Source organism: Carettochelys insculpta, chromosome 6 (assembly GCF_033958435.1).
Source record: "Carettochelys insculpta isolate YL-2023 chromosome 6, ASM3395843v1, whole genome shotgun sequence".
NCBI lineage: Eukaryota > Metazoa > Chordata > Testudines > Carettochelyidae > Carettochelys > Carettochelys insculpta.
Genome location: NC_134142.1, coordinates 36,155,846 through 36,300,024, shown reverse-complemented (window position 1 = coordinate 36,300,024; position 144,179 = coordinate 36,155,846). Strand labels below are relative to the sequence as shown.

At 41.2% G+C, this 144,179-nt stretch overlaps 1 protein-coding gene across 5 annotated transcripts; it reads left to right on the top strand.

Annotated features, from left to right (window-relative positions):
* The first annotated feature begins 59,287 nt into the window (after positions 1-59,287).
* Positions 59,288-136,355, top strand: FLRT2 (fibronectin leucine rich transmembrane protein 2). Of its 5 annotated transcripts, XM_074996656.1 has the most exons (3): positions 63,663-63,692; positions 102,286-102,325; positions 128,491-136,355. In XM_074996656.1, exon 3 carries the CDS (start codon positions 128,926-128,928, stop codon positions 130,918-130,920), a length of 1,995 nt encoding a protein of 664 aa, XP_074852757.1. In that variant the 5' UTR covers positions 63,663-63,692; positions 102,286-102,325; positions 128,491-128,925; the 3' UTR covers positions 130,921-136,355. The 5 variants fall into 5 exon arrangements, with proteins under 5 accessions (XP_074852759.1, XP_074852756.1, XP_074852757.1 ...); XM_074996658.1 differs by lacking the exons at positions 63,663-63,692; positions 102,286-102,325 and adding an exon at positions 59,288-60,251; XM_074996655.1 differs by lacking the exon at positions 102,286-102,325 and having other exon boundaries at positions 63,557-63,692.
* The last annotated feature ends 7,824 nt before the right edge of the window (positions 136,356-144,179 follow it).

The following is a 144,179-nucleotide window of genomic DNA, read 5'->3' as shown; positions in this document are numbered from 1 at the left end:
CCTATGCTGTGCGGGCTAAAAGGGAAGTGCTTGTATTGCTTGTGGCTGGTGGATTCAGGGAAAATGATAGTGAGGTGTCTCACAACCTTGGTTGATGAAATGACTCCCTGGATGTCAATTCAGTCTCTAAAGAAGATGGGTGAAATCCCAGATCCAATGAGAGTTCTGTCATTGACTTCAGTTCAGCCAGGGTTTCAGTCTAGGAGTCCAGATTGCAAAAAGCACTGTCCTCATTGACTGGTTCAGCAAAGTAAGAGAGGGATGAATAGGCAGGGAGAAGGAATTAGCTTTTCACTCAGACAGTACAGAGTTGTCTGTGTTGTTGGGTGGCCACCAGGAGAGCTTCAGGTGTCACCTGGCTGATTAGTGGAGCATCCACAGTCACCCGTAGCGACCAGCATATGTTTCTATTGTTGGTGCACATCTGCACATGCCTTGTGCACATAAAACTTACCCTTCCCATAGATGGAAAAATATAGAGGTAACTTTGCTGCTGCCTATGCTGGATTGTGTTTGCCATACATATCGGTAAAGGACTCTACTTTCAATCTGATTATTTTCCCCTACACTGTCTTAGAGGAACCCTTTTTAAAGGGCACCGAGCGTACGGTATGGTATTTTCCTTTCTCAATCTATGTCTTTACTATAGGGATATTTAAATGACATGGATCAGAACTGGTTAATGAGGTATTGATATGTATATTCAGCACCTCATTAGCATAATGGCAGCCAGTCGTGCTTAGAAAGTGCTGCTTTTGAAATACAAACTGGCCTTGTAGATGCAGGCACTCTGAAATAAACCCCAGGCTTTGAAATTCCCTTATTCCCAATTTGTTTTGGGAATAAGGGAATTCCAGAGTCTGAGGTTTATTTTGAAATGCTCGTGTCTACATGGTCAGTTTGCGTTTGGAAAGCAGCACTTTCGAAGTGAGACTGGACAAGATTAAGCTAATGAGGTGCTGAATATTTATATCAGCTCCTCATTAACCAGTTGTGATCTGTGTCATTTAAATACCCCTGCTGAAAGGGGGAGGTAGTGTAGACACAGCCAAAGAGTTTGTTCCAAGTGCCACATTCATTATTTACAAACAGTTTCTGATATTATTCAACTGGCCCTGAGCGTCTGCCATCCTGAAAAATGACAGATGGGAACAGTCCTGATTTTTAGATTGTCATCATGATCCACTATTACCACACATACTGCCTTGACATGTTCAAGAATATGAATGTGTTTGTGTTAGGTTTGGTTTGTGCCACTGAATATTTCATGGAATTTATTATTATTCATTAACAAAGCCAAGAATAACACTGTAAGGCTCTTCTAACTCAGAGAAATAGCTTGAAAACATAATCAGAACTGATAACATCTTTTGTTTGTTTCAGACAATTCATGTAAATAGAGTAGGAAAATCAACTAATTGAAAGTTAAAAAAAATGCATCTGTTTTGTTTTTTTTTACTTTTTCTTTTCTCCTTCATGGTATACACTGAAAGGAATATACAAAATAGGCCAGTTAAAGGAAATGAAACTTATTGAGGCTACCTAATGACTAGGAGACTCATAAAATGCAAGGTGACTTGCAAACAAAGCTGTAATTTCTTTTGCAGACATTCTCATGATCTGCCTTATCTTCTGTTCCTAATTCCATTCCCAGCAGCTTGTAACCCTCTCTTAACCTTTTGATTTTTATATGTGCATGGCCTTAAAAGTTAAATCTCTGAATCTAGTAGAAGAAACCATTAAACACGTTTATCTCCCTTGTTTCAATTGCCCCAAAATGTACTCAGAAAGAAAAGCAGCAAGCTTTGTTTTACCCCCAGAATAACATTCGATCTGGTCCCACTCAATATTACTGAATTCAATGCTGTTTAAAGCCATACTCTTCTTTATAACAATTAAGTTATCCAATCAAGGAAACGGGTCTTTACCCACAAAAGCTTATGCTCCAAAATATCTGTTAGTCTATAAGGTGCCACGGGATTTGTTGTTTTCAGTCAAGGAATAACTGCCCTGACACATGACTCAATTTTGAGTTTAAATTTGCACATCCATGTCACTCACCCAGCATTAGGCTCCCATGTGGAAAAATAAACACCTACTGATTGCTACCAAATGAGGTACAAATGCCTACAAATCAAGAACAAAACCAATAAGCAAGAATTAACATTCAGCTCATCCACAGCTTCTTTTCTGTCCTGGTCTGAATTTGAGCAAACTGGTTTCTCACTCAGGCTATTTACACAAACTTTGAACTCATGTTACCATATCTTAAGGAAAGCTTGGAGGAGAGGATTCCTCCAGCTTCTGAGCCTATCTGGTATCTGCACACACAAAGACCCCAATGATCTGAGACAAATTAGCCTCTGGCATGTTTTTGTTTTCAGAGATGTGCTCTGAAATGGCAATGTTTACCACACATCTGGAAAAAGAGTGTTTGTAGGTTAGGGGCAGAGGGTGGGAAAGCCTGCAGAAGATAAAACATGAGAAGGAGCAGATTGGTGAGAAAAGAAGTTTAAAAATAGTGAGTGTTGAAAGGGGGAGAATAAAGATGAAAGCTACAGAGATATTTCCAAGAGTAGCATTTTCTTTTGGAGTTTGCCGATTCTTAGTTTGACACAGTATCGCCCTCTGAGATAGTGGATCAAAAGCCAGACTGGTTTGGAATTCCATAAGAAACTGAAACTGAAGGAGGGGAAGAGGTATGGGGGGAGAACAGGTTCCTAGAAATTCTACTTTCTTTTAAGGAAGCATATTTTACTTTCAGAGGAATCTCTTGAAAAATTAAGTATCAGAGAGGTAGCCGAGTTAGTCTGTATCTTCAAAAACAACAAGAAGTCCTCTGGCACCTTATAGACTAACAGATATTTTGGAACATAAGCTTTCATGGACGAAGTGGGTTTTTGCCCACGAAAGCTTATGCTCCAAAATATCTGTTAGACTATAAGGTGCCACAGGACTTCTTGTTGTTTTTGAAAATTTAAGACACAGAGTAAGACCCTGTGCTTCTAAAAATGTAACAGAATTCAGGGTCCAAGGGAACTGGAACTTTAAGATGTTTTGAACACCTCCTCTTTTGTGCTGCTATGAGGGCTGAAGTGATCACTACTTACATTTTAAACAGCCATGATGGTTTAAGTTATGGCAACGTCCCCAGCCCTTTCCATTGCCAGCTACAGTCCTTTCTCTGCCATGATCCTCCAGCCCTACGCACTTGCTGCGCACACTTTCTTTGCTAGATTCTGCCTCTACAATGCTTATGATGGAGTAATCCTTCCCCAGCTGGACCTGGTTTTCTGTGAAGCCCTTTAGCCAGATTAGTATCAGAATCGCACCTGCTTCTCTCTCTAAGGCCCTTATACTCCAATTTATTCTTCATGGGCCAGCATCTGTGATCACATGGATTCGGGCGCAGGTGTGTGATCTGCATGAATTTAGCTATAACTAGAGCTGCCAAAAGTTTTCAGACAAACAGTTCATTTAAAATAAGAAAAAAAAAGCAGTTTTGGTGAACCCAAAACAATTTGCCAGTTTGTACTTATTAGTTTGGTTTGAGAAAAGATTTCACAGACTAGTTGTAGAAAACTGTGTTCCTTGTAACTTTTATTTTAGTGTTTTGGGCACATCTAGAATGTAGGAGATGCATTTTTGAAGCCCTACTGGGAAACTGGGACTTAAAGTCAGAATTCTTATCTCAGCCTTTCCTACTGAAGCTGTTCCACTTTGTATAAATACTTAGAAATTCATTGGGCTAAAGAAAGGCTGAGTGAAACTAAGTCATCTAATGTGTAGGATATATAGCTTCATATGATATTTCTGCCTGCTTGGCTATGTCTACTTTACACCACTCCATTGGAAGAAGTTCTTCCAGAAGACCTCTTCCAAAAAACTTATTTCGAAACAGAACACCCACACACAAAAAGCAGATTAAAAAAATCAATATGCTGTTTGATAGAGAACATCCACACAGCCCCCCTCTTTCAAAAGAATGGTCCAGGGATTGAAAACTCTGGCACCACAAGGACTGATCTTTTGAAAAAAGGGTCCCCAGGAAGTCTATACACAAAGGCCATTCTACACAGGCCACATTCTTCAAAAGTGGCATGCTAATACGCGGCCCGAAATATGCTAATGAGGCACGGATGCAAATTCCCCGTGCCTCATTAGCATAAGGTCACATGATTTGAAATCCAGAAGATGTTCTTCCGGACTCCAAAACACCATTTAGAAGCACAGCCCCCTGGGGGTCTTCCAGAAGGAAGTCCTTCTTCTGGAGGCCCCTTCTTCCTGAAAATTTTTGGTAAGAAGGGGCCTCTGGAAGGACTTCCTTCCAGAAGACCCCAGAGGCCACACTTCTAAACGGCGTTTTGGAGTCTGGAAGAATGTTTTCTGGACTCCAAATCACGTGACCTTATGCTAATGAGGCATGGGAAATTTGCATCCATGCTTCATTAGCATATTTTGGACCATGTATTAGCATGCCACTTTCAAAGAAAGTGGCCTGTGTAGAAACGGCCATACTGTTTGAAAGAATCTTTCAGAAAAAGGTACTTTTCCTTATTTGAGAGAGGAAGAGGGACACCAGAAAAAGTGCTGTGTTCTTCTGATTTAATATTGAATGAAGTCATTTTATGTGTAGACATTCCATGGGATTTTTTGAAAGATCCCTGTTTTTTTGAAAAAAAATTGCTGGTGTAGACATAGCTCTTGAGAGGAGAGATTGGAATCAATATGGCCAACCTCCTGGGTGCTGATTGTAAGCAGTCATAGAATAGAATCATAGAACACTACGACTAGCAGTTCTCACTCTTGTTTGTCCAGTGAATATTTATGTATATGCACAAAGTAGAACAGCTTTAACGGGGAGCTTGTGAACAAAGTGGCCTAGTGAAGATGCAGCTCTCCTGGTAGGAGTTGGCCCTGAACTTGAATCTCTACTCTAATGAACTTTGCAATACTTGTACAACAACTTCAACAGGAAAAACTGAAAGCAACCCTCCCTAGAGTAGCATAGTGTTAGAGTTTAAGTCCCTGATTCAGACATAAGCCTAGGGAAATAGGGAAATGTCTTAACTGAGAGAAAAGAGATTACAATGGAAACTGGCTTTTGATGACAGATTAAGAACTCAATATTTTGTTTTTAGTATGCTGGCTGTCCTGAAAGAGAAAGGCTAGGGCAGGGTGCAGTTTTGTGTGATTCAAAAGTTGGCAACCCTAGCTGATAGTGTCCCCATTCACATAGGCTTTTTCTTTGATAACAAAGAGCAAGGGATGCACTTTGAATGGCAGCTCTCTCGTCAGCACACATGATGGCCGCTTGCTTTGAAATTAACACTTTTCTGTTAAAGGCTTTCATTAGCAATCCACAAGGCTCCTTTATTTAATTACAGGAGTGTGCACAATGTGTATGTATACTACTTCATTATAACAGCATGCAGATAAATGAAAACAATACAATTAATGTCCCATTAGTTTTATGAACTTTAAACACCAGGTATACCCGTCTACATTCAACAATCACTTTGTTCTATATTCAAGTGAATTGGCCTGAAAACTTTCAACAATGACCTGATCTGTCAACATGACAAACATAATTTATTAAAACACCCAAGCTGCATCTACACGGCCACTCCCTTTCGGAAGGGGCATGCAGATTAGTGAGATTGGAAATGCAACTGAGACTCAGATTGCCTCATTTGCATATTCCTGCATGATCTGGCTTCCGGAAGAGCCATTTCCGGAAGCCAAGGCAGCTGTGTGGACAGGGTTCCTTCGAAAGGAAATTTCCCTTTCAAAAGCACCCTCCTTCCAGAAACAAAATAGGAAGAAGTGTGCTTTCAAAAGGGGGGTTTCCTTTCGAAGGAACCCCATCCACATGGCTGCTTTGGCTTCCAGAAATGGCTCTTCCGGAAGCCAGATCCTGTGGGAATATGCAAATGAGGTGTGAGATTTTTAAATCCATACCTCCTTTGCATTTCTGATTTTACTCATTTGCATTTCCTTCTGAAAGGGAGAGTCTGTACAGACACAGCACCAAAATGTAGAATTCAAAATCCTTGGAATAACTTCCCTGGTTATTTTTTTTTTAATCTGGGATAAGTAATTCAAAATGAATAACATACAATTTCATGCTTTATGATGATAAATTAACAGAAATATGAGATATAGATTTCAGATATAATTTCATACTGACTATGATGTAAAAGACAGGAAAGCCTCCAAGCTTGTAGCTTTCAAAATTAATTTTAGTTTAGAAACTTGTGTTGCTGTGGAGGGCAAAAGTGTGTTTGTCATTAAGCAGGTGTAATGGCTGATGGCCCATCTAGCTCTGTCATTAATCAATACACACAAGTATTTGAAAAGCCTATCTTAAGGAACATGACTGAGGTAACTACAGTATATGACAGATGCTTTCAGACAATTGCTTTGTACGCACCTTGTTAACTGATCAAATCCTGTCATTACTCACATCAACATTTCCTGAAGCTAAGACAAGAACACACCAGAACTGCAAAATTTCTAGTGATTTCTTGGCTCTTAGATTTGCTTCTTTCTTCTGAATTCAAACCATTTTTTTCTTCTAATTATACAGCTATGCAGGAAGGCTTCAGGTAAAGCCAAAGTTCATTACCATCCTTCATTTACTCAGTAACAATTTTGTATTACAAAAGTAAACATGGGGTTACTTAATATTTTCTGAAATTAATCCTTTTGGTTTCACTTGAGAGAAGAGTGCAAGAATGATTACATCTGGTGCATTTAGAGTGATTGTCTCAGAGTAATGCAGTGTAACTCCAGGGGAGCAGATTACAAAATCAAGAAGGAAACAGATCTTAAAACTGCTTATAAGATGTCTAATGTTGGGCTATCCAGGTGCCAGGTGTGATCCATACAGTAAGTTAGAGAAACCTGAAGGCTGCTCCAGTTTGTACCATATAGTATAGCCCATTATGGGCCAAGGTGGCAGCTGCCAATCATCCAGGCATAGGGATGCTCAGCAACACTGTTTTTCCTCCCTGCCGAAACATTTACTCCAGCCACAGGCAGAGAGGTCATTATGTAGGATACACTGTTCAGGCTCAGTGCTGATCTACATTGAAGCATCCCTCTCTGGCTAGCTAGCCCAGTCCTGTGTCACAAACTTGCTGCAGTGCTGGTCAGATAGTAGGCCAGTATATTTACAAGAGAAAAGACAAATTTAGTGATAAAATCCTTCTTTGTTGTTTCTGGTTGCTAAAGCAACCTTGATAAATAATACCATTGTTGCATATATTTATTAACCTATGTTATCGTCATTATGCATTGATGATATGTTTCTAGGTTGACCTAGAGTGACCATCCTTATGGGTGAGAAAATAGTTCATGACCTTTCATGACCTAATAAATTTATTAGTCTCTAAGGTGCCACAGGACTGCTTGTTATTTGTCAAGTTACAGACTAACGTGTACCCCTCTGAAAATAAGAGGGGAGCTTTTTTGGGGGGATTACCACTAAAAACACCTACTTCTGCCAGACTAACATTTGATTTTGTGTGGAGATATTTTGTGAAGTATCTGGACCAAGGACTCTAACTCACCACATATAAACTGTCATGTAGTCATCAGATAATGGCTTTTAGGCATTGCTAATGGAGGCTAAATTTGAACAGGAAGCCTAGAATTGAAAGCCCCCTGTGTCCTCTTAATCATGCAGTAATTACCAAAATTCCATTCCAACCAGATGGAAATTTTCAATTCATGTTATCAGAAAAGATGCCTTATTTTTTTCTTTCCAAATTGTATTATTCTTTGTAAAATGAAAAAAATGGAAATGTCAGTGTTTAAAAAATTAATTGCATCATTTACATATCTCATATACTACATTCCTTCTTTTTACAAGGTGATTGGTAAGAACATCTGGTCACGATCTTTCAATTTTGGCCTAAAGGGTTATCTTTAACTGTTTGTCCCAAAAGCCTACCTTGTACTTTAATAAACTGTTTTACTTCATACAAGATCATTGAGTAAATATTTCTTGTTGATCTCCATTCTGTTTTGTTGTCCCATTCATTCTACTACAGATAAATACAAGGGATGATTCATTCCATTCCCTAAATGCACATGCACTGTCATGGTATATGACTAGCTGATTTCAATTTTCTTTGAACTTTGGTATTAGTTACATGCACAGTAGTTTTGGAATGAAGTTGCTAATTTATCCTCTGTTTGATAATGGGGTCCAGATTCTGAGTCCCACTCCATCTCCTTCCTATTTCACCGGGAGTCTAGATGGCATAGAAAACGATCTGAAATAGACAGTTGATGACTTCTTTTGTTTGGTGGAATACTTGAATGGTGTAAAGCTTGTATAACCACCTCTGTGCCATTTGGTGCTAGTGCTGTTATACTAGGGATACTTGGAGCCACCAGATTGTGTTGTACTTGAGTTAGTCTCCACTGGTGGCATATCCATCACTGGTACAAATTAGATCAGCCCTGCAGCTGTTCTAACTCCAGGGGCTGAATCAGCCTACATCTTCTCCCATGATTAGTGGGTCATGGGAATGAAAAGGTGCATTTTTTAATAAAGCTAGTTGGAGACCTAAAAATCCATTTTATGAAGACTTAAATTTTCAAAAATGATTCTGGTTCTGCTACCAAAAAAAAACCTTAATTTTCACTAACCTGAATTGTATTAAAACTTCTGATTTCGACTCAGAAATATCAGAATTTGCAGTTTTTCTATAACTCACTCTTCCATATCAGAAGTGCCCTGGACCTCAGTGAGCTCTGGATTGCAGGAAAAGTCCCAGAAAACTTTGTCAGAATTGATACAGCTCCTCAAAATATTTCATCTTTGACAAAACAACTTATTTTGACAAAAACACATTTCATCCCAAATATTCCTGCTAATTCTCCCAGTTGTGTCCTCCAGCCTTGGATGTGCCAAATGCAGCTGCAGTACCTAGGAAAAACTGTCCTTTGCAATGATTATTTGGGACATATACAAGCTTTTGTGTATATATATATATATCTATATATATCTATATATATATAATTTTACGTGTCCTCCATTTTAACTGTACTAACAAGAAAATCATTCTTTATTGACTTGCACCAATTTTACACTGGGAGACACATCTAATTGCCTTGATCATCTAAGACCAAAGCAAAGAGTAACAGTATAGTATAGCATACAGACATAATCCCAGACTCAGCAACAGTGGTAATTAAAAAAAAAAGGATGAAACGTATTATATAAACTACTCTGAATCTTCAGCGGACCCCCTGGTATATTGGCTGTACACAAATCAAAATTGAACCTTAGTTGCCTCAATAACATACCTCATTTGATTTATGGTTTGAAGTTCATTTTGAATGCTCATGCTGTTTTATACCAATAGAGCTTGTTCAATCTCTTTGCTTCCCATGGAAACTTGATTTTTTTGTCTAAATTTCCCACAAGCATTTTGAAAACTGAAATATTTTTGACCAAAATGGAACATGTGATAACACATGGGAATTGAAGTTTGTTCCTTGTGTCTCCATTCTCTTCTATGAGCTTGGATCTCCAGCTGGACTACATCTCCCATAATGTTGCCTAGTTTGTCTTTGTGGAGAAGGGAACCTATATTACTGCCTATTGGTCAGGGTGCCTTATGGGAAATATAGTCCATATGGAGATCCTGGCTCCTAGACAATAATAAGGACAAAAATAAGGTGCTAATAATAAGCCTGAGGATGAATTACGGATTGCATTTTTAGCCAAAATATTTTTGGTATTTGGCTGAAATCTTTCAAGAAGAAAATGGAAGGAGACAGTTCTGGGGGAGGAAAAACATTTTATTCAAATCCCAGTTTTCCAATTAAACTAATTTTTGATGGAAATTTTTTGCCCAGCTATAGCACAAACTTTCTCTTACTCTCCACGGATCTTAATAAGTAGAAGACTGGAACTATATCAAGTGAAACCATTTTGTTTCTCCTTTAATGTGTACCTGTCCCAAATCTGGACATACCTTCCCTTGCACAAGGAGCTCATTCAGTCAAAAGATTCCTTTTCGCTTATTTCATGTCATAGAGTTGTTGCCAACAAATCACACACCACAGATACAGTGGCATGTATCCCAGCTGACTGGGTACATCATCTTTCATGTCTGGATAAAAATTGTTTGTACTGTTTGACAGTGTTGAAAGCTTAAATTCATAACACTGCTAGAAAATAAAAATCAGAAACTTAATAGAGATGCTGATTTCATGTCCCATTACATCAATCTTTCATTTTCATCTTCTGTCCTATGTCTGACTATAGAGGTGTTAATTGCACATTTCATCTTTAATCATCTCTTGTAACAGAGGTTAACTCCTTATGTTTAGCAGTCTGTTCCACCTTCTTCTTAGCTGTGACAATCTGATTAACAGCCCTGAAGAGGAACTCTGAGAGGCTCGAAATCTTGTCTTTCTAGCCTATTTTACACAAGAAATTTACATTAGTATAGCTACATCTGTCAGTGATTCGGAAAATTCTTTTGACCTACCTGCTAACTCCTGGGGAGGTGGACTACCAGCTCCAATAACAGAACCATTCCTGTCAGCATAGACACTGCCTACAACTGTTAGAGCCTTAGTAGCGTTCTGAGTGTACATTGAGGCCAGGTCTGTGCTACAAATTTGTGCTGATATAACTGTCACTGAGGAGTATAAAAAGCCCACACCCCTGAATGACACAGTTATACTAACCTAGCCGCTGGTGTAGACAGTGCTGTCAGTAGGTGAGCTTTCAGGAAGGTGGATCAGCCATGCCCTTCACATAGTAGTGTCCATAGGCACTTTTCTGTGAGTTGCCAGGCGTTGTTTAACACCCCCACGCTCTTTCCCTTCCTCCAATACCCCACCCCAAACTGCTTCTTCCTGCTTATCCCCCACATGCTCTGACCCACTGTCTCCACTGTGCCTCCCGACTGCAGCTGAATAGCTGTTGTGCAGTGGATGGAAGACACTGGCTGGCTATGTCTACACTAGCCTCAAACTTCGAAATGGCCATGCAAACGGCCATTTCAAAGTTTACTAATGAAGCATTGAAATGCATATTCAGTGCCTCATTACCATGCCGGCGGCCACGGTGCTTCAAAATTGACGTGGCTCGCCACTGCGCGGCTCGTCCCGACGGGGCTTCTTTTCGAAAGGACCCCCCCTACTTCGAAGTCCCCTTATTCCTGTGAGCAAATGGGAATAAGGGGACTTCGAAGTATGTGGGGTCCTTTCAAAAAGGAGCCCTGTTGGGACGAGCAGCGCAGCGGCGAGCCACGTCAATTTCGAAGCGCCGCAGCCACCGGCATGGTAATGAGGCGCTGAATATGTATTTCAGCGCTTCATTAGTAAACTTCAAAATGGCCATTTACATGGTCATTTCAAAGTTTGGGGCTAGTGTAGACATAGCCAATACTGAGACTAAAGGGTTTGTCTCCACTATGTGGTGGACCGATGCTGCAGTGATCACTCTACTGGCAGTTGATTTATCGCGTCTACTTAGAGCCAGTAAATTGATCTCAGAGTGCTATCCCATCAGCTCCAGTACTCTAAGAGGATGAGAAGAGTAGCCAGAGCCAACAAGAGAGCTGCCTCTGCTGACCTCACTTCATGGAAGAAATCACAATGAGTACATCAACTTCAGCTACACTATTTGCACAGCTGAAGTTGTGTTCTGTAGATCGATGGGGGAAGGAAACGAAAGACAAGTCCTGAGGAGGAGCAGATGATTGGCAGGGCTGCCACTGGATAAGAGGGAGCAGCTGATTGGTGGACTCCCAGTGTGTGCTGAGCGCCCGTGGCTTTTTCCCATGGATGCTCCAGCCCCACAATATCTACAGAGTCAGTGCCTATGGTAGCATCTCCACTGATACATCAGTGCAACACTTCTTTTTACTGTATATAAATGTAGACAAGCCCATATATTTTTACCAAAGAAAAAGTACATAAGAGTTAAAATAATAATAAGATAGAGAGTTAATGAGGTAGAGAAGTCCAGGGAGATTTATCCAGGTACTAGAATTTTCAGATGAGGAAATTACGGCACGAATAATGGCAATACTAGCAACCTCAAATGTTCAAAATCATGAGTCAATGCAATGTTGCCCCCCACAAAAACCTGGGTGTGTTAACAAGGATGAGATTTAAATTATAATTACACACAAACACACACACGGAGTATCAGTAAATGGAAATCAAGTGAAAAACATAATATAGGTATTGGACTCTTTCCATTTGATTTCAAGTCATACAGCTTTTAAAAATACACTAGGGGTCCCATTTTCCTGTTTTTCCCTGCAATCATGAGTGCTAGATCTAATATGAAAGTTGAAATGTTCACATTTACACATGAACCCGGGAGGGGGCTTTAAAGAAATCTATTATCATGAGACTCATTATGAAACCTTGAGCATCAGCACCACCACAATGGTGGTGATCCAGTTAGGCACACAGATGAGGATAACATTTAATGAATGGAGGGAAGCTGGGAGTAAACAACGATGGGGCCCATAAGATAGAATTGTAGGCAGATATGATTTTAAATTAATGAGTGGAATAAGACAAAGACATATTTGATCCTGAAGTGACCACAATAGTGAAGAATTAATCTTATCAACAACATCTTCACAACTTTCCTGATCTCATTCTACATGCTATACTCACCAGGCACTTATGTCAATCACAAAAGGCGATAAACTTGTTTTATTGCCCTTCAGAGGTTCAACTGTGTCCAATTAGTTTGATGCTACGATATTTGCTAAGTGGCTGTGAAATGCACATCATAGTTAATTACACTGTATGCCACTACAGAAGCTGGAAATTATTCAGCTGGCCTAGAAAAAGTACAAGTATTTCAAGCCCTAACGCTGTAAGTTTTGTTAAGATTCTGGAAATGAGCTAGATATAAACTTTTGCAAATGCCACAGTGTGTTGGAAGGAATATACAGTAACATTCCTCAGTAAAAATAGCAACATACAGGAATCCATGAAAAGTATGCTTATTCATTGAAGGAAGAAATTGTGTACAGTAAAAAAGCAATGACTGCATGACCAATGTGCTCATCTGGTGATGATAATAATAATTAATGATCACTTGGCATGAAAGACACCCATTACATATGCAACAGATGCAGCAAGGACTGTCACTCTTGTGTGGGTCTTCACAGTCTCAGCCGACGCTGCAAATGTGGATGCCAAATGGAACTATGAAGGGCGCGATCCATAGTCTACGTAGACTGAAGGATGCTACTACTGGCATGAGCAAATCTACATAGCACTTGAAGTCAATGAGAACTACAGGTGCACAGAACCTTTGGAAAACAATGAGATATGAACATGAGAGTAACCTTATTAGGTAAGACTCTTATCTTAACCATCCCCAAGCTTGGCCAGAATCATATTTATAGTATAGTCCTTTTATGACTCTCTGGCTACGTCTACACGTGAAGCCTACATCAAAATAGCTTATTTCGATGTAGCAACGTCTACACGTCCTCCAGGGCTGACAACGTCGATGTTCAACTTCGACGTTGCGCGGCACCACATCGAAATAGGCACTGCGAGGGAACGTCTACATGCCAAAGTAGCACACATCGAAATAAGGGTGCCAGGCACAGCTGCAGACAGGGTCACAGGGCGGACTCAACAGCAAGCCGCTCCCTTAAAGGGCCCCTCCCAGACACAGTTGCACTAAACAACACAAGGTACACAGAGCTGACAACTGGTTGCAGACCCTGTGCCTGCAGCATGGATCCCCAGCTGCCGCAGAAGCAGCCAGAAGCCCTGGGCTAAGGGCTGCTGCCCACGGTGACCATAGAGCCTCACAGGGGCTCGAGAGAGAGCGTCTCTCAACCCCTCAGCTGATGGTCGCCATGGCGGACCCCGCTATTTCGACGTTGCGGGACGCGGATCGTCTACACGGTCCCTACTTCGACGTTGAACGTCGAAGTAGGGCGCTATTCCTATCCCCTCATGGGGTTAGCGACTTCGATGTCTCGCCGCCTAACGTCGAAGTTAACTTCGAAATAGCGCCTGGCACGTGTAGCCGTGACGGGTGCTATTTCGAAGTTAGTGCCGCTACTTCGAAGTAGCGTGCACGTGTAGACACGGCTTCTGGCTGTTTAAATGGGTCTTAAAGGGGCTGGGCATAATCATGTAAGTGATCCTTAGTAGAATCTAGACTTATGAAATGAAATTCTGCTCCACCTTCCTTAACTAAATAATTTAGTTGATTTCTAAAGCTTCCCTCTTGAATAGATACTTAAAAGGAGTTTCACTACATTCATTTTAAGCATTTTTAAATATATAAGACAAAAGTTAAAAACGTTCAAAGTGAAAAGACGTTTCAAAATGAAAAATCATAATGTTTGTTCTGAACATCTCAAAATGAGATGGTTTCTTCTGAAACAAAATACTGGTGACATCAACTTCGCTGCAAAGCATTTTGATTTCCATGGAACCACATGCTCTAATGCTTAATTTCAATTTCTCTGGGCAGCTGTAGTTCTTAATTCTTGCAAGGATTCCACTCTGCATCTCCACACAGAATTCAGAATAGGACTGTTTTTGTGCCAAGGCAATTAAAGAAGGAAGAAGAGGTGAAAGAGAGAATTAGAAATACACTATTTCTTCATAGAATCACAGAATACTAGAAATGGAAGGGCCCTCAAGAGGTCATCAAGTCCAATTCCCTGCCCTCACAGCAAGACTAAGCACAGTCTATATCATCTCTGTTGGATTTTTATCTATCCTGCTCTTAAATATCTCCAGTGGTAGACCTTAAGCACTTTATTCCAGTGCTTAACCACCCTGACAGCTAGGAAATTTTTCCTTATGTCCTATCTAAACCTTCCTTGCTGCTATGTAAGCCCATTGCTTCTTATCCTATTTTAAGAGGCTAAGGAGAATAACTGTTAATCCCTCCTCCTTGTAACACCTTTTTAAGTACTTGAAAGCTGTTATCGTGTCCACTCTCAGCCTTCTCTTTTCCAAACTCAAAAAAAGCCAAACAAACAAATAAACAAACAAACGTTTTTAATCTTCTATCATTTGTCTTATTTTCTAGGCTTTTAATCATTTTAGTTGCTCTTCTCTGCACCTTTCCAATTTCTCCACGTCTTTCCTAAAATGTGAGGCCCAGAACTGGACACAGTACTCCAGTTAAAGCCTAATCAGTGCAGAGTAGAGTAGAAGAATTACTTCTTGCATCTTGCTCACAACATTCCTGTTAATGCATCCCAAAATCATGTTTGCTTTTTTTTCATTCTGTTGATTCATATTCAGCTTATGGTCCACTATGACCCCTAGATTCCCTTCATCAGGCATTTCAAGTTAATTCTTCAGATCTTAACATGTTTGATGGTTCAAAAAGCCATTGGAATTTGTTTACAGAGTGCACTGCTAGGAAATATTTTGCTTCAGGTTGCCTGCACCAATAAAATAAAACAAGATAAATATGACACTGGTTACTACACGTTGCACCTCCTATGACCTTCACTCGCTGGTCTGGCAACATCCTTCACCTGACAGGATGACAGATGTTACTGGACCAGAGAACCATGCAGGACAGCATGCTGCAGCCCACATTCTCTGGCAGCTCTGGGGAGCTGGAGCCTGTATCTCCCATAGCCCCATGGGCGGGGGTGGGGGCAGCCACTTGGGAGTCTACTTCCCCATAGGAACCACACAGGCATCCACTCAGCAGACACATAGTCCTGGAGCTGGCTTCCCCTGGTCACCCAGCAAGGCCATAGCCAGCTTCCCCCAGCACTCCCACCGGGGCAGCCACCTAGGGCTGGAGCCATGTCCCCAGATAGATCCAGAAGCCCCACTGTGTGAGGGACATCCTCCGGGGCCAGAGCCAGCTTCCCCAGGCAGCCCTGCCCTGCAGCAGGTGTGGGGGGGGTGGCTGGCAGCTTGAGGACCACTGGCAGGGAACCTCCCTGGTCTGGCAAATTCTCATGTTCAAAACAGGTCAGGTCCCCACCATTCCAGACCATGGGAGTGCAACTTGTAGTGATTCAGCAGATAGAAATAATTGTTCCTACTCTGAAACTTTGACAAGTGATTTACCTATCCAAAAAAAAATTTTTTTTCATTTAAAACCCCTAGTTTTTGTTTAATCAGACTTTTTATTTCATGTTTTAAAAGTAGTATTAAAACAAAAAGAAAATTAAACTTGAAATAAGGTATGCATCTCTGCCTTCAGTTTGAACTTTCACTACTAAATCATGTCATTTACAGAATGTTCATTAAAAAACAATTAAGGTATTTGCACAAATTGTCTTTCCATTTTCTATTCATTCTCTTAATTTGATTTTTCCACAGCAAATTATTCCAAATTGTGGACTTCTTTTCCAATAAACTTTCAAAATTTTCAGCAAGGGTATTTCAAACATTTTATAGCTCCTCAATGTTTAGAAAAATTGCTCATAAAAGACAATTGAGATATGAAAACATGAACAATTTTTTTTTTCCTCCACAGTGACTTAGTGGGTTTAATTTTGTTCCTTTGTTTGTTTCCTCACCCTGAACCCCAGAAAAAAAAAAGGGTGCTTAAACTTCTGTCTTTGCAGTTGTGTTTACACACACATGGGCAAAACAGTGGGTATGTATTATCAACTGCATGAATGGATGACAGAATACACTACTTGTACGTGTTAAATTTTAAAACGGGTGGAAATTTATTAATATACAAACTCAGTTAAATACATTGAGTGTAGTTCTAATTGTCTTTAATATATACCACACTGTTCTCGTTAGCCAAAAAAAAAAAAACCTCCCCAATTCTTTTTTCATGATTTAAACTTTATTTCATAAATTTAATTCAGGATTTAAAAACAAATGTTCCCCCTATTTTAAGGTAACTTTACACAGCCAGAGCTGTGTAAAATGTCTTTTTTCTAAATAAAATCAAATCCTATTTTTGTTAAACACAAAATCACGTTTCAATTCAAAAAAGCCAAACCAATAGGTTCAGGGAACTTCACACTCCAGAACTTTGCCTGGGACTAGTTCAAGTATCACAAACATTCATGAACTTTCGGTTTGCTCCAAGTTTCTGCAATTGCTGCCATCTATTCAGGAAAGGAAGCAGTGGGAAAACAAAAATTTCACTAAATAGCATAAGTCACAATCTAAATGAATGGCAATAGCTAATGGCTATGAACTTTGGGGAGGAATTTAATATAGTACAGCGCTTAGAATGAATCAGTGCTTACTTTTTCTCAACCAAAAAGGCAAAGAGTTAATTTCTTGCTATAAATGGCAAAAACTGTGCAACTGATCAGCTAACTAGATTCAGTGACCATTCTAACACCCTTTTAACCCTCATTCATGGAAGAGCGAAGGGCTCATCTCATGATCACAATTGCTGGGAGAAGGTGGAAGGAAAAAAGGGGGAGTTGCTTAAAACCACACTAAGGCGATGTCTAGATGAGAGTGATTTGTCAGCAGAAGTTTTTGATTTAAGATACCTTTCAAAAAAACTTCTGTTGACAGATTGTGGCCAGACTGCCAAGCAGATTGTAAGAGTGATCCATTCTGTCAACAGAGAGTGGCTGGACTGCCCAGCTGCACTATTGGCAAAACAGCCAACTGGGGGCACAGTGGACAGGGTTATCCATTGTTCTGGAATCCTGTTCTATCAAAAAAGGGTCCCCTGGAAGTCTAGACCAGTCTTTTGTTGGCAGATGTCCGTTGACAGAGGCATTATTCCTCATGGGGAGCAGGATAAGGCTGTCAACAAAAGTGCTGCATTCTGTCAATTTACTGTCAACAGAATGCCTCAGTAATGCGTATACTCCTCAGGTTTTGTCGACAAAAGCCAGTGGAGACGTAGCCTAATTGTCAGAGTTTTTCTGTGAAGCTCACGCAGGCCATCCTGTGACTTTCCATACTCCACAGTCATCACCATCATCAATAACTGTGGGCTTAGTGCCCATTGGTGTCTGATGCCTCTCTCACTATTTCCTTCCATCTTTCCCTATCCAGTGCAGAGTGGATTAATTTCTGTAGACTAGCTCTGCACCAATCTACTACATCATCTATTCATTCTCTGTGGGGTCTGCCTCTCCTTTTCAAACTGTCCATTATGTCAAATACTAGGGTCTTGATTTTTCGTTTGTCGTTCATTCTGCAAATATGTCCAAATAGTTGTAGCTTCCGTTTTATAACCTTCTGCAGCAGGTTCTCTTCCAGCTGTATCTTCCTATATAATTCCTCATTGGTGACCTTCTGCATCCATCCTATTCTCAGAATCTTCCCATAACAACTCCTTTCGAATGCCAATATTCTTCTTTTCGAATTTTTTATTATCATCTGTCTCACATCCGTACAACATGCTGCTGAATACACGTTTTCAAGATGCCCAACTTCGTTCTTAAGCTATTTGCTTTGCTTTTCCAGATCTTATCCGTCGCCTTCAAACTCACTCTTGCTTTCGCTATTCTAGTTACTATTTCCTTCTTACAGTCTAGATCATACGTTATGTTGCTCCCCAGATATGTGAACTTCTCTACATTTTCTAGTTCAATGCCACTGACACTGATCTTCCTCCTCATTTCCTTATCTCCTAATACCATTGTTTTCGTTTTATCGATGTTCATAATCAGTCTGTACCACCTCCCTTCTTCGTTTAACACCCGCATAGTTTTTGCTAGCTTCTCCTCATCTTCCTCAATTATAACTATTTCGTCCGCAAACCTTAAGTTGTTAATTCTTTTCCCATGCACAGATATCCCTTCTACCTCTTCCTTGATCTTGTCCATTGCTCTCTCCACATGCACAATGAAGATACTTGGTGATATTGGATCTCCTTGTCTCATACCTCTACTTGTTTTAAACCAACTTCCCAACTCCCCGCATGTTCTCACCGCTGCCTCTGCATTATCACTGATATCTTTCAACAACCATATTAGTCTGCTATCCACTCTGTATGACTCCAACACAGCCCAAGTCACTTTCTGATCTTTACTGTCAAATGCATTTTGAAAATCAACGAAGCAAGTTTATACATTTTTGTTCTTTCGTCGAGCTTTCTCTGCTATCAGTCTTAATGCCAATATCTGCTGTATGGTACTTCTATCTTCTATACTCCACAGTCCTTTGAGATATATTATGAGTGGATGCATGTGGTGCTGCTGATTGAAAGAGTTTTTAGTAAGAGAAGAAATGAAAGAGCTGTGTAATTGAGGCTTATAGGGTCAGGTAAATGCTGACGAAGGAGGGGCATAAAATATCACAAACACAATTTAGGTCAAAACAAAAAACAGTCAAGTAGCACTTTAAAGACTAGCAAAATAGTTTATTAGGTGAGCTCTCGTGGGACAGACCCACTTCTTCAGACCCTATCCAGACCAGAACAGACTCAATATTTAAGACACAGAACCAAAAACAGTAAGCAAGGAGGACAAATCAGAATTCCTCCTTGCTTACTGTTTTTGGTTCTCTGTGTCTTAAATATTGAGTCTGTTCTGGTCTGGATAGGGTCTGAAGAAGTGGGTCTGTCCCACGAGAGCTCACCTAATAAACTATTTTGCTAGTCTTTAAAGTGCTACTTGACTGCTTTTTGTTTTGATAGTGTATAGACTAGCACGGCTTACTCTCTGTTACAATTTAGATCAGTATTTTTGATACAGACTGATTTAAAAAAATATTTAGAAACCAAGAGTCTAAACTTGATCCTATGGAAATCTATGTTAATTTCATAGAAGCAAAATAAGCTCCAAAATTATTGACCATTATTGTTGTTGTGTTCAAAGTCCAGATGTCTGATTTCTCCAGGGTTTGTAGAGAGGTTCATAATCTTTCCTTATCTCAAACACTGGGGTAAACTCAGACAGACCCAGGCATAATCTGCACTGAAGCAGGACCGCTTTGACTAATCACAGCTATACATCAGTCCCAAGATACTCTGTGTTATTCTAGCTTGCAGCATAGCACAAGATAGCACATGTTTAACCTATGATCTTCCAGCTGCCTGGAGCAAGCTGAGATAGTTTTGACCTTGCACAGTCATCATTTCCTCTCCATAGCAGTTACAGAAGGATATCTATTCTTAAGCAAATAGCAGTGGCTCTGACCTCTTCTTTAGTCACCCTTCAGTCTACCCACTTTCAGGATGTCTCTCTGTATTTTTACAGCTTGTCAGGGTTCCTTGAATTAAAGATGGTGCTAGTGACATAAACCAGGCTAGTGCTGAGAGAATCCTAATTTAATAAATCTAAGGATACTAATACAGCTTCTTATATTATTTACTGGTGAGTTGAACCCAGATATGAAACTCATTTTCCTTTTCTTTCTTTCTTTCTTTCTCCCCAGCTGATGTAATTCAAAGTAGCCCCATTGCAAGTCTGATTTACACCATCTGGAGATCTGATAATAAAATTATAACAATAATTTCATTGTATCTTTATAGGGGAAAATTAAGGGCTGTGGCATTCATGTCACTACTAGAAACCAGGAAAGGAGATAAAAATACTCATCCAGAATACAATGAAGTCATTCTGAACGAAAAGAGAAACTTGACTTGAAGTTTCAGATGGGGGCAAAGTTATATATGACCCAGAATATGACAAACTTTCAGCTAAAGTAAACCATCACAGATGATAATAGGTCACTCATTAACTACAAGACAGCTGGTAAAAAAAAAAATCAGTGAAAATGTGTACCTTTTCCTTGATCAGCTTTACCTTTTACACTGTTTATTTTAATTTTCTTATCTGGTTCACTAATATCTGCATTAGTTTAATGCCCACCCAGAAATAAATATTTTGGTGCCTGTAATGAATGTACATTTATTTTAATAGTGGTTCCATGCAGCCTTTGCCCTTCCATCTAACCATGGGGAAGCCCTCACCTCCTAAAACATATTGACAAGATAGGCCAGGGAGTCTCTAGTAAGATTCTTTACTGTCTTCTGTGATGTTCTCAATTGTCAACTTCCTCCTGTGGTAAACATTTGCAAGGTAAAGGCCAAAATCAGATCTACCTTCTCATGATATTCCCCCATGAGTTGTTATGAGAGAAGCTATCGATTTCTCTCTCTGTTTTAGCACTTTATACAGTGCCCATCACTCTAGAAATTCTCTTGAGCCCTGTCACTCCCCACCTGGAATCTTTCACCAAAACCCACGGAGACACTTGGGCTATGGCTACATTAGCAATTTTTGACAACAAAACCCACATTTTGTCGGCAAAGCTGGTGGAACATCCACACACAAAATGCATTTTGTTGACAGTATGTTGACAAAAGTTGGCACTTCTGCTGACTACCTTCTGTCTCTTCTAGATGAGGAAGACCTCCTTTTGTCAACAGGTTCTATCGACAAAAAAGCTGTGTGGACACTCTGGGGCTTCTCTCAAAAGACAGGGCATTCTGAACAATGGGCACCCTTGTTTGCTGTATTTCCAGGTGCTTGTTTTGTCGGGAGAGCAGCCGGGCAATGAGGCTACTCTGTCAACAGAGCAGAGTGCTCTTCCAATTGGTTTTTGTGTCTGGCTGCATTTTGTCAACAGAAGTTTTGTCAGGAAATCCCTTCTGACAGTGACTTCTGTCAACAGATTGCTGTCATGGAACCGTAGCCTGGAGGTTTCACAGAGAGACTTCTACAGTAAAGGCATGATGCCACTTCAGCTTCTTTCATCATCTTATATTCTTAGTCGTCCCACATGGTTGATGCTTGCTCACTTTTCCTCACCCTCACACCTGAAAGTGAGGATATTTTGGCCTTCTAGTACCAATGATAAAATATGTGTATTTTTGGAGCGATGAGTATTTTTGCTATTTCCCTTCTAAACTCTTCTTTAGAAAATTGCCGAGACTCAGTGACTTCAAACGGAGCCTGCTGATGTAAATCATATTTGAAGACAATAATAAATGGTCTTTCCAATTCATTTGAACCCTATATTTGGATGAATTAAAAATGATTCTTTGATTAAAAAGAAATTGAAATCCAGTTAGACTAAACTTTAGAGTTTTATCAGGTCCTAAAGTCCACAGTACGTACCTCCCATTACTCACTGCTATAGAATGTGGTTTAGCAGTGGGATCAGGAGACAAGCAGTGAAGGCTCCTGGTGGTATTTTGAGCTCTACCACCAATGTCACCTCTAAACTTGGGGAAGTCATTTAGCCTTTCAATGCACTAGCCTGCCCATTGCACAGAGTGCAATAATTAATATAGATATAGATACAGATATAAACACACACTTGAACCTCTGTATTCCAGCTGTCTCTAATCTGGGAACACCCATGGTACGGAGAAGGAAGTGGCTGTGTGTGCTGCCATTTCCCTACCACTCAGCTGGGGGAATGGCAGCACACAGAGACACTTTCAAAGTTTTTTTCCCCAATGCTGCCATGACGGAGTAGATGGAGGTGGTGCCTGGGGTCAGCAGAGGAAGCAGCACCAGATGTATCCCCTAGCAGGTAAGTGCTGCACCTATATTCCCCTCACACACAAACCCCACAGCACTACCTTGGCCCAGTAAAAACTATCATTTGGCACACTCTGTTTCCCAGGGCTACCAAATTAAAGAGGTTCAGGGATATCAAAAGAAGACTGTGAAAGCTGGTGCATAACAGAGATGCAGAAAACACTGGTTCTTTTTTGCTGGCCTTGCACCACCCCCTAATAGAGTGCCAGATACAATGGCTTTACCTGTCCTACCCAGAACACAGAGGCTGGTTTTGCCTGTGCCTTTATAGCTGCTAACTACCTTCAAGTGGGCAGGGAGGAAGCTGGCCCATAGCCCAACCCACTCTGCATTAAGCCATGGAGCTCTCCAGCTGTGGAAGGGCATGTTTACTTGCACCTTCCTGAGGGCTATACCTGTGGATGTGCTCCTCCTTCATTCTGGGACACCATTTATCCCTCAAAGCCCCACTGAGGTTGGGATGCTCTAGAGGTGTCAACTTTGAGATTTCCCCAGGGGTGTTGGACCCCTGCTCCTCACCAGGTCTTGCCTCACACTCCATCCAGCCCCCGCCAGCTCCCATTCCACCTTTTCCCACTCTATCCCACCTTGCCTCTTCTCACTCCTGCTCTGTCCCCTCCTGATACCCCTTCACCTTCCTCATGCCACTGAATATCTGATGTTGGGGGGTGGGAGGTGCTGGCAGGGAAGGATGGTGCTGATCGGAGTGATTCCCTATTTTTGGGATGAACTGGGGAACAAAGGGAAGGACTGATTCATGGCGCCTCTGGCATGTGATGAGCACCGACTACTTTTTCTCATGGGTGCTCCAGGTCCAGAGTACCCAGAGTCAGTGCCAATAGGCAGCTCTGAACTACCCACAGTGCAGACGTATTGTTTAATGCTATAAACTGGCTCTGAATTGTTAACAAAATTCGTTTTCATTCACATTAAGGCTCCATCACGTTCCTTAATTACATCTACTGTAAGGCATCTTTGTGTTGTTAGAACAAAGTGAAGAAGCCTCAGAGTACAGCTACACTGCAGTAAAAGACCTGTAGCACAGCCTAGACTGTCTCAGTTGGGCTCACAGGGTTTGTGCTGAAAGGACTAAAATTTGCTGTGCAGATGTTCAGCCTTGAGCTGGAGCCTGGGCTCAGAAACCTCACAAGTTGGGATGGGCTCAGAGTCCAGCATCAAACATCTACATGGCTATTTTTAATCTGGTAGCAGAAGCTCTGCAAGCCCAGGTCAATTGATCCAGCTTACAAGTAGGTATGTAAAATCCTGTTTAATAAGTCAGCCAGTTAAATTTTAAGTTTAAATGGGGCAGAGGAGTTACAAGGGGCTGCTACACCTGAGCTGGACCACCCTCTGCTCACAGCATTCCCAGGGCTGCCATGGACCAGGGATGCTCCAGCTGTGCTGGAGAGCCCACTGCCTATAGCAGGCCCCAGGGGGCTGAAGCAGCCTCCTGGCCATGGCAGGCATGGGACTGTACCAGCCCCAATCAGCTAACTGCACCTATAAGCCTTAACTGTTAAGATCCCGAGCTCCGAGATTCGATGCTGTAGCTTTTATTGCAGTGTAGCCATATCCTAAAGTAAATGAGAAGCAGGCCTAGTGTTCACAAAGTGCTTTGAGAGGACTCTTGTTTTATAAGTGAAAAGTATTATTATCTTTCAACTCACTGTCAGCTGAAGGTCTCCTCAACACCTCCTTCTCTTGGCGGGGTGGAAATATTTGGCCAAAATCAATCAACACTTCACTGAGTGAATTGACAAGAGTGTATGACACTGCTATTCAAATTATCTCCCTCAGAGGGAGTGTTGGAATGAAAGCTACACTGCTCCAAACCTCTCAAACCTGTTTTCACTCTACACGTATTTGATGTGTAAACTCCAGGCAACTAGAGGCTCTATACATGGGGGAAGGGAACAGTTAGTGGGATGAAATTAATTAAAGAAAATTTTAGGAAAAATATATCATGAAATACTTCTTAGTGGTGACTTCATTAAGCTGTGGATCAGCCTCCCAAGGAAAGTTGAGAAAGCCCCATCACTTTAAACAATTGGAAAAAACACTGTCCAAACATTAGAACTTTCTCTGCACTGAATACTCTTGCTAAAGAGCCAGTGTGTCTTTTCTATCTGTAATTTATTTTGCCATATCTAGAATTCCTTGCCTAGAATGAAGACCTTGAAGTAGATCAGAGTTTTTCTGAGTAAGGAACTTAAGGATCTGTCCTCAGGATTCTATATGATTTCCTTACTCAGAAACTGAGAGGATGTATCCAAAGTTTGAGTTTGGTGACCTAGTACTATTACTGGAGTGCTGAGATTATTTCTGATCTGTCTACAGCCATTTGTTTTTTCTTGTTTTATACTTAGATTGTAAATGCCTAAACAAAGATTGTTCTTTTGTTCTGCCTGTGTACATCACCTGGCACAATGAGATACAAGTCCAACTTGGATTCCTTGGTACTATGGCAATAATAATAATAATAACAATAATAATAATAAATAAACTTAAAAGCAATTTATAAAAAGCTCCAGTGAAGTTAAGGGTGAGTGAAAACTATCAAAATCTGACTCCATAGGATTTCTGCACCTGATAAATCAAAAGTGAAAGAGTAACCACCAGTTATATGTTGCTGTCTGTGACCAATAGGTGTATTGTATTTGTGGTGTGTGTGCGAGAATTCTCATTTTACAGAAGGGAGTGACAAGTACTTTAGTTACAGCAGAACTCCCACACGTATTTCCCTATCCCACACCTGATAGATAAAAAGCAACACAGAACCCCATGGGAATGTTTGTGAAAATCAAAAGCACTATGGAGTTGATTCTTTTCTCACTGATACCCATGTAAATCAGTGGTAACTCCAGTAAAGTCAATGGAATTACACCAGTATCACAGTAGCATGTGAGGACAGCCAAGCCGAGTCACAGCTAAGCAAAACATGCATGGGATATTATTCTTAATCCTCACCCTGATATGTATAATTTAGTTTTCTGCAAAGAAAAGAACTTTGACGACTCAGTCAGGGAAGGGCTGTAAATCTGAAAGTTGGAAACAGGAAGAGGGGTAACTGAAACACCACAGTGGAATGTTTCACACTTTTGTGTTTAACTAAACATATTTTACATTGCTTATAGAAAGACATACAGCACCCTGCAGATTACAAGGTTGTAAATTGTTAGAAGAGTTCTACAGTAAACTCTAAAAGAGTAGCTGGAGTACCTTATTTTATGGTTTCACCAGGGCCCTAAGATTGAATGATCGATAAAAATTCAGCCAGGTTGTATATTAATAATCAATGAGATGACTTGTTTCAATTTCATGGGCCCAGTGCACCCAACAGTTAAAACTTCTGTCACCAAAGGCATGACTGTGAGGCATGCCACAAAAATTCTCTCTCTCCTTCTGTTCACCAAGTCTGATTCAACTGAGGATATTACTTCCAGAATTGCTGCAATATTTACCAGGGCAAAGCTCAATATAAAGACAAATGAGCAAATACTTCCTTGAAGATATAATACGAATAAAGGTGTATTCCCTTGAAGAGACACCATAAAGTGCCTGCAGCCTTTGGGTAAAGGACTATAGACACACTTTTCAACAAAGACAGGAGAGTGCCTGGGACTTGTAGGTGATGGTACATAGCCCATGTCCCTGGCTATCACAGAGAGCAAGGGAACAAAGATGTGAAATGCAGAAGTGGTGATAAGAGATTGTTGTTTTTTTTTTTATTTCCTGGCTCCAGTCACTGTGCATGGATCAATGTGACATAACATTAATACAAAGGTCAAACAGCTGGTGTCAGTGGTGCCTGTTTCCAATGGTTATAATCTTCCCTTTCCTCTTTATTTATAACAACCGGCCAACCAAAATTATATCAGCTAAACTCAGTGCAGTCATCTTAACACAACCAATCAACAAAGACACCCTAGAATGAAGGTCAGGCTGCCTGAATCCTCACTTTAAGGAAGGAGGTCTCTTATGGAACATTACTCAGTAGCTATTACTTTTGTGATCCCTGATCCTCAGTGGCTTTCTGAACACACAAACACTTGCTCACAAGAAAGTTCTTGCTGCAGTGGTGCAGAATCATGTGGTGAAATGTTTTGGCCCATTTCTCACACCAGTTTTTCACAAGTTGTGACTTATTATATGGAATTAATCTTGTTTCACACCTATTTTAAGATTAGAATCAGACCTTTTGCACGTAAAATATAGGTTGGACAACATCAATAAAATTAAAAAAAGCAGAAATCTGTGTGGAAGACACATGGGAAAAACATTTAAGACAACAGTATTGGAATGTGACCCACCTGTGAATGGCAATGATTTTCTATTACTAACCACATGGATGAAACTCAAATTATAATATAGTTTAGTACTTTTAATCTTCATGTTGCAAATAGTTCTGACCTTCAGCATACCCTCTGAAGCAGGGGAAAACAGTTATACCTATTTTTAGCAGTGGGAAAAGTAAAACATAGGTGAAATGGCCTGTCCATGCTGTATAAAGCACTAGTGTAAGAAGTGGATTGGAACGCTCATGTCTCCTCTGTGCATTCACAGATGATTGTCTTTTTCTGATAGGGTCCCTAAATAGCTTTGTATTTCCCACCTTGTGCCTAATTTATCTGATCTTTATATCAAGCCCAACATTGCAGTATCTGAGGGCTTTCGAGGTGGTACTTTTCAGAATAAGAACAAAATTAGGGCAAGTCAGGTTGTGTTCTGACCTTAAGGCAGTGATGGGCAACCTGCAGGCTGTGGCACACATGTGATCCATCATTGTTCTACATGTGGCTCATGAGACGTTTTGTTTCCTGTTGTGCACGTGCACAGTTGCCAGATGCGACTCTTTTCTATCTGCATTGGTTTTTTTTGTTTTTTTTTCCTTCCAGTATTACTACAATGACAGGCTTATAAACCGAGGACACATGAAGTGAGATGTTTGCTCATTGCACACATTTACTACAATAGACGTGTGCTCCTTCTGGATCCAGTCAAAGCACTGCTATGATTCCATTGGCACACCACACAAATTCAAGGTGCACAAGCACAATTAGCAAAATTACCCTATCCTAGGAGACCATCTTGGTTATGATGATCGGGCAGTCCCCTGAGATGAAGGAGGGCAACTCATGTGGCCCTCTCAGTAGCCTAGGTTGTCCATGGCTGTCTAGAGGACATAGGGTACCTGTCCATAGACACAGACATAAGGTTATTCATCATCACTTTTAGGGTATATGAATTGGTACGATATTTGATTTCTGGCCTGTCTTTGTTCAGAGCTCATGACAATGTTACTTTCTGAGTTTGGTGACAAATAGGAGCATCAACCTGTCCAAGAGTACTGAGTGATTTTCTCAATGTTGTTTTTGCCACAGTGAAATTTTTAACTGATTTCTTCTCTTTAACATTCACACTTCATTGCAAGTGCTTGACAAGTGATGAGGTTCATAAGCTGGGAACAGAACATTCCCAAGAGCTCAGCTCTGAGACAAAGAACTTACTACAGTAATAGTGACACACGCTCACTGAAATTATTAAACGATCTCTGCAGGTTGGGGTAAGAAGGTATTTTCCCATCTGGCCACATTAGAAATGAACTTGGTCCACTGGATCGGTCAATGGGCTGGATTATCATGAGATCCCCTGAATGTAATTTTCATGATGAATCATTGGTCTGTGCATCACAGACTTTGGCCATGCCTATCATTTTATATGTTGATCCTCACATTAATTATAATAGTGAACTGAGATAATTATCTTATAACTCTAACACCTTTATTAGTCATTGTTCATAAGCAGTCATCTGATATAACTTATAATAATAATAATAATAATAATAATAATAATATATGCATAGGAGCCCTAGGCGTATCATAGGTCAGGACCAGGTTTACATGGCAATGAACACACAGGTTGGGGAACAGTGCATTTCAGGTTTGCAGCTATGACTGATTTAAATGAAGGAAAACACATTAATTTCACCCAGAAATGCAGTGATTTATGAAGGAGTCTGGGCCACCTCCAGCAAGGAAACCAGACGCCACTTTCTAACACAGGAAAACAGACAGAGAGCTCAAACCATGATTTCTGAATATTGTATAGCCAAACAAATGCTTGTACAGAGTTTGTCAATAAAGCCAGGCTCAGCAATGTATGTGAAATTTGTTCTTCAAAACATTCTGAATTACTGATTTGTAAAAACCATACAGGAAACAGGTCATCTTAGTTATGGTTAAATCTGCAATGGCTCCCTGCCTTTCTATTGCATGTTGTCTTTCTATTGCGTGTTGGATGCATGTGGCATATGTGACTTGCATCACTGCTGGGAACCTTTCTTCCTGCTCCTCTTTTCACTGTCACTCTTCCTTTCTGCCCCAGAATAGCCAGGGCCTACTCTTCTGAGGTTCCTTGTGCCAGGATAGTCCCCGGAAGGGGAAGCTTCCACCTGTTCCTTTAAAGCAGTAGTTTTTGAACTGGGGTGCACACACACCCTGGGGGTGCCTGATGCCCTTTCTGGGGGTGCAAAACATGCCAGATTTTTTTAGAAGGTAAATCACCGAAAACACAAATTAAGCCCAGGCACATAAGTACAACTACTTTATTTCATCAAAACTATGTATTTATTAACAATATACATTTTCAATGATTACTGTAGTATACAAACAAAAAATTGTTTTCAAGTTTTTAAGCTAAATGTAGTGAAATTGGCTTGCTACAGAATACGGTGTACTGACACATTGCAGGGTATTTCTTGATGCATGCTCAGATGATGATGTGGCAGCACAGCAGCTTTGTTTAAATTCAGTTATCTGCTGTTAGCATGTCGCGTACAGTTGACTTCCACAGCAATACTCCACAACATCTCTGGGTAGTACTTGCATACTTTTTATGTCTACTGTACTATCATTTGTGGTGAGTAATAACATAAAACTACTTTACATATATTTAATATGCATTTAAAAGTGTATAGGCCCCCCCATCTCCATTTTTGATAAGGGGTGCAAGAACATATTTTAAGAACCAAAGGGGTGCAGACTGCAGTAAAGGTTAAGAACCACTGCTTTAGAGCCAGCGCAAATGAGGACATAGTACACTAGCTAAAGTTCTTTCCTCTACTTTCATTTCAGGCCACTTTGGGACTGGGCCCCTATTGGGTGTGAAAAGGAAGGGTGCTGTACAAAAACCTTCCCCCCAATTCATGACTGTTCGCAAATGTCAGACCATTTCAGCCTATGCATTTCCTGCTAGGGCCCCCTCCCTTCCTCCCTCCAGTGTACAAGCAGTGCCAAGGGAGCAAGGAAGGAAGCTTACAATTCCAGCTGCTCGGCAGAGAATATGCAGCACCATAGCAGGGGTTCAGTGTCCTGGCACACTGGTAAGCTATGCGATAGACCAGGCAGCAATATTTCCTCTGACTGCTTATATCAGGACACAATGCCATCTGCTGTGGAAGAAGGTAGTCCCTTTCCCGCAAACTATGTAGATCCCAGATGGATCTTGGGGCTTTACAGGGGCACATGCACAGAAGTTCTGTGGTTACTCCATGCTGTGAATTTCTCTGGCTTTTCTACAAAACCAGAAACTCTACTAACTGTGGCTACCCTGAAGATCCCCTCTAAGTCTCACCACAGAGGCTGAATTCCTGTGGAAATTTATTATAGCTTATTTGTATTTCCTGTCTCCCGTGTCTGATGCAAAAACCTCACAGAGGTTTCCAGATGTCTGGCATGCCCTTCCTGGGTCAACTGAAGGATGTTGCTGTGGAAGTGGCTGACTTTTTCTGGAATGGGACAAGGTCCACTCAATGGTTTCAAGGACACAATCTTGGCCTAGGTTAAGGCTGAACTTTGGGAAATTCTGCTTTAGCTAGAGGCTGTTTCTTGTTCCTGGGAGAATCATAATCCAGCAGTATACTCTGCTTGGCATTAACCCAATATGCTGGATCCCATTAGAAACAAGTGACTGATTTGGGAAGAGAAATTGTTGATGCCTCTATTTATGTCTGTGGTCCACTGCCAAAACACTGCAGTACGGCCTGATTGTCTTTGACATTCTGCATTTAAAGAGGCACAGATGAGGTATTAAGGTATGAAAAATTGCTACTGTACAAGAGATGAGCGTTCCCGAAGGATTTGAACAGGCTCAATAACGTGTGGCATGTGTCTTTCCTAAGGACCACATTCTGGCTTGTAAGCCCATATTGACTGTTAGATGTGGGTGCAGGGAATGCACACAGTACTGGAGTCTTCTGGCATTATTTATTGGATACAGACTTTTTTCACATTCAGGCTCAGCGTTTCTGGCTGTTCCAAAAGGTCTGGACTCTTACAGCCAGCTTCACCTTCTGAATGTCTACCAAAGCTCCAGGTTAAGTCATGCTGCCAGGAAGCTGAAGACAGAGAAGTGGAGTGCTGTGGGGCACAAAACTCCATGGGGACAGCTTCCTTGAGAGTCAGACAGTTTGGGGGTAACCTGGGACCAGTCCCCCATTATATCCTCAGAACCTAGCAGAGGAACAAAGCAAGGTGGAGTACCTAGCACTCAGACATACAGATCTGTAGACAATTTCAGTTTCATTGAGGGCAGACCATATAAACGGAAACAGACCATTGTGAGGGAATTTCTGTGAAGGAAGCTTCATGGAAATATCCTTCCCTGAGCAACTTCCATAGGTTTTCTCTGGAAAGGGGACAATCCCTAATGATTAGATCTGGGGGCTGGATATCAGGAAACAGGTACTCAGTTCCTGACTCTAGCACTGAATTATGTTGATGTGGAGCAAGTCACATATCCTTCTGGTTCAGTTTACCTACAGGAATATTAAATAGCCAGCTTTCTAGCATTTCCTGAGGTTTTTGGATGACATATGCCATAAAAGTGCAAGATAATATTATTCTTGCAGCTTATTTATGAACATTTTCTAACAGAGATTTGTTTCCTTGAAAAGTTAAAAAAAAGCACAGAAAACACAATCAAATGAATCACTTGTCAGAGACCCATTAGTGACCAACAATCTAAGTAGCATCAGATAATTAAGAATAACTTTGGCAGATTCATGAATAGCTTATCTCTGCCTATCCTCCGCATTAAACAAAAAGGCTGCAGCCTGCGTTATTCACTGATGCACTCATACACCATTTATATCTGATTTCACTCTGCATTAAATACCTTTATGAGCTATTTTTAATTCTTCTTGGCAGACAGAACCACGTTCTCAAATGTCATATGCTCCCAAAGACAAATATAGACATGGATCCGTTTAGATTTTGGACAAATGTATGGTATTAACATTTAAAGCAATATATGCTGAGCACAGATTCTGTTTTTCTTTTGCCTACTCCAAGTCCAGAGTAAATTCACTAACTTCAGTAGAGATATTTCTAGGTTTACAGCTCCATGAAAGATTTTGGCTGTGTTCTGAGGCTGCTTCATATATTTTTCTTCACCCTAAATTCATGAAACCTTTCTACAAAATGGCAAGCATACATGTTGCTATGTATTCTGACAGATAAAGGGGTTAGCTTAAGTTAATGTATAAACACTGGCCAGATTTTCAAAAATGTATAGGTACCTGAAGTTGCTAAAGTGTCTAATGAGGTTAGCTGCTTTTGAAAATCCAACTTGGTGCTTGCCTGCATCTTTAGCCATCTTAATATCTTTAACAATCTGGTCCCAGATGAAGTCTTTACAGAATCATATACTATAAGCAAACCATTCAGATTTTATATACACAGCCAAATACTTCTGTAGTACGGCTTCAGTAAACCTCCAGTGTGCATTTGGATAATATTATGCATTTTATACACTATATTTCTGCAAAGATGAAATTTTCACCGGTGATTAGTGTAAGGGATCTGCATGGATATAGGGGGAAAGGAATAAACACACACCCTATTTACCTATGCAGAGGTTTTTAATGCTCCTACAAGGACAAAAATAGTACACTCTAAAACTGTCTTTAAATTCTGCAGTGCTGGTAACAACTAAAGACATTTATACAAATCTGCCCCCAGATTCAACTCCATGACCACATCAATATTTATAAATTTTGACAAAATGCAGACGATAACTGAGGGATACAGGCCCAAATTTTCATAAGTGATCTATATTCTTGATTGCCTCAAATTTGAGGTGCCCAGACCTTAACTGCTAACTGTCCAAGGCTGGACACACCAAAATGGAAGCACAGAAGATTAAAAGTTGTGTTTGAGAATATATCCCAAGACTGCAGCCAGCAGTTTGATGGATTTGTTGATTACCATGTTGATTACCATGTTTTCATTAGTGAAAAGGTCACTTTGTACATGGGATGGGCAAAACTGAGGTACTATTTTTCTTAAACTCCTAGGAAATATGTAAAGTCAAATACAGTGGAGAGTCTAAGGCTTTATCTGAGACGGGGGTTAAAAGTAGATTGTTGGATCACGCTAACAGATTTAATCAATCTCAAGCTAATCAATACCTTCAAAAGAAGATAATGTATGGTTATATATTTTAAGTCCTTTTGTTTTGATTCTCAGACAACAGACAGGACAGCAATATTTTTCAATCACATTGCATTTTTTTTTGCTTTTTCATCCAAAAAAATTATATGTATGCTTTAATTCAGTATTTCAAGACAACAAGCAAGAGAGTTTTGTATGGTTGCTTGGATGGGTACAACACCAATCACACTTGGGCTACGTCTACACGTGCAGCCAACATCGAAATAGCTTATTTCGATGTTGCGATATCGAAATAGGCTATTTCGATGAATAACGTCTACACGTCCTCCAGGGCCGGCAACGTCGATGTTCAACTTCGACGTTGCTCAGCCCAACATCGAAATAGGCGCAGCGAGGGAACGTCTACACGTCAAAGTAGCACACATCGAAATAGGGATGCCAGGCACAGCTGCAGACAGGGTCACAGGGCAGACTCAACAGCCAGCCGCTCCCTTAAAGGGCCCCTCCCAGACACAGTTGCACTAAACAACACAAGATACACAGAGCTGACAACTGGTTGCAGACCCTGTGCCTGCAGCATAGATCCCCAGCTGCCGCAGAAGCAGCCAGAAGCCCTGGGCTAAGGGCTGCTGCCCACGGTGACCATAGAGCCCCGCAGGGGCTGCAGAGAGAGCGTCTCTCAACCCCCCAGCTGATGGCCGCCATGGCGGACCCAGCAATTTCGACGTTGCGGGACGCGGATCGTCTACACGGTCCCTACTTCGACGTTGAACGTCGAAGTAGGGCGCTATTCCTATCTCCTCATGAGGTTAGCGACTTCGACGTCTCGCCGCCTAACGTCGAAGTTAACTTCGAAATAGCGCCTGACGCGTGTAGACGCGACGGGCGCTATTTCGAAGTTGGTGCCTCTACTTCGAAGTAGCGTGCACGTGTAGACGCAGCCTTGGTGATACAAAACTGTTATGAATATAAAAAGCAGATACATACATTTAATATCCTGCTTCCCAACAACAGATCATTTATACTGTCTTCTTTTGTGTAAAAATCTGAGAGTCAATCAGAAGTGATATAGAATGCAGAATAATATGCATTCCTTAATGCTCAGTTAAATACTCTTTGACCTACTTACTCACTTGATGTAGTTTGTATGATGTGGAGCTGAGAAAGAATAAGCAATATATAAGGTTAATATATATTAGGCGGCCTTCTTTAATGTCTGCTTCCTAACATATAGTTCTTATTATTATTCTGGGCATTCAGATTACAATTCTCATCTCTCTATATAGTCCATTACTCTGATCTAGATGCACTGTGATGGGTTGGATCACTGGGGGCTTGTCACCCAGTACGCTAATAAACCTACTGAGAGTACCTTTCTGCAGTTTGGGGCTTCCCACCACCATGTGCTTATGGGCCAAAAGCTCTGGTATCCCCCAGAGAAGATACAGAGTTGGGATACAGCAAAGCGACACAGACGCTGAACCAGTTAGGCTCTTGGAGGACTCAGCTAAAAGGCTGTTGACAGCACCCAGGAATTCAGTCTCTAAAAGGGACCAAAGAGAGGGAGGAAAAGTACCCCAAAAGTTAGTTGAGTAAAAGTACAGCTGCTGGGGGGGAGGCACTTAAGTACAAGTAGCTGGTGTCCTTCCGGAAAACTACTTGAGTAAAAGTACATAAGCTCATGCACATCACATCTTTATTGTACTCAAATACCCACAAGGGAAGGAAGCTGCACTTTTACTCACATAACTTGTTAGGTACTTTTTCTACCTCTAGGACCAAAACCCCCAAATCCATCTTACTATGTGTAAAAGTTTTATACAGAGAAAGTTCGTAAAGATATTTCCCCCTTTATCAAAAAGAGAGGTATGCACATTGGTTGATTCCCCCTCCATAACAATTACTTACACTAGGCTTGATGATAAACGAAAGTGGTTTTATTAAGTATAAATACTAGTATTTAAGTGGTTTCCAGTGAATGCAGACAGATCAAAGTAAGTTACTAAGTTAAAATAAACACAAGATGCCTGCTAATTCTAATACACTAAGACCTTGTTGCATGCAAAATCTTACCTGCATGCTTATCATAGACCAGGGATGATCTGTTTCTCACTTGGGCCCAGTAGTTTTGCTTCACCCTTTTGCTACAATTTTTGATTGTGTAAACAAGGCCAAAAGCTTTATATTGACTGGGATTTAAGGCTATTGCCTTAGACCATGTTATCAATCTCGATCCAGTTAACACTTTATAAAATTCCATAAAGATAAAGGAGGTTGTACTTTAGCACATGGTTCAGTAAATTCTTATACTTCTCCATGGGCTTTGATTCAGCCATCTTAGTGTGTCTAAAGTATGACATTTGTTAGCTGTGCCCACACTAGAGACTTTTGGTGGTGTAATTGTTAAATGTGCCTACCAGCTTGCTTATATGCATATTGGTTGAGCATCTATTGCTGTACTCCATCAAAACAACCAAACAAAACTATTTTACTTGTTGATTTGAACAAAAATAGAAATGTACATTTTTTTTAAAAAATGTGGAGCAGCTCAAAAAGCCAGAAAAAATGCAATGTGATTACAAAAATCTGTCTCTGTCCTGTGCAACTGTCATCTGAGAATCAAAACAAAAGGACTTAAAAATATAACCCTACATTATCTTTTGATGTGGCATAAAATGAAACTTTGGCTCATCTATATTCTGATTCACTGTCAATTATACAATGGGATATGTATTTAAGGAAATTGTTGATGAGTAGTAGCAAACCTACCATATTATAAATAGCTCCTCAGAGCCAGTAAACAACTATTTAGAAACAATGGAATCTTTTTATTACCAGATGACTTACTCCTAAGGTCAATTATTGCTACAAACATTTAATTAAATGTCAATATACATTTCATGAGCCCAGCGAGTGGAAAAAAAAGCACTGGCTCCATACACAGAGAAGGTGAACAACAAAACTGCTTTGTCATCATTCTAGCTGAAATTTAATTGTTCCTTTGAAAATCTTGCTTTTTTGAAGATACATAAACTCTCTTGTCCATCTTTCCCTGGAATATTATCTCCATTCATTTTAAAACATACTAAGTGTCAGGGATTTTTCCATCCCTCGGGCATTATCGCCCCCGTGGGTCAAGGGAAACAGGCCTTTGGCCATTTAACAAGATTACAGGTACAGGTATAAACTAAAAACCCCATAGGCTGCCTTTAGCAGCCCCTTGTAATGGTCTGCCTAAGTCAGTTGATTTCCCTGGTAACCCTGAACTCATACACACTTCAAACCTAGGCCTCTGATTGGACATTGGCGAAAACCTTCTAGAAACTTCCATAACCTGGAGGACCTGATTGAAAACCAGGGACAAACTGATAAATATTCAAATACAATCATGAATTAAACATAAGAACACTAAATAAAAGGCGGCGCAGCACAGCCCTCGGGGTCAGTCTGGGGGGTCTGGCTGCGGACAAAGAGCTCCTGCTTTGTGAAGAGCTCCTGCTTTGCGAAGAGCTCCTGCTGGGCCTAGAGCCACCCCCTATTTTCTAAAAGAGCTTTTAGGACCATAAGTAGGCCGAGGGCAAGGCGGTCGGGTGGCGAACTGGCCTCGCCTTAGTGGCGAGGTACTGCGTACCTGACAAAGCCAAACCCAGGGCCTGCTTCCCGGCGGCTAAGAAGTCTCTGTGGAGCGGCAGCTGACTGTCGAACTGGCCTGCCTCAGCAGGTACTGCGCGCTTGGCTGCTCAACCCAGAGGCCGCCATATTGCCTTCTTGGAGCAGCACCACTGCTCTCGCTGCTCCGTGACGTCACTGCACCCAATTGGACAACTGGACACGACCACCACACCTGATTGGACCACCGGACATGACCGCTGTACCTGACTGGACCATCGCTACTGGACACGTAATATCCCTACAAACCCCGGGCATAGCCTGGGGTGCTGTTACCAGCAACTAGAATTCTTTTAGACAATTCAAACCCTGTAAAGGGACTTAAAAGGATTGTAGCCCAGGCCACGGCTCTACTGGGCAAAGAAAAGGCTACGTGTAGCCTCAACTTTGTTCGCTCCAAGCTGCACACTTGTTTAATAAGTTCCATAGTTAAGGTTTAAGTAGTTAAATGTTGATTCTGTGTGTAAGAAAGTTGTCTCGGTTGAGGTTTAACCTCCCAGCTTCCCTTTTCTTTTCCCAAGTTCTGATTTCTCTTACCTATTTTTGTTCTCCAAACCCCACTGGGAAGTCCTTCATTTACTAACCCAGCTGGGAGGAGATCTTGACAGGCTGGTCCTCAAGATCTCCAGTAGGGTGGTTCAGCTAACCACCCAGAGTCTAAAGGGAAAAGGCCATTCTGCCTTCCCTTGCTCGGAGGAGAAAATTATTTCAACCCCTTGAAGTCTTAGGCTTTCTTTAACTATTTTACCTTTTTGTCCAATAAGAAAACCCACATAGACTCCCTACATGGATTTCCTGTTACTGGTTAGTGTAAGTGTTTGAATAACATACTTCTATAGAGATAATAAGGTTTAGGTAAAGCTGTTGCTGATATTCCTTATAATTCAAATGTTATAATGAATTGTTGTATGGGTTTATTTTATACGTTATGCTGCTTGTTTGCATGTTGGTGTTTTTGTTAATAAAAGCAGTTGTGGTTTATTCAATCTCCCTCTTCTTGTCTCACCCTTTCCTCCTTCGAGCGAATTAGCCTCCTGCCCACCAGGGAATTAAGCACCCTCCAGCCTCCCCCCTCTACTACAGTGCAAAGTCAGTGCGTAACTCTCTAAACCCCCTGCCGGAGGTGGGTGGGGTTGGCCTGCAGAGGAGCGGAGCGGCCTCCGCCTGCCGTCGGTCCTCTGCCGTCTCCTCTTTACCCTCGTCCGGGGCCCCGTGGGGATCCGAACGGTACGCTGGTGCGGGGTCAGTGGGGTTTTTTGCCCACGATTCTGCTCGCACCGACACTAAGAAATACATTGATCAGAGTGGTAATAAAATGGATAAATTGTTTGTTAAGCATGGAAAAATGAGGCCTGTATTATGTTTGACCGTGATTTTTTAAAGAAATGACATGGGTTTGGCAGTAAAACAGGGTTCCTAATTTTAGTCATACAAATATGTCATTCAACAGAAATGTGCCCCTCAATTTTAGCATCAGATTCTAATCCTCTGGAGAAAGGGCACAGGCTTCACTCTGTGACTCCATCCCTGATAATTACTTATGTGTCAAATGCTAAAGGTGTCAAGTGCTAAAGGGACACCATTCAAAGGGACCCTTAATGAAACAAAGGAGTGTGTTATCTGAATGTGCTGTGTTCATGTCTGAAAAACATTCATTTCATGGTTTTTTTAAAGAGGGGATTAAAAAAATGCAATCCTCACCATGTGAAATTTATGTTTTAAAGCCCATATTCCTTGCAAAAGACTTGTTTCAGTTTTAATGTATTTCATTCTTAGATATTATAGTTATGCACCAAATTTACCCTGGCAACACCTCAGTGCATGCTTTGGAAAATCAAATCCTTGCTTTTGTGCTTTTGCTGAACCAAATATTGCCTTAAAATATTTTTAAAACCCTGCCTGTTATGATCCATATACGAGAACAGATTCTCCTCTCCTTACTCAAGGAAAACTTCCAATCAAGTAAAATCAATTCTTTTGCCAATAAAATCTGTAAATATGTCCTTAATTCAAACCAGTCCAATAATGTTAAGGGGCTCAGAGCGAAAAATTGCTATGGGATTTCAGCCCCAAAGGGTGAAATGAGCTACTGGTATCTTTGAAACATGGGTGTTTCATATATATTTGATCTATAAAAGCTACAAACTACCCTTGATCCCAGTGCAGAAAGAACACCCACAGACATCAGTGGAACTGTGGGAGTGATAGTGATATTAACACCACAGAAGATCCCCCTTTTATGTTCAATATATATTTGGGTCTGATACATTAATAGATTTTAAAGGCCAGAAAAGACAGTTATGACCATCTCGTCTGACCTCCTACATAATAGACCAGAGAATAAAATTTGCAGAGTTCTACTTCTGGTTCACACAGAAAGTGGGGGAGGTAGCAAGAAACCCCTCTGGTATGTACCTCCTGAACAAAGGCATGGGGCACACTAATGGTACCTGCACCTGGAGAAAGTCTGCTCTTTCCTAACATCCCAGGGTGCAAATTATCCCATAGGAGGTGGGGATACTGAGTAAAGACCAGGGCTAGGACTCTCCCATGGGCTCACAGAGTCAGTTTGAAATAGTCACTGATGGGGAGCACACAGTCACACAGAAAACTCACATGATACTATGGAAAGAGATGGTGCAGAGAACCCACATTTCCATTGTGTGCTCCAAAGCAGAAGACACAATTATCTGTAGTTTCTTTTCCTTCCCTCAGCCCCAAAAGTATCAGTTCCCCAGCCTTCTCACAGGCTAGTTCTCCTGCTGATCCAGGAGCTGTGAGAGAAAAAGAAATTCACTTGAAGCAGAATTGTGTTGTGCATTCATTGGAAGCTGACTTTCTAGTCTCCAAACGTGGAGTTTCACTCAATCTGAGTGTGTTTCAGTTCATGTGATCTCTTATTCTTTGGGCTTGCTGCATTGTTTCTAAGTGTGAACAGTATTAAGTGCCAGTTTATCTTTAATTTAACAAACAAATGAAATGAAGGCAAACCCTTGTTTATGGTGTTCTAATTTTTCTTCTTGTTAGAAATTAAAGGGAACATTGTTTGGCGAGGTCAGATAGTAATTGCTGTAATCTCCTATAAAGCTGTATGAGTCTCCCAGGTAAATATGAACAGGAAACTCATTTAAGCAACCTTAATAATAATTACCCCATTTTCCCTGTTATCTCAACAAGGAGTTGTTTATGCAGTTTAGAAACTTTGTCTTATTTGCACAATGGGGCATTACTCTTCACTGTGTAAATATATATCTGGTAACATAGTGCCTTTATTCATTCCTTATACTATACAATGTCTACCCTTATATTTTAAAATTCTATACATTTGTCAGATGCAATTCACTACATAAATGACAAATAACGTTTACTGTGAATATTACTGAAATCCACATGGAAGATATATAAACCATTCAGTACTGACACAATTAGGCAGACTGCAGTTAGATCAGCTGAAGATACAAAAATGTGTTTACACACCAGTGTCTTATTCAAAATATAGCTTTGTGCTTTCCAATGCTAACATCTTTGCCATGCTAAACACACTTGAAACAAAGAGCTGAAAAATAGGACCACTACTATAGGAACATATTATAAAATTGTTTTCCTGGATGTGTGGGGATATCCCACACCCACTTTTGCATCAGGTGCTTCTGGGATGGTTGATAAAGTGGATCTTATAATTCAAACAGCCTGGTCTGTACAATTTAAAAAAAATAAGTTTACAACTTTGACCAGCTTGGCAAAGAAACCAAAGGTTTATTACATCGTGTGTAGCAATTTCAGCTTTCAAGTGACTGACATCATTGTTAAAAAAATGGCTACTGCAATACTATCAAAATCAAACACAGGGAAAAACCTGAGCTGTTCATTGGAGTGATGTAATTTTTATGACCTGATAGCTCAGACCTTGCCAGGAAGCCTGAGGTTTTCAGTGTTTCAATGTAGAGCGGCATTTAGTGCTAGCCCCAGTGACTCATGAGATAGCAGAGCAAGGCGGGTTATTCTCATGCAGGAGGATTAACAAACTCCTGGAGTATTTTCATAGTTTCCAACTAATCATTTCTAGGTTGACAGGGAAGGAGGGTATTTCCCTTATGAGGATGACAGGGGCTTCTGTCTACTGAGCCTGTAGATTTCCTACAATTGGAATCAGTGCCTATACCATCTCCAGGCTCCTGCTGTCTTCCATGATAGCATCTTTGCTATTCCACCTTCCAGCACTGCCAGACTCACTCAAAAGGCAGTTTATTCAGTAGCAGAGGAATTACCTTATGTTAACACTGCAATCAATAAGTACTACCATAGATTGAATGGGAGACAGCGTTGTAGCAAGTGGACCTTCTCCATCAGGCACAATTCCCAGTGAGCACACATGGATTGCGATCTCCTGGGTCAGTGTGTGGATGGGAAGAACATATCAAGGAGTCAGCACCTTTTGCTTTTGTGCACCTAAATGTTTCTGCCCAAATCCTTCTTCACTCTCCTGGGCTTTGGAGTGAAGAGAATTATCTGACCTTTCATAAACCACTTCCTGATCCTACAGGTCTTGCTCATTCAGTTTCATTAGATTGGCAAATGGACAGTAATATTTATATGTGTTAAAGCTAGCAATGTATATTAAGATTTCACACATGTATTCAATGTGCTTGTTTATGTGCAGGTCTGAGTGTGCTTGCTGGTGAGTGTCTGTGCTGGAACAGAAGAATGACAGATTATTTTCATGAACTGCTTTAATGAAAGGACGTGATCCAGTAACCTCAGTTGCATTCAACTCTGAAAAGTAATGGGCTGTCCTGTTGTTTCATAGCTTAATAAGTGCTTCTGGAACAACAACTACGGGCTGCTTATAAACAACGTCGAGGTACAAAATGAACATGAAATAGCTTCCCTTCCTCCAACATACATTATGGTTTTCGTATCTTTTTGTTTCCTTCCATGTTCCCTTCCCTATATTTCCTTTTAAGGGTGTGTGAACCATTTTAATTTACACAATTTTCCCCATATGAATATTAATCTTATTAACATGATTTACAGAGCATCATGAAACCTTTGTGTGGTACTTCACAGATTTATACAAAAAATGGGGTTCAGCCCCTCTGCAGCTTTTTATACATCTCTTGTGGCACACGGGCAGAAAGCTACAGATTCCTCCTGCTGATGATTACTACAGGTTGAACCTCTCTCATCCAGCACCCTCTGGACCCGACCAGTGCCAGACAATCGAATTTTCTGGATGACAGGAAGTCAATATTTTCTAGCACATTACCAACACTTCCACTGCTTACAGGGATCTTAGAAGACATTTAGGGTTAAACTACAGCTAAATAACATCACAGAAAACTGTAAAGTTGTAAACTAACTTTGTGGGACCATGGGAAACTTCGCCACACTCATGATAAGTGGTTGTAGGTCTAACTAAAATCATGCTGGATTATGGAATGTGCTGGATGGGAGAGTTCTGGATTAGAGAGGTTCAACCTGCATATCATAGTGGGGAACTTGTGTAGACAGTTCCTATGCCATACCTCTTACAACCCTTCTGGTAGATGGAGTGCCATGGTTGGGAGAGGCCTGGGAAGAATGCACTGCACTCCAGAAATTCCTTTTGGGTAGATCAAATCTTGTAGTGACAACCAGGCACAGAGCTGTTCTTGGCCTCCTCCTTTGACCAAACCTGGAAACTACTGGGCAGAGCCCAGCTGAGGGTTAAGCCTATGGTCCATATTATCTTATGCTCTGTGTTTAGAACCAATATCACAGGTAATATAATGCAAAACAGGGAAGTTTAAAGCACACAAGTAAAAGAAGAAAACGTGATTTCTTGGGCAAGTGCCTGTGCTTGACCTGACTCTTCATTGTGTTGCAATTTTGGCTTTTATCTACACCCTAGCAAGGTAGAGAGCAACATGGATATCCAAGCTGATCTAGCAGCACCTTAACTTTGCATTGCTATCAATGCTGGCATAAGGTGGAGAAGAGAACACAACTGGGTGCCTTGACCTCTCCCTTTATTGTTTACTTTGTAGTATGTATGTACATGGTGTTTAGACAGGTAGCCCTGTTCTACTAACTAGTTACATGAAAGGGAGGCATGTAGCTGGGTACGGGATTAGGGTAGAGGAAAGGCAGGTAGAAAGGAGATGAACAGGGCAGAATGGGTGGATAGCTGGGAGAGAGAAGAAGATGGCATGATGAGACCCCACAGCAGAAAATAATCATTTGGAGCAATGAGTAAATCAAAAGACAAATTTAAAAGATAATAAAGTAGAGAGTTAATTTAGTGGTAGAGATGACTGTTTTGCAGGGCTTGATTACCCAAGCAGTGCAGCTCTAGAGCAGTCAACCCTTTGGTAGCAAGAAGGTGAAAACTCACAAGGGTAACTTAAATGGCAGGAACAAGCAGGCAATTAAAAGGCTGGATGAAAGACAGGGAAAGTCCAAGCCATGACAGTGTAAATGCTGTGGATGAACCTGTGTGAAGCTGAAGTGCCAGGTGTGGCAAAAAGGGCAGGAGACAGAGGCAATGAAGGTCTTTCCAGGCTGGGTCAATTGGAACGGAGGCCTCTTATAGTCCACCCCACCAGTGCTCACAGAGCTGGTCCCATCCCCCTGGAGTGAACTAAATTCACTGATCACATTCCCAGCCGCCATGCTAAACTGAAAGCAGCAGCTCCTTACTCTTCTATGCAATGCACAGTATAACATGCTGCTTCCTTCTGATAGGCTTTGTGAACTCTGTTGCAAGTTGGGCTGAAAGTCTATGGTGAGATCCCTTCATAGCTGAAGAAGAAAGGAATAAAATTTTACAACAGGCAGCATGCACTTGATGGGAAAAGATTTTCACATAGTAATTAAGTAACTGTTCCCTACCCCTAAAGAGCTGTATAAGATTTAACTAAGGAGTCCTCACAAGACTCTGTGAATCACCATGCTTTCAAAAGCATCACAAGCTAAAAATTTAACCTAAAAAAATGAACAAGGCAGTCAGTTCATATTTACTCTGCACCCTCCATTGTGATAGAGGATAGGAGGTAGAAGAATTGCCTTGCTCTCCACCTATTCCTTTATCTGTCATTAGGCATAAACAGAGAGGGCTCTCCAGGGTGCGCTATCTAAGGTGGATATATGGGTTAATTCTTTCAATTAGAAAACTAAATGTTATGCTATTTAAAGGTACCTAATGTGTGTCCAAATGTGAGATATCCTCTGCCACCTATACAACCCAGTGCTAGGAAATCTTCTGCCATGGCTGCTGCAACACCTCCTCTGAAGCAGTAGTTCAACCAGTGCAAAGACTCTAATAGTATGTCTTTGAAGCACTAAGCCTTTCCATTACCCAAGTCAGCAACAGAGGCAACCTTGTCTCCCTGTCATGAAAGTTAGGTGGGATGGACAGAGTCCAAGTACTGCTTTCAATTTCTAGGGATTTTCCAAGTGCCTCTTCCTTTCTGTGGGAAAATGCACCGTCTGACAGACCCCTTATGTCCATATGCTCAGTACTCTTCCTGCTACAGAAGGCATACCCTCTGTCTGTGGAATAAAGAAAAAGGTTCAGAAGTGATCTTCTGAAGATATCCCATCCTATAACAAAATAGAAATAAGGGGATTTTGACGTCTGTGGGGTCCTTTTCAAAAAGGACTGCATGTACACAAGCCACACACAATCAAAAGTGGCACTTTCCAAGTGCCATGGCCACCATTATGCTAATGAGGTGCTGCATGCTCATTGCAGCACCTCATTAGCATATCCCGATGTGTCTCATTAGCATCCCCCTTTCAAAAGTGGGGTGCTAGTGTAGACAGTCTAGATGTATAAAAAATCAAGTGAACATGGTTACAGCTAGTTCTTGGACTAGTGATAGTCAGGCCAAGGGTCAGAATAAAAATGCAAAAAAAGCAGGGTTGGAACAAGGTAAAATAGGGGCTGGAACTAGGCTATTGCCTGAGCGGGGCTGCAGAAGGGATAGAGACAAGACTAGAGTAGTATAAAGACTCCATCACCGCTATGAAGTAGCAAAGAGTTCCAGGCCATGAAACAATAGTAAGCAGACTGAACTGTTTGGCCTCTGAGGCATATATACCTGTTTGTAGAGTCCCCAGGCCAGCTCCTCGTTTGTGGATTGACAGATTCTAGTTCAGGGATGACTCATTCACTCACTGCACAGAGAGAAGAATGGCAGCATTGATAGCAGGTGAACTGTTCTGCTTGTTTGGACTGAAAATGAAAACCAGTGGCAGGTGGGGAGTGTGGGTGGGTGAAATGCTAGTTGACAGGGTAATGGGGGCCAACAACATTTTAGAAAGGATAGAACAGAGAGAGAGAAGTAAGTGTGTGATGTTTTATTAAATTGCTTATTAGGGATGAGTAAAACTTTGAAAGACTTACAGAGTTTAGACTTCTTTGCTTATTGAAGAGAAGGCTGAAATATCACTTGATCACAGTCTATATGTAGCTACATGGGGGAAAGACACTAGAAGACTCTCTAATTCTAGGGAAAAAAAAAGATATGAAGGGCTCTACTGGCTAAAATTTGAAGCCAAACAAATGTAATCTAGAAATAAGAAACCTATTTTTAACATGGGGACAATTAAACATGTAGCAACTTAGGAGCAGATGTCTCTCTCTAAAAATATTTCTTAGCTCAACCACATTTTATTGAGTTTCATTCAAATATTACTGGTTGAAATTTTATTTTCTGGGTTATATGAAAAGCAAATTACATGACAATAATGTTCTATTTCTGTCAATAAAATCTAGAAGTCTGTTTTGGATAAAAGAAGAACCAGTGCAAACATTTGCCCACAGGTCAAAACAGACAGAAACCAAAGCTTTTGGAAAGTATGAAAAATGTGCAGCTAAGCTGATAAACATTCATTCACTTTTGTGATCACCTCTGCTCTCCTTGATATTGGGTTGAGGTGTCCCAAATGCTATGAGAGAACTCAATTCCATGTAACAGTAGGAGAAAAAATAAATAGCATTTGAATGTAGATGAAAACATGTCCTGATCAAATTTCTAGCTGAATATTTCAGTCCCAAGATGTTAGTACACTTCTAGTTAGAAAACATGAGAATATTCAGGTATTCCTCTGAACCTAAACCATGATGTTTTCCTTTAAAAACACTTTGGCTACATCTACACTAGTGATTTTTTTTAAAGCCAGGACTCTTTCAAAAAATCTCACGGAGCGTCTACACACAAAATGCATTCTTTTGATATTAAATTGGAAGAACACAGCACTTTTTCCAGGGCCCCTCTTCCTCTCCCAGCTGAGGAAGAGTGCCTTTTTATGAAAGATTCTTTCAGCAAAAAAATGTGTTTAGAAGCACTGGGGGCCCTTTTTTTAAAGGGCAGTCCTCATGGTGCTGGATTTTTCAGTCCCTGGTCCATTCTTTTGAAAGATCAGGGGCTGTATGGATGCTTTATCAAAAGAGCAGGTCGATTTTTTCAATCCATTTTTTTGTGTGTGGATGTGTTCTTTCAATTGAAGATTTTAGGAAGAGAGCTTCCTGAAGAACTTTTGAAGGATACCTGTACTGTAAACATAGCCTTTGAGATCTACTGAAGTAAAATACTATGTAAGAATATCTATTGTTCTTGTCAATTAAAGTGAAATTCCAAGGTTTTTGAAGTAAGCCTGAATTACTTGTGCCTAATTACCTTAGATCTGTGTTAAAAGAAGATATTCAAGATTTAAGATAACCTCAAGTGTTCAAATCAGCAGATGCCCACTAGTTCCAAATTATACTATCTAAGGTCTTAGGCCACAGTTTAGAATATTTTGCCCCCACCCCCATTTTTATGTTGTACCTGATTAACTCAACCTGCTTTCCACAATGTCTCAGAATATGCTAATTAAGTAAGTAAGCACTGTTATTCCTATTTTACAGCGATAACCCCAAAGATTAGGAGACTGCTCTCAGACTAGTAAACGGTAAAACCCATGTGGACTTCAGTAGGAGCAAGATGTATGGATCTAATTATAAATTATAAATAATAATAATACTGACGTTGCTTAATAAAACATCCTCCCTTCTTTTGGCAAACTGTGTTAGCAGATTGGTCATGTGGAGAAATACCAGTGCTATTAGTATAAATATTTTAATAAATTTGCAAAATTCAAATATAAAAAAGAAACACCAGCATTTCTTGCCTGGAGAGATAGAAGGTTAAAAACAGTATTGATAATAGGCCAGAAAAATTAATGGCAGAGAGAGACCAGAAAGCCGTTAGCAATCAGTAGTGGATGACGGAGGAACAGTAAATAACTAGGAAGAATGCAGACAAATGCAGAGAGACGTATAGCACATTCAAATGCTAACAGATGACAGACAGTTCAATGCAGACAAAAGAAATGTAATTATGACTTTGATGAGCCTTCGCAGCACAAGACTACTTTTTGTTCACAATAAAACATGAGGAGTAAAGAAATAGATTTTTTTTTATAAATGTAGAGAGGCAAGTCATTGTGTATCATTTAATGAATTATGTGAAAAAGAAAGAAGACGAATCAATGCCTCTAATGAGTCTTAATAGCCCAACTGTGTGTGTTCATGTGTGTGTATGCACATGCTTCACAAAGCATTTAGAAAAATAGTGAAGAACAAAAGAGAACGCCATGTGTCATTACATAAAAGGTTCCTTGCTGGCTATTCAACCAGAATAGGTTCATCAATTTCTTTGACTTCTCTTTCTTCATCCTTAGCTTTTTATTATTTTACTTTTAATCAAGAACTGTAACTTGTACAATTAGCCAGATTCTTTATAGACTTTGTGCACATTCCTTTTAAACTTTGCATATTGGCTATTGTTGGAAGTAGCAGGATGCCATCCTACATGTACAAGAAGCCTGATTCATTAAAGCAAAAGCTACATTCTCTGCTGATATAAATGGACACAACTCCATTGAATAAATAGTGTTTGAATTTACCTCATCTTCACTTACACCAGTAGAGAAACTTTCCCCAGGTATAATTCCATATGGATGGTCATTACTAATTTGACAGGCGACAACTGTAATGTTCTAAAAATATCTACCTTAGATTCCAAATTAGGACTTTGGAATAATTAAAGACTAAACTTTCCTACAGAATCCATCCCAGTGTGTTCTGGGACAGGATTTTAGGCCCCAATTCACTAGTCCTAATGAAGACCAAATAAAGTCAGTGCAGTTCTATCAGTGTAAAAACTGTAAGGAACAGTGAAAAACCAGAACATGAGAGTTTAGGTAGTACTAGGGCATACAGTGAAAGCATGATTTAAACAGTCTATGGTTTATGCATCTCATTCTTTATCCTCAGTTCCTTGAACTAAGAAGTTCCCGTTACTTGAAACATAACAGCGTCATTAGGGTTTATCATTATACTGAAATGTCTACTGATGAAATATTTGCAGATATAATTGATTTATAATGAGAAGATTTTCATCTTGGGGCATCTGGATTAAAATGACAAGGTGATTGTGATCATTGTGGCTCAAGGGATAGGAAGTTCTGAAGATAGTAGTGAAGCAGAGTGCATGGATTTGTACTTTTTCTGGCTACTGAAAATTAATTGAGACTTGGGAACAGATTATATACCATGCTGGTGGATAACTGAGAAATACCTGGGACAGAGATAACACTAGAACTGCCAAGCCCAAGCATTTACAACTCACATCTCCATAAATCATTGGACTGGCTTTAAAATTTTGAGATATTAAAAATAACACTGTCTGAATTCTTTTTACTTGCCATCCAGATTTTGAGCCCTTAGGATTCACATTTTAAAGCTTTTCTGAAAAACAGTGAGATCTTGTAATGTCCTTATTTTAAAAATGGGAGCTGAGATTGTCATATAATCAGCTGACTCTAGAAACTAGGGTTTTAACATAAACCTTGAATATCATGACATAAGGATTCACAGTGAAGTGTTGAAAGTTGGCACCACTGCCTCTTAGCATTCTGAGTGGAAAACATTAATTAAATGAAAGAAAGCTTGCCCTGCCTTTCTTCTTCTCACTGTTTTGCCTCATACAAAGTCCCCAATAAATTATTAAATCCCCAAGCTGCTCAGTTTCCTTCAGGGAGGACTTCATTGCCTCCTCCTGACCCTAAAAGAAGAAAAAGGGGAAAAAATGACAGTTGTAAGTTCCTAGTGTTCTTTCTGCCTGGGACAAAGAAGGGTAGATCCTTTTATGATTCAAATAAGAAAATTCACTTATCCCAAGGGTACGTTCCTGACAATTCCTAACGAGTATTCAGAAAGGGCATGGTAATGAGCAGCCCAGAAAATGGTAATGAAGTGCAGATGTAAATTTCCCATGCCTCATCAGCATATGGAGACATGATGCGGAGTCCAGAAGAAGCTCTTCCAGACTCCAAAATAGTCATGTGGACTCATGGCCCACAGGCATCCCCTGGAAAAAAATCTTGCTTCTGGAAGCCCCCTCTTCCTCAAAATTTTGAGAAAGAGGGGGCTTCCAGAAGGAGGGTTTCCTTCTGGGGGGATCCTCGTGGGCTGCACGTGTACACGGCTATTTTGGAGTCTGGAAGAGCTTCTTTCAGACTCCAAATCACATGGCCATATGCTAATGAGGCTCAGGAAATTTACATCTGCACCTCATTAGCATTTTCTGGGCTGTTCATTACCATGCCCCTCCCTCCAGAAGAGGCATGTATAGAAGTGGCCCTTGTGACAGTGTGTATGTAGTGTCTGACTAACCAGGCCTATAACTCAGTCCTGGTAACATTTACAACTACCAAAGAAGCAGCACTAACTGAAGACAAAGCGAAAACTCACTGGCTACGGTTACATTAGTGAGTTTTGCCAACAAAACCCCGTTTTTGTTGACAAAACTGGTGGAACGTACACACACAAAATGTGCTTTGTCAAGTTTGTCACCAAAACTCAGCACTTTTGGCAGCAGCATTCTGCCTCTCAGCCATGAGGCATAATGCTGCTGTCAACAGAGTCTTTCAACACAAAAGCTGTGTGGGTGTGCTGTGGGACCTTCTCTCAACAGACAGGACAACCAGAACAATGGACAGCCAAGTCTACTGTGGTTCCAGGTGCTTTTTTGTCAAGAGAAGCTGGGCAGTCCAGCTTGTCTGTTGACAGAGTGGAGCGCCCTTCCAATTGGCTTTTGTGTGTGGCTGTACTCTTTTGACAGAAGTTTTCTCAGGAAATCTCTTCCGGCAGTAACTTCTGTCAATACATCACTGTAGTGTAGACATAGCCCTGTGATCTGAGTGATTTGAGGAAGATGTCTGCTGAATTAATGGCAAAGTAGATTACAGTAAGTACAGTGTTTCATTGCTCAAAGAGACAAGGAAAACATAATGGTGTGTGATCCATGAAAATACTTAGAAGTGCTACCTCCATATAGAACCAGTTTCTTTCAATATTGTGATCATCCCTCTATTATACGTGGAACCAATGTATAACATGTAAAGCTGGAACACGTTGTTTTCCAGAGGTTTTGTGGGTTTAAGAACTGCAGAGGCTAAGAGAAGAAACAAGAGAGACAGAATTATCATTTGCTAATGCCTTCCCTAAGCTTAATGAAGCACACTCTAAGCTTTCAATCCTAGTAAGTTTCTGTAAATGAGTTTTGCTCACCAGACAGATTCTCTCAGTACCCCAAAAGCCAGATAAAATACAACATCTTTTCCAGTCCCTTCTTTTAAAAATGGGAATAGCATCAAAAGAAATGTGATTCAAATCAGTGACAAAATATTATGTCATAATCAAGATATTCATAATATCAACATAAGTAGCTTCATACCTTTCAGCAGCATATTTCCACTTCCATATAGTAATCACACCTCATTAAGTTACATCCATTCCATTTCTCAGCCATAAGGGAATAGTCTTCTGAATGGGTGATGAATTTTTACTGGTTCAGTAGAACTAGTCAGAGTTCTAACCTCGTTCATTCTATCAACAGTTCCCCTAAATCTAAGATGCAAAGTCTTCCTGGCTATAAAGAGACCATTAAAGTGGCATAAACTCTACTTTACCAGATCTTGAAAATAAGTTTGGGATTGAGAGAAATGAAACCAGTGAATCAACTGGGTCCTTTGTTTTAACTCAGATTGAAAAGGTGTTGACTACTCTGGCTACCTTTCTATCCCTCACGGGCTACAAATCTGTAACATGGGTGCTTTGTACTGCTGAAGAACTAAACAAATTGTTTCACAAGACATTTTCATTACCTCAGAATCCTCTCAAAGACCTGAAAATTTAGTGTCAGTTTATCAGGATGCCAAATAGATACCATCTGCTTGGTAATTCTGCTTGCTTTTTAGTTTTCCTTTCAGGTGATCAGTCTGCAGCAGAATGACATGCTTTTCCACCCTCAAGTAATAGACAGTGGAACAGGGACCTGCTGGAGAAGTAGAATAATATGATCCTTGGTTATTTATCTCTGTGCTCGGCTGTGTAGTGGCATCACCAAAGAAGGGAAAGATTCTTGGCCTGTGCTCTCTGCTGGTCAAGTTGTTTTCTTTATGTTCCCTTCTTAAGGAAACTGATGCTGTGTCTGATTTTCTTCTTCATCCATCTGTTTTGTAGTAAATATGAAATGTCCTCCACCTTCACAAAATGTCATCTGTATTCTGCCATGAAAAGGCAGTGTCCCATAAATGACTGCTCCTGAATGGATTTCAACATGAAAGACACTGATACATAAGATTATCTCTGGCTTTGAATATTGGTTTGCCACCAGCAAATGGAAAGATCTCAGTGTTTCAGAAAATTTTCAGATGCTATGGGAAAACACTGCTTGTCTTATATCAGCAGCTCCATGGAGAACAATGGGATTATTCACATAAGTAATGCTAGCAGAACAGGTACCTGTATCAGTGGTGGGCAACTCATGGGCTGAATGTGGACCACTGGGGCTCCACCTGGAGCCCGTGGACTCCCTGGCTATCCCACTCCCCTATGCATCTCTTGCATGCTGACGTACCAGAGCCCCGCACTTATCTGCTCCTCCCATCCCACCACTTTCAGGGGAGCCATGAATCACCTGGTTCATGCCCTGTCCTCACTCCTCCTCCCTCTGAGAGCTGGAATTCCACAAAGCAGCTGTACTTGGTGTTCCAGCTCTGGGAAGAAGGGCAGGAGTGGGGATGGGGCACAAATCTGGCAATTTGTGGGCTCTGAAAGTAGGGAGACACAGGTAAGCATGAGGCCCCCATGCATGAAAGGAGCATTGGGGAGGGACGGCAGACAGGGAGGCCATGGGGCTGCAGGTGGAATGCCAGTGGGCCATAGGCTGGTTCAGCACACTGAAGTGAGTGAGGGCTACTCATTTGGTTCACCCAGTCTTCATGGTTGCCCACCTCTGGTCTATGTATTTACAACATATTTCTGTTGATACTATCACTTTGAAGAAGACCTTTAATATTCCAAGGGGAGGACTTCAGCGATACCTATTATTTTGAGACCATGTTTTTGTTATTTTGTGTTATCTCTAAAACACAGTTCCTAACTGGTCTTTTAATTGGCAGAGACCTCACTTCTTCTTTAGGCTTAACCAGTAACAGTGAGAAGAGAACACTTTTATCTCCCTCTGGCTGTGGGAGAAGAGTGATGTATTCTTAGACATGTCAGTGCCATACCCCAACTAAATAATTCAGCAGACTCTTCAAAAAATTCTCTTCTGTAACATACTTGCTATTAGAGGCACAGCTTAACTCCCCTCCCCCTACCCTGGCAAAACTTTTAACAACTCTTAGCATCTAACCGATTTTAGGAATCTATTCTAATTTCTTAGTTTCAAAATGGAAAAGATTTAAAGATTTAAAATGTGAATTATTTTTGTGGGACCCATTGCCCTTTGTCTATTGGGATCTCCTGCAACCTATTTTCTGACCTCAAAATGGGATCTCTTTCAGACATTCTCAAGACAAGTATGTTTCTTCCTGTGTCAGTCTCCCTGCTCATACAGAGGAATTACTCCTTCAGCTTCACAGGGAAAAAATGAGGATAAATCCTTTAATGCACACATAAGGCCTTTACCATTTGCTTACACTGGTGTAAATCATACATTATTCTGCTACATTATTTGGCATACATAGGAGTTTTCATTAGAATTCCCAGTGGTTGGTCAACAGTCATTTCCCTCCAGACTATCCATTACGCCTAAGGTTTACTGATGTTAAGAGATAGCTTTGTTTCTTTGTTATTTCAGGATTTCAGTGTCATTATGGAACTCATCCAAAATTATTGGCTGGAATTTTCAGAGGTGCCTAAGGAAATTAGGTACCCAAATGCCGTTGAATTTCAATGGGATTTGAACACCTAGCTGTACCTGACCTTTATTGTATTATCTGAGTCTTCAGAAGGTGATATCTGAGTCACATTTGTTCAAAATATTTCAGAAGAACAATGATCGTTAAAAATATGCCAGACCACTAAGAGTTCAGTGTGTCATGTCATTTTTCCCAGCCTCACAGAAGAATCAAAGTAATTATTCCTTAAATCTGGCAGGCTAGATTTAACACTGCTTGTTTTACAGTTATGATATTTGACTCATAAGCAGAGATATATGTACATTAAAAAAGGATTGATATTCTTTCTTGTTTATTGAGCTGTAAGTATAGTGGATCCGGTTAAATCATTTGGAATATCCCTTTCATAACAATGGTATCCTTGAAAATACTAAAGGTCATTAAGCCTTGCTGAAAACAACTTGAATGAGACTAGAGAAGGAAGAATTTCTGCTTCTTGACTATGCAAGTAAAAGTTATTCTGGTTTTTAATCAGAAGAAAATTAGAATCGATAGGTTTTCCATAAAGGGGAAAGAGGAGAGATGATGACACAGGAGACAACAGAATAAATTTGGTGGAGTGACTTTTATTGTAATTCACTTTTTCAGTTCTATACACACCCTGCATTGTGTGTTTCTGAGAGACATGTGCTGGATGGCTTTATGAATGAATAAAGATTCCATCACAGAGCCAGAGATGGACAACTTCTCTACTCAATTCAATTGTTGACTTCAATATAAGAAAAGAGTTTCTGGTCTTTTACTGAGAACTTGCTACAGAAACAACCAATAATGTCCATTTTTCAACATTGAGACAAGGTTTTCCTTGCCTTTCCAACTTCCACTATGGTAGCTAGTGAAGAAACAAATGAGCAAGTAACGAAAAAATCTCTCTCAAGTAATCATTTTTTCTTCTTTCATTTAAAATTTTGGGCACACTAACAAATGCAGGAACAATTCACTTGCCTATTGATTTTTAGCCTGCTTCTTGTCCCCACAAGTCAGTTATTTTAATAACTAAGTGTCCTGAATTTCAGGTACAAATTATTGGCCAGAACTGGACCTGTGATTATATGAATATACAATGTATTGCACAAAAGTGGACACCAGAGACTGGCAGTTTTGGGGGGTGTCTTCACTACAGGCCCTTTTAGCCACTATCAGCTGACATGAAGGTGATGACAACTTGTCATGAAATACACTGGGCACAAATGATGCCACCTAGTTGTGTATAAACTGCTGTAACAGGGTTAATTCACCACCATGGTGCCTCTTTCTGGTCACACTAGGAATTATCCCTGACACTCAGCAGGGCAACTTCTTCTGGCCAGCATCTTACTCACTGCTCTGCTGGCTCTCCTTGGACCCATGTTGCTCTCTGGATGGTGGCATTCTCTTTAGGACACTACCCTCTGGCAACGCCCACTATTCCAGTCACTTGCCCCCTTCCAGGGGTATCTGCAGTCCTCGGTCTCACCTGCCACTGTGGCCAGCTGCAACCCCAAAGTCTAGCCCATGTTGTCATGGGCAAGCCTCAGCCTGTATCATCGTTCTCCTTAGTAGCAAGTTGTGGTGTAAGGAGGACCCAGGCCAGCACAGTAATCAGGAAGCCACCCCAGGGACCCTCTGGCAGAAGCCTTGTCCTGCCCTCCTTCAATCTCCCTTGATTGCATCATGTTCCCTGGGACAGTTCCCCTGCAACCCTTGCACTCTCCTAGCCCTTGTATGGCCTGGCCTACAGCCTAGCAGGTATTAAGCTGGAGCCTTTCTTCCACTCTCAGAATTGCTTCCTCTTCCTTTTGGGAACCAGTCCTGCACCATCCCTGGTCAGGACCGAACTGCTCACTGCTCTGATGGGGCAGCCCTGTTATAAGGAGGTGCTCAACAAGCATCCTTTCATTGGCTCCCTACAAGTCTCTCTCTGACTGGCCAGGACTCTACACAGGCTCCCTCCAGCCTGCTCTAATCCCTTCTGGCCAGAGTAGGGCATCAGCCCACTACAAGTGCACCTTCTCAATCATAGAATCATAGGGTTACTGCAAGGATCATCTAGTCTAACCCCTTGCCAACATGTGAATGGTTGTATGTAAAGACATATGGCTACCCAGCTTCCTTATGAACATAATTACTGTGCTTTTTGTATTGGAGTCTAGTTTTATCTGTCTGGGTATCTGTCTAATTTCTAACGTTTCCATTCACATACGATGTACTAATACAAATGCCTGTTAACACTTCCACTGTCTTTGCCAAGGTGTTCACAACAACTACTGATACATAAATAAAAAAATAAAATTAACATTTTTCTTTCTTTCTTTCTTTCTTTGTCACCTCTTAAACATCCTTTGCCTTCCAAACCACAGTAATAAAAACAAAAATGTTCTGAAGTAAAAATCATATATTTGATTTGCCTAGAATTGGTGAACAGTTGACTACAGTACTAATTTCCTCTTCCATCTCCTGTAAATTCAGGATCCAAAGCCCATTGAAGTAAATGGATGCATTTCAGTAGATTTTTGATCAGACTCTTTGATAGAATGGGAATAAGCTTCATACTTTTTCCTCTTCCACTGTGCAAAAGCCAAGTTGGGGAGACAGTTGATTCAGGTAGGCTTCTTAATCAGTTTGCAAGGGGTCCAGGATTCAGTCCAGTGAACACTGCTAAAAGGGAGACAGGAAGGGAAGCTGGAAGAAAAGGCAAAGAAGCCCAAGGTCTCAGGGAAGAGAGATCTTTCTCTCCACCTTTCACCGTGCGTGTGAGAAAAGCCTTGTGTGGCTGGGACAGGAGATACTGTAAATGAAGTAGACTGTGGGGAACTTATTAAGGACATGAAAACAACATTTACATAGAGAGATCCAGATTGAGACAGGGCATTTTGTGACAGGCTCTTATTTATTTGAATCTCCAGTTCAGTTTACCATTTCTTCTATTTGTAATATGCAAATATCACTCTGATGCCATCCCTGAAAAACAAGCTCTTTTGTTTGTTTTTTTTTATGATGTTATAATTTTAGTTTCTCTTACAAGTAATTACGTAACTGGGCCTTTAGCATGGCTCACTGGCATACCACTCTAGGCTAGCTCCAACAGATAACTTTAGAAGTGCATACTTGTGTGTCCTTCTTTGAGTTGGTTTCCTTGGCATTTAATTTCAAAAAGGGGAATTACACTAAAATGAGGAAGCTAGTTAAACAGAAACTAAAAAGGTAGAGTAATTAAACTAAAATCCCTGGAAGCTGCATGGAAACTGTTTAAAGACACCATACTAGAGGCCCAACTTAAATGTATATCCCAAATAAAAAAACACAGTAAGAGACCTAACAAAGAACCACCATGGCTAAACAGCCATGTTAAAAAGGCAGTGAGAGAGAAAAGGGCAGCTTTTAAAAAGTGGAAGTCAAATCCTAGTGAGGAAAATAGAAAGGAACATAAACACTCCCAAATTAAGTGTCATAATGTAGTAAGAAAAGCCAAAAAAGATTTTGAGGAACAGCTAGCCAAAAATTCAAAAAATGATAGTAAAATGTTTTTTAAATACATTAGAAGCAGGAAGCCCGCTAAAAAAGCAGTGGGGCCCTTGGATGATAAAGATATAAAAGGAGCGATCAAGGAAGACAGTGCCATTGCGGAGCGATTAAATGATTCCTTTGCTTCAGTCTTCACGGCTGAGGATGTTACAGAGGTTCCTAAATCTGAGCCAGACTTTTTAGGTGACAAATCTGAGGAACTCACTCAGATTGAAGTGACATTAGAGGAGGTTTTGGAGTTAATTGATAAGCTGAATAGTAACAAGTCTCCAGGACCGGACGGCATTCACCCAAGGGTTCTGAAAGAACTCAAATGTGAAATTGCGGAGTTATTAACAGTGGTTTGTAACCTATCCTTTAAATCCACTTTGGTACCAAATGACTGGAAGACAGCCAATATAACACCAATATTTAAAAAAGGCTCTAGAGGAGACCCTGGCAATTATAGACCGATAAGTTTAACATCAGTACCAGGCAAATTAGTAGAAACACTTGTAAAGAATAAAATTGCAAGGCACGTAGAAGAGCACGAATTGTTGGGCAAAAGTCAGCATGGTTTCTGCAGAGGGAAGTCGTGTCTAACTAATCTATTAGAATTCTTTGAAGGGGTTAATAAACATGGGGACAAGGGGCACCCAGTGGACATAATATACCTAGATTTCCAGAAAGCCTTTGACACGGTCCCACACCAAAGGCTTTTATGTAAATTAGGTGCTCATGGGATAGGAGGAAAGATCCTTTCATGGATCGGGAATTGGTTAAAAGACAGAAAACAAAGGGTGGGAATAAATGGTAAATTTTCACAACGGAGGAGGGTAACTAGTGGTGTTCCCCAGGGGTCAGTCCTGGGACCGAGCCTGTTCAACTTGTTCATCAATGATCTAGAAAATGAGGTAAGCAGTGAGGTGGCAAAGTTTGCAGATGACACCAAGTTGTTCAGGACAGTCAAAAGCAAAAGGGATTGTGAAGAACTACAAAAAGATCTCAGCAAACTGAGTGATTGGGCAGCAAAATGGCAAATGAAATTTAATGTGGGTAAGTGTAAGGTAATGCATGTTGGAAAAAGTAACCCAAATTACACGTACTACATGATGGGGTCAAATTTAGCTACGACAGATCAGGAAAGGGATCTTGGAGTTATAGTGGATAGTTCTCTGAAGACATCCACGCAGTGTGCAGCGGCAGTTAATAAGGCAAATAGGATGTTAGGAATTATTAAAAAAGGGATCGATAATAAGACAAAAGATATCATACTTCCCTTATATAAAACTATAGTACGCCCACATCTTGAGTACTGCGTGCAGATGTGGTCTCCTCACCTCAAAAAAGATATATTGGCATTAGAAAAGGTTCAGAAAAGGGCGACTAAGATGATTAGGGGCTTGGAACGGGTCCCATATGGGGAGAGGCTAGAGAGACTGGGACTTTTCAGTTTGGAAAAGAGGCGATTGAGGGGCGATATGATAGAGGTATATAAAATCATGAATGGTGTGGAGAAAGTGAATATAGAAAAATTATTTACCTTTTCCCATAATACAAGAACTAGGGGACACCAAATGAAATTGATGGGTAGTAGGTTCAAAACTAATAAAAGGAAATTTTTCTTCACACAGCGCACAGTCAACCTGTGGAACTCCTTGCCCGAGGAGGCTGTGAAGGCCAGGACTCTATTAGGGTTTAAAAAAGAGCTTGATAAATTTTTGCAGGTTAGGTCCATAAATGGCTATTAGCCAGGGATAAAGTATGGTGCCCTAGCCATCAGAACAAGGGCAGGAGATGGATGGCAGGAGATAAATCACTTAATCATTGTCTTCTGTTCTCCTTCTCTGGGGCACCTGGCATTGGCCACCGTCGGCAGATGGGATGCTGGGCTGGATGGACCTTTGGTCTGACCCAGTATGGCCATTCTTATGTTCTTATGTTCTTATGTTTACAAACACAGAAAGCAGTTTGTTTTTTAAAAGCTTCATCCATTTTAGGAAAAAAAAAAGACTGTGTGACATCCCTGCAATCTGACTATAGCCAAGATTAATAATTCAAAGGAGGGAAATAAATAAATAAATCAGCCTAGCTACGGTGGGGGGTGGGGGGGAAGGTTTTAAAAGCTGGTAGGTTACTAACTCCTCAGCTATCCCACAATGTGTTCTTGAATGTTGATGTTTCTTGTGGTTCCTCCAGGCAGCCTAACCCTGTGCTTTGCTGCCACCTTGGCAAAGCAGAGAGACTTACAAGCAATTCCACAAGAGCCTTGTACTTGTCTTGCTTTTAAATGCTTCGCTGGCACTGATGTCTGATTTTTCCAGTTTACAAAGCTTCCTATTTGTACATAAGAAAGGTGATGGAAATTATAATCATGTCTGCCAGACTTCACTCATTTCGGTGTAATCACACTACTTATGCCATCGAGATTTTTTATAACAGGATCACGACAATTTCTTGCATTTCATAAGGTCTTTCAAGAAGGCTTAGTTAATATTCTATATAAATCAAAGAAGTTAGAGAGAAGGAAAGGGAGATGTTCCTGATCCATCCCTTGGCAAGTACAATATCTTTTCCCTCTGTGTTTTGTCCAGTCCAGTTCTAAAGTCTTAATGAAAACAAAGCAGCTAATTGCCCTGACTGCCTCGTCTGAATTCTGCGGGAAGACCTGGGTTTCCTTCAACTGATGATAGCTCTTTGGAGGGGGGACAGGATCGATTATTGGCAGGTTAGTTTTAAAAGGCACCTTAAAATCGGCAGAGCGTTGACGATGCCTCTGCCTGGGGGCTTCTTCCTCTCTCTCGCTTCAGTGTAAGAAACTTTACCAAGCAGCGGCTGTGCCCCGGAGCAGACTCGAGCCTGGCACGCACACGCCCCCCTCGGAGGCTGACCCAGGACTGAACTCCCATTTCCCAATGCTCTTCTCTCTCTCCGCCACCCCCGCACACGTGCTCGGTTTGACGGTGACAAAGCTTTCCCTCAAACACTGGCAGTGCTTACGTGAGAGAGACCGTCACTGATCTCTGGCGGTGCTGTTCCTCGGTCCTGTGGAACCTTACCATAAACAGCCCCCCAAAAGGGGAAGCAGCGGGGCAGTGTGTCCGGCTCCACCCCACCCCCCAATGGAGCAGGAGAAGTAGGAAAGGGTGTGCGGACAGGAGGGCGCCTTGTCCCCAGTGTTGCATGCCAGAATCGCGACCTGGCCCAAAAGCTGCGGCCCCCAGAGGAGTCCGCCTCGCCTAGAGGACCCTGTAAGCCCCTAACTACGGCGCAGGCATGCTCGGCTCCCCCGTTAGAGCTGCTGTTCCTCTCTCCGTTTGCAGCAACCTGGGACTAGAACGCGGCACGTGGAAAACAGGCGCGTGCGGGCATCTTTGCTGTAGACCTTCGAGAGGCAACTCCGGCGGGGTGGGGGTTTCTCCGGGACCTATGCGACTGCTCTGCGGCCAGGCTGCAAAGGGTTAAGCCGCTGACTTCCTTGCTATCCGCACTTCCAGGGCGACTGTTATGTCTAAGGCTGGGTGCGCGGCAGCCACACGGTGGGCAGCTGTCACAGTCACTTAGGAGCGCTGCAGCTCTGTTTGGCTCCCGGGATAAGATCGCTCAGCCTAGCTGAGCTGGGAGCGCTGCGGGAAAAGAGGGGTGATTGTTTTTTAAACCCACTTCAGCCGGGGGCTTGCCAGTGCCAGCCCGGAGTCAGTGACACAATCAGCTCCGTAAGCTACTCTCCACCCTCCTCGTTCCTGGAGAGGAAGCTGGGGGAATGGTGACCGTTGCCAGTTATGGGGGGAAAAAAAGAGTGGGTGGTGATCCTTAAAACAGGCCCGTGCAGGAGTCCAGCTCTTCCTCACGCTTCTCTCCTTGCCACCTTCATGGCCCTGCGGGATTTGGGTGTGATCCCTGGGAAGAACCTCCGCCACAGCAGGTAACGGCTGGGACATTGCATCTTTCCCTCTGCCATGGGATGAGCTAGAACGGACGGCTGTGCAGGCTGTACTTCTCTTGGACCTTAGTTTGGGGTGGGGGAGCTGGAGATAACGCTAGGGGAACTCTGTCCGAGCAGTACGCTGAGACAGTGCCGTGCAAAGCAGATCTCACTTAAGTCAACCGGAGGGCTGGAACCATGTTAGCAGTGGAGGTGCTGAGAGCCGTTCAGCTGTGCTGGAGACTCTGTATGTAATGGAAACCACTTCAGGCCAGCTCCCTTAGCTGTAATCCTCACAAACGTGCTGGCACTACCCTCCCTGACAATCAGTCCCACTTTTCTAAAGCTGCTTGTCGGGGTTAACAACGAGAAAGTCTCTCCCCTCCTGTACCAGTCAATCAGCTTCAGTAAAACCAACTTTCAAGTAAATACCCCCACCCCCACCCCCGGGCTCCTGGCCCTTTAAACCCGCCTCCAGAATCCGGCTTTGAAAGACTCCATTCCTTCTCTGGAATGTTTCGGCCCGATTTAACCCCTGAAGGACTGGCGCCTCCTTGCATCCCCCGCGGAGGGCAAGAGGCTGCAGGCGGAGTAGGTGTGACAGCAGCAGCCCTTCTCTTTGGTAGTAGTGATGATTGTTTCCACCCCGCCTTGAACCCAGCCCGCCGGCTTGCCCGCATTTACACAGGGCTCCCCTCTGAGCCCTGTGCAAGCGACCTGCCTCCGTGCTTTGTGAGCAGAATCCTAGTGATCCCTGTGGGACTCTGGAGAAGACACCTGCCACCCCTGTGCCGAAAAGGTAACCAAGCCGCTAGGGGTGTTTGCCACGAGGCAGACAACTCCTTTCACTCCCTCCCCTTCCCCGCTCCCCAGGACAATCCAGCTCCCCCATAGCGCTACAGTCTCCCCCACATTCCCCCCCCCCGGTTGCTGCACTGCACCTGTGTAGATAAATGTGTCATCTGGAAGCGAGATTAAGGTCGGGGTGGTAGCGGTAACAGGCAGCTTCTGCAGTGCTCGGGGAAATACAGCGTACAGGACTGGGCAGTGTAGTGCGCAGCAAGCTTTGATGTAGCCTCTGCCGAGGGGAGTTCCCGGCAAGATGGCCCAGTCTGGCACCCTTTCGCCCCAGCTCTGCCCCTTGGTCCCTCTTTTAGCCCACTTCTGCACTACAGCCTGTCTTGCCTGGGGGCTATCGTTGTAATCTGGTTCGTGCCACTTTTAAGAGCGCCACCAACGTGGGGAAAGGTTGGCGCGGGGAAAGGGAAATCTAAGTGCTGCTGGCGGTGTGTGGGGGTGGGTAATACACACAAGTCGTTTTTCTAGATATTGACCGGCTTTATTTATTGCATCAAACAGAGCATCCCGCCGCAAGTGGCCTCTGGATGAGGTATGCCCTTGAAAGGGGGGAGGAATAATTTAGACCCCAGAAGAATTTAGAGTAAGATTTAGAAGCCGACGTCAAATGGCTCCGCTTTTAAACTGCAAATGAACAGAAATTTCAGGTTGCTAATGCAGCCGAAAGCAATGAATAAATACAGCCCGTGACACTTCAATTCCCTTTCCCGGCTAATAGACACAGGATGGCATTGATCAATTTCACATTTCTCCCCCTCTTTCCTTCTCTCCCCACCTCTACAATAACTCACACCACACTGTGTGTCCCGAACTTTCCAGGTAGCGACCCGCCCTCCCCCGCAGAAAGTCCCTATTGCAACTTGCTCTTCAAAATTAAATCACACAGCGACTTGTTAGAACACAGCAAGCGCTTACTGCTGAACTAGGAAAAGGGTTTCTTTTTCTCCCCCACTGGAAGCAATGCAGACCATCCGGACCATGTGCAAAACCCCTAAATCGGTTCTCAGCCCCGTACAAGGAGGGGGTTTATCGGATATGCACGGCGAACCCTAGCTGTGCATAAAACACATCCTCAGGTTTCTCCGGCCGGTTTAAAGTCTGTGCTGACCGATCGGGGCACTCAGGCAGACTGTTTAAAAAACAACATCTCTTTCTCTCCCCACGGATAAGATTGGAGTCTCTGATGTTATTTCCGAGACAAAAGTTGGCAGAGAGGGGCAAAGGGAGAGCGAGAGAGAGAGAACTCGTCAGAGCTTGTCGGCACGTGAAATTACGCCATGTTGGTGTGTTTGGGTTTATTCTGACACGGCCAGCTTTCCCGGGAGCTTCTTGTATTTCCAATAACCCCGCCGCTGTCAGCCCACCGCCCTCAGGCAGGAGAAAGGAACATTCGCGGATCGCAGGCTGCCCCTCTGCCTTGCGGGAGGGTGCGGGGGTACCGTCCTGATGCGAGAATCGCCTGGTCGGCTCTGTCGCCAGCGCTGCCTCCTCTCGCACAGCGGCGCGGCCGGGGGGCTGCCAGGCGAGCCCCTCTTGGCCGCTTGAACCACCAAACCCGACCATCGACACCGCCCCACTACGGCCGGCTGGAGCGCGTTTCCCGCGGGCGCTGAGTAACAGCCACGGCTCGCTCAGCGGCTCCCGGCGAGCGATGGGTTAACCCCACCCCCCCGTCTGACTTTGCCTCTTGGAAAGCTTTAGGTTGCAGCCCTGCGCTGCCTTCCAAGCATTCTTTAAACCAGAAACGTGGGAGGGGCCGGGGGGGGAGATGGCTATCAACTGAATTCATTACTGTAAACATCTCCCTGGGGTGTCAGGCGGGGCGGGCAGGGCGAGGGGAAAGCACGACTTACATTAGCAGGCAATAGTCAGATCCGAGGCATCAGTACTGCTGAGCTCAGCCTGCCGCTCCCGCCGAACGCCAGCGCGGGGCCGGGAGGGAGAGGGAGCCAGGCGGCCCCGCAGATCCTCCCGCCTAGGTGGCCGGGCTCCCCTGAGACTTGCCGCGGTACCGGGGCCCGGCGCCGCCTGCTCATGTGATCCTCTCCTGGACACCAGCGGAGCGAACGCCCGGGCTTGGCCGGGCTCCTTCGGCTTCTCCCGTCCTCCCTGCCTTCCTGCAGCTCCGGCCGGCGGGGAGAGGCGCGCGGGGAGCACGCGTGCCGGGGATGCCTGCGCCCTGGGCAGCGCGTTGGAGGAGGCGCTGGAGGAGAAAGGGGGAGGATGGTGCCGCTGCCTCTTAAGGCAGGAAGGAGAGAGCAGGGCACGGGAGCGCTCCGGAGAGGAGGCACCAGCCTGCGGGGACCAGGAGCCTGCCGGGCGGGCTGGGGCTCCGGAGGCAGCTTGGCTCCCACGCCGCTTTGGATACCGCAAAAGGCAACCGACCCGGCCAGCCCCCGGGAGAAGCGCCGGCAGCTGCAGCAAAAGTTTTGGCGTGGGGGGGCAGAGGCGCAGCGGGGATTATGATCGGTGCCGGAGAAGGCCGCCCAGCCCTGCCAGGTACAGCTGGGAGGTCGTGGCTCCCCGCTAGCTAACTCCGGGCCCCAGCGGGGTGCAGCGTCTGCCCCACCGCAGTCAAAGGAGGTAAGAAGGGAACGGCCCGGGATCAGACAAACCCCCCCCCAGTCGGCATGGGCGAGACAGACCCCCCCCCGGGCTTATGACCGGTGTGTGACAAGTAGCAGGCGGCTCGCACTCGTGTATTATACCAGCCAGTGACTTTTCTCTGCCGGTTCCGTGGCGTTGGTGTGGCTGGAGGGGAGCATGTTGTGATAGGCACACCTCCTAGAGCCGCACCGGAGCTCAGGAGGTCCCTGAATCCAGTCGCCTGCTCTCCTGGCCCGACCACCCCAATAGACTTTTCTTTTTCAGCTTGTTTGCGGTAGACCCCTAAATGCCCCCTGCAGGGATCGAACTCAGGATCTCAGGTTTAGCAGGCCCCTACTCAAGTCATTGAGGTAACCGGATGGCAAGGCATTCACTCTCCGCCTCGGGAAGGATTCTAAGGACTAGAGCTTGTCCGCTGCTCTTGTAGCATTCCAACCACAGCTACAGCCCCTGTAGGCATCCCCACCGCTCCGGGATAGAGAAATAAGCCTCCGGATTTCAAAGGAAGCTCCCAGAAGGGCTGTAGAGGCAAACCTGTGAGTTATAACCTCCGTGGGGAGAGTTTTGTTTGATTTTTCCAGGTGCGGGGTGGGGATCTTTTTGGCAATTGGAACTTTACCAGCTGAGCCAGGCTCGGCAATGAGGGCAGGTTGCTCACTGCTGGCTAGCACTAGGAAATCCAAATGAACAAAGGGAGAAAAGAGAACATTGCACAGGCATCGGAAACTGTCAGATACCTATTTATAGCGGCATGACCGGGTGGGTGGACGAGCGAGAGCAAAAGAGAAACAATTGCATCAAGTCGTCCAAATAGGCAGCAGCTTCTAATGTGAATAGTCAAATCATGCCGGTTAAAAAAGCCACCTCTCCAGGGCTGGAGGATAAAACCAAGCCCAAAGCACCAGCTGCAAAGTAAAGGAGAAGCTCTCTACCTTCTCTTCCGACTGGGAATCGGTCAACAGGAGTTTTTGATTAATTGTAATAAATCAATCCTATGTTAAGGGTTACAATAAGCTAATGAAGTCAAAGGCACAAATCCACCTAAATGCCTAGGTAGTGTGTGGAAGGTGCTGATTAGATTTCTTCAGATGCTGCTTTAGCTCATGCAAGCGCTCCTGCTAAGCAGAAACGAAGAGGCTGGTTGCATTTTTTTGGGAAGTCAAAACCAGGCACACTCTCTCTCTCTCTCTCTCTCTCTCGATCTCTCACGCATGCACACGCCTTTATTTCGTGAATCTAACTTCTCTCAGCTTGCAAGGTAAAGGAATCTAATAGATTTCAAGCTTGATCTAATATATGGAGAGAAATCCCACTGTCTTTACTCAGCAATATAATCCCACAATTCTCCCATGGACCTCATTCATGGCTTCATTGACTGATGTGATTTCTACCCAAAGGCACCTTTTATTTAATGGTGGATTCAGAAGAAAGTCACTGAGAAGGCTCTATATATGGAAATGAAAGTGTGTGTGGGAGGGAAAGTAGCCTTCTGTCATTTTCCAAATTAATGTAAAGGTACCTTACCAATAAATATTTGTTCTCTCTTTGATTGAACTGAAGAGTCCAAGTGTGCATTGCCATGGTTGGGGAATGGCTGTGCACCATCAAACAAGAGACATTTAAAAGCCATGATTACTAAGTTTGAAACCTGTCATATATATACACAGAATTATTGCTGTTGCTCTTGAAACTGACACTAAAAAGAATTCAGAATGAAATCGTGCAAAAGTATCTATTCAACTAGCCCCTGCTACTGGGCTATGATGGGACATTACGTGCACATCTGGAACTTCTCCATTTGTCAATTTGCCTACTAACTTATTATCCTCCCTCCTGACTGGATGGTTAGGCAGTTAGAGGAATGATCATGTAGGCCAGAAACTGTACAAATAAAGCAATTCCAATCCCTATGTTACCATAGTGCTTATAAAATTATCTGAGATCAGAAGAACCCTCCTCACAGTTTTCAAAAGTCCCAAGCTGTAACAAACATGATTTGTGTTGGAATGCACATGGTATTCTAAATAGATTCCCTCTTGACTCTCACACACAGCCTGTATTTCTTAACAATGATATTTTATCTGAGTTTGCCTCTGTCTGGATCTAATCTGAGCCACTGTTACAAGTCACATTTATATCCTGGCCTGTTGGATAGCTTGATTTAGGATTTAGGAATATCTCCCTAAAGCAACTGTATACCCTCCCAGTTGGAATCTGCATTACATGGGCTATAGTTTCAATCTAGAATAAAAAATGTGCTAATTTTGAATTGTTTAAAATAGCAGATCTCTAAAGTGTGGGATCTTATCAGGTTTGACTTTTTTCCATACCTCCTACCCTTAAGAAAAAGATAAACTGAGTTTTACAAACTCAAGAACAAGCAGGCATTCAAATATTCAATAGTATCAGGTTTTTCCAGTACCACACTTTCTATGTAACAAACTGGAAATAGGGTACTTTTAGGATAATATTGTTCCCCTGAAGTGGAAGGCTTTTCTTCTTAATCATCTCTGCTACCTCTTATTTTATCTCAAAATGAATTTATTTTTCACTAGATTACTTCCATATAACTTTGTCATTTCTACCACACTGATTCAAATTCAGTCCATTAGTGACCTCTATCTGTGAGAAGTGTAGGCTCAACGGTGTTTTTTTTTCCTCTCTCTCCGTCTCTTTAAAGTTGATTGCAAACAGGGTATATGAACTGCTTTGTTTTTTGATACCTAGAAGTCACCCAACTTTCTTGCAATCTTCCCAAAGTAGTTTCCTCTGATGTCAATGTAATTTTACAACTATTTAAACAAACAAAAAGAAACCCAGCTCCAAATAAGTAGAAGTCATGTCAAGAAAAAAAAGGACAGCTAGACACCTATTCCACAGAGCACTGAGAATATGTTCAAAATTTAAAAAAAATAAACACATCAAGTACTGTCCAAGGCCAATAGAGAAAGCAGTGCAGCTGATCTGATGTTTTAATACAGTCTCCAAAGCCTGCTGATTGTAAATGAAATTTTATTGCCCCAGAGTGCTTACATAATACATGAAACTTGAGACAAACACTCAGACCAGGTATACTATAGGTAGACTTTATAGTATCAGGGTATTTTCAAACGGGAAAAAAAAAAGAAAACCCAACCCCCCGACCCCAGCTGTGTCTATATTATGAATACATGTCAGAGATCAAGGAAAACAGGGTCTTTATAAACAGATGGTCTCTTTTAGGGGATTATTAAACACAGCTTCTCAATACTAATTTGTTTCTTGTTTGTATCCACATTCATATTTCATGTTTTAGTTAATTATTGGGAACAGTAATTGAGAATTTATATTAGTACATGTCCTAGGTGGGTGGATGCCATTGTTTGACATTCTCCAGATTATATTTGGTGCTTTATTGCTTGCTAATATGCTGGTATTAGGTGGGGGTTTATTTTTTTCTTTTTCCTCCCCTTGAGCAGTCTTTACTCAGGAGCTTTGCTGTGGTTTTTGATTTGTTTATTTTCTAAAAAAAATTAAAGAGCTCATACTTACACCAGAAATATACAAATTTGCATTTGCTTGTGGAAAATATTTGTGTTCTTTATTTAAAGAGAGCGGAAAGATACAGCAGTAAAGTTTCTAGTTTAAAGAAGGCTAAATTAGCATACATTGAAGACATTATGTTTATTTCCCCCGAGCAATGTTTGACCCAGTCCTTTCAATTAACTGACAAAGAAAAATGATTGCTAAGCATAATTATTAAACCCTCTTCCTTTTCAGAGTTGTTTTATTAAAACAACCTGATTTAAAAAAAGCCTACCACCATCACCAACCCTGTGAAAAATATTTTAAATAAATAAAATAAAACTGTTCTCCCTTAAATCAAATACATTCTAGTTACATCAAACAGTTAACTTTTGTATTAATATAATAAATATTGCTATTTTCAGTTAATGGCAAAGTTGCTGGAACCTTCATGTTCTCTCTCTTTTTTTTTTACCTGTGATTTATGTAACTACCTGCCTTTATTGTCCTCCTTCTGACATGCCCCTTTGAAGTGAATCAAAACTAAACACTAGCAACCTTTTAAAACAAATCCATCACACCACGGTCAGAATTCCAGAAAACTTAATGATGCATAAAGAGTTCTGTAAACAACATTTTGTTAAAGAAAGAAACAAACTTGTGTGTGGTTCTGTGGCGTAAAGGTCATAGGTGTATTTTACTTCAAATTGGTACCATGATATCAGTGTATTTTAATACAAACCTTCTTTACTTTAGTTTAATATGAGGACGTGTTTATATAATCGTACAGACCTTGTGGTTCATTCAAGAAAATAGTGCCATTGAAACTGACGCGTCAGATCTTACTCAGGCAAACAGCATAAACTGTAAAGGATGTAGGATCAGGCCCATTTGCGTAGCTCAGTCCTGCAAGGTGCTGAGCACAGTTCATCCCCCACTGAAGTTCGTTCAGGGTGAAGGTGCTCTGCATCTCACAGTCGCTGACTGACACGTTGCAGGATCTGGCCCTTACACAGCATGAGTATTGAAAGGTCACAGAAAATATTATGACATGATTTTCAAGTCAAAACGCCATCTTCGTAATTATTAATAACTGGCCAACAATTCAACTGATAAATTAATACAGTAATTCTCTGTGACAGCTATGGGTCAAAGACCAGAGTCACAGAAATTAAAACAAAAAGAATAATTTCAAAATCTATTTGGGGTGAGAACCTTTAAATATCCATGATAATCTAGGAGTTAATCCTGAAAATTTGTATTCATACAAGGCCCAATCCTGAATAAGAGGAAGCAGGAGTGTTTTCTTTTATCATTCTTCTTCCCAACATAGTATCATACTAGAATTACTTGAATTAAGGTGGCCAGAATAGGGGTGGGGAGCAGGAGTGAGATTATTTCTCCTCTGTTAAAAAGGCTGGAGTATTTTGGATAATTTAATTGGCATTTTCTTAAATAAAAACTCTCCCTTACTGACATGCAGACAATTGCCTTTGGAAATAATGAAATAAACCAACAGCCCTTCTCTGCACTTTTCCCTCAGACAGGATTCCCGTTACCATCCATGAATTTTAAGTGAGATGTACAGGATTAATACACATGATTTTAAAATGCCATCCCCTCCCATCAAAAAAAAAATCTTCATAAAGATATTAGGCCTCTATGCCTCTATTCACAATGACTTCTGCCTACAGCAATGTCTGTGCAAGCTGGTGCTAGGTACTTCTCCCACAGCAGCTATTATAAACAGTACACAAATATTACATGATCCATTAAAGCTGGAAAAGGTCAGATCTCTGCCTGGAAAGCATTATCAGCACCTTATCAGGACGGAAATGGGCTCATACTGTAAAATGATGGCTTTCCCTCCTGAAGTTGGCAGCTCATATCACTGATTAATCAGAAAAGAACATGAAAGTTAAATTAGAACCAAGATTATGTTTCACTTCTTAACCAAAGGCAGAGTCTAACACCATTTAGCGACCCAAATAGTTCTTAGCTGTGTGGGTAGTTTCATAGAAGTAAGTGGGATTTCTCTTACGCATAAGAGCTACTTGTGTGGGATGTAGAATTGATTGCAAGTGTTCTAGCATTTAACATAGATATGCATGTTATAGATACACAGACACCAATCCTCAGAGTTATTGATTGCAACTTTGACCGCAATTCAGCAGTCATAGCGTAAAATCTCCTCTAGATCAAAAATTAAAAACATTTCCCTCACTTTAACTCTTCTGTGCTTTCTTCATATAAAAGAAAAGCAACTGCAGTAACAATTAAAACATAACTCTTCAGTGAAGTATATTCACATTTCAAGACTGTCTTCCCTGAACCATTCTACAAAACATTTCATGGTTGAGTAAAGTTATTAACTGATAAATATTAGAAATTGATTTTGTCAGTAAAAACACAACCCCAACAAAAAGAAAATTTAGATTTTGTTTACCTTTGTAGACACAGACCCAAGTCTTCTGGATCTTGACTTCTCTCAACACTCATTAATATTAGTCAAATTGGGCCTCAGGTCAGCACTACAATCATACCATCTGGATTTAAGTGCCTTACTTTTGATGACTGATTTGGTAGACTCGCTAGAAAATGATACATACAGTTTCTAAACAAAACTCCATGCATGAAAAATGATGTCTCAGTTCGTTTTTACTGTTGTTCCAATCCTGCTACCCAGACATATGCAAGTTGATTTTATACTGTTATAGCTAAAGCAGTATAATTCCCGTAGTGTGGCTTCAGTTATGCTGATATAAATGTGCCCACACAGGCAGGGGAGTAACCTGTACAGGGTCAAGGCATATTTATACTGACATAACTGTGTTCACAGTTGGGGTTACACAAGTATTTCAGTAAAATATGACACCTCTAAGCAACAGCTATATAAAAGCTGCATGTTGACCAGGCATGCGGTTTGTAAAGCTGTCTGAGTTGTTTTTTCATCAGCAATCTGGATCTAGTGACCCCTTTCATGTATGAAATGATGAGAGTTGAAGAGCTGGAGTATCTATAAAAGTAAGTGGGAATATTTGTCAGTAGTATTTTAGCATCTGATTGTAATGTTGTTTTTTGGCCTGAATGTGAGCAACTGTTGCAACCCCATTGAAAGGTTTTTGTAGGTAAATTATACCTGGTTCTGTGACTGGATTCCTGATGAGATAGTTGCATAGGACCAAACCCAGTTTGCCATAGTTTCATGAGCAATTCTCTTGGAAGAAATTGCTGAGCTGGATTTGGCCGGTGATAGATTTTTGTCTTATTCCTTAGGCTTGGTCAATGTGATTGTAGATATGCGGTTCTAGCTATGGTTGTTGCATAGCTAGAATCGACTTATCTGCAATTGACATACCTAGCCATCCTCACTAAGGGCGGGCAATGGGAGAAACTCCCCTGTCGATCACCCTTACTTCTGACAACAGCAGACCCGTTAGGTCGATTTTGCACATCTCCACCAGGCGTGTGAAATTGAACCATGAAAGATCGACCTTGAGTAGGTTGATCTTCTGAGTAATACAGACATGGCCTTATTCTTAACCAGGGTACATGGCTATTTACAAGCTTCATCAGGCAGAATTTTCTTTTTTAAGTCATATCAGTTGAAAAAAGCTAGTGATTGCTTTATAATATATAATAAGCACAGAAAAATGCCTAGGGCTGTGTCAGATCAGTACCTCCAATGCTTGCTCTAGATCATACAGTTAGAAAGTTGCAACCAAATATAGCAATATTATATATATAATAATATATATAATATATATATTGTATCTCTCTTCACTGATTTACTGATGTTAGCCCCACATTGTTCCCTGACTGATACAAGTGAGCCATGGAAAAGACCTATTGGGTCATCTTGACTCGCTCAGGATTGTCCTCTGTAAATCATCCAGTCTTATTTTAAATGTCTCAAATGTCACCTGAGACATTTTCCCCTTTCAAGTGCCCACAGAAAATAAATTTCAACTTTTTTCATTCATATACAGTTATGTATTTGAGGAATGTTATTGTCCAGCATACATTACAGACCTTTTCAAATGAAATGAACAAAAGCAAGTCTAAAACCAAAGTTGTCTAATTCCACAGATGGGTATGCAAAGTAAAACTGCGTGAATGTTGGAGCTCAACTACATGAATACATGAATACATAAAAGCTCTTTCAAACTGTATCATTTAACTCTTTGTATCAAATTGGTATATGCCCAAAAGTGACCTTTGAAATATCTGGCTTTGGCTTAGTGCCATAGTGCTTAATGAAGAGACTTTTTGTTTTGCTTTGTTATTGTTTTTAAGTTGATCAGTTCAGAGGAGAAGTGTAAAATGCATCCTTCCCATAGCAGATCCTTCCCGGGGCAGATTTTTTATTTGAGAAATTACTTTCACCTTTCGATAAAATTAACTTCAGAACCTCTTGGTTTAGCAGTGGTGTATAACATAATGACAGTCTTTCTCAGAGAGAAAAGCAGCTACTATCATAATCTTGAAAACAGGCAATAGAAGAACACAGGGGAGAATCTCTCTTTTGTCAAATTTGTACTCTGAATGCCGTGAATGGTATTGGATCTTCCATCACTACTTACACTTTGTTTTCATAATCTCTGTAGCAGACCAGCTAACATACTATTGCTTTAATTCCTTTATCTATGAGCTGTTTTAACAACTCTTCCATGCACATGATCTGGTGCATACAGAATTATATTTAAGGCAGAAAGAAAACCCTTTTCGAGAAAACGATTTACAAAGTCTCATTTGGTAAGTCCATTTCCTTCTAATTTTGGAGACTAATTAGTTCATGCTTTCCACGCTGCTGTTTATCAGACTAGGTTACACAAGAATTAGTGTTATCACAGAATTTAGAGATGGAAAAGATGCTCTCAGTTTTGTCTGTTGTTCTTTTTGTCCTACTTTACTGTCATATGCAATACAGGAGTGCTCCCAATAGTAGTACTTTTGTCCAGTACAGCTTTACATGACTCATACAGATGAGTTCTGCCATTTCCTTTGGGTTGAGTTACCTCCTTGATATACCACTGTCACATTGCTATATTTCCACTGACATTATACCATATTACACAGATGTAAAATCAGTGTACTAGAGTAGAGAATCAGGCCCTATGGAAAACCAAATGCTAGCAAGATAAATGTTTTCATATCAAACTAGGATAGCACAATCAGTATCCTTTTGGTTTGACACTGAGCGTGAAATACAGTTTATGGTTATACATTCTGTCACAATAGCTGTTAAATGCTCTGCTCTAACCTCAGATCTCCACAGTGGACCTTTATAAATCTGGACTAGATGAGGTGTTAGAGTTGCTGCCAGCAGCCCTAGCAAGAAAATCGTTATCTGCCCAGCTTCTCTCTTCCTGTAAAATTTCTTATCAGCAGATCCACACATCCTACATGTTGTGATTGGGGATTTACAGATAAAGGGGCAGTTTGATTACAAGTAGGTGGCTGTGCATAAGCATAAGTAGGTCATGTGCTGCCAGCTGAAACTGCTAAATCTTGAAGTACTGTAAGTTTCAGCAGCCATCCTCAGGACAGGGAGCTGTCTGACTGGCTTTTTTGTCATGAGGTCTTTGCCTTTCATTTGTCCAAAGTTGGAAGTGTGTACATCAATTTATAGGGGCGATGGTGATGCATGCTGCAATTCACAAGCATTCATATGTCTGTGCCATTGATGGAAACGGTAAAGGATCAGAGACATGGGAATTCTAATTACGATCCTCCATTATCCAGAACTTCCCTTAGTCTATCAATATCTCATATGCAATCACATTTTACAGTTGCAGGATGATGTTTTAGGTTTACATGTGCTAACCAAAAGAAGTTGTCCCACATCCTATCCTACTTCCTGAATATTAATAAGAGAACAAACCCAGTGGAATTTCATAAAGTCTCAGTCTCAGTTCAAGTGCTATGTTGTATTGTGTCTGGTAAGGAAACAAGGGTTTTAAGGAGCAGTGCAAGTTTAATCTCTGTATTGGTTTGGTTTGAATGATGACCATGACTGGCAGTTAACCCATCTCATGCTGGGCAGCAAAAGTACCTATTGCGACCCAGAGGCAAATAAATGCTACACTTAGCAGCCCTCGCTATTAAAGAAGTACTCTTTACTTTCCCATGCACTAAATGGGGTGTATTTATTGTACATGTTTAGATAGTAAGACTCTCATTTTACATAAAGTAGTTTGAGGCAGGACTTTTGAAATATTTAGTTACCTCTGTAAAAACACCCAATCAGAAAGGATCTGTTGAATAAGATTGTTAGTTCTTTAGGCTAAAGAGAACTCACAATTGGGTTTTGTAAAACCACATTTGTTTTACAAAAGCTAAGAAAAAGCCTTAAATATTTCATTTTTATTTATAATTCCAAAGATAAATCTTTTAATTGGATTTAAATATTGCCTATGTTGTGTTTGTAATGCAAACACTGCAGCAATGAGAGCCAGCAGAGGAAAGGGACGAGAAAATGACCAGGGAAAACCCGATGAAAGTAAGCAATCTGTGATGACTAACAAAGCAGGGTGAAATGCAGAGGTAAACAGCCAGCATTCAAAGTGCAACTGACTTTCTCAACAGTTTTAATTATGTGAGGTGTTACTAATAACTCACTTTCCCCTTCTCTTGGAAAAGCAAATAAAAGAAAACAGGATGGCGTTAAGAGAGGAGAAGAGGCCTCTGAAATGCCCCCAAATGATTCTCCTGAGGTATAAGGATACACTATCAGGTTCTATTAACTTCAGAAGTGAATCCTTACCATGTTGTGTGGCTTATTCCGTTTCCCACCCTTAACCCTATTTCATCCCTTCTTCTGTCTTCCTACTCATGCTTACTTGAATGCTCTCTGTAGTTCTGGGACTTGGAGGGTGGAAAATAGTAGAAATAAGAGCAAAGAAATAGCTGTCCCCAACCTTCCTTGCAAAAGTGGGAGATCTGTGTACAGAAAGTTTGCCCCATACATATGGATCAAAGGGGCATAATATGGCTCCTAGTAATGAGAGAAATATGTTATTTAATATATATCATAACACCATTTATTGTAAATTGTTTTCAGCCTCTTGCAATTTTTATATATGTCACCTTCTTTCCTAGGTAGATTTCTAGTGACGTTAAACCTCCCATTTGATATAGTAAAAGAGTTCCATTTAAATCAGAAGAAAGCTGGAGGTAGTACAATGGAACCCCACATAACAAAGATGAAGCTGAGATTTGCAGTTATTCCTTCTTCTTCATAAGTAAATTGCTAGAGGAAGTTATCATCATGCTTTTAAACACAGATCATTGTCGTGCTACTTCCTGTTTCATGCTGTGCGGTTGATCAGATCCCTGGTAGGTCAAAATGTTGATCAAATTCTACAAGGGGTTTGTGAGTTCTCTCCCCAGTCTCTCAACTGAAGGTGTATAGAGTCTGATACTACATTCTAAACATGGTAAAGTGATAAAAAAGTGGTACATACAAAGGATTGTAGGGATCTCATTCTTTATGCAGTTGAAATTCTCTTTTATGTCAAAGCCATTTATGGATTCATAAAGAGAAGGGAGCAGACCATTCAGGAGTAAGGATATCCTATTGATGTGTGTGCCTAATATGAGTTTAAGACCATGTCTCTTGTATGATTAGCATGTTCTCCAGGGACTGTAAGTAGCATCTGGTACAATAGCTGAGTGTATTTGGTGCCAGGCAATCTTGCAGCCTGAAAGAGGTGGCACTGTGTGGGTTAATGCACTATCCAGTATGATATAAATAAACAATGAAACGAGTTTGGCTAGTCTCAGCTAAGCCTCTAGCAGGTATTTTTCCACTTGGGAAAAGCACTTCACAAATTAGAACCACTGAATAGTTTCAAAACAGGTGTATGACTGAGTTGCATTGACAGCGCCTCAGGAAACTTGTGATCCTGACCATACAATGACTGATTCATTATTATTTGTCTTCCATTTTTCAAAGCATTAACTTTCAAACCTTTCATAGGTGTGTAAGAAAATTGCATTTTTTCAGATTTTCTGAAGTCTTCTGTCCCATAAAACCAGACATGAATCAAAACTAGAACAACATAATTTCTCTATATATTTTCTATTTATGTGTTATACTTTAGTTCAAAAATAGGATCATAACTGAACCTTATATTCAATTCCAATGCCTTAACCACAGAAATATCCTGTCTTCTTCACCTATGAGGTAAATTTACCCTAGGAGGACATGTATTCTGGAAACTTCTACTGTGCTTACTTCTGCCTTCTTTGTCTTCTAAGCAAACAGAGGACTTTGGGTTTCAGAGCTTTAAATATAGCATCACTCTTTCACACTAAAGACAATGATGAAATAGTTTATTTGTCTGCTTTGTGAAGGCTTATACCTTTTCCTTTTTGCAAAGGCCATGGTCTCAAATATGTGTGAAGATTTTTGGACTACAGCTCATTTAAGAACAATTGTTTAGCATTTTCATTATCATTTGCTCTGGATAACTTGCGGGCTTCAGAAAGAAATGTAGAATTTAGTTATTTAATTTACTGAGGGATCTTTGTGTCCTTTAATTTATGTTCTCATATCAGTTTTATAGCAATTGCTAGATCTGTTGCAATTTATGCATTTTTTGTGACATTTTTTTAGGCTCTTTTCCATTGCTATGTCTAATGAGTCTTGCTTCTCATGTGCATCTGATCAACATAAGCAGATAATAAGCTTTGAAATATTTACTGGCCTAAACTTCATCTCCTTGTGTCAGAAGACTACAGGCATAACAGTATCATCAATGCAGGTCTAGACATTTTGCCCCTGTATTAAATTTTAACTGATCGGTTTTAGTGAACTCTGTACTTTGTCTTGCAATAGGAATGCTGCTGGGTGGGAGGGAGGGAAAACAGCAGATGTCCCCTACTCATTTGCTACTTAGTTTTTAGTTTAACTAAGATTAGACACATCTGTATTCTTATGCTGGCATTGTCAAAGTGAGGTATTAGCCATGTGAGCAGCTTGTTGTTATGATACCAAAGATAATTCATTTGCCATTCAAAAGCAATGCTTCCATTGTGTGAGAGAATATTTAATCTTAGAATTTAGGGCACGACTTCATATCACTGTCATAAAACGATGGTGGGAAGCAAAGTATAGATGGTTTTGGTCGCTGGGATGGGATTTAGTACACAAAAACTAGTTGGTCATTGCTACCGCAGACTCAGATTATATCTAAGTTGTAGATAACCTTGGAGAGTGAATATACTACATCTGTATTCAATATTGCTCATATAAGTTTCTTGTTAGTATGGATGTATGTGGAAATAATTGTAGACAAATTAGGCAAGTTCTGATCTATTTTATTCTATTCTGTATAGATTCTTATATTGTGTTCATCATCATTGTACCCACACGTCACTTTGTGAAACTGAAGTGCATGAACCATTAGAGTAGAATACTGTAGTACGTTTTATGGTCTGAAAGGATTTTTTTTTTTCAAAACAGAGTGTCATCAATATATGCAGTGGAAGACCTATTGAGTCAGGGAGAGTTTTCAGGTCAAGAACCCATTTCTTGTACTTGCAGTTTAGTACCCACTCTTCCTTACGAAAATAATTTATAATATTCAGACACCTACTAACCTAATAATTGGGTGATTAGTTTGACATCTTTGATTATTACTGCTCCAAATATATGATAGGGAATCCCTACTGTTAGTCATTTTTAAAATAGCATGTATAGTAGCTCCCCTTCACCCCCACCAGGCACAGTAACTCCTGACTATTAAAAATAAAATTACTGCATTTACAGCAAGAAATATACTGATCTTCTTGATAACATACAAGAGACCTGCTTACATGGACCTGTTACTATAGCTCTGCCAACCTTTCTCATTTGTGAGAGCTGCACCAGAAGGGAGTATGCAGGATCAATGGATAGCCCTGGATCCCATCCTCTTCCCCTCTGCTGCAGTGGAACGCAGAAGGCCAAGATGCACAAACCTATGGTAAACAGATTATGCTCAGTTCTGCCCTTTGGCATAATACTTTTGGGAACTTGCTTTGAGGCAAAGTGGCTCAGCGCTCCAGTGCAGGGCTGCAAATTAAAGAAACAATACAGCCCAGCATATTCAGTTCAACTAAACTAATTTAAAATAATGGTAAAGCTAAAATACAAATGAGCAGTGATACACCTTAACAAACACATTAAGTTGTGTACAGGGACTAGATATCACAGCAGGTAGACTGTAGGTTCCTGTGGTTTGAGGCAGAGTCTGAAAATGTTAATGACACGAAAAATAGGAATAGGTTTCTTTCCTATTATACAATGAAAGGAGATAGTTGTACTGAATACCCTCTGTGTACAGAATTCTCACTGAACTCCTGGAAATCATTATACATAGATATCTTCCAGGACCAAGATCTAAATCAGTAAGCTTGCTTTAGGTATACAGTGCATGTGTGATTTTTGTTTTCAACATTATTGCTAGAACAGGACAAATTCCTTTGGCATGCATGTGTGTATAAAATGGGTTTTTAATCCAAAGGGCTTATTTCATGGACACTGACATTACTCTTGAAGTTAACAAGGGCAACTGAAACCCCAAAAATTCTGATCAGTTTTTTTAATCAAAAACTGAATTTTCTGACCAAAACCAGATTTTATGAAATCAGATTTTTTCAAGATCTGGATTTAAGTTAAAAAGAAGCAATCCTAGCATTACTTCACTGCAATTTTAAAATAAGTAGCCTGTTTATTTATTTATTTATTTATGAGCAACACTGATTATCATATTACATGAGTCAATCCTCTTAACTCATTTCAGCTCAATAATAGACTCAATTTTCAAAAGGCAAATTTTTAGGCACCACTTGATATGGGGGAAGGGAAGGTTCTGCCGTTGGAACACCCTAAGCTTTCCCTCACTCAGGAACACCCTAAGCTTTGCCTCACTCAGGAAAATGAGAAAAAGAAACCAAATTTTTTTTAAAAAAATGACCCCAGTGCAAGCACCATTCACAGCTGGTAATTTAACACAATTATGCTTCCTTCGAAAGGGTCTGTGTCTGGGAAACTGCTGCTTCACTGCCCTGGAGCTTGCAATACACAAGCAAAAAAGACGGCTGGTGACATATGGGAGCAGGACTTTATATAACAGACCATCAGCCACAGCAAATAACTGGGAAGACCTTAGAAGAGGAATAAGAATAATAAACCTTAACACTGACATAGCATTTTGCATTGTGAGAATACTTTATCAGCATAAACTAATTAGCAGAGCTAGAATGCATTTCCCTGTTCCTGAAGTTGCCACTGCTGTTTTCTCAAGGCCAGATTCTGTTCATAGTTGTATTAGAGTACTTCTATTGATTTCAGTGTATGAATACTGCTGTATGGGAGCATTTAATACAGATGAACTCAGTTTTCTCATGCCAGGGACTGAATTCATTGTCTATAAGCCTGGACTGAGTTTGCTTACACCAGAGACTAAATTTATTTCCCATAAACCTTAAGACTAGTGTACTTACACTCATTTTTCCAAGCCACCAGAGGATACAGTCCTCTGCGTATGACTCAGACCCATCCTGCAGGATGCTGGGCACTTTCAACTCTAGATAAAGTCAGTAGGTTTCAAACATGTTAAGCAGCTCACAGAATCAGGCTTCTATGATGTATTGTAAATGGCAACTGCCACACATGATTTGAAGTTGCTTTTATCATGTGTATTATGGTGCCAGATTCTCTCTGAAATACATCTCACTGGCAAGCATTCATTCAATATATACTAAAGGGTAAATCTGAGCATGTTTGGAATGAGGAGATATCATTATACCCCACCCTGCTAAAAATCCAGTTTTCTCATGAAAATGCCAATTCACTCTTTAATTGTAGTGGCATTACTGGCAAAATCCACAAAATAACTGGCAAACAATAAAAGTCATAAGAAGAGACAGCAGGTTGGCAGACATACAATGTCAATTAAAGCACAGACTGATCTCCCTGGATGAGTGTTGATCCACATTATTAAATAAAACTGTGGTAAAAAATAGACTACCAAAAGTGTTTTCCTTCCAGAAACATGGGAGGAATTAAAATACGTTTTGAAAGGATAAGCTTTTCTATGTTCCTACAAATGCCTTGTTTTTTTTGTTTGTTTGAAGCATAAATCAGTGCTTTATCATTCATCAGATCAGATCATTCATAAATCAGATCATTTTCTGCCCCTAAACCTTTCAGCATGAAACTAAGTCACCAGACGAGAGAAGGACCAGAGATAATTTTCTGAATTAATATGGAAGTTCCTCAGAGGAGTTTTGCCATCTGATGCACCTCAGATTCAATGTACTGTTCATTCTCTTGAGGATATCAGTGTTGGCTATTCTATCTCTAAAAGTAATACCTGCAGAGATTGCATTGCAGAATCTTCTATCACGTTACTGAGACAGTAATTTCATGAATGGCATAAGAGTGTAGCAGCCAGTTACTGATATGTCCCTTGGTAAATCAAGTGCTTAGAGTATGCCTAAGTGCACTCAGGAGAAGTGGGTATTCCAGTGCTCATTCCCAACTAATCTGATATTAGCATATGCAATGTTTAATTTACACATTAGGTCAGATCCTTAACTGGTGTATACTTCTGTTGGATATTTGGAGAAATGCTGATTCACACTTATGCAGGTGTATGTACAAGTAATCACTTGAAAACTTCTCCTTGGCTATGTCTACACTGAAACAAAACTTCAGAGATTACTAGTGTGGCACTGAAATGCATATTCAGCACCTCATTAGCATGCTGCCAGCCGCAGCTCTTCAAAATTGCCACATTTCACTGCCTCGCGGCTCATCCAGACGGGGGTCCTTTTCGAAAGGACCCTGCCAACTTCAAAATCCCCTTATTCCTATCAGCTGATAGGAATAAGGGGATTTCAATGTTGGCAGGGTCCTTTCGAAAAGGACCCCCATCTGGACGAGCCACGCAGCAGCGAAATGTGGCAATTTCAAAGTGCCACAGCCATCAGCATGCTAATGAGGCCCTGAATATGCATTTCAGCACCTCTTTAGTAATCTTGGAAATGGCCATTTGCATGGCCATTTAGAAGTTTCATTTCAGTGTAGACACGGCCCTTGATTTTTAGGGATAGAAGAGAATCAGTAGCTGGTTATTTCTCTTAGCCCTGGTCTACTCTGCTGCTTAATGAAACACTCTTCTGATGGCTTAATTTCTGTCGCTCCGGGAAATAGAGTACTGAAGTCAATGGAAGGGTGTTGTGCCATCAACTTATCATGTCTTCATCAGACTCACTCAGTCAATACCACTGCAATCAATTGTAGCAGTGCTGACTTAGTGGGCCAGCATAGTGAACCCTTTCAATTTACCATAAGGTCATCAATTAGACCTATGACTTTAACAGTTTTTCTATTTCTATTCTATTCTATTTTGTCAAAACCAAAAATTCCCCTAGGAATGTCGATTTACTTTAACAGAACACCTTGGGAATATGGACATACCCCAGGTTTTGTCAACCAAAGCCTTCTAGTGTAGACATTGTCTATGTTTCAGAGTTCAAGCGCTTGCCTGAGCTGCCACTTCAAAGCACTGTCTACAAGTATTTTTTTTGTGACGAGTGTGAGCCTTGCAAGCCTGCGTTTAACAGCCTGCTGTGGCATATTTAAACCTATCCAATAAGGTCAATGGAAAAACTCCCATGCACTTCAGCGGGCCAGGATTTCATACCCTGAGTTGCTATTTGCATGTGGTCTCATTGAATATGACTGCTATAGAATATTATAAAATAAGAGACATTTCTACCTTGTCTTCTCAGCTGTGAAAATTGTAAAACCCCTATTAATCTAATAGTCTCCCAATTTTAACTGTAACCTTGTCTCCTTCCACATAATTCATGAAATATACTAAAAGTCTGAAACGCAAGTGGCAGCAATGTTTGAACACTTTATTTTATTAGCAATTTATTATAAAGGCTAAAACATTGAGTTCTTTATATTTTTTCTCCTTTGCAAAAAAGTATTCATCTGAATAACATTTGGCTGCATTATAGCTGCAAGACTGCAAATCCATTGTAAAGTTCCAGGAGCCATCTAACAATGTGTACATTATTCACTTTTTGATACCCAGTATATTAAAGGTACGTGATGAGATGAGAAAATATTCCAATGTCAGAATAAAAAGAAATGATCAAAGATACATATAATCATAATTGGTGTATAAACTTAGTGTACATTTTCTAGAGGCCTAATTCTGGGTTTTTCTCAGCAACTGTCAACATACTATAAATAACAATAATTGGGAGTGCAAAGGAACTTATCTAAAAGCTCTGTCTACACTACAGCCTAAAGTCAATTTTAAGACATTTAGGTCAATTTTACAATGTGACTGTCTCCACTGCATATACCATTAGGTTGATTTTAAGGATCACTAAGGTCGACATTCTTGCATCGACCAGCCGATGCAACATAACAGAAAGTTCGAATGTAAAAAGTTTAATTAATGCTAGCATGGAAACAGCATTTCTTTAAATTGATTTTTTTGGCCTCCAGAGGTATCCCACAATGCACAGAATGTGTATGCTCTATCTGCTTTAACCTCCCCTGCTTGCCAGATGTGCAGGAAGTAGGAAACAGGAAGCCCAGCAATTTGAATTAATTTCTTTATGATCAGCATGGCAATCACATCTAGCCGTGAAAGAGAGCCCTAACATGGAACCATCAGGAGAGCCAGGATACCATTTTGACTAGCAGCCTAGCCCCCACCCCATCACACCATGGGGCGGCTTGGCTGTGGGAACCAGATAGAGGCACATCAGACAGTGGGGTGGCATGTCCTGCTCTATGTGGGATATAGCAGGAGAGGCCAACAAACTTCTTTTCTGTGCTTCACTTTGGTATCTTGTGGCCCCCCCTCCTCAGGTGCCACGCAGTCAGCAGTCTAGCTCCCACCAGACCACATGGCTAGTCAACCCTTCTTCCCCTTCCTGTGCCATGCAGCTGGTGGGCCAGTCCCGGCCCCACCACAACACTTGGCGACTGGTCTGTGGGGACTGTGCTTGCAGAGAGTTGCATTTCTACCCTGTGCAGGGTGAAGGCTTCGCCCCTGCATGGGATTTAGCAGGAGAGGCAGAGAAACTTCTTTTCTGCGCTTCACATTTGTATGGGGCAGCCTCCTCTCCCTCACAGGTGCCATGTGGCCTCCCCTCCCCCACCCTACCACACCAAGTGGCTAGCCGCCGCCCCACTACACTACATGTTGGTGTGCAGTATGGACCATGCTTGCAGACAGCAGCATGCTCTGGCCTGTGTTGGGCATAGGCTTCTGCGCTTCACATTTTCCAAGGGCTCACCAAGCACCAGGGGGCTGGATCCGCAGTGACAAATGTTTTTGATATTTTTGGGGGCCGGCTGGCCCTCAAGAGGCAACATGCACAGGAGGGCTGGCTACCTTCACAGGAAACTTTTTGGGGTGGTTCTCTGGCCCTCAGGTCAAATAAGAAACCCACTGACTGCACCATGTCAACTGGTCCATCAGATAGCCCTTGCCAGCTTAGTTTTGTTGCACGGGCCTGCCCTTGGGTCATGCTCCAGTACTCTCCTTTTCAAAGCATGTGGCTCAGGGGAGCCACAGTCTCTGCAGTGGCCTGCTTGCTGTCTTTATTTTCACCAGGGAAAAGGTAGGTGAGTGATCTGATGACATGGCACAGTCAGATGAGTGCTCCCAGAGCACATTTGTGAAGGGTGCTTCAGTTTGTTAAGCCCACCAACTGTTTCCCTTTCTTTCCCTTGAGATTCCCAACTTTCCTTCTTTATGAATTATATTAAGTCTTTCCCTATTCGCATGGATGCAGATCCTTCCTCTGTTTCATGTTCTTTCACCAGGGGAAAACTAGTTGACAACCTGTTGACATGGTTCACTCACTTTCTGAAGCCCACCTGTTTGGATTTCTTTTGCCTGGGATTCCCTGATTTTCCTTCTTTCCTTCTGAAAAATGGCCATTTGCTTTCAGTGGGAGGGGAATGAGGGCAATGTGTTCTGGGAAGGTGACAGTGGGTGCTCTCAGGACACATTTGGTTAAAAGCTTCATAATGCAGGTGACTCAAACAATTTTTCTCACTGGGGAAAGAGACTTCTGAAAAATGTATGTTTGTTTTCAACAGGAGGGGAATGAGGGCAATACAGTGTGGGAAAATGACATCACACACTCACAACCAATTGTGGGGCATCCCCCCCCCATGCACCAGCAAAACAAAACAAACAAAAAAACCCATAATTCTATGGGTCTGAGGGAACTGTGGGATAGGTTCCCACAATGCAGTGCTGCACCAGTCAAACTGGTGACTTAGAGAGGGATGCACTAAGTCGACACTGTGGGGGGGTGCATAAAAGCAACATTGACTTTATAAAATTTAGGCCATGTCTACACTAGCCTATGAGCTGATGGGAATAAGGGGACTTCAAAGTAGGCGGGGTCCTTTTGAAAAGGAGCCCCATCTGGACGAGCTGCTTGGCGGCGAGCCATGTCAATTTCGAAGTGCCGTGGCCACCCGCATGCTAATGAAGCACTGAATATGTATTTCAGTGCTTCATTAGTAAACTTCGAAATAGCCATTTGCAAGGCCATTTCGAAGTTTTTGGCTAGTGTAGACGTAGCTCTAGTGTTACAAAGTCAGCTTTGATAAATTCGACTTATTTCATAGTGTAGACTTAGTCTAAGAATTTTGCAAACAGGCACGTAAAGGTGGGCTCTTAACAATGTATGTCATCACAAATAAGCGTTGATTAATAATGTAAGTCATCCATTTGAAATCATTGAGACCCTATGTAAACGTTTTGGGTTTCTAGATGACCCCATTGAAATGAAAGAAAGTTGCTGAGCATTCAGAAGTTTTGAAAATCAGAACGTTTTGCAGAACAGTAACTCTGGCTCCCTTCCTTTGCAACTGCTTTCAACTCAGCTACATATTAAGATAATTTTCTTAACAGTGAGATCTGTGGAACAACCTCCAAAGAGAACTGCTACAAGCCTCATTGCTGGACACAATTAAATTTAGACAAGGCAAATTACTGGCAAATAATGTTGGAAACAAAGCTGGTATGGGTAGGCTTGTGCAGTTGGCATACCAAGCCTAATTTCTATGATTGTTTGATAACAATGGTTAAGTCTATATTGGTCACTTGGCATAGCACTAATGAAGTCTTCAGGATAGAACATTTTCACAGGATTCAGACTGCCTGCTTCAAAAAGCCATGCTCAAGTTCAGCGTCTTTGTTTTCAGTAAGAACTACATATGAGTACCTGTGAGAATAATGGAGCAGAGGTGATCAATGTACTTTGACAGAATTCTTCTCCAGACTCCATTTGATATGATCTGTTATGTATATATTCCAGATCCAATCCCCATGAGTACAAACAGCTTATCATTTATGAGCATGCAAGCTCTCATTCACTTTAATGGACCAGGTACATGCAAGTGATGGGATGATTGTGTTCCTGTTGTAGATATGCCAAATCCACCATTTTTAAGATTGCTATGCAGAATGGTCTAGCTATAAACTTATGAGGTAGTGTGGTAGGGTTTTTTTTGTTATCAAGTTCTGCATACATACGCCATCCCCCATATACACATATCTCTCTCTCTCTTCCTCTCATAGAATTTAGAAGCAATAAATCATTTTAAAACACATCTTATTGCAACAGAAGTAATCCCTCACTGCCATAAACTGAGACACTACATACAATATGTGGTGGTATATTTTGTTCTTGCATACTCTAGGTGGCATTAATAACATCAATATTTATGTAATCATAAACTTAGCTTGCACCATTGTGTCATTTATGTAGTATTATATTTCTTACTGGTACTCTTCCTGTCAAATTCATTTCTGGCCTTTTGAAGGTAAACTCACAGTAGTACAAAGTCATATGAGTGAAGTTTCAAGTTCTTTTTAATGTTCTGTCTGTAAAAGTAATGGCCTTTATACAGCCATGTACAACTTTCCGCACCACTTTCAACCCAGCAGTTCTTTAAGACTATTAATAGCAATAACATCATTTTAGTAATGTAAGCTTTGTAGCTGCCCAAATAAAATATTGGTGGTGGTGTAGAAATGCAAGGGGAAAATACACCTGTCAGTATCACTGACTCTTGCATTATCTGTTTATAAATATATTACTTAGAAAAAAAATTACAGTCTCAGTTTGAAATACTTGTAGGGAATTTGGAGGAAAGAATAGCAACTCAGTGAAAATGCTTCAAAAGCAAAGGTGTCTAATTAGAGGAATATCATTAGTACTGTCATACAAATGTTAAGGGCATCCAGGAACCAGCATCCAGGTGGCACAGTTGCTGATTTATACGTGTTCTAAAACATGGCAGGGAGGAGATGTTTGGAGCTTGCGGTTGGTATTTGTTATAAAATGAGTTAAGTTTAAAAAGAAGAAAAAGAAAAACAAGTTTGGAAAAGTGACGATGAAGGAGAAGTTGCATAACTCGTGCCAGGATATTGGACTAGATGGACCTCTTTTATGAAACAGCATGCTGCAATATTTGTTCCTCTATCCCAGCATTACTTTGTATAGCTCTGATGTGAAAGGTCAGATTTTTGTAATGTAAGATTTCAGGTGCTGAAATTTGGAAACTGAATTATTTAAGCCTTTATATTCATTTCTTTTTCATGTATTTTTAGCACTAATCCTCTCATTCAGCCTAATATCATGTCATCTTTTTCAGTGTCTACTTATCAGGTTTAGCATTGATTAAAGCACCATTCTTTGAGCTGTTGGTTTGTATTATGTGCAGTTACCTCTTGCAGAGATGTTTTACATATATAATGTTATATATACCAGTTCTTTCTGTTTGAATTTTGACCAATGTTGTGCCAATATTATAATTTTCCCCCCTTTCTCCTGCTTCCACCACTTCTGAAGCAAAAATAGCAAAAAGATAATAATTTCTATCCTTACAGAGTTAGTCACTGGTTCACTTAACTTTAGGATATTTTATAGGGATAGACAATAGCAAAAAAAATAAATTACTGTACTTTTACCAGCTATTCGTATATCTTGCAAACATCTAAATCAATGACAGGCATTACATCGTACAGTCTCTGACAGACATTCTCAGAGTGAGTATTTGGATTATAATGCTGCTACATCACTTATAATGTGATGCCATTCTAAATGTTTTTTCCATGTTCAAAGCATGAACAAACTGATATTCACACCACCATTGTGAGTGGGTAATTACACGTATTCCAGTTTTATCTATGGGGAAATTGAAAACAGAAAGCTTTTTGTGACCTTTGCCAAGTCACGCCATAGATGCATAGATTGAGAGGCCAGAAGAAACCATTGTTATAATCTAGTCTGGATTCACATACAGCACAGGCCCCACAGGTCTATTCTGGATTAATTACTGTTTGAACTAGGGGGAAAAAAAACTTTTTGACAAATTTCAGTGATGGAGAATCCACTCTGATCCTTGATAAATTGTTCCAGTAATTACTTACCCTTGCTTTTAAAAATTGTGCCTTATTTCCAGGCTGAAGAAATCACTGTAAGAACCAGGATTAAATTTTAGGCATTGATGACCCTCAGATCTGTGCTCTGACCAATAGACTACACAGAAAAAGATGTCTCTGTGATTTGTTGGTTATTTTCTGCCAAGAATTGAGTCAGCACTATCTACTCTTTCCTCTCTCCCCAATTCTTGGTTCCTGCTATGATGCAGGTAGGGATGCAATATTGTTCTTTTCTTCTCCTGTGACCTTTCATTTTCAGTTTTAAGAAACTGCGTTGCCTAGGGAGGTGATGGACTCTCCATCCCTGGAGGTTTTTAAGTCCTGGCTTACTAAGTTCTGGCTGGTATGATTTCGTTAGGGTTGATCCTGCTTTAGGCAGGGGGCTGGACTCAATGACCTCCTGAGGTCCCTTCCATCCCTAGGATTCTATGATTCTCAGAATAAAGAAGGAAATTATCCTGTTCAACACACGTACTCAGAAGAGCTGGCTCATCTGGTTCAGGCAAAACAAAGAGGTTGCTATGGAAAGTATGGGTTCTGTGAGAGCCAAATTGTAAACTGTTATGAATGGGGACTGTGCCTTCTTATATATATATACTGTCCCAGCACATTGTAGATGCCATTGTACTTCTATTTCAGCTACATAAAAATAACAAAGCTATCCACAGTGCCTTAATTTTTTCTTCTACCAGAGCAGCAAGTTCAGTGTCATTGACATGCACACGAGACAACCTGGAAATTCCTTTGGTAAAGACAGTATGAGAGGACACCAATCAAATCCCAAATCTCTCTTTACCATTTGAAAAGCTTTTATTTTATTTTTTTAAAAGAGCCAGCCTGATGAGGGTAAAATTGTCAATCATCATCTTTCCACTATTGAACATGTGTACATGTGTGTTGGATTCTGAGTTAATTGTTAATTTCATTGATGTCAAAAGAGTCGCAAGAACATAAACTACTGTAAGAGCAGATTCAGTTCAAAAGAAGCTATGTTCTATGTTGAATCACACTCCATGACGTCCCTGAGCCCAAGGCACGGTGTAAGGTGTGATGCGCCATAGATTTTGCCCCATGGTATTCACAAGGACTTACCATTCTCAAGGAAAATCCTCAGCTGAGTCTACACGTGAGCACCCTTTAGAAAGGCCGAAAATCAAAGTTTTGTGGTCAAAATAGCAGCTGTCGAAAGGGAACACATGTTGCCATTATCGGATCGGCATTTCGATCTCCTCTTGCAAAGTGCTGCTGCAGATCTGTTGAAAGAGAGTGTCCACGTGGATCCAAGCCCTCTTTCGAAAAAAGGGAGGCAGGAAACGCCGCAGATGGGGTCCCATGGCCGACAAGCCCTTCCAGGGCTGCAGCCAGCCGACCCCTTTAAAGGGCCCCTCCCTCCTCCCTCCCCTCTGCATGAGCCGAGTGCTGCCCAGCCTGTCCCAGCCCAGCAGAGCCCAGGTGTGCTCATGATGGAGGCCCAGCAACAGCTCCTGCAGGAGGACACCCTCATTATGGATGCTCTGCTGACAGTGCTGTGCACCATCACCGCAGCTGCACCCAATCTCATCAGGTGGCTGGGTGGTTCCCCTGGGGCTGTGGGGCTCCCCCAGCCAGGACACTGCTGGGTGCACCCCCCAGTGCCCTGACACCTCTTGACCCACCCCAGTAGCACTGATTGGTGGGAGCGCTTGATGCTAGGGGTGTGGGATGAGGAAAGGTGGCTGCAGAACTTCCGCATGTTGAGGCACACCTTCGAGGAGATCTGCCCCTGGCTTGCCTCTGCATTCTGGCACCAGGACACCTGCATACAGCCAGCCCTCACCCTGGAGAAACGGGTCGCAATTGCCCTCTGGAAGCTGGCCATCTCGGACTCCTACCACTTTGTGGGACAGCATTTCGGGGTGGGCAAGGCCACCGTCGGGACTCTACTTACGGAGCTAAGGTGGGGCTGGGTGGGTGCAGGGGCTGTATGGGTGGGCAGCAAAGGGCTGGATGGGGCAGGGACTGGATGGGAGGGGGGGCAGAATGGGCCCAAGGTACGGGGAGACAGTCGCCACACCCGCACTAGAGCACGTGTCCCCCTCCCGCCCCCTGCAGGTCATCAGAGCCATCAATGTGATGCTGCTGCATAGGGTCATCCGCCTGGGTGATCTGGCCAACACCATCACCGGCTTCCAGGACCTGGGCTTTCCAAACTGCATTAGCATTTTTGATGGCACCACATCCCCATCCGTGCCCTGCCACACAGCTCGTTACGTCAACAGGAAAGGCTACCATTCGGTGGTGCTCCAGGCCCTTGTGGATGCGAGGGACTGGTTCACCAACATCTATGTGGGCTCGGCCGGCTGCACCCACGATGCTCAGGTCTTCTGGAGCTCCAGCCTCTGCCAGTGCATGGGAGCCGGCACCTTCATCCCCCAGTGGGAGGTCCCGGTGGCAGAGAACGTCACCATGCTGTTCTTCATGGTGGCAGATGCAGCATACCCCCCTCAGCCATGGCTCATGAGGCCATACATGGGACACCTTGACCCCACCTGGGAGGCATTCAATCAGCGCCTCAACCACGCCCGCAAAGTCATGGAGTGGGCCTTCGGGTGACTAAAGGGGCGGTGGAGGTGCCTCCACACGTGGCTGGAGGTTGGGGTTCTCAGTGTGCCCCAGGTGGTGGGCATCTGTCGCATCCCCCACAATGTCGTGGAGGGAAAGGGGGAAGCCTATGTTCCTAGGGGTGGCTCTCTGGCGGGCGCCTGCTATGAGCAGCCAGGCACCGCCCCCATCTGCCAGGCCCATTGGGATGGCCACCGCATCTGGGATGCCCTCAGGCAGGCCTTTGCCAATGACCACCTTTGACCCTCATGCACACCCATATCCCATGCACATTTGCCACCCACCATCCCTGTCACCCCCACCCCTACCAGCACCACACCTGCATATCCACCACCCACCATCCCCCTGAGGAGCACAGCATGGAGTGGTGAACAATAGAATAAACATTTATCTACACTACTCTTGTTAACTATGTACAGGGGGTGGGAACCTAACTTGGAGGGAGCCGGGGAACCTAACTTGGAGCGGGGTGGGGGGAACCTAATTTGGAGGAATGCAAGGCACTCATTCTGGGGCAGGGGTGGTGGGCCACGAGCCCTATTGGCCCCTGGAGCCCCTGCCTCCCCGGGTGCAGGGTCCCCGGTGGGGAGGAAATGGTGCGGGTAGCACTGGCAGATAATGCCAGCAAGTGGGCCTGGTAGGGGCGGAGGGTGCGGCTTCAGTGGTGGCGGAGGGGGCAGGCTTGGTGGGGGCAGAGGGGGCAGGCTCATCCAAGGGAGCCGCTGGAGGGGCCAGGAGGCAGGCAACGGTGGCCGCATGGTCCCCGGGGGTGTGGTCAATGCCCTCCAGGGTGGTCAGCAGCCTCTCCCAGGCTGCCCTCCACCATTCCATCTCAGCCTGGGCGAGCCTCAGTTGCTGCTCAGCCACCTCAGCCTGGTGCTGGCTGGCTGGGTCCTCCTCAGCCCAGGGGGAGGGGCCCTCTGGCCACAGCTGTGACGACACACTGCCTGGGGTGGTGTCTGGGCACCTTCAAGGGCTGCAGGGGGGCTGTCAGGGATGAGGGATGGCACAGTGCTCTCCCGGCCAATGGATGGTACGGCTGTGTGGAGAGAAGAACAGCATACAGTAATGTGCCCTGGATGGAGGGGACCGGGCTGTGGCCCACGCGCTCAAGCCCACCCCATGGGGCTCCCACCCCCCCAAAGGGCACTGACTCCCCACCATGGGCTGGGCCTCCTGGCCTGGAAGTGCGTCCAGGGGTCTCTCATGCAGGTGTCCCTTCCCAGCCTGAGGTGTGTGGGCCCCAGGTGCTGTCCAGCACTGACCAGCCACCGCCCCTGTGCAGCTTGTGGTGCTATCCACTGAGGGCGGGTGTTGGGCATCGCTGTTGGGCCACCGCAGGGTGCCACATCCCATGTGGGGGCTGGCCTGTGTGCAGCCTGGGACCACCAGTCCTGTGCGTGGGCAACTAGCCGTTGCGTTGCGCCCACCCTGTGGAGCAGGTGTGCACCCCTCCCTGTACGTACCAGAGAGTCCCTCGGTGACATCTGGGGATGTCTGATTCCTGGTCGCCTGGCTGGAGGAGCAGGAGGGGATGACAATGGTGAGGTCCCCCTCCTCACTTGACCACTCGGTGGTCCCCTCGCCCTCCTGGGTCCCTGGTCTGGGCTGCTCCTCCTCCTCCTCCTCCTCCTCCTCCAGCTGCAGGCTCCAGCTACAGGTCCTCAGACGAGGTGTCCAGGAACGATGGGTAGAGAGCTGTCCTGGGGCCCCTGGATGCCCCAGAGCTCCCAGAAAAAGGGGCCTGTGGCTGGAGCTGCCCTGGAGTGGCCAGCCTGTTCCCTGGCCCAGGCATAGCCCTGCCGCACCTCCTTTACCTTGGAGCATACCTCCTCCATGGTATGCTCCGGGTGGTCCCTAGTTTGGAGGCCTGTGCCAGGCGGGTGAAGGCAGCAGCATTACACCGCTTCACCCCCATCTTGTGCAGAATCTCCTTGTCCTTCCACAGGCAGAGGAGGTCCTGCAGCTCCTGCTCTGTCCAGGAGGGAGCCCTTTTTTTTTAATTCCAAGGAAGCCCTGGGAGCCCACTGGAGGATCGGGTGGGGTCGTGGGGTTCGCGGGGGGGCCGGCTGCTGGCCATGCTGTGGAGCTGGAGCATGTGCAGAGGCTGTTCCTACCACACTCTCAGCTTCCTGCCACGGGTTTCCTGAGTGTGTGCAGCTTTAAGGCAGCCGAACACAGGGACCATAGAGCCCCGCTGCTGCCGACTGGCGTGGCCCCATGCTCCAGCTGACTGAAGCCATGGCGGACCCATATTTCGAAAAAGCAGACTGTGGAGTGTCTATACATGTACTCTTTCGATTTAGTATTTTGAAAGGGGCCAATCTTCCTGGTCTGGGATCGGGTTTCGGATTTCAAAGTCTGTGCCCCATTCTTTCAATTTTCTTTTGAAAGACGGGTTTACACATGTGGATGCTCCTCCCGCTCTTTCGAAAAAGCGCCACTCATTTTGATTTTTTGTGCACGTGTAGACACAGCTCTATAGAATGAGATCAGTGAGGGTTTTGCCTGAGTAAGGATTGCAGGATTTAGTGTTATAGAAACAACACCTACAACATAATATTCTTATTTTTATGGAAATTAAGGGCAATAGTAAGCAGTAGCATCACATTTATTGTATGATAGTAGAGTATTTGCGTTCCTAGCCACCACATAGCAGTTGCAAAGCGCTCCTTTTCTCTTTGGGCACATTATGTTTGTAAATTAGTAAAGGTTCAAGAACAGAAGGTGATAGGCTTTCCTTCAGAATCATGCTGGTATAACAACAGTCTCTTGCTATAGCTTCTGCCAGTGGAACCCACCATACCTTGATAAATTACTGATGGATATGCTGTAGAAGAAACATTATTGTTTTTAACCCCTTCTGTGTGTTGGAGCCCTGGCTAAATTTGTTTCTGTGTTAAAGATGAATGTAAAAGGTCTTAAGCAGGGAGGAGGGGACTGGTGCAAATCAGCAATAGAATAAATGATATATTTCAATAGTGCAGAAAGTGTGATTGTCCTCTTACACTGAGCCTATCAATATAGCTTTACCTACACTGAGGTAAGTGAAAGAAGAATCAGACACCAGGTACTTAAAAATCAGTTTCTTCTTAAGTACCTGCCAGTTAGGCAACTCAAAATCTGTAGTGCCTTCAACAACAGCTGATTTTCAAGCACCACCTCAAACCAAGCAAGGAGTACCAGTTAATTTGTTGTTCAACTGCTCCAGGGCAAACTTCTCCCACTTTGAGTACTGCAATGCCCTTTTCAATGGTGTCTTCAGATTCCATTTTTTTTCTCTCCATTTAATGTTTTGTCTTTACCTAAATGTAGAAATAACCATGTGTAAACTGATATAGATTAGATTATCTACCCCTCCTTTCCCATATAGATTTCCATTATACTCAGTTTGGGCCAAACTGATCCCTGGTTTTATCTCCCTAAACCTCTTCTGTCATGTAAGGAGTCTGAGCTGGCATGGTTTACAAGATGCTGGACTGGAAGTGGGGATGTAAAACATGATGTAAAATATATTTGCTTAGACTGCTAAGGCTCACTTAAATGTTCCCCTGAATTTATCTCATTTTCTTTCAAAGCCCATTTAGAATAGAGAAGGAAATTTAGCTGGTGATAACAGGAGTAAAGGAAATGTAAAAATATTGAATGCCTTTTAGAGTAGAACTGTATTTAATGTACAGTCAGCTGTAATTAGATCTTGTCTGTTTCACCATATTATTTTTCATGTTGTTTGCCAGAAAAAAAAGCATGATTCTTAGTAGAAGAGTGTGTCGGTGTGTGTCTGTATGTGTGTTTCATATTCCCTTTGCTCAAACACAGATGGGGTGCATGTACACTAGGAACTTCGAAGTTAGGCACTACATCAAAGAAGCCAGCAGAGAGTCTAGATACATTTTCCCTTACTTCAAAGTTAACTTCAATATAGGGAGACCAACTTCAGAGTCCTTACTCCATTCCCAGGAATGGAGTAGTGCCCTACTTTGAAATTTAACTTCGAAGTAGAGTGCGTGTAGATGCTCAACTTCGAAGTTGCTTACTTCGAAGTAAGCAACTTTGAAGTTATTTTTGTAGTGTAGACACATCCATGGATAATTTGCATTCCAATTAGGCAATTATTCATTGGTATAATGTGTTGTAAACTCAGTTGAGCCCAGGAAAATACCATCAGGTCCTCTACTCTGTACTATTATAGGATGTCTTGCAAATACTTTGGGGACAGGGGAGGGTTGGCTTGCCAGGCTCCTGATGTCTCTGAACTACCCCCTCACTACCAGAAGCCTTCTTTTACACAGGCATGGGTTTTTAATTAAGAGTGGAGTGGAGATTCATGTACTTTTGCAGTCTCAGAGGAATGTTCTTCATTTGCAAACTGGTGGAATTTCATTGGCACTGTATGTGTCTCTTGATCACAATTCTGGTAACTTTATTGCTTTGCATATATTGTTTGTCATCGAACCATCTTCACGGGTTCCATGGGGAATTAAGTTTTAGCCACATGGTTTGGATAGATACACACAGAACAAAAGCACAGTCCCCATTAGCAGTAACTGGTCCCTGGTAAGGCCAAAAGTCGAAAAGGCATGAAGATTAAATTACCCACTCATTCCTAAAAATTGACACATGTCAAAGTTGGGGCACACTGTTGAACAATATGGGGATGTGGATATGGTGTACAACATGAAGAAATCTTACTTTATGGTTTTCTGGTCTTCTCCTGAAGAAACGTGATAATAATTTTTGGAAACTTGTTAAGAAAAAAAAAAGGTACCAATAAATGGATTCACATTTTCATGGATGCAGAGAAAGCTTATTGAAGTAATTTCTCAGTTGTTTGTATTTACTCCCATGTCACCTCCCTGAAGAGGAAGGATTTATTTTATTTACTCCTTTACAGTGTGTAGCATATATAGTGCTGGTAAAAGAAGCCAGAATGCCTGCCATGGAAGAAGAAAGCCTCTTATGTATTCATAGAAGAGGTGCAACACCACCACATCCACATCCTCATATTGCTCAACTGTGTGCCTCAACCTTGACCTAAAGTGACCATTTTTAGGAAAGAGTGAGTAATTCAGTCTTCTTGCCTTTTCGACTTTTGGCCTTAACAGGGACCAGTTACTGCTAATGGGGACTGTGATTTTGTGCTGTGCATATCTATCCAAAAGGAGCTGTGGTGAGATTCACCTACTCATTTCAAACAGAGTATGGAATCGCCATCAGATTTTATTGACTTTAGGATGGTTAGTATTAAAGTGAACTGCTATGGAACTAAGGAACCAAAGGTTAAAGGAAACAATCTCATTTTCAAGTCCTTAAATCATATAATCCCTCACAATTTTATTATTTTAATATCACTGCTACATCCTAGGTTCTTATCATATCAGAAGCTCCATTCTAGACACTTATAAAATTAATCTAAGACTGAATGAAGAAACAAGTATCAGAAGGGTAGCCATGTTAGCCTGGGTCTGTAACAGCAACGAAGGGTGCTGTGGCACCTTATAGACTAACAGAAAAGTTTTGAGCATGAGCTTTCGTGAGCAAAGACTCACTTCATCAGATGCTGGTCAAGAATCAGTTATTCTTATTACTACATTATGACATTTCCCTATATTGTTGACAAAATCAATACATTGCCCTAAAACATTTCCATTTTACTAAACCAGCTTTTACCAATGAACAAATTTCCTATCAGCTGTCATTCTGAGCACCCAGAATACCAGTAGACGTTACTGGAAACTCTGAGTGCTCTGCACCTCTGAAAATATCGTCCTCCTTTTGCTGTTTCAAATTGCCTTTCTCCAAAGCAATGTTAACTCTTTATAAGCCTACGGAAGATTTTTGAGTATTAGTTAATGATAACATGCTTTGTGGTATAAAATGTTACATAAACCTAAGTCTTGTTATAATATACATGTTGTTGAACAGCGCAGAGCCTCAAAAACCTTCTAAGGTCATGCAGGATTATATTGCTGTTGTTCTAACTTTCATTAATTTTGGCATTCATTCTGGGTATCAAAACATCCTATTTTTTCCTAACACAGTCACACTTTCTAAATGGCAGAAATAATGATTTGGCATTTAGAAAGTGCTAAAGCATTAGCATTTTATAATTATGTGACTGAAAACCAGGAACTTTATTAAAATCTTCAGATACTTTCCTTTGGGATATGTGCACACTATTACTTGCCCCTGTTATTAGAATTAAGGATTTTGCTTCTTCCATCTCCAGAATTCTTCAGTGATTATAGGGGGAGCTCATTATCCTAAACCTTATATTTCGCTTGTCTAACAGTTTCCATTATATATAAAATAAATCATGTGATCTTTTCTTTCAGAAGTTCTCTCACCTCTATTTTTTTTAGAAGGCTTTGATGTTTAGCAGTGGGAGTAGTGCTACCCAAAGTACCTTCTCTATATCCCATGAAATACCTGTCAGATTTTGTTGAGCTAAGTGTTCAAAATTACTATTTCCCTCCTCTCACTTTTGTTCCCTAGGAAAAAGGAAATCTGTCAGAATGCCAAAAGTCAGTGAACATTTCAAGGCCAAGGCCAGGCAAATGGTGCCACCAAAAGAGAGATAGCAGCAGCCACGGTTACTACAGTAAGGAAACCTCTGAGTGTCCAAAGCAGCAGTGTTTGGAAAAGGAGGGGAGAGCCATGCTTCCCACATCCACAGTCTTTCCCCTTCCTTCTTCCTCCAGATGTGGTATGCAACAGTGTCCCATCCCACAAAGCTCGTACCAAATGGAGCAAGAAACTCCTCTGATCTGAGAGAAAGGGGAAGATAAAGAGACAAGCTCTCCGTCTAATAAATTTTCCTCCGCAGACCTGGCTCCATCTTCCCATCCTTCCCAAACAGGGACGAGTTCTCTCCTTTCCAAAGCTGCTGACAGAGAGCTGAGTCAGGCTCCTCTCAAAAAACTTCATAGCCTTAGCCACCCATCCTGGAACATCAAATGGGAGTAAGCATCCCAACACTTGGGGTGAGGAAAAGAGAAAGGCAGTTCAGGAGCTTCCTGACTATCCTCGTTCAGTGCACAGAGTTGATATACAAGTTTGCATGGGCAACCAACCATTAATTTTTTATTTCCCAACTTTTGAATGCTTGACTTCACAACTTAAACAATGTTCTTTTAACATAGATTTTTGTAAAGAATATACTAGGTATAATAAAGCTATAAGGCCAGACTCTCTTTTACAAAATAGCCTTACTTTGGTGGCACAAATGGGCTGCAAAGGGGTAAAATCTTCTATCTGCTAATTTTGCCACCACCACAGGACAACAGGGTATGCTGAGGATCACTGAGGGCAGCAGCTAGCTTCAGCTAGTTTCAGATGGTAAATGTCCTCTTGGAGTCTGCTACCAGTTGGCTGAATTTAGAGCAGTCTTACGGTTCCTCTAAACTTTGGCCTATTACCGTTATAGAAATAATTTGGGGGCTTCCATAGAGCCAGCATGACAATCAGAAATATGTAACCAGTTCCCCTTTTTGAATTCCTAGTACTTCCAGTGGAGACTAAGAGCTAAATCTGATCCCGCATCCTTGAAACTCATGTTTTCCATGAAGCCTTCCTGCCTGGTCTTTCCCTTTCTCTGTTTCTTTTTCTATGTACATTTCTTTTTTTCTGGTTTTTATATTTCAGTGGTGATCTGTAACTCTTTGGCTACTTCTACACTAGAAGCCTTTGTCGACAAAAGTCACTGTCAGAAGGGATTTCCCAGCAAAACTTCTATTGACAGATTGTGTGTACACATAAAAACAGATCAAAAGAGCAATCCACTCTCGACAGTAAGCATCCATATTGCCCGTCCCTTTCTCATCAGAATGGTTGACTGGAAGCTCTGTAAACAGGGCTGCCTGGTGAACTGGAAGTCCTGTCTGTTGACAAAAGGGCCACAGAGCGTCTACACGGCTGTTTTGTTGACAGAACACTGTTGAGAGAGGCGTAATACCTGAATGGGGAGAGGTATAATGCCATTGACAGATGTGCCGGGTTTTCTCAAAAAAACTGTTGACAAAGTGCATTTGCCCGTAGATGCTCCATGTTTTTTCCCAAGAAAAGCCCAGTTTTGCTGGGAAAAGCCTGTCATGTAGATTTAACCCTTGTCATGAGGGGAAGTCTATTTGCATTCATTTAATCATTCACCATGTACACTGTTTTAATAGTATACTTTTTTCCTTTAGCTTTGGGTTTTGTGAGGCTATTAGCCCCTCTCATATCACTTTACCAGCATATTATCAGTGACTGACGTTGCCTAAATCTCATCATCACTATCTTCATATTTCACTCTAGTGCCTGAGATACTGAGAAACAGATATTAAGCTATTTTAAAAATAACATTTAAAATAAGCATTTGATAAACATCAGTAGAAGGTCAAGAGATCCCATGCACATTCAGCTCTTGGCAGGTGGGTGTCTGCTGTTTATTACAGTTCAGAGCAATTCTAAATTTAATGAACTGCCTTACCCACACATCTGGGTTTGGATAAGTTTTTCTAATTTTTATTTCTGTCTTAATTCTGCCTTTCATGTTTTTCTTTCGAACTGTAGTTTCTTTAGTTACCAAATGTTCAAAAGATGGAAAACCATGTTCGGTTACTGTTAAGTGCTAAGTATTGTTATTATCTGTGACGGGGCGAATGTGTTTATCCTTACTGAAATTTATTTAGTACAGAGGATCTGTTTTAGGGAGGTGAGGGATATTTTCTATGCCTTTAGCCTTCCATCTTACAAAAATATCTACAGGCTTAAGAAAACAGTTCACAAGCCTAAGGGGAGCTTAGTGAAAGGTAATGGAGTATCTAGTCCCTTTAATGTTCAAAAGAAGCAAGAGGCTTAGAAGTGCTGTTCTGAACCATTGTGAATCAAAGAGGTATGCTGTCGCCATCCACATGGAGTGATTATGTCTCTCAGAGAAACAGGGTGCCATTTTGATTTGTACCATTCATAAGGAAGAAGAGAGTAGTGACCACCCACCATTGAAATGAGTGTGAGTCTTTACATGGACTGTATTTGGCTTTCTCCTAAAGGCTGGAGAGAGAAGACGAGGGAAATGGTTGGGGACAGTGAGGGACAGAACAGGTGGGCACATTGAAAAAAAAACTGCTGGGCTTCACTTGATACAAACATGAACATGCACTGGGGACCTTTCAGAGCACCATTTATTTTTGTGACTGTTGGGGTCTTCCTGGCTGCTTTGCTATTAATAATTTATTCTTTTGGAGAAGAAAAGAGCATTCAAGTTCTTTGTTTTGAAAATAGAACTGACTGCATATTATTTTTAAAAAATGACAATGACTTTGAAAAAGGATTTAAGGACAAAAAAGAAGAAAAAAACCCACAAGCAGGTTAAAATTTGGGTTGATGAACAGTGAGAAAGTCACTTTAACATACAGCTCTGTTTTATCCTCACTTCAAACTAAATCAAACCACCACTGTTTAATTTTATAGTGTGTGATGGTGTACTGCAGTACTTGCTGAAACTTCAGGCAAAATTTTCATTTTGAACAGCAAATTAAACACTTAAGTATCCTGAGTAACTGACGGAGCCCATTATCTGGTTTTATTATTCAAGTCTTTAAAGAATCCCTCGATGCAGCAGTAATTTCCTGCCAGAATCAACTGACTTTGTGGAACCAAAGTTTGGATGATGTCTTCAAAATATTGTTCTTAAGCTTATTATACCTAACATCATTCAGATCAGTCCCAGAAAGTTGGGGAAATTTGCTTTTTTGTTTCATTTCTAATATATCAAAAGTGCTCTATTATAGTTGTGTCTTCTTGCCATTCTCTCAGGGATGACACAACTTATTAACTATGTTTTCAAGAACTGCCACTGTTCACCATGTATCTTTTGCGTAGTCTGCTGGGTTATATACTTTGAATTATAAAATGGGCTGGGGAAATCAAGTGATGTGACTGACCTTGCATACGGTTAACAAGAGTGTAACAACATGAGAGGGAAACAGGGACCCAATGATGCAGTCCTGACTAATGTGAGCAATCCTTACTAATGCAACTTGTCTCAGTGACTTCAAGGAGTCAACTCATGTTCATAAAGATGCTTTCAACATCAGGCCTCAGGTGGCATCCTGTCCAATACTTGGATGACAACTTGTAAGGGAATCACTCAACAAGATATTTCAAAAATAAAACAAAGGGAGCACTCCTGTGTAAGGCTGGGTCTACGCTAGAGAGTTTTGTTGACAGAAGGGGCATTCTGTTGACATAACTCAGGGAGCGCCTACACACTTAAAGCATTCTGTCGACAAAAGTCTCTGTATTTTCCTGGATAGTATCATCCCTCAAAAATTTGAGGAATAGCAGCCTCTGGACAGAGTACTGCCGACAAAAGTGCAGTGTAGACGCTTCTGTCGATAGAGAGGACGTCCCACTACCGGGCAGCCCTCTTTGCAGAGCTGCCATACCACTTTCTGACATCAGAGGGCAGTGCAGTCTGGCAGTTCTTTGTCGACAGAGCAAGCTGTGTGAAGATTCAATCTGTTCATAGAATCATAGAACAATAGAGCTGGAAGAGACCTAAAAAAGCCATCAAGTCCAGCCCCTTGCCCTAGGCAGGACCAAACCCATCAGATCTGCCCAGCTAGGGCACCTCCAGGAATGGAGACTCCACAACTTCCCTGGCTAGACCATTCCAATGCTTCACCACCCTCCTAGTGAAAAAGTTTTTCCTAAGGTTCAACCTGGACCTTACCAGCTGCAACTTGAGACCATTGTTCCATGTTCTGCCATCCGTGACCACTGTGAACAGCCTCTTTGCAACCTCCCTTCAGTAAGTTGAAGGCTGTTATAAAGTCCCCTCTCAGTCTTCTCTTCTGCACACTAAACAGTCCCAATTCTCTCAACATTTCTTCATAGGTCATATGCTCCAGCCCCCTAAGTATTTTGACACAGGTTCTGTTGAGATTACCCTGTCAACAGTAACTAGCCTAACTGAAACTGATGGGAATGTTTTCCATTGACATCAGTGGGAGCAGCATAGGATTCAGAGATATGGGACTTCAGACTGGCCTCAGGAGAAAGAATCCCTGATAACCAACCTATATCAGCATACAGTAATAATTTGATATATAAAAGCTCCTCTCTCTACCCATTCCACTCATCTTCTGAGGCACTTCGGAGGCCGCAGAATTTTTTCAATGACCAGTACATATAGAAAGAACATGACACAAATGATATATTAATTAATAAGATAATTTAACACTTATAATTAATAATATATTTTAAAAGCTAAAAAAAAAATATCTATTATGAACAATGAAACAATAAGCGTTTGCTTTATTCTCTAATAACAGTACTTAGCTTTCTGGAAGGATTTAGGACTAGATTCTTAGCTAAATTATTCAAAAGTTACCAGATACCATTATAACTGAGATCAGAATTGGTTACTTAGTTTTCAGCCTTACACCTCACAAACAGAATTGTGCCAACAGCTTCTGAAAGAATAACAAATCCTTTGGCACACATGTTAGACAGTGTTATGGTGGAGCCTGAAATAAATTTTTGGAAGGTTCTAAAAAGAATAGGATGATTTCTCCCCATTATCTTTTTTCTGTTTAATCAATCTCTTTCGTCCTGAGTCTTGATACAGTTATAAATGAAAATTCCAAACCATTGTGGGCCTAGTTCTAGGCTGGTGTTAATCAGTGCACATAGAATTGTACTCCATACACCAACTGGGAATTTGGCCCTGTATGCATAGGTATATGAAGACTCTAAAAAAGTCAATGACTGTTTGAATTTTCATACCAAGTACTTTGGATGCATTCCCACCTGTTTTCCCCTTGACCTGTACGGACAGGTTACCTGGTCCTATTAGTGACAGGTAACCCCCTCTTTTTAATTTTTCCTTCCTTCCTCTTCTCTCATCTCTCCCTGCTACATAAACACTGGATTCTGATTGCCCACTCCAAATCTGAGGAAATGGTTCTCACCCATGAAAGCTCATTACCTAATAAATAAATGTGTTAGTCTTTGAGTTGCTACAGGACAGCTTGATATTTGTGTATGCATATTTGTGTGACTGACTTTTGCAAAACCTTTCGGAAGATGATTTTTAAGCTTTCACGTAAAGCTTATTTTAATTTTCTTCACATGAACATTTGCACCAGAAATCTGATCATAGGAATTATACCAACTGAGGTAGAGAACAGAACTTTTGTACATGACTACTCTGACCAATACAACTAAGCAACAGAGTTTAGCACAATCAGCTATTTAACAGTAAGTAATTTATAGAATATGTAATGAAACAAAGTTTGAATGAATACTTTTTAGAAAATCATATATTGAATCACAAGCATTCTATAATTAGAAGAACAGTTTGTCCATAAACTGTTACAGTTTATTTGTTCACTTCTGGTGGTAAAGAAGAATGTTGTTTTAATATTTCTGTCCATAATATAATCAGAAATTCCTAGAGACCTTAAAACAAATTTATTCTTCTCATAAGATTTCCAGTCATTTTTATTTTTTTAAGATTCAAAAGATTGGAGCACAATTTAGAAAGCTTCCTGCACATCTGAACTGAACTGAAATTCTGACATTATTTACTGTGTGCAGAGACCATATTGTTATTATAATAAAATGTCTGCATGTTGACTCGAATGATACATGTTATAGTATCTGCAGCTTCTGACTGCACTTACAGACTGCTGTAGAAAGAATTATGAACTTTGGCTGAGATTCTCAAATATTTAGGTATCTAACTCCCATTGGTTTCAGTGGACATGAGGTACCTACATTTGTTTGAGGATCTAAGCTTCTGATATAATCATATGAACTCAACATCCAAGACCCAAGCTTTCCAATCACTGCCCATTTTGTTACAGTAGGAGGAAGTTATCTGGCTTTGGTTTCACAGTTCCACTCAAAACCCCACAAATAGAGATTCTCTCTGCATGTCAGGTGCAAATTTTCAATATATTCTTGTCTTACACTTCCAGAGAGAACAAGGCGAAAGCACTGTGACAACTCCAATAACAGGTACTTAAAGATGTAGTCTGTCACCTGTCAGAGGTGTGAGTATGTATTGTTCCATCCCACAATACAGTAATTTCCAGGCTATCAGAACTACACCTCAGAGGAAGTTGTACACTCATTTCACTGTAACCTTGTAAATCACACAGTCCACTTTCACACTTCCAATAAATAGAAGCATTTCTGCAACCACCTTAATTGAGCTGGATTTCCTGCTGTGACTCCGAGTGTCTGACCTACACTTGCATTGAAAGACTCTGCCTGAGGTTTGTTCTAGAGACTGAAGGGAAGAAATATAGCAAATCTGGAACATTTACAGCTCAGGCTATTAAGAATCAAGTTTTCAAAAGGGGATGACTAAGCATAGAGGAAATGTGGTTTAGTTGATTTAACATGGGGCTAGAAGATGGAAACTTGTGCCTTTAATTCTGGTTCCACTAGTGACTCATGATGAGACCTTGAGCATGTCCCTTTAATGATGTGGGACAGGTTTGGGGCTGTGCCTCTGAGAAGCACAGCACAAACCTTGTGTGGTGTCAGCCTAACTAAAGCAGCTTATGGGCAGACCTATTTAGAACAGCTGTAGAGTGCATCACTATTGTCTCACCACTATGAACCATGGCCCCACAAGCAATGTAACCTGTATCCTGAGGTTTACAGAAGAGGGGCTTGTCACGTAGCCAAGGCTGTCTTACAGTTCCAGGCTCCTGGGGTACTGCTTCCACAGCCTTGTGTAGGATGGTTGTAGTAGGACCCACAATCACACTCCCTATCCACAGCAATAAAATTCGCTTCTCTGTCTGCAAAGTGAAGTTAATAACATCTCACTGTGGTGTTGTGAGGAATGGTTATTTAAGACTTGGGACAAAAATCCCTCTTAAGCACAGGACTGTGCTCCCAGTAGGAGAATGAAAGGTCCAGGTGGATTCACTGCAAGAAAAATCAGCTCTACACTAATGGCTCCCAAACAATAACACAATTAGTCCTTTGGTGACAGCCATCTAGTTATAAACACTGTAGAGGTATATTAGTGTTGCAACTCCAAATACTGAGCCTGAACTTGTATGTACATATGGGCATTTGCTCAGGTAAATCTGTCAACTCTATGTTAAACCTCAAATAATTTTCTGTGAATGCCTGTGCAGTGTGGCACATATGCAAATGTTAAGAGGGTGTATCTTAAGCTCCTAATTTTAATAATGGATCCCCAAGAAGGGAGAAAAAACATGAAGAAATTCACACCCCCCCACAAAAAAAGTGCTGTGTTTGAATAGTAATACTGGCATAACCATGTTCTTTTCCAGTGTAGGTTTTGCCTTCCTGAACACTAGCCAGCAAAGGATATCTTATCTTGTTCGTTTTCGTCACTCTTGTAGTGAAATATCTGGGACAGGCTGCCCATGTATCTTAATAGGGGATGTTTTTAGGTGCTTGGCTTCATTTCACCTTCCATTATGCTTAAGGGGATAGAGTTTTCATAAATATTCCAGTGAGGAGACAAGAGAGATAATTGGATTGATCAGTCACATTTACTTAATGTTCACACCGAGTTCTAAAACAGTCTCTGGTTTTATAGCCGATTACAGTATCTTCCTTGCATTGTTGCCAGTCTCATGATTTTATTGGGAATCTGATGATATTGCATACTTTTATTAAAGCTCCAGTTCCTGGAGTCATGTGGTTAAAGGAAAATTTCAGCTTTCTATATTTTTAATTAAAAAATTAACTTTCTAGCCTTCATGGTTGCTGTAAAAAGCATTAACTTTGAGCCCTGTTACTTACTATTTGTGTGAGGGTAGCTGGAGGCTCCAGCTAAAATTGGACCACACTGTGCTTAACATGGTAAGAGACCACCTTACTGAACTGCCTGAAGAGCCAGTTACACTATAAAGAAAACACAGATCTCTATCACCTTGACAAGACTGTCCCTCAGAAAGCAAAATGAATACTTAAATAAGAATACCATATGGAGTTCCCTGGGGTTCATGGGGAATATGCTCCTTGAATTGCTTCTTAGCAGGATGTGGGAAGTGTTTTTCTTTGACTCAAGTCAGCTCCTTCCACTGCTTAAGCCTGACTCTACTTTAGATGTTCAGCGGAAAGCCATCATTGCAATCAACATGTGGAGGTCGAATTGTGTCTTCTCTCTGAGGAGGAATGTTAAAAAGGAGAGCTCATGTGTCCATGCCACCACCTCTGCACATCTGCACAAGGGACAAGCACAATAGGCCTCAAAATTACTTTCTCAGTGCCTGTGTCTACACTATCCCAAAATTTTGAAATGGCCATGCAAATGGCCATTTCGAAGTTTACTAATGAAGCACTGAAATACATATTCAGCACCGCATTAGAATGCCGGCAGCTGCGGCACTTCGAAATTGACGTGGCTTGCCACCGCGTGGCTCGTCCAGATGGGGCTTCTTTTTGAAGGGACCCCAGGAACTTCAAAATTCCCTTATTCCTAACAGCAGATAGGAATAAGGGGATTTCAAAGTTGCCATGGTCTTTTCAAAAAGGAGCCCCATCTGGATGAGCCACACAGTGGCAAGCCACGTCAATTTCGAAGTGCTGCGGCTGCTGGCATTCTAATGAGGTTCTGAATATATGTTTCAGCGCTTCATTAGTAAACTTCAAAATGGCCATTTGCATGACCATTTCAAAGTTTTGGGCTAGTGTAGACACGGCTAGTATTGTACAGTCAGTGGCAGATCCAACAAGGGAACTGTGATCATCTTATTATTGGTCCTCCTATTAATAAGACTATCCCTCATAGAGGGCTTTTCATTAATAGCTATGTGTTCTTTACAAAGAAGGGCTGTATTATTATCCGCATTTTACAAGAAGGGAAACTGAGGTACAGAGATTCACCCAACCAGGCAAGAATGGAACCCACATGCCTTGAGCCCCAGGCTAGACAACCCTGCTTTTATTGTTCTGCTACTAAAATTCAGACTGAAACCACAAGCTCATTTTAAACTGGTGTCAAATCATCATTTTTAATTACTTGTGGCTGGACACAACTGACCCTGACTGTATTTAAAAAGGTGCTGTAGAGGAGAAATACAAAGGCCCATTACAATTCCCGTGGGTAGTCCTGTCCCTTGATTCACTTATGGTCTTGTGATAAGGTGTTGTGTAAGTCCCATTGGTTTGGTTTCCATCACCAGTGAGATCATCTGTGAAGTGTGTTGCAATCACTGAAGAAAAATGTGGGTTTGTTCTTGCTGAAAAGAATTTGAAATAGAATAGAGGGGAATCATATATGAGCTCAGACTTTTTTTTTTTTGAGAGGGGCATGGAAAGAGGTCACTAACAAGCATGTTTTCTCTCTATTTATTGACTAGCAGAGCCAGAAGTGTCAAGAGACGATGTCTAGAATACTTGATTAGTTCTGGGGACCTGAGTAGCAGAAAGATAGTGATTAATTGGAAGCAATCCAGAAAAGAACAACAAAAAATTTAAGAGGATGGAGAGATTTAAAAGAATGAAGTAGTTATAGCTTGACTAAAAACTAAAAAGAGGTGTATTCATATTTGAAAGAACAACAAGAATTATTTGAGTGTTTCACAGGATATGACTAGACGGAGTAATGACATGGAATTAAGTATTGGATCAGTGGGTGCAGGATTGTGCCTCGTTAGTTTTTGTTGTTGCTTTTTTCCTAATCCCTCCAATTCCTCTGAATTTTGGTTGGTAAAAATAATCACAGCTGGAGAGAACTAGCCTTTTCCTTAGCCTTTCTCTGCCTAACAAGACATGTGCCAGGACAATAGTTGCAGATCCCACATTTTTGACAGAGATGAGGCTCCTTTAAGAAATCTAAACTCATGTGAAATGAGGAAGTTGTTGTTCTTACAAAAGGTTCCATCCTTTAAGACTCTTCTGCTTAGCTGAAAACTGAAACACTTAAACCCTTTATAGGCAGAATCTGTGTTCAATGACAGAGCCAAATTTTGGAAAGGAGATTCTATGTTGGAAAGTGAATTAGGGATTGAAGGAAGAGTTTAATGTTGTTTCAGCAAAGATTTGAGAGAATAAAGACTATGTGCTCAAACCCAAACCTCAAATTTAAATCTTTCTTAACTTCAAGAGAGCTGAGATCCATACCCAAACTTCATGATTTAAGTTCTTTTCTACTAAAACGGTCATTAAAGATATGATTCCAAACCAATATGATAAGTTTCAGTTCCTCCTGTGGTCAGTGCTTCATTTTACAAGGCTTACAATCCACCAAAGCTAAACTGAGAAACAGCTATTTAAGGAATGAGAAATTGAAGTAGCGCATGTAAGCATCTGTAACATCTTTGCTTCACCATTTTATTTTTATTTTTAATTCAGAAACACATGACCTAAGATGCTGTAAACTCTCTTTTAATGGTGACCCCCCCATTTTACCATGACCTCAGATTTATTCTTCATTTGAAAAAAAATTGCTTGTTTATGTTAATAAAGAGTTATCTGAGACCTTCAACGTTCAGAATTTAATCTGTGCCAGATAGCTGTGATTCATCAGATAAGCCACATGCTCTCATACCTTATCCTTGACTGGAAGAAGTGTAACCCTCTGGTCAATTAGTATTATGTTTCCAGGCTCTGTGCCCAATCCACAGAGGATATGGGTCTATTACAGCCCCTAAGTATAAAGCCTGCTTCATTAACTCAGGCTGTAGAACTTTATCCTATGTTCTGTCTTTGGTGTTGGTCAAAACAGCAGCATGCACAGCTCATGTGTGCCTTACAAATTTAAAATTCTCTTTTCAAGGATACATGCAGAAGCTACTTGTAGCAGAGTATTGGCACAAGACCAGCTGATTAACCCCTGCCTGGTCAGCTCCAATCAAAGGGAGCAGATTGGGGCTGAGCAAAAGGCCTGATGCTGGCCTGAGGATTGGCAACACCTGCCAGCTTGGAGAGCCAAAGGCTATATAGGCTAGGAAGGAGCCAACAGTGGGTGTGGGTAGTTAGAAGCTTTGCTGAGGACTGATTATTTGGAAGGGAGGGAGAAGAAATACACTGTAAAGACTGTCTATAATTTGCTACTAGTGGTGGGATAAGCTTAAGTGATTAAAGACATGGGTGTTACACAATCTTGAGAGCTCTCTGAGCCTGATTTGAGAGGGCAAAAGAATTCCTGAGAAGAGGGTGAGGTGGAACTGGCTGTGCATCCTGTTATACCACTCTGAAATTAGCTTTCTTCATGGCAGCATAACTCTATCAGTCAAATGTTCATGAAAAGGAATTCTAGAAAGGGGATTAGCCCAACCAAAGGAATTCATTAAAACAGTTTTTTCAGTGTGCACCTCCATCTGGGGGTGGGTGGGGAGGAATTATTTGATTCCTTTGTGTTATAATCTGTCAGCACAAGGCTTGAGTAAAATGGATTTAATATGTTTACAATATTTGCATTGAATATCAAAACAGATTTTTTTCTCTTGCATGCAGAATGGCACATAGGGCAGCATCTCCCCAGAGGTTTGAAAGATGTCAAGCTAATTGCTGCAAGGGTGGGCTAGTTTTAATTTGTGTTTCAATTGAGCATGTGGCAGTATCTCTTTTTAAGTATAGAATTAAGAAATGCAGTTCCTTTTGATTTGGCAAGTGAGGAAAGGATTTGTATAATATTGTACAGTAAAGACCTGGATAGGGTTGATTCAAGTTCTTTGGGGCCAGGCACTTTTTGTCCTTTATTTTATGCTGCCCTCTGAGTTGATTAGACAAATAAGCTCAGATAAAAGAGAAATGGAACTTTTTACCCAAGTGTGTATCAACTTTAACTGACGTAATAGTGCTTGTCTATGCTAGCTCCCTACATGGAAGGGAACATGGGAAGAAAGGTGTGGGGTGATTTTTAATCAAGTGCTGCACCGCATATACAGCACTTCATTAAGCTACTTCTCCCCTACAGCAACTTCAAAGTGCCAGCTTGCATGAAGCCACAGCTAACCTGCCGGTACTTCGAAGTGCCCCAGGGTACTTAGAAGTCAAAAGGGACTTCAAAATACTGGTGGGTTAGCCATGGCTATAGGTGAGCCAGCACTTTGAACTTTAACACTTCAAAGTTGCCATGGGGGGAAAATTAGCTTAATGATGTGCTGCATATGCAGTGTAGCACTTCATTAATAAGCTCTTGGCACCTTACTTACCATGCTCTCTTTGAAGTAGGGAGCTCATGTAGACGAGCCCATAGCGTGTGTGATGGACAGAGAGCTGGAGAACATATTCTGGCAGTTTTCTCCTTTGTATTTTTCTCTTATGTGCAGTTTTTGTACTCATAGGCTTTAAAGTCAGAAGAGACCAACATGATCATCCAGACTTACTCCCTGCACATTGCAAGCCACAGAACCTCTTCCACCTATTCTTCTAATAGCCCCATAACCTCAAACTAAGTTGCTTAAGTCCTGAAACTACAGAAACTCCCTCATTTACTTTAGTTGAAACCTTCATGTGACCCAGGCCTCACACTTCTGGAGAGAGGGAGCTCAGTGGTTTGAGCATTGATTTGCTAAGCCCAGGCTTGTGAGCTCAATCCTTGAGGAAGCCATTCATAGGTCTGGGACAAATACATTTAAAAAAAAAAAAAAGGCCGTCTGGGTGGGTGCTTGATCCTGCCAAGAGGGCAGGGGACTGGACTCAATGACCTCTATGAGATCTGTATCTCCATATATCCCAAGGTGTCTGATCTGCAGGAAAATTCCTACCTGAACGTGGCAATCAGACCCTAAGCATGTGGGTGAGAACCACTAGTGAGACAGCTTGGAAAGCACTTGGTAGTAACCAAGACTGTATCTAGACTAGAGGCTTTTGTCAGCAAAGCTGCTGTTTTGTCAGCAAAATGCAAGGAGCATCCAGATTCCCAAAGCATTCTGTCAACAGTAAATTGACAGAGCACAGTACTTTTGTTGACAGCTGTATGCTACTCCCCACTGGGCATAATGCCTCTGACAGAGATCTGAAAGACAGAAAGCCAGTATGGACATTCCGGGGGACCCTCTGTTGACAAATAGGGCTTCCAGGACACCAGGGAACCCTGTCTGCCGTGCTTCCGTTTGGCCATTTTGTGAAGAGAGCGGCCAGGCTGACCAGCCACACACTGTTGACAGAGCAGATGGACAGAACAATCCACTTGGCAATTTGGCCGCAATCTGGTGACAGAAGTTGTGTTAGAAGATGTCTTCTGGCAGAAAATTCTGTCAACAAATCCCTGTAATCTAGACATAGCCTAAGAGCCCTCCCCAGCTAGTGTCACATCTCTGGCCATTGGAGATTTTGCTAGCCACAATCACTTGTGAGCCATATGTCAGTCCAGGCAATCTCAATCTCCCTTCCTTATACATAGCAAACTCAAGCCGTGTCTACACGTGCACGCTACTTCGAAGTAGCGGCACTAACTTAGAAATAGCGCCCGTCACGGCTACACGTGTTGGGCGCTATTTCGATGTTAACATCAACGTTAGGTGGCGGGACGTCAAAGCCGCTAACCCCATGAGGGGATGGGAATAGCGCCCTACTTCGAAGTTGAACGTCCAAGTAGGGCACGTGTAGATGATCCGCGTCCCGCAACATTGAAATAGCGGAGTTCGCCATGGTGGCCATCAGCTGAGGGGTTGAGAGATGCTCTCTCTCCAGCCCCTGCGGGGCTCTATGGTCACCGTGTGCAGCAGCCCTTAGCCCAGGGCTTCTGGCTGCTGCTGCTGCAGCTGGGGATCCATGCTGCATGCACAGGGTCTGCAACCAGTTGTCGGCTCTGTGGATCTTGTGTTGTTTAGTGCAACTGTGTCTGGGAGGGGCCCTTTAAGGGAGCGGCTTGCTGTTGAGTCCGCCCTGTGACCCTGTCTGCAGCTGTGCCTGGCACCCTTATTTCGATGTGTGCTACTTTGGCGTGTAGACGTTCCCTCGCAGTACCTATTTCGATGTGGTGCTGCGCAACATCGATGTTGAACGTCGACGTTGCCAGCCCTGGAGGACGTGTAGATGTTACTCTATTTCGTTGCTACATCGAAATAAGCTACTTCGATGTAGGCTTCATGTGTAGACGTAGATTCAGTCTAGAAACAAGTTAGGTTTTCTACCTTGCTACTCGCTTTCTTATGTCAGTTCAGAATGTCACTTCCTGATGGTCAGAAATCTTTGTTTAATTTCATGCCTAGACATATTGGCTACATATACACTATCCCCTTCCTTTAGGAAAGGGCATGGTAATGAGTGAGTTGGGAAGATGCTAATGAGGTGCTGGCATGAATATGCCAGCACCTCATTAGTATAATGGTGACCATGTATAATTCAAAAGTGCCGCTTTCAAATCACGCACCGCCCATGTAGACAGGGGCTTTTCGAAAGGTTCCCCCAGACATTGAAAGCCCCTTCTTCCTATTTGGTTTTAGGAAGAAGGGGCTTTTGACAACTGGGGGGGGGGGTTCTTCTGAAAGTCCCCAGTCTACATGGATGGCACGTGATTCAAAAGTGGTACTTTCGAGTCACATGTCACTGCCATTATGCTAACAAGGTACTGCATATTCATGACAGTGCCTCATTAGCATTTTCCCAACTCGCTCATTACCATGCCCTTTCTGAAAGGAAGGGGATAGTTTAGAGATAGTCATTGATAGTTTATACCCATTTGTTCTTGCACAGTTACTGGCCTGTAACTTAAGCAACTGTTCTCCCTCCCTGGTGTTTATCCCTCTGATGTATTTATAGAGAGCAATCATACCTCCCCTCAGCCTTTGTTTTCTTAGGCTGAAAAACCCAAGCTCCTTCAGTCTCTTCTCCTGAGGTAAATTCTCCATTTCTTTGATCAGCCAAATGACATTTCTCTGCACAGCTATCAGTTTGAGTTAATCTTTCTTATATATGGGAGATCAGAACCTCACACAGTATCCCACCACAGGCTGACATGCTAGGCTGTGTCCCCTGAGAGACAGCATAGAGGGAGTTGCCCAGAGGGATAAAACCACATTAACGTCACATGAATTCCTGGCTGCTGTTGGGGACAAAGCAGTTCCTGGTGTATTCTACAGCCACACTAGTAATTTACAGCTACCTTTCCCGGGCATTGTACTTCAGCCAAGATAGAGCTAAGGCTACTCTCTTCCATTTCTAGTGTTCACCCTCTCTTCTCTGGCCACAGCTGATCATGCACCCTACCGCAGTACTTGCAAAGGTCGGGACAGCATAGGATTATTCACTTAGCCCTATGCTGTGGAAATTCTGCCTTTGCCCCATATGGCTCCTTTATATAGCCTCTGTATGCCACTGGAGTAGTGTACAGGGACTGGACTAAGACCAGAACTGGGCTGAGTTCAAAATAGAAGGGATGAAGTATCACAGACCTGAGACTGATCTGTAGGTTTTACAGCAGTATTCTTCCATTGGCGATAGTGGAGTTGCTTCTGTTTGACAGTGTAAGATCCAAATCAAGTCCAGCGACGGCCACCTATACAATTTGGACGTAGTACTATGCCCAGATCCAAACTTCCTCTTAGTTTTAGGTGCCCCAGAATTGGGGACTAGACTTATTTTTCATACATCCCCATCTGATATCCAAGAGGGCCACAGAAGCAGCCAGAACTTGTAACTTTTTTTATTATGAATGTAATGCCCACAGTATGCAGATAGCAGACAAGCAGCAGACTGTATTATATTGACAGCAGATATTATTCTGAGGCCAGAAGGATCTATTTAAACTCATCACTTCTCATTTTCTCCTGTCCTGTAACAAACATTTCCTTACTTGACCTGCTCAGGTTTTATGGTGTGGTATTATCCACCTTTATCAAGTTTTTGGAGATCCATGGATGCCTAGTGCTACAGAAGCATACAATACTTTTTATTATGATTCCATAAAATAATCATCATACTGGAAAATTACACAGGGCAGAATTTTGTCAGCAATCCATTTGCCTGGAATGCTTTGATACCTACAGACTGGAATAGACTCTTGAGCCGAAGGCCAGCATAAGCCCAATTCACCACTTAGCTCCCATTTTAAAGAGAGTGTAAATGACGCACAGGTCTCCACCGCATGGTATTAGTTCCAGAACAGTCACCTGGATGATTCTTGCAGTACTGTGCTGCTCTGTGCTACCACTTGTGGGGCCAAAGGCAGTTTCGATCTTTTTAATGCAGGGGACACAGCCTGGCTTGTCAACCTGCGTGTGGAATACTGTGTGCCGTTCTGATCTCCCATATTTAAGAAAGATTAATTCAAACTGATAGCTGTGTGGAGAGAGGCTACTTGGCTGATCAAAGAAATGGAGAATCTACCTTAGGAGAGGAGACTGAAGGAGCTTGGGTTTTTCAGCCTAAAAAAAACAAAGGCTGGTGGAGAGAAGTGGAAAAATAATAAAGCTGAATTGCTTTCTGCACTTTGTTTCTGTTAGGCTTCATTCAGTGAGAAGACCGTGAGAAGTGAGATGAACGTAGCAGGACAAACAGTTTGGTAATTCTTATTGGGAAAACTTAAGGATAGTTTAAAAATCTGGAATTGAACAGCAAGGACTAATTTTGCTATTAGATGCATATTATGTATAAACATACGCAGACAGCAGTGATCTTTCCATCACTGAATGCAGCTGGCAACCTTACACAGTATATTGGGATGTGTCGAGTGGCATTTGTAGATGAACCTGCATTAGCTTTACTCTAGCTAGCTTGGGTACCAATGGCACTGCAGCTACAGAGGCTGTACACAACTGCCCAGAATTCTGGATATGTACTTGGACAGCGAGCCCACGCTGAAAACTGCAACAGCTTCCATGCTAATGGTACCTGAGCAGCTAAATTAGAACTGTCGTGGGGATGTCTGCACGTGCTCTAATCACATCTTCAGTGACAGCATAGATACACTCACAGGGATAATTAGATAGACTATGGTAAGAGCAATGACTTTCTCCTATAGGCTACATCGACACACAAGGCTTTTCCTGGCAAAACTGGGCTTTGTTGGGAAAAGCCGTGGAGCGTGTACATGCAAAATGAGCTTTGTCAAGAGTTTGTGGACAAAACTCAGCACACCTGCCAGCAGCATTATACCTCTCCCTGTTCAGGTATAATGTCTCTCTTGACAGTATTCTGCCAACAGAACAGCCCTGTAACTGCTCTGGAGCCCTTTTGTCAACAGGGTTTCCAGTTCACCAAGCAGCCCTGTTCTCAGAGCTTCCAATCAGCCATTCTGTCAAGAGAGGGACAGGCAATATGGCTACTCTCTGTCGACAGAGCAGATTGCTCTTTGATCTGCTTTTAAGTGTTGATGCAATCAGATGACAGAAGTTTTGCGAGGAAATCCCTTCTGACAGTTGCTTATGTCGATAGAGGCATCTTGTGTAGATGTAGCCATAATGTCCAGAAACTTGTCTTACTGTACCATTAACAAAACAAATTTAGCAAAGCAATGGAACATACTTACACTGGCCTTTTGGTACTTTCTTCTTCAGCTTTATTATGTATAAAGCTATTATTTGTGTCCGTAGCTGAGATTTCCCCCCACTGTGCTAAGTGGCAGTTCCCGCTTAGAGCTTACCATTTAAGTAGACAAAGTAAATCAAAAACTGGGAAGAAATGAGGTATAGTTAGCCCCTTTGAGCAATGGAGGCACAGTGAGATTAAATACCAGATTCGGGAGGGTATTTAGGCACCTAATGTACCTACAAATCAATGGCAGTTCGGAGACCTTGTTTCTGTTCCTAGTCATCCAGAGATGTTCTTTGGGACAGTGGATAAATCACATATGTAAATCACTTACCTCTGTATTGAGTAAGTGAATTAAGTACAAGACCTTCCTTCACCTCTGTTTTATTTAATCTACATACTTGTGGGGCACAGCTCTGGCCATGAATCCAGATAGAATACACTCATTGTCAAAAGTGGGTAGCAATATATAGAATAAATTTAGTCCCTCTCATAGCATTTTGTGACTTGGCCTAAATAGGGAAATGCTGAGACAGATGAAAAAATGAGAAAAAGTACTATACTAACAAAATTAACTGTAAATTTTAAAAGCACATAAAAATGATCAGAAGAGCTACAAGAATCCTTTCAAAAATGTTAATCAAAATTTCTGATGTGGTTCACTTCAACTATCTCTCTGGTGCTTTCTTATCACAAATATTCTAGTGAATGTCACTGCAGTTAAGAGACTCCACAGAAGGCCACTAAATGTGGGAGGCACTAGTGAGTCTGTAAACTGGAGCTGGAAATGAGGTAACAGCACCTAGGACACCCAGCTGTGACACAGAACTCCACTGTGTTTGATGTTGTGTGGATGTCCCTAGGACAGTGGAATTGCAGAGACTTAATTGTACATTCTTCATCTTTTTAATACCTCTCTCCTTTTCTGCTAACAGATTATCTCATTACAATGACTTTTTAAAAAAATTAATTTTTCTTTCTAAATCTTCACCTTTGCTTGTTCCAGAGGCTGTGTACCTGGGGAACAACTTCTCTTCAGTGGGCCTGTAAATATTTAGAGCATCAGTGATGGACTCCTCTCAGTAGGGATGCAGGAAATATATATATTCTTAATAGAACCGCAGCAATGTTTATGGAGGGGTGCTGAAAACCGGGAAGAATTTCTTCCAAACAGTATGAAAAGGCCTTGTATGGGCTCCATTTGACTGAGATGGTATTTATACCTGTGTAGTTGATGCTTACAGCTTTAGTCATATCAAGGTGTCCTAGTCCAGTGTTCCTCAACTTTTTTTGATCTCAGCGATTGGCTTGCTGCCTTCCTAAATGGAGAATTAAGGGAACAGTGATTGAGACACTACCATAGAGGTTGCTCCATGCCACTAGGAAGATAAGGAAGAGGCAGCCACATTCATTTTCTGTAGACCCTCCATGAAAGATACCTTCACCTGGGCTAATGTGACACAATGCAAAATCTCATCCAGCGCTGTAGCACACCATGTAACCATTTAAAATGTGTTAAGATGTGGTCTCCACAGAAGCAGTGTTTAGTCACTTAGGTCATTAAAAGCAGCTTTTTCAAATTGTCCTCAGATTTGTTTCTTTGCCAGGCTGTCCACATATCTTTAGATAAAAGCAAACTGTTTGCTTCACTGTGTAGAATAATTTATAGGTAGAGACGACTTTGCTTGCAAAGAAACAGCAGGTTGCCTTCCTTTTTCTCAGTACAAAATTCATTATGCTAAATGTAGTACAGAGTGTCTGTGTTCAGAAAGGGGGATTCTTTTAATTAATTTGGTTGTTATTAGTTTTACGAAACAGACATGCCAAGTCTTTGTCATAGAAAGATCTAAGCTCTCTGGAGAAGGCTCAAGAAAGCAAACAAATGGAGTCACTTTTACTCTTGCCATTCAAATAGAACTGTCTAGAAGATGACAATTGCAGTCTGCAAAAACATTTGAGTTTGTAAATGTTGTTGTTGTTCCACATTGGAATGAAAACAAAACCTTTTGAACATTTCCATGGAGTGAAATTGTGTCAAAATGCCAACGTTCAAATAAAAATGGACATGTTTTTGATTTTTCTCTTTTTCTGGTCAGAAGTGACCAGAGAGCCCTGGATCTAAGAAAACATCCCACTCAAAACTTTGTTAAAATAGATAATGTCTCGGGAGGTGGGGGGAACCCATAAACAATTTGAGTTAACAGTGTATTTCAAGGAAAATACATATTACTGAAAATATTCAACTTGTTCTAAATGTCAGCTTCCTTTTTTCCCCTCCAGTTCCCACTTTCACATGCTCTCATTGCAGAGTCACACTCCCTTGATAGTCTAATTTTCAGTTTCAACTGAGTAGAAACTACCAAGCAAGAAACTACAGTGGGATTTAACAAATCTATTTAATCTATGATGGAATCGAGACATGAAATCAGATCTTCTGAGGTGACGAATTTGTGTAATATATCACCTATTTAATTTCCTCAACATATAAATTTATAAAGTTTCAAGCTGTATGGAGTTAAAATGAGGATGAGTCTGACAAACAGCCTTGGCTTTTCACAACATCCTCTGGCAATGGGTTCCACAGGTTGACTAAGCATTGGGTGAAAAAACATTTTTTTGTTTATTTTAAGCTTGCTGCCTATTAAATTTCTGTTGGTGACCCCCCTAGTTCTAGAGTTATAAGGAGAAAATAATACTACCTTTATAATTTCTCTGCAGAAGTCATAATTTTATATACCTCTATCAAAACTCCCTTTAATCATCTCTCTTCCATGCTGAAATGTCTATCTAATTATCTCACCTCATGTAGAATCTATTCCATATTCCTAATAATTTTTGTTGCTCTTTCCTGAAACTATTCCAGTATATCTTTTTTTTTGAGATTGGGAGACTAAATCAGCACTCAATATTCAAGATGTGGGCATACCATGGATATATGGAGACAATGATACGGTATTTTCTGTCTTATCTATCTCTTTCTTCCAGTATCCACAGTGCTTCCAAGATCTCTTCCCTGAGTGATAACACCTAATTTAGACCCCATCATTTTATATGGACATTTGGGATGATATTGTCCAGTATGCATTACTTTGCAATTATCATCAACATTGAATTTCTTCTGCCATTTTGTTCCCCTGGCACCTGTTTTGTAGGTCTTCACCCTGTGCTTGGGGAATTAAATATCGTGAGTAGTTTTGTATCATCTGCAAATTTTTCTACCTCCCTGTTTACCCCCTTTCCCCCAGATCATTTTGAATATGTTGAATGGGACTGGTCCCAATACACAGGCCTGGCAGATCCCACAATTTACCTCTCTCTATTTTGAAAATTGATCATTTATTCCTATGCTTTGGTTCCTATCTTTTAACTCATTATCAATCTATCCTATAGTTAACTTTGCTTAAGAGTCTTTGGTGAGATACCTTATTGAAGGCTTTCTGAAAAATCTAAGTGCATTATATCCATTGGATCCCTCTTGTCCACATGCTTGTTGACTTGCTCAAAGAATACTAGAAATTTGTGAGGTGTGATTTCCTCTTACAAACCCATACTGATTCTTCCACAACAAACTATGTTAATCTAATATAATGATTGTCAGAGATTATCTTCGAGAACAACAAGAAATCCTGTGGCACTTCATAGACTAACAGATATTTGAAGAGATTATCTTGTTATCTACAATAGTTTCAATTAGTTTAGCCAGTATCGAAATCAGGTTTGCTGGCCTGTAAAGATCAGGATCACCTCTGGAACTCTATTTAAAAAAAATGGCGGTACATTAGCTATCCTCCAGTCATTTGGTACAGAAACTGATTTAAATGATAGGTTACAAACTACAGTTTGTAGTTCTGCAATTTCACATTTGAGTACTTTTGGAACTCTTGAGTGAACACCATCTGTTTCTTGTGACTTAATACTTTTTAATTTATCAGTTTGTTCCAAAATCTCTAATAACACTTAAATCTGGGACAATTCGTTATATTTGTCACCTAAAAAGAAGAACTGAGGTTTGAGAATCTCCCTCACATCCTCAGCTGTGCAGACCAATGCAGATAATTCATTTAGTATCTCTGCAGTGGCCTTATGATCATTGAATGCTCCTTTAGCATCCTGATCATCCAGTGGCCCTACTGGTTGTTTAGCAGCCTTCCTGCTTCCAGAGTACTTAATTTTATTTATTTATTTATTTATTTTGCTGTTAATTTTTAAGTCTTTGGTTAGCTGTTCTTCAAATTCTTTTTTTGGCCTTTTTAATTGTTTTTGCACTTCATTTGGCAGTTTCTTCTTTTCCTCACTAGAATTTAAATTTCACATTTTCACATCTTTTTGTCCCTCATTGGTCCTTTTATTTTGTTTAGCCAAAATGGCACTCTTGTTTCTCTTACTCTGCACTTCTTTAAATTAATTTAGGGTATGCATTTAAGTTGAGATTCTGTTATGGTATCTTTAAAAAGTTTCCATACAAATTTCAGGGATTTCACTTTTGCCACTGTATGTTTTTATTTCTGTCTAACATACTCGTTTTTGACGGTACCCCTTTCTGAAATTAAATACTCTAGTGTTGGGTGGCGGTGGTGTTTTCTCCACCACAGGAATGTTAAATTTAATTATATTATGGTCGCTATTACCAAGTGGTACAGCTATAGTCACATCGTGGATGAGATCCTGTTCTCCACTTATGACTATATAAAGAGTTGACCCTCCTTATGTGAGTTCCAGGTCTAAGCTGCTCCAAGAAACAGAGACCTAAGATTTCAAGAAACTTTATCCTGAGATGACTTGTACCCAGACAATAGTTAAAATCTGCAGTACTAATTGTTGTATATTGTTATAGCTACTTAAATCTCCCTGAGCATTTCACAGGCATTATCACCAGCCTGGTCAGGTGGTCAGTAATATATCCCTACTGTTGTTGTTCTTATTAGAAGGTGGCACTACCATTCACAGAGATTCTATGTTAAGGTTTGGGTCTTTTCAAATTTTACCTCATTTGATCCTATGCTTTCTTTGCATGTTGTGCCATTCTCCCCACCAGCACAACCTCTGCTGCCATTCCCATGTATTTTTCACCCTGGTATTACTGTATCTGATTGATTATCCTAATTCCCCCAAGTTTCTGTGATGGCTATTATATAAGTAGCTTCATTTAATATGACACATTTTAGTTCATCCATGTTATTATTTATACTTCTAGCACTTGCATTTAAAAAAAAGCCTTACATCATGCAATGTCAGACAGCTAACATTTAAGTGAATGCAACTCTCTTTCATGTGACTATTTCTCATCAGAACTGATCCACATCTTACCATCTTTCATCCCCTCCTCCTTATTATAAAATGAAGAATCTCCATTAATAGATCCTCTCCTAAGGATGTCTGTGTAGGAACCATGTGCTCCTCCTTACCTGTCAGCTTTTTTCCCAGTCCTTTGTTTAAAAACTGTTCTACAATCTTTTTAATTTTAAGTGCCAACAATCTGGTTTTGCCAACATTTTGGTTTAGATGGAGCCCATCCTTTCTGTATAGTCTCTTCCCCCCTTCACAGTGTATTGGTGATTGGGTGTGTGGGTGGGGGGAGAGTTTGCTGCTGTAATACCTCCCCCTAGTGGCAGCTTCAAGCTGATGTGAGTTGCTGTGTGATGACAACATTAGAGAATCTGAACATTGCCTGAATTTCAAACGATAAGGCTTTTGTCAATAGTATGTTTTCTTTTTGTTTTGTTTTGAATAAAGAGATTTCTTGAAGCTTTTGTATTTATAAGAAATTTCTCTTTTAAATAATTTGTTTGGTAATTTGTTAATTTTATAGACATAAAAGGAGTTAAGGAAAAAAACAAACAAACTTTACTTGCACTGAAGAAAAGACGCTGTCTGAAGTCTTAAATACATTTTGTCCTTAGCACCATTTCTTACAGTGACTCCAAAATATGCTAACACGTCCACAGCAATGCCAGCCGAAATTGTTTTACATTTCCTTCAGCAAGATGCTATGTCAGTGTTTGAGAAAATAATTATCAGTGCTTGTTGGCAAATAAAAGCAGAAATATCCCAGTCAATTAAACTTGTGACATTAGGGAGATTTGGAGCTGGAAGAATCTACTCAAATCTGCTGATTCGTTTTGCTAACAGGTTCAGTATTGCTGTGAGATTGTTACTTTGCTTGCATAAAATCTGCCTCTATGGACTTTAGTATATCTACAGCAGCTGCAAGGAGATACCTTATGTTTTCCTTTCCCCAGCAGATGGTCATGACAATCTAGAAAGGGATGTTTCCTTTAGGATAAGGGGAGATCAAGGATGCGACATCTTTCTACTCTTAATTTTTCCTCCCATCACATACACGTTGGGGTCAGGAAGGAGGAAGGGCAGAGGGAGAGAGAGAATTCATGGGTACCTGTAATGAGGCTTATTACCAAAGTACCCTGGTTCTGTGATAATGTTTCCATTTATATTCTGATCAATGCCTTTAATGCATAGATCTTATGCCATGAATTTTCAAATCCCAGTTTAAAAACCAAATAACTCATATTAAAAGACACAATAAATCATCATCTTAGGCTCTTACTCAATTTATGAGAACATAATGTCTATTCATTTGTAGATGTGCATTGAAGAATGAGCATATACATGATTTATATAGACAGGGGGTTGTAACATGTATTATTCAATAATTATCTTTTGTTATCAGAAGGTATAAAAACAGGTCCAAGTTGCTGTAATGCAGAGTATTCTGGGCACCAAAGGAATGTAATTAGTTTTGTGTTCTTGCTGTTACTCACTTCTGTACATAATAATCTTGTCCTTACTGCACATGAGAAAAATGTGAGGTGAGAACATGACTTGATTATGACCTGCTTCTACACTAGGAAATGACAGATGAATTCACAATAGATAGGTCTGATTCACTTGTAATAATTCTAAATGAAGGTAGCTTTATCGTGTTTTGGTTGTTCCTTGCATTTTCACATATAGGCTATGCCTAAAATACAGCGATCTATAAACAGAAGTTGATGTCGAAAGATATCTTCCAATAAAACTGCTGTTGAGAGATTGTGGCCACACATGAAAGTGGATCGCTCTGTTGACAGAGAGCAGCTGGACCGCCTGTCTGCTCTCTTGACAGAATGGCCAAGTGGAAATACAGCAGACAGTGCTGCTCAGTGACATGGAATCCTGTTTGTCGAGGGAGGGCCCCTTGGAGTGTCAACACAGCCTTTTTGTTGACAGCTTCTGTCGAGAAAGGTGTTCTGCCTCATGGGGGAGATGCAGAAGGCTGTCAACAATAGTGCTGAGTTCTGTCAACAGTCTGTTGACAGAACGCATTTTGTAGTGTGAACCCTCTGAGTTTTGTTGACAAAACCCTGTGGAGTAAACATAGCTATAATGTGCAAGGTACAGATACAGTCAAGTTAGGAAAGCGTAAGTAGCTGCAGGCAAATTGGTGCTGGGTAAGTGGGATATCAGAAAAGGAGTCAGAATTTCTTGACTGTGTTATAAGTTTCTTGTGGGGAGTGGGTAAGTAATTCTGGGGCCTGATCCTGTACCACTTAAATAGTAGGAGTTACAGTGTTGTGATGACACATGGGAGCCCTAGTCATGGACCAGGACCCTATAGTTCTAGGCATTGTATAAATACAGAACAAAGAGACAGTACTTTCCTTCAAAGAGCTTTCAAGCTAATTATAAGACAAGAGTTAACAGATTGATGCAGATAGGTTGGGGGAGAGCAAGGAAAAAAAATGAAACAACATTTGGCAGCATGACAGACTGTGATCTCTGCACACAAGGTGCCTAACTGTTGTCAAGTTTTTTGTAGCCATCTTGGAAAGACAGATTTGAAGGAGGACAATAATGTAGCTTAGAGTATGTTTAAGGGGAAGTTCTCCCAAGAAGCAAATGACAGCTTTGCTGTTGACATCAGTAGTTGCAGGATCAGGCCTTGAAGCTGCAGTTTTGAAACATGGGTGCATTAACTACATTGTATGCATGTTCTAATTTATTCTAAAGCAGTTCATTCGTCCCTATTATTTGATCTTTTGCGTCTTCTGAACACTTACTATTTCTACTGCAGTAGGGTTTTAAATGTGCTGGGCTATGAAGGATAAAGGCGTTGGAGTTTACTTGCAGATGGTAACCTAGTTTCTTGTAGACAGCATAAAAAGAAGGTCTTTGGAACCAGGAGGTGGGAGGATCTGAAAGGGGAGGAGGCAATGGCAGCCTTGCTGACCATACTAGAGAACTGGGAAAATGTGTGAGTATTTTTTAGTAGTGTATCTGCCTTCAGCGCTGAAAATTAGCTACGGATGAACTGCTTCCATTTCTCCAGTCCTTTTACGGTGACCATCCATCCCATTTTTCCCACGACAGTCCCTTATTTCAGCTGTCTCATAGGCCTCCCAACTTTTTAAGGAAAATGGGCAAATATATTGTGGGGATCCTGTTACCTGGTACCCTGTGTCTAAAGGTGGTAGCCTCTGCTGCCAGGGAGCTCATCCACTGGATGGCTGCCCCATTCCCTGGCACACCATGGAGCCAGGCCCCACTGCTGCTGAGCTCTGCCACTGGGTGGCCTCTTCATTTCCAGGTGTCCCCCTACTGGGAGGTTGTGGAGCCCCTATCCTCCACTCAACCTCATCAGGATGCTGTGGAACCCCCATCCTTTGTGCTTCACTGTGGGGCAGCTGCTCCCCCATTGCTGAGGAGCCCTGGCATGGAAAGCAACCCCCCTCCCTAGGGGCCAGTGTCCCATATTTCCCATACGTCAATGTGGTCACCCAACAGACCTTTGGAATTTGCTTAGGCATGGATTGAACTACGAGGCTATGTCTACACAGCAGCCTTATTTGAAATTAGCTGTTCTGGAATAGCTGTTCCAAAATAAGTGCTGTTCCATATCTTGGCCACATCTATACTAGTCCCTTCCTTTCAGAAGGGGAATGGTAATCAGCGAGTTGGGAAGATGCTAATGAGCCACTACCATGAATATGCAGTGCCTCATTAGCATAATGGCAGCTATACACTATTCAAAAGCACCTATTTGGTTTTAGGAAGAAGGGGCTTTCGAAGTCCAGAGGGTCCTTTCGAAAGCCCCAATCTACACAGGCAGCATGTGACTTGGGCACTTTCGAATCACGGCCACCACTATCCAAATGAGGCACTTCATATTCATGGCAGCACCTCATTAGCATCTTCCCGACTCATTCATTATAATGCCCCTTCCGAAAGGAGGGGGCTAATGTAGAGTTAGCCCTTAAAAGTACCTATTTTGAAATAACTTTTTCAAAATAAGTGCTATTCTTCACAGCATGAGATATCCTTTTTGAAATAATGCACCTGCTCTCTTGAATTTATTTTGAAATAGCATGTTCGTAGTGTAGACAACAGCAGAGATGTTTCAAAATTAACAGCTGTTACCCCAAAAATAACTTGGCGGTGTGGCCATAGGCTGACTGTATTACCTGCAGTGTTGTTGCTGTGTTTAGCCAAGTAGATTGCACGTTCTTTAACCTGTAAACCTCAACTTTCATTTTCAGCACTTTAGGGTACAGCTCCAAGCATAATGGGATTTCATTTGTGTTAGAGTCTCTGAGTTATGCTGCAAAGTACGTCTAACACTAATAATAACAGTTGCAGCCTGACACTGAGATAAAGTAATTCCTTTCAAATTCCTTAAGCACTTTCATTTTGCACCTTTGCTTTCATATTCTTTTCCTCTGTCATACCATAGTTCACACTGAAGTCATAAATGTCTGATTAGATTTGTCCCTGTGCTGTTGCTTAGTAGAATCAGTGGTAGTTACTGACTGAATGACAATGCCTATTTTCTGTACTATGAGCTTTATAGTCTCAGTTTATTAACCACCACTGGCTGGAGTTTAGGATCTTGGAATTAATAAAACAGAGTCACTTCCACAGCAGTTGAGAGGGGAGAAAACACATGGCAGGAAACTTTTAAAAGATTTACGAAGGGAAAACCTGTGTAACCAAAACAAAACCCAGGAGCACCAGCTTCCTGAGAGTGCAGCCAGTGCTGGTATTCTTAAGTGACCAGTCAATCAAACGTTTATGGAGTTCTTTACCAAATGAGAAGCTTTGAGTATGTCAAGGTGTTTTTCTTTTCTTTTTTTTTTAAAGGTAGTAATTATAATCTTTCTTGGCTAGGCTGAAATTCATCCAATTGCCAATACAAGGTGCATGTACCAGATACACTTAGTTTGTGTCACCTTGGCCTCCTTTTGGGCTTCTTGCATGAGGCAGAAGCTGTGATTGGCATTTGGTTTCCAGGTGTTTTTTCCAACATATGCCAGGGCTGCATTAAGCCCAATCTCTAGCAACTGGAGGAACAACCACAGTGCAGAACAATATGGTCTCTCTTTAGACTCTACTCACACATACAGGCTATTTCCAATCACAGAATAGAAGCGTGGATTCCATTGTCACTCTGTGTGGTCCCAAACGTCTCAGAAAAGATTCTTTGAGCCCTTTCCCATTTTATATAGAAATTTCCCTGACTGATACAGACAGGGTTAGGACAGGGCCAGACATTAAAGAAGGATAAATTGCCATACTCGGACTCATGTTAGATTATAATCCTGTTAGTTTCTCTTTAGCATCACATCATCTTGCATAATTGAAAAGAAACTGCTCTTGTCTAAAATAGTTCTTCAAGAGAGCAAAGCCTTGAGCAGCAGGTTAGCTAATCTTTTTTGTTTCTAGAGGAGCATGGCATACAGTACAGCAGCGGTTCCCAAACTTTTTCCAGTCATGGAACACTTGGACATCACGGCGCTCTCTGCGGAACACTTATCCTTTTTACATCATCATACTAATTATGAGGAGCATTACTTCCCTGAGAATGAGGAAGAGATTGCCATTATTCAATTTCAATGGTGGAACACTTTGCCATAGCCTGCAGAACACCAGTGTTCCCCTGGAATATAGTTTGGTAACGGCTGCAGTAGATGAATGTGTTAAATTTATCTTTTGAATGCATCATAATCAGCTATGAGACTATTCGGCACTTGCTTTTTAGATTTGATATTTTTAGCCTCAGGGCTGATACCTGATGAGTCTTCTAATAACCACAATAATCTTCAAGTACAAAGTTTCATATTTTAAGGCTATAATACCTTGTTTCCTAAACAGTGTTACTAAACTCCAAAGCCTTAGTGTTCCCAAAGGCAGCATTTGGGATATAGTGTATTGTATGGCAGTGGCATAGGTATATACTTTAAGGTGCTTCTTGTTCTTGAATTAAATTTATTGCACTTTGTTTAGAGATGGATATCAGTGTGCCATTTAAAAAAGGAGGCAAGGTTTTTAAAGAGGGTATTCCTATTCTGCTAGGTTTTCTGTGCCCATTAACACACTAATATCAGGGTGCCTGTTGTAATTGCTCATATTTCTTTTTGACGAGACATTCTTTGAACAGTTGTATTTTGGGGCCAAATTCTGAAAAGTACCAAACACCTGCAATTCCAGCTGAGGTCAATGCACAATCAGCACCTCAGGATAGGGCTCAGGAATTCCAGGTTGCATTAAGCAAGGTGTGGTAGGGTTATGCGATTGCATAAGGGGGGAGGGACTTTTTTACAGTCAGGGGTTACTGAACCACAGAAGAATTAGTTGAGGGCCACATACAAGTGAGAAGCAAACAAAGCAAAAACAAACAAACAAAAATCACCCAGGTCCACAATCCAAAATCACTGACCTGGTTTTGGGATTCCCTGCAGCAGAGGAGCAAGCTGATGTTCATGTGCCAGTCCCCTGGTTGGAAGTGGGGTGCTGATGCTTGGAGAACTGTCATGGGGCTGAAGCCCCAAGCCTCATGACAGTCCAGATCCAAGTAAGACAGAGGCTGGCTCTAGCCCATGAGCTATAGGTTCCCCACCCCTGAAGGACATCTGTATTGAAGCTTAACTTTTAGGGACATGTAGCTTTAATGAGACAACTTTAACTCATGTACAAGTCCCTTTGATTATAGTTTGTCTATTTTTACTGAAAAATCACCATGTTTAACAAAAAGGGGTATTTTTCCTGATTTTTTTCACCTTACTTTTTATCATTCATGTGTAGACATGTAGATAAATTACTTGTTTTATTAGGAAAAAACATATTTCCTGAGATATGGATGTATTATGATAATATTAGTCTGCATCCATTTGCATAGCTATCTGTTTAAGTAGGGCTCTATAATAATCTAGATCAGGGATGTGCAATAAAAAAGTAGTGACCCACCAGGATTACTCCTAGGATGGCTGCCACCAATATATTGACCTTTGCTTCCACAGGTATCACAAATCATAGCTCTTGTTGGCCTTGAACAGCAATTCACAGCCAGTGGGAGTGATATGAAGCTGTGCAGGCTGAGACATGGCTTCCTGCAATTCCCATTGGCTGCAAACAGAGATCCATAGCCAATGAGAGCTGTGATCACCTGATACCTGTGGAGATGCAGGTAAATATAAAGGTGTGAGCCAACCATGGACTAACCCTGGTGGACCAGTATTTGCCCACTCCTGGTTTAGATTATACACAGTAAGCAAACAGGCATGCTCACAATCTTTGAAATTCATGCACATCTGAATGTACTAATAAATTTCATGTCCACCACAGATAACATTTTAAAGATGTGAGACACTAAAATGAGAAGAAAATGAAAGTCCACATCAGAATGTTTCAGAAAACGAAGAAGTATTCAAAAGTTGTTTTTTGTTTTGTTTTGTTTTAAAGATAAAATCAGGAGATATAAATTGTGTATGTGCTACAAATGGTCTGGTCCAATTATTAAATATAACTATTCATAAGCTAATAATTCTAAGTTTACAAGAGTAAATTGTTTACTCCAAATGAAAGGTTTTATTTGGAGAATAGAGAGAGATTGTTTTCTTAAACTCAGAGGTGGCCTTGTGTTTAGAGTTCTGTTTTAGTTCTGAAGCAAATCACATTGATCAACAGAATTCAAAGCCTTAAATTACTAAATGCGTCCCCCTCTTTTTCTATTCACTAAAATAAACCCTGATAGTTACCCAGGAAAATTAACTTTTTATTTTTGTGGTAATAAACACTGATGCAAATAAAATAAAATCTGACAATGAATGCCCTACTCAGACGTATCTTTCATAGCTACTGTATTCCAAATTGCTTTACAAAGTTAAATAATTTAGTAATATTGTTGAATAATAAATAATGCCAGAAGGAGACAGAATTTAAGAGGAACAGGTAGGGGAGAAAACATATGTTCAAAATCTCATGTATTCTATGGCGAAGGAATTTGCTACAGAATTCACCCACTCTCCTAGACCTATGTAGCAGAATCTAGGGTTTGTTTTAAATAAAAAAATAAAGTGTTTAATCTTCATGATTACAAAGAAAATCTTCCAAGTGTGAGTTGCTACCATGTTACATTTCTGAGTCTGTGCTGATATCTGCAAATAATACCTATGGCAGATGTAAACTACCTTATTCCTCTCAGCAGAATATCAGTTCTTAAATCTAATGATGCCAGTGTGAGTGCCAGCATTATTAACTATTTTAGTGCTCATAGTTTTAGTAAAAATACTCAGATGATCTGCTGATAGTCTATTAAGGTGAAGCAATAGATACCTAGTGTGCAGAGAAGGAAGTACATGTAAATATGAAGAAATGGGAATAGGACAGATCAGAAAATGGGAATAAATGGGAAGAAAAAAGTGTGTAAGTGTGATTTAGTAATTAGACCTTGATTGCTTTTTCATTTATGTCCAAGACTCTAACCACTGAGCTATTCTCTCCCCCCTTGAGTTTTAATATGTTAAATAGATGTGGGAGGACAGGAGCCTGAGAAAGTTCTATGCAAACATAAGGAACTGATACAAACCTCACTGTAATCATGGGTCCTACATACTCAATTAGGGTCTGTGGGCTCAGAAGTTGGACTTGTACATGAGTGAAAGTGTAATCCATTTTGCACAATAGACCCATTCACAACATGTGAATATATAGAACAGATCACTGTGAGGAATAAAAAGTGGTTGAAGTGAAACAATGTAAATTAAATATCATGAAAACATCACTGCAGCTGTTATTTTTCCTCAGCATTGGTTTTCCAAAGCCTTTTTTTTCCCCTTTATTCTAGTCCCAGTTCTCATTTACTCTGTCAATGAAACAAACATTCCCAGCATGTGTCTTAAATGCAGAAACAAACATCTGGTCATTGCACATCTTTAAGCTGTATAGTTTGCCTTGAGGAGGCCATCCATGGACTTCTTCATAAGAATACATTAGCTGGAGTTTTCCTCATGGGCTAATAAATGAGTAAAACAAATCTGACATCAAACATGATAATGAAGTAGCTAACACCACATTTTCATTTGCAACTAGATGAGCTCACTTTTCCCCCATATAATTTTATGTCTTTATCAGAGTGAGAAAAATCCTCCATTTTAGGAAAGAATCCCTCCTAATATGGCAAACAAAGAAATGTAATTCTTAATATGTTATTAATGTAGTCTTCAGGGGACTGATACACTTTACCAGTGACAAAGCAATTTCAGTCTCTGCTTTTGACAGTGAAGTGGTTAATCTTCCATCACCTCAGAGGGGTTTGGATCAAATCTATTATTAGAATATTTCCATGGTAATATTAATCCACTGTTTAATAGCATAGCTATTTCCAAAATGCCACAAGCATTATATGGTGTTTGAACAGACTATTCGTCCACTGATGTTCTCAACTAAACAGAGAGTTATTCATTTTATTCAATTTCCTTTCTTTTTTTTAACAGGCTTCTCAAAGCCATTCTCAAGGTGAAATGAAGATCTTGGAGGCTGAAAAAAGCTGAGTGCTCCACTACCCTTCTTCAGAGAAAGGAAGCATTGCTCCAGCCAACCTTTCTCCAGACAACTTTTGGTAGCTTTAAATTGCCTGTTACTATCCTTCAAAGACACAGCTATTGCTTGCTTTTTTTTCTTTTTTCTCTTCTTTTTTTTTTTCCCAGCAGAAATGGAGGAAGGCAGTAAAGCGTGTAACCCTGGCTAAGACTGTGGCTTTCGTATGAAGAGAAGGAGGCAGGTCAATCTTAAAAGGATTATTTCACAGTTAGCCTCTGGGACTTTACCTCTGACCTGACCACTGGACTGCTGATTCCAACAATCCGAGTTTTCACTACCTGTGCTTTATCATTGTTTTTAGTTCTCTTTCTTTGGAATTCAGTTTCTTTATGTTCAAAATGAGCCTGTGGATGAGAATGTGTCCCAAAGATTGGGCTGCCTTCCTGAATTCTTGGCTCATAATTTCCCTTGGACTCTTCATGCAGGTCCCCCAACCTTTGGCCTGTCCAAATGTGTGCCGCTGTGACCGAAACTTTGTCTATTGTAATGAGCGAAGCTTGACCTCAGTGCCTCTTGGGATACCGGAGGGTGTAACGGTACTCTACCTCCACAATAACCAAATTAATAATGCTGGATTCCCTGCAGAACTGCACAATGTCCAGTCTGTGCACACGGTCTACCTGTATGGCAACCAATTGGATGAGTTTCCTATGAACCTGCCCAAGAATGTCAGGATTCTCCACCTGCAGGAAAACAACATTCAGACTATTTCTCGGGCTGCACTGGCTCAGCTCTTGAAGCTGGAAGAGCTGCACCTAGATGACAACTCCATCTCTACTGTAGGGGTTGAGGATGGAGCATTTCGGGAAGCTGTCAGCCTCAAGCTTCTGTTTTTGTCTAAGAATCACTTAAGTAGTGTACCAGTTGGCCTTCCAGTGGACTTACAAGAATTACGAGTTGATGAAAACCGAATTGCCATAATTTCAGACATGGCCTTCCAGAATCTGACAAGCTTGGAACGTCTTATTGTGGATGGCAATCTCCTTACCAACAAAGGTATAGCTGAGGGTACCTTCAGCCACCTGACCAAGCTCAAGGAATTCTCAATAGTACGGAATTCACTATCTCACCCTCCCCCTGATCTTCCAGGTACACATCTATTGAGGCTGTACCTGCAGGATAACCAGATAACCCACATACCACTTTCAGCCTTTTCAAATCTCCACAAGCTGGAACGGCTTGATATTTCCAACAATCAGCTCCGGATGCTGGTGAAAGGGGTCTTTGATAACCTCCACAATCTGAAGCAACTCACTGCACGGAATAATCCCTGGTTATGTGACTGCAGTATTAAATGGGTCACTGAATGGCTCAAATTTATTCCCTCATCCATCAATGTCCGGGGTTTTATGTGTCAGGGACCAGAACAGGTTCGAGGTATGGCTGTCAGGGAGCTCAATATGAATATGTTGTCATGCCCCACCACCACACCTGGTCTGCCAATTATCACCCCAGCCCTTGCTACCACCTTGCCAACCACTCTGGTTCCCACTTCATCAGTTCCAAATGCAAGAGATAAACCCAGTCCTCCCCCACCCACCACATCCACACTCCCCACTGTGTCTGACAAGGAAGGTGGAGAAAGGGTGACACCTCCTATTTCTGAAAGGATTCAACTCTCCATCCATTTTGTGAATGACACTTGTATCCAAGTCAGCTGGCTGTCCCTTTTTACTGTGATGGCATATAAACTCACTTGGGTTAAAATGGGCCACAGCCTGGTAGGGGGAATTGTTCAGGAACAGATAGTAAGTGGAGAGAAACAACACTTAATCTTGGTGAATCTTGAACCCAAATCCACCTATAGGATTTGTTTGGTTCCACTGGATGATTTTAATAATTATCAAACTGGAGGAGACACTGTCTGCTCAGAAGCCACAACAAAGGCTTCTCACTTAAACAATGGCAGCAATACAGCCTCCAGCCATGAGCAGACGACTTCTCAGAATATGGGCTCCCCTTTTTTGCTGGCAGGCTTGATTGGGGGTGCAGTGATATTTGTGCTTGTGGTTCTGCTCAGCATCTTTTGCTGGCACATGCATAAAAAGGGGCGTTATACCTCCCAGAAGTGGAAATACAACCGGGGCCGGCGGAAAGATGACTACTGTGAGGCGGGGACCAAGAAGGACAACTCCATCCTGGAGATGACGGAAACCAGCTTCCAGATTGTCTCCTTAAATAATGATCAGCTCCTTAAAGGAGATTTCAGACTGCAGCCCATTTATACCCCAAATGGGGGCATTAACTATACAGATTGCCACATCCCTAACAACATGCGATATTGCAACAGCAGTGTTTCAGATTTGGAGCACTGTCATACGTGATAGGGAGATGCATAGAACTATGAGGACAAACTCTGGGAAAAATCCACACACAAAAAAATTACATTTGATAAATGTTACGCAGATGCATTTGTGCATTTGAATACTCTGTAATTTATATGGTGTACTATATAATGGGGTTTAAAAAAGTGCTATCTTTTCTATTCCAAGTTACTTGCAAATGGTTTTGTAACTCTTTGCTTTTTAAATCTTTAAAAAAATATTGCTAAAGTACTGTACAGGGTTGTAAGATAAGAACCCGATGCCATGGCAAAAGATAGAAGGACTCATTCTTCAAACATTAACCACTTTGCTGTCGAAGCTGTCTGAGGGATGTGGGCCCCTAAGCAGTGCTGTAGTAGGGGATGTAAATGTTCATTAAACAGGGTCACTAGGATTGAGCAAGTTCTGATACGAGTGCAGCCCTCTCACCAAAACTCACGATGAACTTCTTCTGAGGTTAAAGCAAGTTGAAGGAACTCTGTTCCCCACATATCACTTTCATCTGCCTCTATATTTCCTGGTTCCACCCAGAAGTGGGAGTTCTTTTTCAGTTGTGTTGTTTTGTTTTGTTTTTTTTTCTGATTGGGTTTGATACTTTTTTTGTTTCCATTTCTATCAAACCCTTTCTGCCAAATTCAAAGTTCCATGTAGTCATATTCACAAGAATTAGTCAGTAAACGGTTCTAACGCACCAGATGCATTTTTTCCCATTTTTCATTAAAATTAAGAAGTTTGACATATTTTCTGACCAACTTTCATGGGGTGTTCTCCTCCTGTCAAATGGCTCTCAGCTGATCACATCACCTCCTGAGAGAGCAGCTTTTCCAAAGATAGCATGTTCAGATAAAGCCTGAACCTGTGAGATGCTGAGTGCCCTGAATGCCTGTTGACATCCAATATTCAAATCCTATAGCAGTTGCCATGGCCTTGTGGCAATATACCTATCCAAAGCCACCTCCAAAAATCCAGTGACATGTGATATTAATGGAACAACTTCCATTGGCTTCTGTGGATTTTAGGTTCGGTCCAGATTGATTTAATGGACTGACTGAAGTGCAGTATAGAGAACTATGGAGAGTGCCCCTGGCAAGTGAGATTTTTTTTTTTGAAAGGGTCTCAGACCTCCATGAACTGAATTAACTTCAGCGAGAAATCACATCAAAGTCCTTTGGATTAGGTGAACGCAGAGAAGCACTAGTTAAGCATTTGGTGAGTTGAGGAATTTGTGTGGATGCTAGACCATGCTGCCCCCTTTGCTTTCCCTTCAATCCTTTGTCTTTTGGCCTGTTTTTCAACAATGAGCTGTGCTTCAAAAATAGTGTTTGGGAATAGGTTTTGTTTTCTTCTGCTCTCAGCTCCTCATTTGGAATCAATTCTACATCCCTGAACTTGACACACACTGTATGGAACATCATGCGTCTGCTAAAATGAAGATGTTGCTCTGAAAGTTACACAGTGTTCCAGCAACTCCATAGACTCCGGTGCTTGCCAAAAGCTTTGGTTCACTTGCCAACTCAGTGGTGGATTTCTTTTTTCTTTTCTTTTTTTTTTTAAACACTTTGGCTCACTCTTGTTTTCCTGAGCCTAGGGAACACACAAAAGTTCGCAGTGACATGGAAGAAGACCACCCAAATATCAGTAAGCTCCTCATGCAAAAGGTTCACAGGGCATGTTTTCCAAAATTTGTCCAAGGGAGGAAGGAAAGTATGCATACTTATTTGCTACAGTGAACTCAGAAAGGTTCAGGAAAAGTTTGATGTCCCAATAAAAGTGGTCTTTCAATTAAAGATTGAACAGAATCTCTCTGAAAAACTTGGGTTTATGATGGTTTCCTATGCTGGGAGAAAGAATGGTGGTCCTTTCGTTTGTGAATTTCTCCATGTCCACTCCTGAACCCTAGCAGTCTGAGTTTGCAGCTTCTAAAATGGCATGAAAACATTTATCTCCTGCTTTGCACAGATGAATCCAGTTATAGATGGCAGAGTACAATCATTATTTGAGGAACTCCCATCCCCAATAACACCTTTTATAATCCCATTTGGAATTCCATTCTATATTATGTACATTTGCTATTTTCTCTGGGTATAACCAGTATTTTAGGCAACCTGTGTGGCTACTGTAATAGTAAAGTCACTGAATTTTTGCTGAATAAAAGGCTGCCATATGATCTCTAATTGTGTAGTTTTAGGTAGACAAGTCTATGCAAAGTGTTGGTTTTTTTTTTCCTAGTATGTGACCTATTTACTCAAGATAACTGAGAAAAGGGTGTATTTTTAACTTTGTTTAATGTTTTAGCTACCAAGGTCCCACATGATGAGCAGCAAGATATATGCATGTACACACACCTGTGGCATGCAGTATACATAAGTTTATTTTAGGTTAAGTAGAGTTAGTGAATTCATTCTGGGCATCGACATAATATTTAATTTCACTGAAATAGCTAATTTTATGTCTGTTTTGAAAAAGCCATTTCATATATTAAATAGTGGGTCCCAATCATTGGTATGTATACCAGTTCTGGTACTTCATGCTTCAGTGTCTGATGTCACAAGTACTTTTCTCTCTACATTAATTATAACAGATGTACTATGTCTCAGTCTATCATAGTTACTAGAACTAGGTGAATTATTTACACAAATTGTTTCTTCAGTGACTATGGCCCTTTATTTCCAGTTGTGAATAATCTATGCACAGATTGATTTTATTGTTCTTGCTATGCAGAACTGCTTAATGAATACTTATGTGAATGTGATCCAGATTGGAGGAGTTGCTCACAAATTGTTAAGTTTGACTACATCTTGGACTATTAATGGTGTGTGACTGGAACAGCTAAGTCACTTGTCATTAACTCTGCTCCCTGCCTGATGAGGAGAACTTTTCTAAACAGCAGGAGGGAAAGATGACAGAGTTTGGGCTTCTGGTAGTTCACTGGACTCCTTTTACGTGAACATTATGTTGCAGAGAAAAAAAAAACAAAAAACTACTTGTACGGAATTTCCTTGACAAACAAATTGAAAGACCAGGGAGTATTAGCTAAATGAACCAATTGTTTTATTCAAACCTCCTTTAGGTGAAGACTTTCAAAAGAAGGCTGAATAATCATATGTCTTGGATGGTTTAGACACCACAAGTCCTGTCGCTTGGTAGGGGGTTAGCCTAGATAACCCTTGCAGTCCCTCTGATTCGAAGCAAACAATAGGCACTAGCTGAAGTCTGAGTCTGGTAAGATGCCTGAAAAGATTGGGAACCTGTCAGCTAAAAATAATTGTGGTCATAGGTTTTTTTTTTTGTTTGTTTGTTTTAAAGTGATTGGACATTTAACATTAAATTATTATCACAAGCTTTCATCTTGTCCAGAGTATATTCCAAACCAGCTTCATTACTGCTGCAGATTATAGGATCTGCCTCAATTAGTGTAAGATCCGCATATTTATATTAGCTAGCATACACCATGGAGAAAAGCTTCAAGTCTTTGCACACAAAATCCAAGCTGAACTTCCTAAATGTGATTTTGTTACTCCTTATTTCCATGGATCTGGATATTCATTAGGGTCTATGTGCTCAGGAGTTGGATTTGTGCACGAATGAAAATCTGACCCATTGTTTACAATAGACACATTCACAACATGTGAATATACAGAACAGATCACTGTGGGGAATAAAAAGGGGTTGAAATGAAATTATGTAAATTAAATATCATGAAAACATCACAACAGCTGTGATTTGTACTCACTGCATTGGCTTTTCAAGGACTTTTTTTTTTCTTTATAGTCTAATCTCAGTTTTCGTACACTATGTCAATGTAACAAACATTCACAGCATGTATCTTAAAAGCAGAAACAAACAGCTGGTGGTTGCACATCTCTAAACTGCATGGTTTGCATTGTGAAGATCAACAAATGACTCCTTTGTAAGAATATTTATGTTCTGTACTTCCCCGGTTGAAAATACCTTAGGAGTTTTCCATGTGGGAAAATATACGCACAAAACTAACCTGACATCAAATGTGATAATGAAATAGCCAATGCTACAGTTCCATTTGCTACTGGATCAGCTCACTTTTTAGTTTATTTTATTCACAATCATTTTATGTCTTTATCAGAGTGAGAAAATTCCTCTGTTTTGAGGAGAGAATCTCTCTTAATATTGCAAGCAAAGAAATTCAGTGTTTAATGTGTAATTGGTATAACATTCAGGGGACTAAGTAAGGCACTTTATTAGTAACACAAATAGCAGTTTCAGTCTCAGCTTTTGACAGTGAAGTGGTTAATTTCCATTTAGTCCTTTGTTTATATCATTTCTTTGCTCTAACTTATGACGGAGACATTAAAGTTTTACTTTAGAATGTGAGAATAATGGTTTTACTCATGACTTATCTTTCCAGCTGCATGAAAAAGCAAAACAGAAATGACTGCCAAAACCAAAAGTAACTAGCTCTAAGCTTTGTCAAATCCTGTCTGATGCTCTCCTTTTTACACAAAGGGTAATTCTCAGAAGCTGATGCTGACATCCTTCCCTAAGATCTATGGGAGAGGTCAGTTTGGACCACGGCAGACACAAGGAGGCTTGTACAAGATTTATTTGTGATCTTTTGCACAAGCATGCTACGGTATTTTCTCTTCAATAGGACAGTTTTCTGTTAGCACACCCAGCACCCTAGCACAAATGGCATACGGCAAGCACTGTCTATGCTGGGGACTCTAAAGAAACACATAACATTAGAGTTAAATTCTGATCCTCTCAAATTATAGACAAGGCACGAAAAAGTTGTCATGAATACTGGGTCCCAGATATAGTGGCACCAAATATATTAATTGAAAAATAATCATAAAACATTGTTTTAATTCAGACATGCAAATTTGGTTCTTCTTTGTGTTTGGTATATTTTGTCTTTAACAGGAGGGTACATGTGTTTTGAAGCCTGCATTTTCCACTTTCTCAAACCTGCCATGTTTAAATTCAAAACTCCATGCTACACTATACAGATCCTTGTTGGATTATGCAGTAAAGACTTATTTTAAAAATCACACAAACCCTTTCTGTCTTTAGATAAGTACACACATCAGAATCCAGGCATCCATTTTGACGTGAAAAGGAGTGAAGATTTTTTTAAAAAAGGTCAGGATTCCAATTTTTCATTCTGCATAATTTTGCTGTACATCTGCTCTCACTTCAAATTCTAATCAACACACGTGTTAGTTTTATTTCTTTCTGTTCAAAAAAGTTTTTGCCCCTATAATATTTGTTGGTGTAATTTTCTGAAAGATTATCTTGGCTATAGACTCATTTTCATATTGATATGCATATAGGAAATTGCTGTTTAAAAAAGACAAGGGCATAATCTTTTGCATATAGTGTGTGAATGTATATGTATAAACATAGACCCTACATGTGTTTGTGGAGGTGACATCCAATCCACATGAGAAATTGCAGAACCATGAGATAAATACATTTATCACTCTCCTTTGGGTCCCTAAACTGCCTTTTGTCCATTAATCTATTTTCAATGAAAGAAATATTCTTCCTTCTCCCAGAAGAAGCATGTCTGTTTGAGATTCAAGAAGAGTAAGATTCAGCTATTGCATAATTGTCAGCATTTATATACCTAGTACAATAGGCTCCGACTCTGTGGTTGCTCCAGGGCTAGAGCATCCACAGGAAACATTAGTGGGTGCAGAGCACTTACTGGAACTAAGCTCCTCCCTCTGTCTTCCTCCCCTTATGCCTTGCATGTGCCAACGGCACCCTGCTTATCAACTACTCCTCCTCACTTCTTCCCTTCCTCCCAGCACTTCTGGAGCACTGCAAATAGTTGATTTGCAGTGTTCAAGCTCTGGGGAGCTGAGGGTGGGGAGTAGGGAATAGATGGGGTAGGAGTATGGGGAGGGAGTCAGAGGGGTAGACTGGGGACTTCGGGGGAGTAGTTGAGTGGGGCAGAGCCCGGCGCAAAAGTCGAGACCCCCCTGCAAGGTTAGAGGCCTATGCCTAGCACAAAGTATATGTGTACATAGAAGCTAGAGAGAGAGAAGGGGGTGAGTTAGTATCTTTTCTTGGAGCAGCTTCTATTGTTGAGAGAGACAACATTTGAACTACATATAGCTCTTCATCAGGTGTGGTAATACACCCCTAGTTTCACAGCAAATGCCAGATGGAATTGTTCAGATGATTTAAGATTAGTTTGCACATATTGTGAGGGATCATTCATGGTGGGTTGACCCATTAACACCTCTGCAGTCATTGGTCTAAAGAAGAGGGTTAGAGGGTTCCAGATTATTGTAGTAAGCCTTAAATCCAGCATCTCTGATTATTTCATGAATGTTTAGCCTGGTCTACACTGGGGAATAAAGTCAACCTCAGATACACAATTCTAGCTATGCCAATTGATCTATCAGGATCGACTTTGTTCCCTGGTGTAGATTGGGGATCTTCTGGCTCACATCAACATCCCTTACTCCACGCTATCACTATGGAGTACTAGGGTCAATGGGTGAACCCAGAAAGATTGATTTTGCTGATTCCAAAATTGAAGTCCAGAGGATTGATCATGGCACATCGAATGCGAGGTAAGTATAGACATAAAAGGTAAGTATAGACAGAGTAATATATTTAAGCTCCCAGCCTCAACCCTTGAAAGTATTGTGCAGGTTTCCTTTGAGGACATGAACTGAGAAGCCTTTGTGATTTTCCCGTGTGAGTTTGTAGTGGTAGTGGTCCCTTAAATTACAATATGTACTAATTACTTATGCTAAGCAATCTGTTCCACCTCAAGTTTTGCTGTCATGCTGGGATTATCTCTTTCAGACCTGAAAAAGAGCTCTGTGTGGTTCAAAAGCTTGTCTCTCTCACCAGCTGAAGTTGGTCCAATGACAGATGTTAACTCTCCCACTTTCTCTCTTTAACATTCTTTGACTGGCATGGCTACAAATACATTACATACAGGAACTTTAGACATTTGTGAAATTCCCAATTTTCAGTGATATACATAGCACCTACTTCTGGCCTTGGAAAGGCCTGCAATGCCTAACTTAGAGTTGTCATTTTTTTAATGTCTGGAAAAAGTTCATTTTCAAGATTTTTCACTTCATTGATGAGTTTTTTCTCTGTGTAAGATCTGCACAATTCAAGTCATGGTACAAGGATGCGTGAAATTTAACACACCCATCTCTGCTCACCAACCAGGATTCCCTACAGTCTGTATCTCCAACAGAATCAACTCCCACTCTTGTTTCTATGCAAACTGTCTCACCATGGGCATATGAGAAGACAGAGAGATGGGATAGACAGCAGGTCAGATATTTGCGACAAATATTGGAAATAAAATAGAGTCATTTTCAAAGTTCATTTTTCTTTTCTGCCTAAAGGAAGCAGTTGCTGGACACTTGTATCTTCATGAACTAATCTTCGTGCAGCCAAACACCATTTATCCGAATAAGGGAAACAACCCTTTTAATGTTCAGTTTAAATATTTCAAAAGTGGTAGGTATCTGACATGTTATTAATGTGTCAGGTAACTCTCCCTGTGTGGAGTGTTTCTAGTTTATGACAACTCTTGTTGCCTAACTAAAGAAACCCAAAGAAACAAGAAAACAGGGCAAATTTTAACATAGGGAGACTTCCTCATTGTTTCCACAGCAAAAGTTAGTGACTGTGTGCCTTCAAAATGTACATAAATGTTCAGATGCCCTTGGAAGAATTACTGTGCCAGACTGCATCCCACCAGGTATGAAACATGGATGGATGTGCAACTCCCAATTAAATCATAAATATAGAATCCTCACCAATGCCTCCATTATATGCTGTACATACCCATACAACACAATTGATCTCAGTCATAGATTTGGAGGGTGGGAGGAATTAATAGTCTGACCATCTGCATAATTCAGGCAAGTGACTTCCCATATAAAAATTAATATGATGACTAAATAAGGCAATATGACTATGTACTGCAATATAAGTAGACAGGATGGGTGAGGTAATTCCTTTTATTGGACCAACATCCGTCAGTTAAAGAGACAAGCTTTTATGATGCACAGAGTGGTTTGCCAGTCAATATACTGCCCTGTAATTTTGGTTATCTTCCTTGGGATGCAGGAGGAACTAAATGCAGCATTTTGGGCTTCTCAGTTTGAAGAAGGGGAATAGGATTTAACCATGTACATAATTTTTCTCACTCTGTAGAGAGAGAATTCATACACCTGAGAAATGTTATACTCATTTTATTTTCACAAGTTGCTGTGAACATTATGATTGAAATCTTTGCTGTAGCCACGAAATATCCTCAACAAAAATGAAGCTCAACACCATTGTTTCCTATGGCATAGTTGTGGAGTGTCTTGAAGATGAACAATAGTGTAAAAAATCTAAATGAAGTTTCAATCCCACTGTGCTTATGTCTCTACAGCACTGACAAGCTCAGTGCTTGCATTAGATTCTCAATGATAGATACCAGCCAGGGAGACAAATTAGATACAAAACTGGTTGGAAATGGACATTTGCCATCAAAAAGTCATATTTCTTGTATAATGTAAATAAGTTCACTTCACCAGGTAATGAGCCAACAATCACATGAGTTGGAACTATGAAACAACTTTATTTGTAATGGAAACAGGAGAATGTCCCCCAAAAAAGTGTTATGATTTGTGTGCTGTTTATATGATCTCAGTAAAAAGATGACAGGTGTATTTTCCCATGAAGATGAAATACAGTTTTATCATGGGCAGAGTTCAAGGTGTATTTTTATTAAGCAATATACAAATGAAAAAAAATACACATGAGAATACCACTTTAATGAAATATATCTACACACTCTGGCTGCATCTACACTAGAAAGTTCTTGTGAAAGATTTTTCGAAAGAAGAGAGCTCTTTCAAAACAGCCCATGGAGCACCTACACACACAAAGCACTCTTTCAAAAGTAAATTGAAAGAATATGGCACACCTTTCAAAATCAGTCTCCCTTTCCCGTTTCAGGAAGCGCGTCCCCACTTGAAAGCTTCATTCCCACAAAAACACGTGAAGACACTCTGCGGAGCCCTTCTTTCAAAAGAACAGTCTTCATTTTCGATCCCCAGTCCATTCTTTTGAAAGATTTGGGGCTGTGTGGATCATCTCTTTCAACAGAGCAGATCACTCTTTGGATCCCCTTTTTTGTGTGTGCTTGGTTTGATTAAAAGCTTCCTTCCTCTTATATAGACTTAGTTTGATTAAAACCCTCCTCCCCATTTCCATCACAGTTTTTCAGGTCTTCAGATCAGTTTAAGAACATTCAGAACATTCCAAAATGTGAAGAATAATTGAAATGGCACATGTGAAATGAATTGCTTTCTTATAAAATGTGTCAAAACAAAAAAGCAGTTATGTAGCACTTTAAAGACTAACACAATAATTTATTGGGTGATGAGATTTCGTAGAACAGACCCACTTCTTCAGATCATAGCCATACCAGAATAGACTCAATATATAAAGAACACAGGTCCAAAAACTGTTATCAAGGTTGACAAATCAGAGAATTGTTGTCCAGATTGGCAAATCAGAACAGCAGAGGAGTGGCAAGGGGGGGTGTGGGGTGAGAAAGTTAAGAGTTAGATAAAACAAAGTATATAAAAGAGTCCTTATAAGAGGCCAAGCAAGTGCTGTCCCAGTTTAATCTATGTGTTAATGGCTGTATCTACAACAGCCAAAAACTTTGAAATGGCCATGCAAATGGCCATTTCGAAGTTTACTAATGAAGTGCTGAAATACATATTCAGCGCCTCATTAGCATGTGGTCGGCCACGGCATTTCAAAATTGATGTGGCTCGCCGCCGCACGGCTCATCCAGACAGGGCTCCTTTTTCAAAGGACCCCGGCTACTTCAAAGTCCCCTTATTCCTATCTGCTCATAGGAAAAAGGGGACTTCGAAGTAGGCAGGGTCCTTTTGAAAAGGAGCCCCATGTGGACGAGCTGTGCGGCGGCTAGCTGCATCAATTTCGAAGTGCCATGGCCGCCCGCATTCTAATGAGGCGCTGAATATGTATTTTAGCGCTTCATAAGTAAACTTCAAAATGGCCCTTTGCATGGCCATTTCAAAGTTTTTGGCTAGTGTAGACGTAGCCAATGTGTCGAATTTGAATATAACTGAAAGTTCTGAGCATTCCCTCTGTAACGGGTTGTTAAAGTTCCTTTTCAGTAAAACACAGACTTTCAGGTCATTAACACAATGGTCCACTCCATTGAAGTGCTGGCTGACAGGTTTGTATGGTAGGAGTTTTTTTGATGTCTGGTTTTTGTCCATTCATTCTTTGTCAAAGAGTGTTTTGCAGTCTGTTCTATATACACGGTGTGTGGGCATTGTTGGCACATGATGACATATATCATGTTAGTTGAGGAACAGAACAATGTGCCCATGATTCTGTAAATAACCTGGTTAGGTCTAGTGATTGTGTCTCCAGAATAGATATGTGGACAAAGTTGGCAATGGGGCTTGTTGCAAGGAAAAGTTCCAGCATTAGTATTATTGCGGTATAGCCTGTGGCTGTTCGTGAGAATGCTCATAAAGTTGGGAGGCTTTCTGTAGGAGAGAACAGGCCTGTTGCCTAGGCCTTCTGGAGTGTGGCATCCTGATTTAGGATAGGCTGTAGGTCTTTAATGATGCTTTGCAGTGGTTTGAATTGGGGGCTGTAGGTAATGACCAGTGGTGTTCTGTTCTTGGCTTTTTGGGCCTATCTTGGAGTAGTTGGTTTCGAGTATTCAGCTGTCCCTGTCAATATGTTTGTTTTTTTTTTTAAACTTCTCCCTTTGGGTAATTCAGGTTTATGAGTGTTTGGTAGAGATCTTATAGTTTTTGGTCTCTGTCAGTAGGATCAGAGCAGATGCGATTGTACCTAAGGGCTTGACTGTAAATGATAGATCATGTTGTGTGTGCAGAATGAAGTCTAGAAGCATGTAGGTAAGTACAGCGATCACTGGGTTTCCATTAGAGTGTGGTACATATAAACAACCCTTTACAGAAGGAAAGCTAAGAAATATCATTTATATTCAAATTCAACACATGAACACCTGGTTTGAACCGGGACAGCAATTACCTGTCCCTTCATAAGGACTCTTTTCCATACTTTTTTTTATCTAACTCTTAACTTCCCCACCTCACGCCCCCCTTCTGCTCTTTTGATTTGCCAATCTTGATAACAATTTTTCTGATTTGTCAACCTTGATTACAATTTTTGGACCTCTGTGCTTTATATATTGAGTCTGTTCTGGTAAGGCTATGATCTGAAGAAGTGGGTCTGTCCCACAAAAGCTCATCACCTAATAAATTATTGTGTTAGTCTTTAAAGTGCTACATGACTGCTCTTTTGTTTTGACATATTTTATAAGAAAGCAATTCATTTCACACGTACCATTTCAATTATTTTTCACATTTTGGAATGTCTTGGTAGTATTTGTTTTGATAGAATACAGACTAACACGGCTATCTTTCTGTCATTATAAAGTATGTGTAATTATCTCCTCTTCTGGTGATTAAACCATGGAAATGAAGTGATAAAATAGTTGCCAAAAATGCATAGCACTTTCTGACTGTTATAGGCATTTTTTTTAAAAAATGTGGTTAACAACACTAAAATTGAAACCTCTTAATTCCATATTTATTCTTTCTATTGCTCCTTCAAAATATTTAAGTTTCTTAGAAGTCAAATTGTGATTCCATTCTAAATAGTAGTAATAGAAGACTGATCCAGTATCAGCAACATAAACTGTTTTATACATCTACAATGTCACTTGTTAACAATAAAAATTCTGGAATCACCAGGAAAAGTTGTTGATTATGCAAGTAATGCTATACAATGCAGTTTTATCTGTTTTGTGATACTGCAAGAGGAATTTTCTCCGTCAAAGTACTCTGTTACATAAGAACAACCATACTGGATCAGATCAATGGTCCAACTAGACCAATTCTTTTTTAATCCTGGCTATAGTTTTAGTCTTTAAGTCACCCCTAGTAACAAGTTTTGCAGGTTGATATGCACTGTATGAAGAAATACTTCATTTTGCTTGTTGCTGCCTATTTATTTGTTTTATTCTTGTATTATGTAATGGAGTAAGTAAAATTCCTTATTCACTTTCTCCATTCCAGTCGTGATTGCATAGGTGTCTTTCATATTCCTCTTAGTGTTCCCTTTTCCAAGATGAAAACTTCCAGTCTTCTTAACGTCTCCTCATACAGTAGGTGTTTCAGGCCTTTTATCATTTTTGTTGCCCCTTTTCAAATATAATATATCTTTCTGGAGATAGGGTTTAAAACTGCACTCAGTTTTCAAGGTGTGGGCATATCACAGACTTATATGGTAGCTTTTTGGTATTTTCTATCCCTTTCCTAAAGGGTCCTATATTTTTTTAAACTGAGGTTGATGGAAGGTGTGGGGGACACACCCATGGACTGATATAGTGTCTAGTACTGCAGCATATATAGTGTAGCTAGTCCCATTTATTTTAATGAGATTTAAGAGCACCTTGGGTAGATAAGGGGTTCAGGAACAAGTCAGGTAGAATAGCTGGGTAGCATTTTAAAACAGCCACTTTTTGATGACTACTACATTTTATGTTCCACCTAACAGTAAATAGGGATGCAGTTTAGTGCTCCTCCATGGCAATTTCTGTTGCCTCTTCCCCATTATGGAAGATATTACCTACCTACCACATTCATAGGTGTTCTCCATTCCCATCAGAAGTGCTCATAGGGGTAGGATGTACAATGCATATTTGATTTACACTTATCTAGACTGGCAAAAGAAGACAAAAGATGTGGAAATCTGACGAAGACACACTGAGTAAGCCTAATGTTATCCACTGAGTACTTGGACATTTAAAGAAATGCTGCAGAAGTACTGAAGCGTTGGATACTGAAAGAATGAACATGCATTCTAACTACATTCATTTCATAAATATTGTATCTAGCTACCCTTTAGGGGGTTAGCTCCCTTCATATTGTAAGTCCACTCCTGATGTTAATGGTATTTATGACTGTGTAAAAAAGGTAGCATCAGGTGTCTGCCAGGTGGATAATGATGTTCATTTAAAAGTTACTCTGCACGCATATTTACATGATCAACCAGGAGCTCTGTGAGAGAGATTGTTTTATAGTGTTCCCTCATCTCCATGACAGATCTGTATTTGTGGTTTTTCGTTCTTTTTGGATATTTCTTTTTTTGTTTTTGGGTCTGTATCCTTTATCAATTAGCATTAAAAGCAATGTAAAGAAAATGGAATGGAGTCTGTAGAG

What these genes read in the sequence shown, in the direction of transcription:
- FLRT2 (XM_074996658.1), top strand. Translation starts at nt 128,926, where the DNA reads ATGTTCAAAATGAGCCTGTGGATGAGAATGTGTCCCAAAGATTGGGCT.